Here is a 144,179-nt window from a genome sequence, read left to right as displayed (position 1 = left end):
AGCGTAGCATGGGTTGTTACAATAGGGCTTCCCCTCATGCTGTGAGGTGAAACACATTAGTCAGTACATTAACGGACTTGAATGGGCCATTATGCAAGACCTTCCTCAAGACATAACACTCTGACAGCCCAACCCCCTGAAGTGTTTATGCAAGGTAAAAGTATGCCAAAAGTTAACTGGACTCCATTAAGTCTGCCTGGAACATTAATCTGTCCCAGTAAGAGGTTGGCAGTACGTGTGCAATTCTGCTACTGACTTACCTCTGCATGTGAGCCAGCCGACAGCGTCTTGTTGCATTTCTCACACTTCAGACACGGTCTATGCCAGTCTTTGCCAAGTGATGACACTCTCTCCGCTGAAACATTAATGATAAACATAATTGATTCATAAAACCACATAAAAATAGGCCAACATGGATTGATTTCTGCAGAATTGCAGTGCACATTATTTACTAAATTTCCCAGCCCCTTATTGTTTATTTATTTAATTTTTATGCATTTTGTAGACGCTTTTAACCAAAGTGACTTAAATTGCATTTTGAGGTAGGCTATATTTTTTTATCAATTCCCAGGGAATTAAATATTTGGCTTTAAAGGTACTGAACCAACCCCTTCCCCCTCCAGTGATGCCAGTTCTTAGCCAAAATATGTAAATTGTTTAATAAATATTTAAAGGCATAGTTCACCCAAAAATGAAAACTCAATTTTCATTTACTCACACTTTTGTTGTTTAAAACCTAAATTGAACACAAACGATATTTTTAACAACGTCTCAGTGACTTTTTCTGACTTATAATGAGTGAAAGTCAATGTAGTTCAGTGCTGTTTTGGACCCAATTGACTTCCATTGAATAGACAAAAACAGTTCAAAGATCTTCTTCTATGTTCTGAAGAAGAAAGAAAGTCAGACAGGTTTGGAACAACATGAGGGTGAATGAAAAATGACTGAATAATTCTCTTTAAATAGAGGTTTTAAATTTTGGTTGGAATCGTTGGTGGGAATAGGATATTTATTTAACACAGTTTAATGTTTAAATCCATTTATCTGAAGTGCAAAGATTTCCTCTAAAAAGTCAATGCAGAATGTTTGTTTCCATCTGGGCCAGTTTATGACCTCATCGACAACTTGGAAGAATCTAAATGATCACTCATTAGCCGTAAAGTTGTTTTAACAAAAAGAGTCAGGGGAATACATAGTCAATCAGACATGGGAAAATGAGTTGATTTGGAGCCATTATGTAGTTCAATTAAAGTCATGATGAGCCTTTAATGTCAACAAAGCTCAATCTGAAGTCTCAAATCTGGCAGATTTTCTCTGCAGTCCAGCGCGCTACAAGTCTTGTCAGATTATTGTGTTCTCATGACGGCGAGAACATGGGTGGGTGTGGACGCTGTATGCAGGACACTCCCAGAGGAATTCTTTCCTCCCTTTCCCTTTAAAAGGTCCATAAAGAAGTCTTTATCTGCAGCCCTCAGCAGAAAGATTTCTCCAAACAACCCTCATGATGAACATCATAAAAGAAGTGGGAAGGGAAGACAAAGTCATGCATGCTCAGGCGTCTCCAGTTAGGGGAGGTGCTCGATCGTGTCTTTTTACGAGGGAGGTTTTGGGCAAGCATCTATATCTCATGGACGCCAAAGACTGTCAGAAAGCATGACCACTCTGAAATATGTCAGATTTATGGCTTCAAGAGAAGAGCTTTGTTTGAGCTTTTTGGCATGCAGAAACCAAAGGATGGACATAGAGCAGATTAACAGTTCCCATCTGTGACATACATGTGAAAAATGTGATGAGGTGATGGCAAAGACCCCAGACACCAAGTGATGCTTCATACTTTATGTAGTAGGCAGAGTGTTGAAGGATAACACATAACACTACATAATTCCCATTGTTATGGACTACCGTGAGCGGCTATAATTGCATATAGCAACAGCTGTAATAAGAGTCATACTCATCCCAGCTCAGCTAGTCAGTCACACTACGGTGGATGACACAGGAAAGTCTTTTGTTCAGTACTGGACTGTGAACTCATGATCCAGACATACTGGGAGAGAATCAATGGTCCATGTGAGAAAGAACATTTTTAAAGGACAAACAAGGCCGAAAGGAATTCACCAGGATGGGTTTGGGCCCTTGCAGTTCAGCCAAGAAATAGTTTGGTCATCTGAGCCACACCTAAGACAGTAATTACTTAACTTCCCTCAGTCAAATACACAGAGGACACACTAATCTCTCTCTCTCTCTCTCTGTTAATGCTCTTTATCAATGCAAAGTGTCCTAGACTGGGTGTAAAGTCTACAACACAGAGATTTGTAATCTGCAGCTGAATTACTGCCGTCTTTATTCTGCGTGTTTTTTTACATAACATATGAATGGAGAAACTGTTTCTCATGCAAAGAAGAAGGAATTGGGGGAAAAAAAACCTTAAATAACAGTAGTAATAATAATAAAAATAACAACTATCATTATTAATATGATTTAATTATTTATTTTAAATGCTTTATTCAATTACTTGCGGAGAATTTGTTTTATTTCTCATAATATACATTTCAGAGTAGCTAAAATGTGATTTTTTTCAATGTTAACATATTTCCACTCAGAATTTAAACTATCAAAACTTTGCTCTGTTTGTTTAAGCATCCCGACCAGCCAGACAAAGCAACAGTGACTCATACCAATTGTGTGATTTTGGGGCGGGGCTATCTGTTTGACTGACCAATAGGAGAAGTTTGAGGGGAGTGTTTGGGAAACCTGTTTAAAACTGTCATTATTATATTATTACAGATCTGTTTGATTTTGATAAAAAATAATAATGCCACACTTTACCTATAAACTTGCAAGTATTGTAATTAAAACAAATCTGTGAAAGCGAACCACAAAAATTAGACTGTCTGAATTGTCAGTGCCTTTGAGTTATGCCATACACAAATTGAAATTACACTTCAGAACACCCACTTTTTATTTGCAGTTTTGGAAAAGCTGGAAAATTATGTTATTTTGATTATCTAATCTCTATCTTATATCTTCACGGTGGATTTTCTCTTTTCATCTCTGAGAGGCTGCAGTTGTTAATGCTTCCATGCGAACATTAAACAAGTCAGAGTGAAGAAAGACCAGCACCAGCCACATGAGGCAGTTTGGTATGATGGAAAAGTTACAGGTTTAGAGAACACTAGGATGGATGATGGTGTGAGATGCGGTATGAGGGCTTTATCTTACTTCAGAGAAAATGTACATGTAAATTATATAAATAGGCCTACCAGATTAAACTTTTAATTAAATGCTGGCTTTGACATTTTTTTTTTAGAAAAAGATTTTGTGTTTCAAAGTGAATAAAAACATCGGTAACTACAGTGCTGGATGACGGAAACCTACCACAAACAGCCTGGCATGTTTATATTGGCTACAAATGTTCATTAAATAGCAAAGAAGAAAAAAGAAGTAGAATGGTCTGGACAAAACAGCCCAGACTTGCAGTATGAGAGAGTCTCGGTGAAAGTCTCAGCTTGGCATGCTCAGAAACTTTAAATATTCACAAATTAATTTTCATTTTCCATACATACATTTACCATATTATTTCCCTGTAATTCTTTGTTACAGATACATATCTGATTCAAATAATAGCCAAATAATAGCCTAAAGTTCTTTAAATCATTGTCTTGTTGCCTTCATAGTACAGAAGTTATTCAAATAGTTTGACTACAAAATGCAAAAAGGTTACTTTACAATGTAAAGCCGAATTTGACGTTGCCATTTGCATTGTTAGCCTCGGCTGTGCTGACCCCTCTCTGGTATTTATGTTATTATTATTTCTTTATTATAATAAATATAAATAATGTAAATGACACATTCAAAGTATGATATATTTTCTGTATTTCAAAACTAAATTAAGATTTAGTCTAACCACCCTACAACAACATACAGTAGCCTACAACCCAACACTGTGCAACTCTATATTAGGCTACATTTAAAATTGTTTATTCAAAGTTTTTTTCTATACTGTATTCTTCATAACGGTTTAATTGCTGCAAACATGTCTGCACAAGCTATTTTGTAAAGGCTGTTTTGCAAAAGTTTCAAGCAGGAAATAGTGTCCACATGCTTCAGTTGACATCTCTCTTCCTGATTAATCCCTCGTGCAGTTGCATTCAAACTAGTTTACACATTCATTTAAACATCGAAATATTTATAATAAATTATAGGCTACAACAACACAGTAGTGTACTTTGACCTTCTTTTCATCCTTTTCCTTGAAGTAAAAAAGTAGACTGTATGTAAATATGAATATTTCAGAGGAGTCTTACCGAAGTACACTTCTTTCTCGCACTTGGGGCATTTAGGCATGTTTGCGGTGATTTAGTTCCTCAGAGGAGAAAAGTCCAGCTTGAATAGAGTTGAGATGGAGTCCACCTGCACACTGCCACGCCTTTGGTGTGAGACTATCTACTCTGCAGCCTTATTTATAGTACTGTGGAAATAGTTTGCACACGGTCTCCGAGAGCGCGAGAGAGATAGAGAGCGGGAGCGCGCGTGTGTGCGTACATGAGAACGCGCCTTAATTCATCTAGATACTCTTCGTGGTTTTTACTCTGTTCATTCTGTAGGTTATTTATTTGGCTTTTGATTAACAACGGAGATTCATTGCGTGTGTGAATAACCTCAGGTTTCCGCTTTAAGCAGATGACTTCTGTGCTTGTTTGAAATGAAGATGGAAATGTGACTCACAGTGTAGAAATATGACCCTGTAGGTACAAACCTTCTTTCCATTCAGAACGATTCTTTTTCAGAGGAGACCATGCTGAACGACGCATTCATAATCAAACAGCCATGTAGAACGTTGGTGGCCACCTGAAGACTTCATAAAGTGCCAGGCATGCTGGTCATCACTGTTTTGTGTTTTTAAAATAGTTTGTTTTTACTCAGAATAGCCAGAGACAAAAGCACATTTACTAGTCTACTTTCTCATTCATTCACTATTATGAATCTGGCGCATTAGAACTGTATGTGTATGTCTTTGAGTAGCTATTTCATGGATGCCTATGTGTGTTAACGTTAAGTAACATCAGTATTTGATAGATCAAATATTTCCTCAGAGGATATAGGTGTGTCTCTGCCCAACCCCTCGATTGATAAAATGCACCATGGCAACTGCTCAACATGTTTTGCGAAATACATCATTGATGTACAAAATTGAGTGTCATTGATGTATCAATGACATTGATACATCATTTATGTATCAATGTCACTGATACATCAATGACACACACACACACACACACACACACACACACACACACACACACACACACACACACACACACACACACACACACACACACACAGAGAGAGAGAGAGAGAGAGAGAGAGAGAGAGAGAGAGAGAGAGAGATTGATGTCATTTTAACCAGATGAAATGACATGACACATTGTGAACTATTAATTTATACAAAAATCTTTTAAAATGAAATTTTTTACATGCAGTGCCTTTAATACACCTGTACTATGATCAACACCTTTCTGAATTAAAATCCACTTCTATATTTCCTCATAAAGTAAAAAATACCAGGGTGATATCCTGATTTAATAATGAACTGATAAATAAATATTTTATAGGTATTTTCAGGGGGAAAAACAGAAAAAAAAGGAAGCAGTTTTTTATATTAATAATATCTGAAAGAAATCTGTTTAGGTTGTGCAACCAACATGAAGAAAGCCATAAAACTGATATGATATCACACTCATGCTGTAATTTTGTGTCAAGGTCAATAAGCTTCTTAGAATATCAGAACATTATGGGGGTTTTTTTACAAAAAAAAAAAATCATTTTTTTACTTTTTATCTTTTCAAATATGTGTGCACTCACATTTTAAAAATCCCCAAACTTTAATTTAAACTTAATGTCGACATGAAACGAAAGTTGAGGTAGTCTTTTCATTCCTATTATGACGTATATCTAAGTGAAAATAATAAATAGTTTGTGCACGGATAAATCAGGTATAATAAGCACTGCAATATTTGATAAAAAAACAAACAAAAAAAAAACAACAAGAATTGTCTATTTTGCTTTCATGGTGACTTTAACATGAAAAACAAAGTGGTCACAGACTGTTGGACACCACTGTATGTTTGATGGAACTGGATAAATATTCTGAATGTTCTGATCCAATCTGACTTCTGACCTGTAATGCTGCCTGAATCATAATCATACACTGTTCGCTCGTCGGCCAGAGGAGGACTGGCCCCCGACTGAGCCTGGGTTTTCCCAAGGTTTTTTTCTCCATTCTGTCACCTGATGGAGTTTTGGTTCCTTGCCACTCTTGCCTTTGGCTTTTGGCTTGCTTAGTTGGGGACATTTAATATTCAACAATATTATTGATCTGCCTTACTTAAGGTGGACGATGACGCAATTTTCTTCTAGAAAAACTTTGTTGTATTATTTTCATGTTATCACTGTGAAGCTGCTTTGATACAATCTGTATGGTAAAAAGCTCTATATAGTTGACTTGTTTGTGCAGTGAATAGGAATATAAACTGAATATGTATGCTGAATATTAATGATTCTTGTGCCACAGTATGTGTATATAGCTGCAGCCCTCTCTCTGTCTCTTCTTTCCTGTGTTAGATTTATCTTGACAGCTCTACCCTCAGCTAATACATAAGCAAGCTCCCAACTATCATGCCACCCATGTTTACCCAGTCATGCCCGGCCGCTGTTTCGTCTCAGCAGGCTTCAACTGCCAGCAAACAACCCACCCGCCGTTTCATCTCTAAAGCAGGCCTGTGTAACTGCAGTCCTGTTCACTGGGCTTTCCCAGTGTTACACTGTGAGGTTCACCATCAAGGGTTTTCCACTGATCTTCATTTCCTCCCTCTGTTGACAGTAGATCCAGTAATCCATGCTGAGAGAGAGATTTTCCTGCCAGTCTCTTCCAGCTCTATATTATCATTGTCTGCTTACCATCACCAAAAGCGTTATCTGATCTGGACACCCTCATTGCTCGCTTCCCTCAACTGTTTATTTTTAAACGATGAATAAGGATTAAGCTTTAAAGTTTGTAGATTGAATCATTGTGGACTTGCCTTGTGATTTTACTTGACTGTCACATAAAAACAGAGACATGCGTTAGAACAGCGCTACTCGTGAAAAAAGATGACCGTTCACACCATAGACCTTATTCAGAGCAGCGCCATGACAGGTATGAAAGCAAGGTATGTTTTAAATGGCATTCGCTGTAAAAAGCTAAATAAATCTCCCTGATTACTTATAATTTTCCACCGCTCATGTGTCTGGAGTTTTTTGTCTACTGAAACTTCTTGGAAAGATATTTTTGAAATGTTTCGTCAGCAGAACAATCCAAAAACATTAAATAACAGTACAACCCACTGAAAAGATGTGTCTATGCCTCACTGCTTCACTTTCATTCCCGTTTAAAATCAAAGATGGTGCTGCTGTTAATAAGGTCTATAGCCTTTTAAAAAAAGATGGACAGTGTGTCTCCGCTTCCTTCCATTGTAATATCCAAAAATATCACAGTACGGTCTTGCCGATTACGTCATTCAGAGTCATTCCGAGTCTGCGCTCAATCGCAAGCACAGCTGTGAATCATGGCGTTACATCCCATTTTATAGCATCAATTAATTCAATAAACCAAACCTATTAGAAAAATTAACATATAGAATTATGATCTATACTGCAGCCAGCCACCAGGGGGGCGATCGAAATTCAAAGATCGAAGATCAAGTTGCGCGGCACACTTGGTTCACACCAAGAACGATAACTAAAGATAACTATAACGATAACTATGTTAGCATCCACACCAACGCACAATAATGTTCTGTTTATTCTAAGCGCGTGCTACAGTTACGTCATCTGCCACTTTAAATGCTTTCTCATGCTCATCATTTGATGATACTTTTGGAGCAGCATTGAGGAAAATATATACACTGTTAATTTCATTTTTGAAAGAAACAGGCCTGATGGAGTGAGTAAACATTATATATATATATATATATATATATATATATATATATATATATATAATATTATTATTCCCCTTCCCCCTCATCCTGCCAAATCTTAGGATCCACACTCCGGTCCAGTAGGTGGCGGTAAAGCACATATAAGCTGGTTTGCTGACCGCCAAAAAAATACCTAAGAAATCATTTTGAAAGTGATTCCAACTTTATCATTCATCTATGTCGTTATAGTTGTGGTGTGTAGACTGCTATTCTTTTAAAAAAAATTATCGTTATCATTATAGTATTGTACTTGAACAGGCCTTAACTCTGGAACTGGAAAAGCTACATTATATTGAAAAGTGCTGAGCTCCAGCCGCGCTACTGAAAATACAGTAAGTTAACAGAGTTGCTTATTCCAGCCAGTTACTCCGCAACACTGCATCGGTCAGTGGTCAAAACATTCATACGTCTCTGAGGGAGCACTATTGTAATCGGTCTGGCAGCCAACATTTGGCATTAGCAAACTGCCGTGGTTCACAGATCATTACTCTAAAATGCTTCTCTAATAAATAACTTGATTTCCTGGTGTTATTCTCTACAAAACGTCAACATATCATATTTTTGGCATAATCGCAGATCGTTTTGTAGCGTTGTGGGCTATTTGTGGGAGCCCAATGCCAGTTCGATAGATATGGGTGTATAAAAGTGAGAGAGAGAGGGAGTGCAGTGAAAACAAACACAGACGTCTGTGATTAGGCAATCAGGATCTGTGGAATAACAGTTTTCTGGACTGGACTCATCACTGCTGATGAACACAAAGGGAGGGCTGGGATTCAAGCAATGTGCTCTTTTTGTGAGCTGAGAGCAGACAAAATGTTATAGCTTGTCAATGAGTCAAGGATGAGGAGGACACACACACACACACACACACACACACACACACACACACACACAGACAGTCTACAGACCTTGAGGGCGATTCTTTTATTGCCCATTACTGTTGCATCACATGTACACACAGCAATGATGATGTCAATATGGGTGGGTGGAGATGTTGCCATAGTAACTCTGTTATGGGTGAGTTTGTACCCTTGATTGACAGCTGAAAGATTTTTATGTCTCTCTCAACACACGTGATGTTGAAAAAATAAAATCACGGACATGTTATTTAACCACTTCACATCAACAACGTCATCATTCTATTCATCTCAGGCTTACTGTACTAGCTACAACACCTTCTCATGTACGATAATTTCAACAGTTAACTGTCAATACAGTTAAAAATGTTTATCTTGGAAAAGTTTCAAGATGTTTCACACAGTCACAGGATTGTTTAACTCTTACTTGTCAACCCATGTTTAAGTAAAATGGCATATTTCTCTTTGTAATGTAACCTGTTTGTGTTTCAGCCCTAAAGTATGTGTTTATTTAATAAATAGCGGGAATAAAACATGATTAAATTAGAATAAAACAAATATTCAAAATATGCAGACATAATCGGTTCACTTGGGACTGGTTTAAATGTGATAATCTCAAACGATCATCTTTAAGCTTCAGTTTTGGTGTGGCACACTATGGAAAGAATACAACTATTTTCTCAAAAAGGAGTTGTTTCCTTAGCAACCGGCTGTTATTTGTCATAGTTTACTTCCTGTGCCATGGTAACAAGAAATAAAACAGGATATGATGAGCTTGCATGTGTTTTGAAGAATTTAACAGTGTTGCAACCCGTTGCACTGCATGGCAAGGCAATTGTATCATCCCATGTCTGTTTTTATTGCTAGACAAATATTTAAACATGTAATCAAGTTAGACAGCATAATGTATTTGATTAGCTTACTGACGTTTGTTAACTAAATGGCAAACATGTTGCATTAAATTTATGCTAGAACAGAAGAGAAAACTGACACCCTTAGAAGAAAAAAAAAGAGAGAAAGGAAAGAACTGTTTGTTTCCTTGCACTTCCTGTGTAATTATTGTGAAATTTGACTTATCACAGTCAGTGCATACTTTGTGCAGGAGTTTCACGTTTCCCCTTGTTTACTACCACTAAAACTTTATGGCACTGAGCTGTTCATGATTTGGCACCAGTTTGGCTTTAAACGCCCGTGTTTCATGCTGGGGTGTAATTGACATTTCTTTTCCAAGGTAACTGTTGCCTGAGCTGATGAGGATTTTTCCAGCATAATGGGCAAATGTTGAGAGAGCATGTCACATGAAGCTGAGAAGTGTGATATAATCACTGGCAGACAGACACCAGCTGGGCGAGAAGCGAGTCCCTGCTGGCCTTCAGCAAGCTTTAGTGCTCGACGCAATGCTTGGGTTAACGTAACTGGGTTTCCCTTATTAACGTGCAATGAATAGCCTATCTGATGCAATTTTTGCTGTCTCTGTGCTAACATTATTATAAATAATCAACAAAAAAAAATCTAATTTTTATTTTTAATTAAATGTTTTTGTCTTTCATCATGAGGATGTGGCCCCAGACAAATGTTTCAAGTAGTTTCCCCAAATTCTTTTGAAAATTATTCAACCAAAACAGGTGTTGTCTCAAGGACACCTGATGCAACTCAACAAGGGCTTCATTAGTTGCAGATTTCAACACATGAAATACCTGAACTGGCTAGCTAGGTTTGTTGAGTGTCATGTTTGACTGCATTTTAGAAAAATGGCTATAAGTCAAAAGAATGGTCTAAAAAGTTAAGAGAATATATCATCGCCCTTTACAAACAAGGAACAGGAAAAGATAGCGAAGTCACTAATGTTCCTAGAGACACCATTGGAAACATAGTTTGCAAGTTCAAAGTTAAAGGAACAGTGGTTGCACTACCTGGACGGGACAGAAAAAGGAAGCTGCTGCAAGCAGATTTCTGAGAAGGCAGGTTCAGAAAAAAACCCTTGAGTAACTGCGAAAGACCTGCAGCAAGGTGGCAACAGGCACTGAGGTTTCAGCTTTCACAGTAAGGCGCGTATACTAAACACATGCGAACAAGCACAAGAAAAGTCGGCTACAATTTGCTCAAAATCATATAAATAAGCCACAGACGTTTTTGGATTCTGTTCTGTGGAGCGATGAAAAAACTGGAACTTTTCGGCCCTATAGATCAGCGGCATGTCTGGAGGAAGAAGAATAAAGCATGTGCTGATACAAAAACTCTTCCTACAGTTAAGCATGGTGGTGCTCGGTGATGCTCTGGAGCTGCTTTGCATCCTCTGGCACTGGAAACCTGCATCGTGTGGAAGACAAGATGGATTCATTGAAGTATCAGGAAATTCTAGGAGAAAACATCATGTAAGGAAGCTGAAGCTTGGCCGTCATTGGACCTTCCAACAGGACAATGATCCCAAGCATACCTCAGATTCCACCAAGGTTTGGTTGCAGAAGAAGTCCTGGAAGATTCTACAGTGGTCATCACTGTCACCTGACTTGAACCCCTCAGAAAATCTCTGGAGGGATTTGAAGAAGGCGGTTGCAGCATGCAAACCCAAGAATAATACTGAACCGAAGCTGGTGTCTGGTTATACATCGTGTTTTTAACAGGTCATAACAGCAAAAGGGTGCTCTACTAAGTACTAAAGATTCTTGAAATGAAGGGGCTGAATAATTTTGAGACTGCAGAAGTCATTAAAAGTTATATTTTCAGTTGAATTTGGGGAAACCTCTTGAAACATTTGTTGTGTTGAGCTATTTCAATTACTTTTGTTTGATTTGTTCATTGAAAACAGCTGAAAGTGAAACTTTTATCCCATTACTTCTGTGATAATATGAATATTTTTAACACAGAAAGGATATTTGAATCACGATTGTGATTGCTTTCTTTTAACCATTAATCATGCAGCTCTAGTAGAAACATCAGCATTAATTTAACTATAAGCTTATAGTTTCATAATCTTTCATCACAATTAAACTGGAACTTTCAACCCTGTTACTGTGGACCCTGTAACCATCATATTTTCCATTCTAAGGTAATGTATAATTTAATGTCATAATGACATTATCATTCTTTTAAGAAGTGAACCTTTTAAAGTTAAACAAGTTACAATCTCCTATTGTTTCGATTTTCCCCAACGACAAAACGTCAACCCTGTTACTGTGATTTTGTATAAACAATTGATCATTTAAAAGTGTTTTTAAAGTCTAAAACAGAAGTGTACTTTATAATATTCCCCACTCAAAGTCACATTACAATTATTGAATGAGAACTTTTTAGAATGCTTTAAAAGTGCCTAGAAAGTGCTTTATAATTGCCTAAATAAATGATTTACGTTCTTTAAAATGTTATCTGTCAAGCACACCTGAGTACTAGACTCATTTTTAAATATTAACCACAATCTCAGTGAAGTGTGATATCTGAAGTCTGAATAAACTTGATAAAAAAAAATATATATATACATATATATATATATATATATATATTAACTATATATTGGCTATTGCACACAAGCAGAAAGCAGAAAATATCATCAGGCAAACCATCAGCTTCGTAAAGTGCCAAGTTTCCATGCAGTTTCTGTTTTCACTCACTTGATAGGTAGTCTAGCAATAGGTAAATCAAAAGTAATCTGACTGACTTTATTTTGGCTTTACTTTACATCAGAGAAAATTACTCTCATATGCAACAGTACAACCGGTTGAAAAGCCCTGTCTACCGAAAGAAAATGTTGAAGACAGAAATGTTACATTTTGCAGGATTTCAGAGGCAGATCAATAAGCCTCAAAGTGCATTTACTGCTGGATTACCGCCACAAGAGTACCACAATCATCCACTGTGACACCGCCTTACCCTTTCTTGGCCATATATAATACCATAAATCCATTGATACAAAATCAGACATAATATTTGGGCAGACCACATATCCACACGGTTTCAATTATGAGGCCACCAAGCCACAGATGGCATAGATCAGTAACACAAATGACCAGGAATACAAGTTTATTGGTGTCTTGGTAAAGCTTTGAACTTGGGGATTTTCTTCACCATGTTCTTGCAATAGATCTCCAAGGCTCCTACATTTCAGGCAGGCAGGCAGTTTCCATTTGTGTACTCTGGAGTCTTCATTAAATCAGTTTATCAGCACGGAAATGACTGTGGTTGCAATGGATAGAGTTTGGCGTGGGACACGCTGGTTATGTCATAATGGAGTAATAGGCTGAAGGAAAGCAGAACATACAGGAAAACGACTGTTCGGTAACCATGGTAACCTGCCACTGTTATACGGTATCAATTCCCTAATCCATAACGTTTAGGCATTTAACACCTACCTGTAAAATAAACCAGTGAATAATAGAGTGAGAAAACTGTCAGCGCACTGAAGAGAAAGACTTAAGGATAGTAAAACTTTTATTTTAAGCCAATACTCTGGCATGCCTCGGAATAAACTAGAATGAATGAAAGTGGTTTTATATGGAAACTGTGCAATTTAAGAATGGCAGACTGTAGGACAGCAGGAAAATGTCCTGTGGATCAGTATCCTGGAGAAGCGATCATGCTCTTCTACTGTATTTGGCACTGCTCCATCATTGTGCTGCAACCAAAGGGAAATGTTTAAGCCATTATGTTGGAGATGGGTTGATGTTTGTTCTTCTCCAAAAGCCTCTTTGTGTTAAAATCATTTCCAGCATAAAATGGAATGGTTTTTATTTGAAGGGTGTAGTGGAAAACTTTATGCTGATAAGGCTCTTAAAGATTTTGGCTAATGTATCACAGATCCTAATATTATAGTGGTTAAGTAATCATTAAATATTAGGCTGGGGATTCTGTGGTCCCATGTTTGTGAATACTGTTGTTGTTGTAAAACTGGCCCATTTAATATGGCATTACTGTGGAAACAGCTTGTAAATCCATGTCGTGAAATAAAGGACTCTAAGGGGAAAAGGAATGAGAAACACATTATATTTTGAACTCTAAATTACTAAAAATCTGTCTATTCTCTGTCATTATGCCTTATGGAATCCTGTGGAGGTCCTCTAAAGTGTCTCTGATTATTAAAACAAACCCATTTGTTTAACACTTAATTGTTCCTTGCTAATTGGGTCTGAAAATCCACGTTATACAACAGTCCTCGAGTTCTTCCTCGTTTAACTGTTTAAATCGCTCTGCTTATTGTCTGAGACCAGGACAGTTGCAGGTTCAGAGTAATGGGCATGCCAAAAGAGCTGTTGCGAAAGATAGGGGCGCGTCGAAAGGTACACAATGCTACAACAGAAATTAACCCCTAACCCTACCCCACACCCTAACAGGCAGCATTGGCGACCAATTGACCTTTCAGAACGTCCCCTACTTTTCAGCACGTCTATTACTTTAACCTGCAGATACCCACACTTGTGTTTGTGTGTTTCAGGCAGACTGCCTGTGCAGAAATAGTGTGCATTTTTTAGTGACATTGTTACATTGTTATGCCAGTAGGTGGAGACAAGTGACTGTTATGAACTGATTAAAAAACACAAGAGTCCATTCAGGAAAGATATGCGCTATTTATGAATGACCTATTGAATTATTCACTCAACCGACTCAAGAAAAGAAAAACAACTGCATCCAAAATCGCATACTTCCCTACTATAGGCTATAGTTAGCAAAAAACAGTATTTGACAAGTATATCAGAATTCACTGTACTCATAAAAGAGTAGGCAAAAAGTACCCGGATGACCTACTACTTCCAGCGAGATTCTGAAGTGTGCATACGATGGACACTTTACGATCCCATGAGGCCATGGGAGAGAATTTGTAAATGGCGGTGAAGCAAAGCAAATGACGCTGGTATGATAATGACAACATGGTGAATGTAGTACATCTGGATTACATCCATACTATATAGTACATATGTTTTTTGGCGGTGGCAAAGTAATTGTTCAAAACAACTATCTACTCAGTATGTGATTTCGGAGGCAGTCAGTGTCTTTATGAGTGAGTCATTGAATCATTTACACAACCGATTCGCCTAAATACAATGATTCACTCAGGAGAAACACCAGTACTCTGCGTTGCTCTGAGACATATTAGAGAAAGATTAATTCTGCTGTGGCTTTGTTTGAAACTATTATCACTGGAAAAGCAACTGTGTCTAAAATGTAAGTTACTAAATATTAAACTGATGCATAAAAGAAATTATCACACATTAGTAGTATACATCAAGATGTTAGGTCTGGCAACTCACCATAGACACGGCTCAATCCGAGGGGCGGGATAAACGGCTGTCTTTCAAATTCACTCTGCACGCAATAGGACAGCGCTTCAACCAACCAGAGCGTTTTCCCAACAGCGGAGCTAACGTTAGTTGATAGATTCAACTTTTGAATCTGTGAGGGAATCAGAACGGATGCAATTGCAAGTAAAAAGACGTTTATTAAAGGTCAGAAACGCACAAACACAGGTCGGGGAAAACACACTCAGATGACGATTGTGGCACAGGGACTTCGATGGCCTCCGGTGGTGGTGAAGTGAAGCGTGCTCAGGAAACCAGGAAACAGTGGAACATCCAGACGAGGTGACGAAACACAACGAATCCACACAACGAAATCCACAGCAGGGGAACAGAGAGCCACACGGGAACAGGACACGACACCGGGGAAACCACAACGATCTGACAACATGAGATGGGAATTACTGCACATATAAAGGGAACGGGGATTGATAACAGCTGGCAACACTAATCACTACAATGAGTAACCACGCCCACATACAAACACACACACACACACACACACACCAGAAATGAGACAGCCGATTCATGAACCGTGACAGAATCTGGCCGGCAAAACTACGAACACATCTTCCTTTTTTAAGAATGACTTAAGTGCCGTTCTTTGCTCTTTTCTCAAAGAAAAACTTAACTCCAAGTCCTCCAGAGTCGCGGCCAAAGCCGAATCGAAAGACTGTTCGCCACCAGCAGCCATTCTTTGTTTTCAAGTAGCAGGGAACCGTCGCAACTCTGTTGCCATTATGTTAAGCCCGCCCCGCCTACTCTATACACGATGTGATTGGCCTGACCCAATTTAGGTTTTTGCAGCTCGAAAGTCAATGGAGAGTTGCTAGACTACCCTGGCTGCAAAATACATTTAGGCTAACATATTAGCACACAACAGCAAAATTGTGAGAGCGATTTTGTTTAAATATTTTAATATTGTAAAAATGTCCAATCAAAACTACACAGGGCCTGACCTGAAAAAAAAAATACAATAAATTATTGATAATAGCTATTCTTCTTGACATTTAGCCTGTTACAAAATGTTTATTCAGTTGCACTTTTCACAGATAGATGTATTGCTTGTTGTTGTCTTTATTTGTCCCTGATTAATGCAGTGGCCAGTTTCAAGCTGTGAAATGAATGCACTATGATCACCTATACTTTCCAAAATTTTGTCATAAAATGGTTTGTGCATTTTTAATATCTTTGCAAATGTGATGGATCCCCTTTTTGAAAAAAGTGGACATTTTGAAAAACACTTTTACCACAGGGTGGTTTCGTTTCCACAACCAGCGTTTCTGACTCCTTGGACCGACTGAGCACTGATTGGGCACAGTTCTCTCTGTAACTTGAATTAAACTTGTGTGGTTTAATATGTTCCACAGGTTTGGGCCTCTTCTGATCTGGTTCTTTGTTGGCTGCCGTTTTAGTTGCTAATCAAGCGCTAATGACATGTTAGTGTACTAACAGATCAAGAGAGATTTTCTGAGGTCATTTTGAGGGCTCATTTGTCTTTTAAAATTAGAATCAATGTTAAACAGAGACCTCACTTTTCTTACTGGCCCCTAGTTAATATTAGCCTAATCTTTCTCCAGGAGGAAAAAAGAGGGAGGGTTTGTTTAACATGCCTGTTGCATCGAAGAAAAAGAAAAATAGAAGAAATATTCTGGAATGCTGGATGTCTGAGAACCTTCTGTCTCCATGGAAACCGTTGCTCAACACAAACAAATGCTGATTCGCTCTCCAGACGTGAAAAGAAAAGAAACGTTTTCCCAAAGGAAAGAGTTGGACCAAAGGGTTCCTCTGGTGGGTTTATGTGGGAACTCATTCAGACCACTGATGAATTCAGCCAAGTCAAAGAATAGCAGAGCAGCTGCTTTATCTATCGCAGGACTTTGGCCATATTTCAGTCTGTCCGTCAACCCTTTTTTAATAGCATTTATCAAAGTATACTGCTTCTACAAAACTGGACAGAGAAAAAACTAATAAAAGACTAATATTAGAGTCTCTTTGCCATTTTTGACCTATTATTGCAAGGCAAGGTTAGTTTAGGTTGTAAAAAAAAAAATACTTGTATTAATAATTCATGATATTTGATATTTTCAAAAATAAAATGTAACAAATTTTTAACAAATATTTTTAAAAATAATGGACACATTTAATCATATATGTAAGGAAAATGTCTTCATATTTTTATTAGAATTTCTTTTCAAAACCATATGAAACAAACATGAATACAAAGAGTACATTTCCAATAACTTTGATGGTGTTTTAAGCTGGATTTTTAAAAGATTTTAAATTTTTATTATGGGCAGTCTTATTTGTTATTGTGGGGGGCTGCAAAGGCATGTCTATAGAGTGCTGGGTTTTGATGGCATCCATGCACAACTCTATACTGTTTACTGTTGCTATTCAGCTGCTAAGGTTTTCAATTGAAGTCTATGGGACTGGTAAGCAATGTATAATGTTATATTAACTGGGTGTTGCCTCTTTGGCTGCTGTACAATTATTGGTTTTGGCCTTGAAGAAGAGTGCTTAGTTTGGCATAGATCATGTCTTCCCATGATTTTGAGGTAATTCAAAGAAGAAAAAAAAAGTCTTGCACGAAAAATGTGCATGAACTCCTGTTTGTCACTTTATTATATGTCTAAATCAGTGTATCAACCATTTTAGTTTGTAACTGAGGAACAGATGAGGAACATCAAAATAGAAGACTACAGGGATGGAAAAGAGTCTGGGTTGGATTAATGGTGGGAATGCAGCCCAGTTTAGATGCTGGGATGGGGAGGCAAGCACATAACAGGAAGTTTAGTGGCAAAAGAAAGGAAAGATTGAGGGAGACCTGAGGAAGGGCCAGAACTGTCACATAATCAGTTTAACAGCTTTTCCCCATTTCTTCAATGAAAGAAGGAAGTTTCGGTTTATGCTGGTTGTCTTCAACTGGATTGTTTTAATGTAGAATATAGCTGTCCGTCTTTGCAATGATTAGGTTGCCTCCATAGTCTTTGACTGTGTTTTCAACACAGATTTTTTTGATTGTCTTTAGCCTGTCCAACCTACTACAAGTTTTGCCGTCATGCAAATGCTGTCAGAAAGTTGTTGTTGTAGGCTTTGTTGAGTAAGTATGCTTCAATGGACCATGAAGGTCAGCCACTGTCAGCAACCTTGTGTACCTTAAATATGGTTTTGTGTTTCATAATGCAGGGCATATATTTGATTCTACACAGCACATTCAAGGTATGGTACGCTTTGATGTCCCCCCTGACTTGAAGTAACACATTTGACCCTTTCTTTTGCACCCTTATTTATTTTTAGTTTTTTGGAATATTGCAATATTTAATGTAAATAATTTTTCTGTGCACATTTATTTTTAAATTCACGTGCTCTCGTAATCTTTAATCAAAATAACTTCCCCTCCCTCTTCTCTTCTCTGGTGGGACAGCTTGTCACCACTCTTGCTTGCACAATCAAGTGCAAAAAAATTGTTCTTGTTCAAAATCCGTCTAACGCAGTTATACATCACAATAGGGAAGAAAATACATCACAACTTTCGTTTCATGCCAACTTTAATTTGCACCTTATTTGTGGAAAAATACCACTCAAAGCAAGACTCTGAAGTCTCACCATTGTAAATGTTTTCTTTTTTAATTATTATTTTTGTGTGTTCTCATGTTTCCATTTTTCCACTCAGTATCCACAGGGAATGTTTTTCCATTGTTGTTTTTTTTAAAGTCTGACTTCCTAAGTTTGACAATAGTCAAACAGTTCTAGCTTGAGAAATGAAAAGACAAAGAGATCAGCATATGGAGGAGATTTATGTTTGGCTTAACTGCACAGAACGGCTCAGCTTTACGGTCAGATCTCTAAGTGTGTTCATCTACAGTATGTGATTTGCCATCAAACAGATCCATTAGATCAGCGATTCTCCAACTGTACTTCAGGGAATAAATACTTGGAAATATCTGTCTTTTGCTTTGTTAAACCTGAAACAAAATAGTACTTTTAAAGATACAATATGTAAGATTTTTGCATTAAAATATCCAAAAACCACTAGAAAAATGTGTATATATTTTGTTGACTTGTGTACTTTTAAAAAAAATGTTGTTGTTGTTTTTTTGTTTTGTTTTTTTTACATTTTTACAATGTTTAAATCCAGAGAAATATGCAATTTTAACCAGTGAAACGACTCGTGTCTTTGTGTCGCCTGTCAATAGCATCACATCCCCCTACCCTCAGCTGTCAGTAGAAAATATGGGAACACAGTGCGCTTCCTGAAAAAATGCAGAAGTATCTAGTGGTGAAACTAACATAATGTGCCTTTAAATGATTAAAAGTAATAATTTTGATAATTGTATTGGGTAAGTTACATCTTCAACAGTGTAATTAGATTACTGTACTAATTACACTCTCTAAAAAGTATTAGATTACTTATTACATTAGAAATCCCATATCAACCTCGAGTTGAACAATACAAGGATAGATTAAACTGATCTTTTAATTCTTTCATATAAACAATATACAATTGAATATTCTTTTCTTAAACTGACCAAAGTGTGTAAAGGGAGGAGAAGGTTACATTAAAAACATAAATTATTATGTTAAATCCAATATAGAATTGGTTAACACTTTAGAATACTGTTCCGTCATTAATGAATAGCTACACAGAAACAAATGAGTAATTAACACTCTAATAACTACTAACTAACAATAAACTCTGAATATCAAATTAGTCAGTAATAGTGCTCAGTTGAATGTGGTAGTTCACTATTAGCTAATCAGTAACTATTATTTTTTTCATACTTCTAAAAAAAAAGAAAACTAAGAACTACTATATATAGGTTCATAATTAATATGAATAATGTATAATAATAATAATAATAATAATTCATTTTATTTATGGGCGCCTTTCAAGACACTCAAGGACACCTTACAAACAGTAAAATACATTAACAATGAATATAAACATGAACAAAAATTCTGTCAATCAGAATAAGCTATTCTAAAAAAAAATAGTTTTAAGACATGATTAAAAAATTGAAAGACTAGAACTATTTCGTATGTCTTGAGGTAAGGTATTCCAAAGACTCGAAGTGGCACAACTAAAAGCTCTACATCCCATGGTGGTCAGACGTACATACACACGTACAACAGAGTCGTAGTAGAAGAAGACCTAAGAGATCGAGTAGGTGAATACACATGAAGTAGGAAGGTGCTAGATTATGGAGAGCCTTACTAGTGAAAAGTAATATCTAACTGGAAGCCAATGGAGTTGCCTTAAAAGTGGAGTAATGTGCTCAATGAACAATATAATTCATTCTAAAGTGAAGGTCTAACCCACTAGTAAGGACTCAAGTATTACCAAATCCTTCAGAAGGAATTACTATTTGGATCAGCATTCTAAGCTTTTGAGGTTTTTGCATAGTAATGACTCAAGTGTTTCTACATCCTTTTAAAGGAACTACTAATTATTGGGATCAGTATTCTAAAGTGAAAAGCATGATGACTCCCTTGTAATGGCTGCAAGTCATTGTAAACTTTTGAGGTTTTTGTACTTTTTTTTGTAAGGTTTTGGATAGTAATTCCTTCTGATGGATTTGGTAAGACTTGAGTCATTACTAGTGAGTTACCATGATCTCACTTTAGAAATACATTATTTATATTCCTCTGGGATGTGTGAAAAAAGTAGTAGTTATTGATTTGCGAATAGTGAACTACCACATTCAACTGAGCACTATTACTTACTAATTCGTTAATCAGAGTTTCTAGTTAGTTAATAGAAGTAACTATGTTAATAGTGCGTTACTCAATTGTTCGTGTAGTTATTCATTAATGACGGAACAGTATTCTAAAGTGTTACATAGTCTATACAGTATTTAATGCAATTACATCAGAAGTAACTGTACATTACAGAAAAAGTTTTATTTTAAGGTGTCATTGTTACAGTGTAATTATATATTTAAGTACTGAGTAATATTAAGTAACTACATGTACTATAGGGTTATAGGATTAGAATTTGGTTGAGGGTAAGTTGCATGTAATTATGAATAACTTACTGTTATTTCTATGGTAAGTACATGTAACATGTAACAAGGACACTGTAAAATAAAGTATTACCCAGAAAAATTAAGAGTAATCCCTTACTTTTTCAAGGGAAAAGTAATTTAATTACAGTCATTAGATTACTTAGTAATTAATAACAAACAACACTGATTTTAAGGAAACAAAAAACAAGTCAACTGGTCATTATCGCAAAGTAGACCCTGACAGGATGATCAGGATCCTATGGAAGCTTGTTTCCGCCACAAAATAAAAAAAAATAAAAGATAATTGCGACTTTTTATCTCACAATTGCGAGTTTACATCTCGCAATTCTGACTTTATTTCTCAGAATTGCGAGATATAAAGTCAGAATTGCGTGTTTTAAAGTCGCAATTGCGTGTTATAAAGTCAGAATTCTGAGATATAAAGTCAGAATTGCGAGATATAAAGTCAGAATTGTGTTTGATTGAATTTGACAGAATTGATCAGAATTCTGACTTTTTTTCTCGCAATTGCGACTTTATATCACGCAATTCTGACTTTATATCTCAGAATTCTGACTTTATATCACGCAATTGGGAGATATAAAGTCAGAATTGCATGATATAAAGTCGCAATTGCGTGTTATAAAGTCAGAATTGTGAGATATAAACTATTCTGAGGTAAAAAAAAAAAAAAGTCCGTCTTTTTTTCCCCTTAGAATTGGACTTTATATCTCACAATTCTGAGAAAAGATGTCAGAATTGCGAGATATAAACTCGCAATTATGTGTTATAAAGTCAGAATTGCGTGATATAAAGTCAGAATTCTGAGATATAAAGTCAGAATTGCGTGATATAAAGTCGCAATTGCGAGAAAAAAAGTCAGAATTCTGACTTTATAAGACGCAATTGCGACTTTATATCTCGCAATTCTGACTTTATATCTCAGAATTCTGACTTTATATCACGCAATTCTGACTTTATTTCTCAGAATTCTGACTTTATTTCACGCAATTCTGACTTTATATCTCGCAATTCTGAGAAATAAAGTCAGAATTGCGAGATGTAAACTCGCAATTGTGAGATAAAAAGTCGCAATTATCTTTTATTTTTTTTATTTTGTGGCGGAAACAAGCTTCCATAGTATCCTGATGTGGCCCAAAGTGGTAATGTGGTAAAGAAAAAGTGGTTGTGCTCACACAGCCCTGAACAAACTCACAAACGTGCAAACCCTCTGGCCTTCAGTCCTTACTATGGCAGGGTGCCATCTTCTCAGATCTCTCTTTTATATTCGCCAGTTTGAATATCTGCCAGCCCACCTGTGCAGCTCAATCACAATTGTGGGACGATGACGGCGGAAACGTGAGATAGGGGTTCAGTGTTTAAGGTAATGCTGTCTGGGCTCTTAAGGTATCAGGGCTATTTGACTTGCATTCTGCTCTCTTTCATCATTGCTGACGTTATGAAAATCAGGGCTTTCAGTATTGTGTTTTTCCCTGCAGGCTGGAATGAGACGAATACAAAAAGAAGGGAATTTCCCATGATGCACCAAACATTCAAATCCCAGTAACACATGTGGCATCAAGGCTGCGCTTGCAGCTTAAGAAAAAAATTGGACTTGTAAACATGAAGTGTTTTCATGCCAGTGCGGATGCACATCTGTGTATCATTACGAGAGGAAAGAAAAGAAAACACACTGAGCAGTGAAAGAGACTTGGATAATATACAATAAAAGATTGTTTTAGACAGGTCAGTGCTGAAGGCTTTGCAGTGTGTGACAATGAAGTATAGAGAAATCACTGACATTGCATTGATTTTGCAGTCTATAGCCCTATTCGGAGGGGACTAGTTTCACAGGGGGTCGTTAGAGAAATTTCTGTTTCACAGACGTACTTTGAGATTTTAATCCTGTCCGAATCTGCCATGTCTGTCTTTTTCTCACACGACCTCTGTAAAAATTCCAGAGCAAATTACCTACTGTTTTTCGTCAAACTCGGCGGTCCTCAGAGAAATCTAATCCCGTCCGAATGCGAATGTCTGTGATTGCCGAAAATGTTTTTTTCCAAAACGCTTTTTCTTGTGTTTTTGGTCAACGTGAACTACCGTACAATCTCTCGCTATCGCGCCGGGTATTCAAGTTTCTGCTTTTTGCGCACCGATAATGGATGTAGACATGTAGATGTGTTCGGTAACGTTACACTGCGAATAAATAAAATCAACAAGAAGAGCCAAATCACGTAAACTGTTAAGACTGGCAACTGTAATATCAGTTTCAGGTAAGATTACTTTCATTTCTGCACTTAATTACAAATCATATTCTTAATATAAAATCATGATGATAAATGTATGTTTAGTTTTTTTATACTACAATTTTTATAAAATGTTTACAAGACACTAAATACGTTTGGACGGTTTACTTTATATTTCAAAGTACTTAATTTCAAAATACATTTGATCAAATTTCATACGCAATCCACGCATTCTGAACACGTGATCTTCTGCAATGCCCACATGTAAAACACAGACACTCCTACCTCGGTAATAAACACGGAGATGTTAGTCCCGTCCGAATCCGTACATGAAATCACAGACGTAGGTTGATAAGAATTGTAACTCAAACGTCGTTTGGAAAACTAGTCCCGTCCGAATAGGGCTAAAGTCGTTGAATGATTCGATTTGTTGAATTACAGTAGTTTATTCAGATGCAGAGAGTTTTTCTGTATGTCAAGTAAAGTGCTACTTCATAGGGAGCCGGCAAAGTTTTATTAAAAGCAGACATTGCATTCACCCTTGTCTTGACATTTAACAGTTTAATTATCTGGGATAAACACATGCAGTTAATGTGCAAATTCAACGGGAGCCAAACGATGACTTCATTCATTCAGGATAGACAACATCCATTTGGCCAAAATGCTGATAAGGCATAAAGGCCACAATTCATTTTGATTATTTTTTTGTGGCATAAAGTAAAAAATATTAGGTTGATACAACTGTCCTGATATAATGAAGAAAAAAGCCTAATTCAAAAGTTAAAATTCTTGAAAATGTGGTGCAACCAACAAAGTCATGTGGTGCAACCAACAAAGTCATTTGGTGCAACCAACATGCAAATTACGCATAAACAAAAACATAAAACAGGAAAATACACCTGCAGATCCTCATGACTGTGTCAAGGTCAATTCAAGTTGTAAATGTCATGTGGTGCAACCCTCCAAAAAACGTCAAGATATTTAGGAATTAATGGTATTTATAAAATCCAAAACTCTACATTGAGAAATGTATTTTTAAATGCACTCACATATACAGTAGTCAACATTTAAAGTGGATCAAAAAAGTTTGACAATTCGACAATTGTTTTAAAATAAAGTTAAAATCACACTACTCGCGGCTTCCATAGAGGCAAATACCTTTGCTTAAAGGTGCTCTAGTGATGTTGGGTGACGTCACTTCTTGTTGACGTATTGTAATGTCAAACAAAACGGAGGTTAGCTAGACCCTACCTCCTCCTCATCCGCGCACTAACCCCCCAACCCCCACCCCCAAATCCTTCTTGTCGGTTATTGGCTGGAACAGTTTTTTTTTTTTTCGTGGTGCGGGTTAGCCCAGTTTGTTTCTCTTGCTGTTTGTGGAGCCTGGGGTGTCTACAGTTTTTTTTACAGTGTGTTCAGGGGAAAGGCAGCTAGCAGATGGTGAGGAGATGGTTGCTGTATTTGACAAAAAATGTTTTGGCCTAAAAAACGTGTGACATCGCTTAGAGCACCTTTAACCTCAAAGCTCAGGATAGGTCTGGAAGATTTATACATTATTGCTATAAATAAATTACAATGTCTTTCTATGGAGACCGTAAATGAAACCTTCCAGAGCACTACAGAAAAACAGATCTTATCATTCTATTGAGTCTTTGACTTCACTAAATGCTTTTAGCAGGAATCTGTGAAATAATTCAATTCAATGGAGACGAACTCAGTCAACCCTGAGATGACGTAATAGGTACTTTTGATACTGATTTTGGTCCTAGATGTAATTTAGTGACCTATTCAAACTTCACATACCACAGTCCCTTTATTTTGGTGAAAACCATCTGGTGGATGAATCTATGGGCTTTTCACTGCATTGGAAAATCCTGTTTCACAAATTAGAGTAAGCAAACACTCATTCAGAGCATGATGAAAGATAATATTAAGAATAGGTGCAAAATTTTTCCACTTTTTTTGTGTGTGTTTCCACCAATTTCTGCCCAGTGCCGCCCATGGGTCTGGCCTTTATTGCTGGGCAATGTGCTGATGAACTAAGCCTGACAATAGCCAAACTGTTCCAAGTTGAGAAATGAAATGTGCAGCAGACATTAGCCATCTGGTGGATGAATTTGATACTTTCCCCCCACAAAACTAGAAGAGGAAATTAAAAACATTCTTAAGTGAAAATTAAGCAAATGTTTATTTAAAAGTACACTGTATTTTTAAGTACAATCAATTTGGATGTTTAAGTCATTTCAACTTAAATGACATTAAACTGACTTAAGAAAATGAGTTGAATCACTTATTTTGACGACTTGAAGCAATGTAAAAACATATGTTGTCATAACTTATTGGTCATAACATTTTTTACAGTTTAAGTAAATGAAAAGCCTTCATTTTGCACACAGAAATATGTACTACTGTACAGTTTTACCCCAAAGAAGTGAGTAGTCTTTCTTACAAATATGTTTAAATGATGCTCTATATTTAACCAGACTGTGTTGCCAATGTGGCTGTTTTTATTTATTTCCACTTCGCAGAGGCTGTTTTTTTAAAAAGTTTGTTTCCAGTCATGGAGTTGAGTGAGTTTAAAGCGTTTGGGAATGGACCGGAAGTGTATCCTGGTAACCAAATTGCTCCCTTGTGTAGGGCAGGAGCCACTGTCCAGTCAAGTTAAAGACAGAACTGCAGTATTAGGATCTTACCAAATTTGGAAGATGAAGAAAATGAATAGATATGCTCAAAACAGCATTACGTAATCTGTTGAAAGGCTACAGTTTGCACTGTAAGAAGGAAGTTTCAGCAGTTCAAAGGAATTTACTACAGTGTTTAGATTAGCACAGTGGTTGATAGACCTCAGCCTGGGGTGATTTTTAGCAGCTTTACCAGTTCTCAGGGTGTAGGCGGAAACTCCAATTTACTATATGCATTACAATGATATCAGGGTTAAAATCCACACACAACTGACTCTCAGACAAATACCATGTGTGTACAATTATTACTCTTCCTGTGGTTGTAAACAGTGGCCCCAAAAAAGTATCCGGACAATTATGCCACACTTCAAAAAATGTGAGTTTAATTGCATTAGATAACAACATTGGCGAACTGGCAGAATATCAAGTGGAATTTGCAAACAAATAACGTTAAACCTTCTCTCAGAACTAAATTCACTTTTCTGCGCCATTACTTTAAACCAAATGATCCTATTTTCAGTGGCTGTATTACCGTAAAGTTCACACATCAGGTGACTTTGAACATGATCCAATAACGTTTGAGAGAATTCCAGAACCACCATCGTTATTGTCTTTAATTCCTTTTTATCCGTGTTTGTTGCTGTCTGACATTTGAAAATATATATTTCAAATGTCTTTATAACAGATATGATAACACGCCTACAATATTTCAACTAGATGACAGCATTCAGTGACAGTGTTGATGGGTAAGTCATTGTTAGCTTTAAAATGGGACTGTTTATGGCATTGAATGACGAAGGTGCTGTGATCTGAAAACAAACACGCCACAGGCTCAGTGAGAACATTAAAGAGTGCGAGTTCGATAGTCACAGCTCTAAACATGTTGAATATGAATGAACAGTTATCACGGCATCATAAATCTTCTATTCTACAGCTTTGATTTGTTAGTAGAGGTTATCCACTCTTGTTTGCATTGGGATTGCTGTCATACTGTTTTTGTCACAGAAATTTTTATTTTATTTTTTGCACTAAATCTCACTAATTTTGAAACTCTTTTGGAAGCAGATTTTTTTAAATAAAAAATGAATGAAGCTCTATTCACAAAAGCTTTTTCAAAAAAGAAAAGAATAAAGTTTTCAAATATACCAGTCTCAAGCACCAATGCTCTACAGACTCACACAGTTCTACATTTTTCTTTGAAGCAAATGTATAAAACTATTAATAATAATAATCAATACACAGACAAAACTGAGCAGATCTAATTTGACTGAATATAACCTTAACTGGAGAATCTAAGATCACAAGAGTATTCCCAAAACCAACCCTTAATTGTAAAATGGAGGAAAACTAATTGTTACAAAAAGTATTTTAGGATCAAAGCACTATCAAAGTTCCATTATTAATGGAAAATTACCATGGCCGAGAGAGCTCAACACGCTGCAAATGAAGAAAACACATGCAAACAGAAAAAAACACCCACAAATTAAGAAAACATCTTCATCAGTTTCACAACTCTTGTTATAGCATGTCTCAATACAGCAGTCACATTCAGCTAGACTTAAATAAGAAATCCAAGACGAGGGAAAAGCACTTTGTAAACTTTATTATGGGATTAAACATACAGAAGCAGCAGGACTTGACTTGCAGGCTCTGCATAAGAAAGTTCTCAAAAGAAAATAGGCCTGATACAGCAAAAATCAAAATAACAATAACAGTCAAGAGTACAAATGTACATTCAATAAGAATGTAGTCGAACTTACTACAAACTAAAGGGAAACGTAATACTTCAGTTTCAACACTTTGAGAAACTGGGGTTCATCTAAATATTCAATCACAAACAATATAAAAGATTTATCTTTTCCTTAATCCATTTCCATGCGTTATGTAACAGTACTAGATTGGCATCAGAAATATTAGCTGCAGCTACTTGGTCACCAAGCATCAATCACATACACCAACTGTCCCTGTGGACTTCCACTAGCTACCCCATAAATCAGGGGTGTCCAGAGCTGCTCCTGCAGAATTTAGCTCCATCCTGTCCCAACACACCAGCCTAAAGTTTCTAGTAATCTGGAAGACCTTGATTAGCTGGTTCAGGTGTATTTAATTAGAGTTGAAGCTAAACTCTGCAGGACGGTGGTCCTCCGGGAGCAGGATCTGTCCTCCTCTTAAAAATAGGAGCTTGGCAATTTTACTTTACTGTCGTGTACATCCTGAAGAACTTCTCCTAAATTTTTTTTATCTCAGGAATGTTGCCATATGGCCAAAAAGTAAATCTGGGTTTGAGAATATTTTTTAGATTTATGATGATGTGCTCCTGAAAGCATCTGCACGAAACCTCTAAGGAGAGATTCAGCTCTCTGTCAGCAGGATTTTCAAACAGCACGGCTCCTCTGCATAAAACAAAGCTCCCCAAGTGAACTTCTGTTGTTTTATCTGCTACTAGAACACACACGTCCTACTGTACATGCAGTATTGTGAAAGTGGGGTCTTGGTTTTGTCCTTTGTAGGGGAGCTATATGCAACATTGTAATAACTACACAAACAAAGACTGTATATACAATTAAATAAATGATCTTTAAATTAATTTGTAGGACAAGTCAGAAACGATCATGTTGACCAGTGCGTGTATATCACGAAGCTCAAATTTTCCTCTTGTTGCGGACAGTTGGAATCGGGGTAGAGGACTATCAAGTGGACCAATAAGAAGAGCCCAAGGGACTGTCAGTGGTGCAGTTGGAGCTGAAGGCATGGTTGTAGCATGTGGCGTCACTTTTCTGCAGAAAGATCCATGATAAGGCAAAAAATGGGGCAATATGTGAAAGTGCGTGAGGTACTGGTAGTGGCTGTTGTTTTTAGTGTAGTTGGGCTTCCCAAAGATTGAAAATCAAGGCTGAGCCTCCGTGTTGGGCTCCTTGTCGTAAATGTAGCTGCCAACCCCACCAGTGTTTACACCTAGAAATCCAAAAGAGTCAATCAGCCTGGGTTAATAACCAATTTAACTCGGACATATACAGTCATCAAGTAATTAAGAAAGCAGAAGATCATAGATAAGGGAGATCAAGATAAAAAATTGCATGAAAAGTGCTTTATCTTTAATGCTAATAAAAAACTACACTATTTTGAAACCAGACTATTGTCAGAAAATTAAGCAATAGCGCCCCCTAGAGTTGAAAAGTCTCACGGTACCTTTTGGGCCGAAGAGGACAGCATAACACGGCTTATGGCAGTAGGGCTGACCATCGTGCTATAACACATAAAAACACATTTTAGGACAGATTAATGCATTCAGTTGATAATTGTATAGGTATCATCACTACCAACTGAATACACTAATTTTTTTCAATGCCTTTTCATTTATTAAGACCTGCATATCAGCTAAAAAATGTATTGTGTACATGCATGTACAGTATGTAAAACATTATTTCATTGGCTTCTATGGGGTCACAGGAAAGTTGATACAAAAGTAATATTCGTTTTACACAATGTAATTATCACACAAAGTCATATTGAGATTTCATTTTTATTACGACTAATTGTACACTTCCTCCCAAAGAACATTTTCATAAACAACAAAAACAAACAAACTGGGAATTGTAAATTAAGATTTTAATACTTGCTAATGGCCTTTATTTCCAGCAAACTGATTTATTACCTAATGACCCACAGATGCCCAGCGGTTTATTCAAGATTTATAATGTAAAATTGATTCTTGATTAACCTCTTTTACATGGACAGAATTAATAAAAGCAACATGGCATCCATCTATGCACTTCTACTATAAGCAACCTTTATTTTCCTCTCACCTCTGCGTGGCTGCCTGCTGCCAGGGTCTTTTTACATCTTTCACAACGCAGACACGGGCGATGCCAGTCCTTCCCCAGAGATGTCACCTTCTCAGCTGCCGTAAGTATGTAAAAGAACATGTTATTCTGCTAGCTCCATTACATTTCCTGTTAATCATTCCCTACGATTAAAATCCAAGACACAGTATGAAATGTTATTAGGACAGAGAGAAACATACCAAAATAGACCTTCTTGTTGCATCTGGGACAGAGGTTTGCTTCCCCGGAGAAGGTGGTGATGCTTCCAGCTGAAATGAGAGGTGCATTCACTCTATGATTCAAATAAACTGTAATTTGCCATACGTCATAATGCAAAACATTTAAAACACAATTGTTTGTAGCTAAAGGGAGATGAGTATAACCTCTATGTTGCTGCTTACACATTCAGTACAGATCAGAATAAGTCAGCTGATTTCTACTGTTTGTACCTTTAGATGGCAGTCTTGAAGATGCTGGGACCCATTTCTCCTGAGGTTTGGGTGCGGAGTCCACGGTGGATCCGGGTGGGGAATTGTTGGAGGGATTTTCATACACATATGATCCTGCACCTCCAATGTTCACACCTACATATTCATGAAAATATCCCACTATCATGCACCTTATTCACGTACTGTATAGTTAACAATGAACAATAGTATATAATCTAACATTAACCTACATTAATAACATTGATACTTATTGTAAAGTGTTGCCAGTGGAAGAAAAGAAGATTCCTAATGCCCAGCAGAGGGCACTCTTTATTTTCAGAATAACAATGTTTTATATGTAACCATTTATTAATTTTTTAGACTCTTTGCCATGGGCTATATGTACCAGAGAGCAAAAATCTAAGTCAAATCAATCATTTCACAACCTAATACACTGTATATAAATGGGCAGAGATCAGAACAGTTAGTTCCATGATAATAGACCTCATTCAGAGCAGCGCCATGACAGGTATGAAAGCGAGGCTGTGAGGGATAGCGCTGTAAAAAGCTGTAAAGCTCCTATAGATCACTTATAATTTTCCACAGCTCATGTTGTCTGGAGTTTCTGTTCCATTAAAGTTTCTTGGAAAGGTTTCATCAGCATAACAATTTAAAAACAGATGTATGTCTATCCCTCACAGCCTCGCTTTCATTCCTTTTAAAAATGGCAAAGATGAAAGAAGGTCTATGTTGATGTCACAGGACTTCGACTTGAAATGCTAATTGTGTTATCTCACCTTTTGGACCAAAGAGGGCAGCATAACATGGCTTGTGGCAGTATGGTTTCCCATCATGCTGTGAGGATGTGAAACAGAATAAAAACCAGTCAGTATATTATATTCCATTATAAGGAATTATATTCCATCAATCAAGACTCTACAATTGAACGAGTGCGTGTTTGCTGGCTTAAGTTTCCGATTTAACCCGCTGCTTGTACACTATCCTACAGTAAATGTCACAGACGGTGCTTATCTTGGTGTCCTCTCCCTGATAACACTCACAGCAGTTACTAGTCTATGTTGCTGTTCTATGTGTCTTTGCGTGCTTTGAGTGTGGCTCTGTGTGTGTATATGGAAGGTTGTGGACAGATCATTCTTCAGTGGTAGTTGCTCCCAGACCCCTTTGGTGAGGGCCATGGCGGGAAAGGGTTGCCATGGGAACCGTCAGACGGCAACTGTGTGACCGTTTCAGCTGCGCAGGTCAGGATAAAGGAACGGAAAGGGCAGAGAAGTGTGGCCATATGCCAGTACAGAAGTATGCAAGGGGGGGGGGAAAAAAGCGTAATGAGCCCCACATTCCAACAAAGACTGCAGACACCTTCCCGCCTCAATTCCCATGATGGAAAACTTGATGATGTTGTAACATATTAATACTTCTAAAAAAGGCAACAACAAAAAAAAGCTACACTGGCGTACTACAGAGGTGGTTCTGGTGTAGATCAATCGGGACCCTGAAGTAGTAGCCCAACCCGACGACTAGCAGGGAATTTTAGGACTTCACCAACACTCCTAAGTTTAGTCTCACAAGTGACTTAAGCATAAAGTCTGGTCAACTTTACAGCTTATTATAGCAAAGATCCTATTGGGGAATCTGAAATGTGTGCTCAAGGAAATATACTAGCTGTTTCTAAAAGATTAAATGCCATCAACTTCATAAACATCAAATCCAGTGACTAGTTCTTCTGTGAAACCGCTAACAATAGCACATCTTGACCATTTAGATTCCGGGCAGATTGAAAAAGAACCAAGTTTAGACCCTAAAGATGCTGTTACACTGACAGCGTTTTAAATCACTGGAGGTTATCAATTCTCTGAATTACTAGTTAGTTTGCCAACAGGCGTTCTAACTCTGACTGCAGTATCCAACGGTAGATCATGTGAGCTTCACTATCTGCACTCCCATTAGCAAATCACCACATGGGGTCACTCTGCATTGGCAAATGGTGGTCAACGGTCTCTAAAGTTATTATTGCTTCAGCTCACCCACTTTTACCGTTTACACCTGTTATTAAGATGTGTTTTGGTCGATGGGATCACAAGTGGATGACGCTAAATACAGGTGTAAACGGGGTCTAAAATGTTTTGAGCTTGTCCACTTTCGACCTTTTCCAAAAGTAGTCAAACGCATTTGTCCGGACTGCTTTTGTGGTGTAAACACTCAAGTGGGCGAATGTGTTCACAAAAGTACACTCTCCTCTACCGAACTAATGCGTAAATATTATGGGAAGCGTGCTAGCCAGACAGGATTTAAACTTTGTTGGCTGAAGACCTAAGTTTGGTTTGAAGACGAAAAACGTACCAATAACAATGTTCTCTCACCATCTCTGATTTCAAACATGCACTCAGAGTTCGGCGTGATCTTGCGGCTTTCAGAGCAGAAACTAAAGCTGCTGCTCTCCGTATATTTTTCCATCGTCTTGTGTTCATGTGTAAATTGCTTGAGCTTATTTTGTCCATTAGATTGATTGATCGATACATTTACCTGCTCATAGACTCTCCCCTTAAAGAAATCAAGACAGAAGTGGTTGAAAGTGGATAAAAGAGACGGGTGTAAACGGGAATGTGTCTGCCTCGTCTACTTGTGATCCGATCGACCAAAACGCATCTTAATTCCAGGTGTAAACAGGGCCTCTGATGCACACATCTTGACTCCTGTAAATTGCAAAATCAAGATCTTGCTGTTTTGAGAACATTTTTGTGTGAAATATGCATTAGACGGACAGTGAATAGTCTGTGGGTGTGATGTTTAAGTCAGATACAACACTTAGTCCACCAGCTCCCATTACAGTTCTCACTGGTCAACTCTCACCGGTCATATAGAGCAGCTCACCAGCCCACACTTTTCCCAGAACCAAGAATCACATCCACCCCTATTCCCATAAATCATCTCGCTTTACCCTGCTTAAATCCATTGAGGACACTAAGGGGTGATCATCTTAACTTCAGTCAATGGTCTTAAAGAGAAATGCACATGTGCTTTACCCGTCTTCACAAACCCATCTTCATTCCTGTGCCATGTAACAACCAACAGAAATCTCAACATGGCAACCTGACCTACATCCACATTTAGGCTGATGTGAGCTGTGAGGATGTTAATATGCTTACACAGAGATTACAGAGAGAATTCCTTCTATTTGTGACTCTTCCTGGAGTAAATGCAACACTTCTGTTTCCTACTCTCTACACTATCCTTGTGGAATACAGACTCAAGGCAACATGATGACGACAATTCCTCTGGCTCTAAAACATCACAGCCCTGTCCTTTGCCCTCTGCTGCCATTCCGATCTAGACACAGTCATCACAGTGTGATGTAACAGGATGCTGGAAGGTCGCGGAGAATTTAATTTGGCTCACAGTCATGCACACAGGAACACCCAGGACGTACAAAGCTGTCCAGCAAGTTTTCAACAAATCACTGAAAACGAGCACAATCACGAGACACGATTACAACAGCTTTTCAAAAGAAAAAAGAAGGGAAAATGCTTATTGTAGCATGGAATAGGCTTTGTGACGGTTTGGTTTGCCTTTGTATTTTCATGATTGTTTCATATTTACTACCTCTTAAAACGTTGTCTCGCTAGCACCTGACACACATAATGCCACGTGACAGGCATCAGTCCTGGTGCTGGACTCTTCAAATAGAGCACCGATCCTCTGATGGAAACGTGCAGTGCCATAAAGTCAATACTCAGCTGCTGGAGTTTGAGTTTCCCCAACTAGACTGCAGAGAGGTAGTGTGAGATCTAGTAGTGAGTCTTACCTCAGCATGGCCACCCGCTGTCAGGGTCTTACTGCAGCGCTCGCACTTCAGACAGAACTTGTGCCAGTCCTTCCCCAGTGACGACACCTTCTCAGCTGGGAGATGAAAAAGAGAGAACGATTGATTTTTACACTTTTTGATAAGAAAATGTGAGTTTGCACATGAAAAACCTGTCCAATACTAGGGTTGGTCAGTGGATGCCAAGTCAGTGTAATTATTAGAGAGTTACTAGGGTATTGAGGCATTGCTATGGGATTTTTCACCTCAGAATTTGAAGTTTAATTCATGTACATAACACTAATGGTTAAAACTTAGGGTTAGGCGCTTGTTCAAATCCCTAACTCTGAGTAGCAATAACAGTGATGCATGTCTTAGAATTTCAAATGAGACACATAATTTGGGTTGCACCACAGCAAAAATGGCTACCCACTGCTCTGGGTGTGTGTGTCCACAGTTTGCAGTGTGTGTGTGCATTAACTTGGATGGGTTAAATACAGGCAAATTCCATGCATGCCACTTTCACTTTTTTTATTATAAAAGACTATGGCTATATCTGAATGCATTCTTCCCTAATATATAGTAGATGAAATACTACTACTGGCGAGATTCTGAGGTGTGCATCCAATGGACATTTCACTATTCCAAGAGGCCACAGGAGAGGATTTGTGAATGGAAGTGAAGTGAGGCAACTCACAGGTAGGCCACAAGACAATGACACAACGAATATCCAGGTTACAGTCATTCTATATAGATCTCACTTTTTAAAATGGTTTTAAGTACTCATTTAAAATGTATCTACTCAGGGAGTATGCAACTTTGAAAGCAGTATATGCGTCATATTGTGAATTTGTGATTATATTATATATATGACCAGCAGCCATATCACCCTGTAGCCCAAGACTGGTTGCCCACTGAAGCTAAGCAGGGCTGAGCCTGGTCAGTACCTGGATGGGAGACCTCCTGGGAAAAAACAGGTTGCTGCTGGAAGAGGTGTTAGTGAGGCCAGCAGGGGGTGCTCACCCTGTGGTCTGTGTGGGTCCTAACGCCCCAGTATAGTGACGGGGACACTATACTGCCAAAAGAGCACCGTCCTTCGGATGAGACGTTAAACCGAGGTCCTGACTCTCTGTGGTCATTAAAAATCCCAGGATGTCCTTCGAAAAAGAGTAGGGGTGTAACCCCGGCATCCTGGCCAAATTTGCCCCTTGGCCTCTATCCATCATGGCCTCCTAATCATCCCCATATACTGATTGGCTTCATCACTGTCTCCTCTCCACCAGTAAGCTGGTGTGTGGTGGGCGTTCTGGCGCAATATGGCTGCCGTCGCATCATCCAGGTGGATGCTGCACATCGGTGGTGGTTGAGGAGATTCCCCCCTTCTATGTAAAGCGCTTTGAGGTCTCAGATAAAGCGCTATATAAATGTAACGAATTATTATTATTATATTGTGTTGCTGCTGATAGTGAACCTGCCCGGAACCACACCCTAGAATCTCTTATCATCTAAACAGTGTAGAAGGGTTTTGAAGCTAGTTTTATGCTGTAAGTTTCCCTTCCACTCAAATATTAATGCCTGCAGCTCCTGATTAGTTATGAATATGCCATGGAAAATTCCTGTCTGAGAATCCACAATCCTTAAAGTATGTACCAAAGTATGTTGTGCATTTCCTCAGAAGGTTAAAACAAAGAGCCTCTCCCTGTCGTGAAGGCAAAAGTGAGCGAGATTCTCCACACAAGATTATTAATGGTGGATTTTTATAGTTTTCAGAGCCAGGCTAGCTTTATATTTTGAGGATGTTTGCTGGTCTGTGCATTTTCATTTTGACAATCAATGTGAGATCATATTCCATAAAAACAATGAAAAGTACTGGCCTCATGATACGGGGTCCGGGTCACATTGTTTTATTTCTAAGCAGAAACGTGTTGACGTGTAACACAAGGAAATGCAGTGGCAGGGGGCTATTACAGCTGGACAGCTAAGTGACGACATTTAGTACAGAGACCCACTTCTCCATTTCCCCTCCTGTCCTGTTTCTTCAGGAGGGTCCCGGGAGACTTCCCCAGACCTAATATTACTCTTTCCATTTATATACCTCACTCTCAAGACAATGCATAACACTGGCCTGCTGGGACAACTCTCTCACTCTGGAGGAAACACCTTCGCTTATCAAAAAGGGGCACAATCGGCTGGAGAGAACAGTTCATTTCCTCCTGTTTTCCTCTCCTTCCTTGCTTTCCCGCCTGGAAAAGCATTGTTTTAGTTCAGTCTGTTCAACAGCCCTCTTAGTCCGTCTCTTGGGGGGGTCTAGGTCAATATAGCAGAGATCAGTTTCACCATCAGAGGAGGAGTTTATTTACAGCTAAAGTAAAGCAAAAACTCCTACTTCACTGAGATACCCAACTATATCCACATATAGAGGCAGAGGAACAATTTGAAATGTGTGGGCATGGATCTTTAAAAAGTGATAATCTCCAGGACATGTAGATGTTCGCTAACAGTACACTGCTGCAAAGGCATTTCAAACTTTTTACCCCTAGAGGCCCAGATATACTCACGGGCGAAGTTCATTCTTCGTTTTCTTTCTTTGTTTAGGGGTAAATCGAAGTTCAAAATACATGACCAGCGATATATTGTGATCGATCACCTCATGCCGCCCACACTGCTGAGAGCAACGTTAGATGAATATGTAGATATGTGCTGCATGCTTTCCTCTCGGTAACAAAATAAGCACAACAAAATTGAGAAAACAGCAAGCTTTTTTTACTAAAGCATTAGAAAAGCATCTGATCATTGCAATGTGGATATGTTTGCACGAGCTCTGCATTTCAGCACTCTAGTTAAGTCATGTCACGTTTATATATCTATAGCACTTTACAATATCTACAGCTTTACCGTATTAAACATTAATTTTTGTTTTTCGATTTTGTTCAAAATTATGTCACAGCAGTTCGTTCTTCGATTTCGATTGAAGGGCCTTAAGCGAAGAACTTAGGTGGGTATATCAATGCCTTTACTGGCCCAAGTCAAATTAGTCCACCCTCAAGTTCTGGTCTCTATAAATTGCAGGTGCCTGCTTGAGTCTGCCAGATTTTTTTACATTTTATTTTACGTCTGATAACATTATAAATTTGATTGCCTAGAAAAGTGGTAGCACAACTTTCCTTACCCGGACACATGATTTAAGGAATCATTGATGTCCTGTGCACATTGATATAGCTAACTAACAATGGTTTCATGCAGAAATATAAAGTCACAAAGTAAAGATCCGCACACCGGAGAGCTCCCATTCACAAAATGTATTAAAAGTGTGACGTTTCGGGCCTTTACGGCCCTTCCTTAGACTAACAGGAAATACAATATTTCCTGTTAGTCTGAGGAAGGGCCGTAAAGGCCCGAAATGTCACACTTTTAATAAATTTTGTGAATGGGAGCTCTCCGGTGTGCAGATCTTTACTTTGTGACTTTGCATTCTATATGAGATTCAGCACCCGTACCTGACTGGGATGTGCGTGATTATACTGCTCTTCATGCAGAAATATAACATTTAAATTGTTATGTACTATAAATGTAACCCTATAAATGAATTCTAAGCTCACATTGGAGAGACAGAGGCCCAGACAGTATAAATCACTGGTTTACAGCAGGAAGCTAATCCAACAGAAGTGTGATTTCAGAGGCAATGGCCCAACTAGATATAGCCTAAAGAGAGAAAACATCTCCACAGGGAAGAAGCCAAAGCCAGTGAGCACTATTCAATGATAAGTGTGTGTACGTGGTGGTTGACGAAGTGCAGATGAACAGAGCCGCCATTAAAAGGGCTTCTGTTGTTGTACAAGTGTGAGGTTGCTGGGAAGCCCGTTCAGTTATTGGTGTTGTTTGGCGTGGGCGGAGGGAATCGCTAATCGCTCATCAAGCAGAATACCCCTGGACGACCTCCAGTCACAGTCTAACACACATCCTTTTACTACGGCCAAAGGAAATCAGTGTCTTGGGTGGTATATTTACAAGCAGCTTTGTCCGCAGAAAAAAAATTGCAAGCTTGGTTTCTGCTTTCCAACAGAAACGGCTATAGTGATATCCTAACAGCACTGTCATCTTGTGCGTCCCTGAGGGGATCCATTCGCCCGGAGAGACAAGGGAGACCAGAGAGTGTTTCATTAGAGAGTCAGGTTACCTTGGATGCGAGGCTTAGATGCATGAGAGCCGTAATGGGCAGTTGTGTAAGATTATACGAGAGGCTGCAATACCTCCCAATGACCAGCTCTAATGAGACCAGCTCAGAGGTACAAGCAGAGGTTAAGAGTGCAATATGTACACCTGATTGCAGATAAGCAGCGTAGTGCTTTGTTTTGAATTGCAGAGGTAATCTCTTTAGTCCTGCCGGTACTGTCTGTAGAGGTAACATCTCCTGTCAGCCATGGGTTGTGTGTTTTCCCTCAGTTTGCTCCCACAATTAAATCAGATGAGAACACTTCTGACACCACGGATCGGGTCAAATGATCCGTGAGCAACACAGAGGTTCGTTTAATGTGTTCTGGCTGGGGCGCGAAGGGAGAGTAAACAAAACCCTCAGCGACTTCACACGAATGAGCTTGTGCCATCTCAGCAGGTTTGGATGTGGGCTAATGGAACTACACTACGCAGTCAGCAATCATTTCAGAAGCAAATCAGTCACAACACACAACTCTCTCTAACCAACGAGAGTCACATGAGATTTAATGAAGTCAACAATACAGAGCAAGATTTATGAACCTAATGTTGCATAAATAAGTTTCTCTGCAAACATGTCATGCCCAATATCCTGGGGTTGTTCCAGAATAGAAGAGGCTCTCAAAAAGTCCTACACTGCCAGAAAACTCAAGCCGTGAGAGGGATGCATCAACATCAGTCTCCATTTAATCACTCTTATTAAGTTTGTCTAGGCACAACATATGCCTCTATCACTAGAACATAGGGACACCGTTTTCGTAGTCATTAGCGTCTCTCTTTAGCCATCATGGCTTATAATTTTTTTAACTGATGTGATTGACCCTTCTCTCCACCTCCTTGCTAATTCAGACAAGCTTTACAGAACATCCCGTTTGTAAGAGAGCTGTAAGATGAACTGAAAAAATGCCACTTTTATCGTCTCCGGGAACCTTCTGTCTCTATTATAAGCTATAGCTACAATGTTTTAACATATTTTTGGATAATTTCCATAAAAACTATCCAAACGTTCAAACAATCCATAGACTTACATTTGAAAATAAAAGCTTTTCTTTGAAAATGAAGGACAACAAAGGTTGTTAAGGTAGAATTAGTCAATAAAACTTGGGCCTTTATTATTGATAAGGCAGTTGAAGCAGTGACAGGATGTAATAGGAGAGCAGAAGGGAACAGACCACATGCCAGGACTTGAACTCGGATGCCCAAACGCTATATGAGCGCTACCCACAAGGCTATGGCTTCAGTAAGTAGTTTTAAGGAGGGATTTAGTGAAGGGTCAGTTAGGTGGGTTTAAGCTATAATTCAGTACAAGTTTGTGGTCAAAAACAGAAAATGTATCCACCTGAGTGGGCATGGACATTTTTAACTTACATGGCTGCATGTTTTAGCCGCTATCAGTTATTTTAGCTGTACAAAAACAGTTTGTTATATTTCTTGATATTGAAAACTTGTCATATTATTTGAATTTATTATCGAAAATTAAAAATCACACTGATTTCTAGAGCTAATAGTTTACTCCAATTTGTTATTCTTTTAGATTAAAGATTATGAAGACAAACATTTTCTTTAGAATATTGTGCATCATATGCAAGGAGAGAATGATAAGGAAGGTCTGTTATATGCTGAGATGTAATCACAAATAAACAGCACTAGGCCTCAACAACATTTACACAGCTGAACACCCTACGGGCTCCGCAGCAGGAATGCACTCTAAAACCTACTCCATTATCCTCAGCAGACACTTTCTTTATGTTAAAAAGGATTTTTATAGAACTGAAAAAGCAAAACTATATCTAGAAAAAAAGAATATGAACATACAAGTCAATGGGTGGCACTGGCTTGACATTAATTGTACCTGGCTTGAAGAACCAGCCATGCAAGTCCCTAACCGATTAGGACTCAAACGATTGGCAAAATTACATGTGTTATATATCTTTCTCACTGTGGTCGTACACATGGAAATCAATTTGAAAGGCAAGGACAGATTTGCTTCCACTTCAGCAGCCAATAATGTGGACCCATCTGTTCAGAGAGAGAGCACTACAATGAACCCGTTCTCTCCCTGACTGTATCCTCTCCTACTGCAAAAGCAACATGATGCGCGCCATCTGGGTCCAACGTGGCGCTTTGCTTCGAGTCACTGATTACAGCCTGACCCGCTAGCCTTGCACCTGAGGGCCTGCAGGCCATACGCAAACCAAGATAAAACTGGGTCAAATCATGCTGTCAAATGTACACAAAATCATTACATGCACTTCCTGGCTCAATTAACCAGGGAGATGATTGCTGTGGTTAGTTCCCATGATCCTCAGCTTTTTCAGACTATAAATAGCATGTTCTGCGCTCAAAGCATGTTTTGTAGCTCTGTTAATGACCCTACTCTTCTATGGTGGCAAACAGTGCCTTTCTTTGAGACGCTGCCCGTAACCATCAACTCCTTAAATGGCAGTTCCTTCTCCAAACAAATCTCAATAGGCGTCTGATTGCGAGCTTGGTTTTCCAATTTACAGTGGCTTGTGAATTTCCTAACAGGAGTGCGGAAAGGCTGGGTGTGGTTTAGGCCCATGCTGTACAGATGTGGCTCTGCTGACGCAAGGCACGGCAAGATGTCGTCTCTTCAGTCTAGCGCAGTTTCCTCTTGATATAAATTAAGCAACCTCATGATTTTCAGTGTTCTGGCCTGAATGAGAGCTGCATGTACTGTATGCTCTGGGCTGCTACTGTGCTGCCCACGGCTGTCAGTACAAATCAATGCTGCCTCGTGGAGCTCGGCCTCACAGTTTCCCAATTATAGTCAATATAAAAACACTACCGATCCTGGATCAGTGATCCACACATTTCAATGGTTGTGTGGATATCATGAAACCTATTAACATAAACATGCCAGGATCAGGTTGTATTCCAAAATCAAAAGTAAGAAATTGTTGCTTAAACTAGTCCCCTTGTGGTGTAACTCAAGCTTTTAATTTTGCTTATATGTCTATGTGGTGTTTTTAATATGCTTTGAGACAAACCATGTGTAAATTCATAAGTCGACACCATTGCTGAGTATTTTCTCCTTAAATCTGCAGTGAACCAAAGACTGTCTCAAAAACGAGGTTTGGAATCGCTGACGTTTCTGACGTCACAAACTACCAAAATTACAAATTTAAACGTTTTTTCCTTGAAAACAATTTCTTCATGCCTTAAAATAGCTTGAATGTAACTACACCCTTGCCTCGTTTAGTAAATGCAGTTCAATGAATATGAAAAATAGCCCCGCCTCCACTCACTCACACCAGCTCAGAGATCCACTCGTTGACGATCACACTTTTACGTTATTTGTTACAGCAATTTGTTAATCAAAGATGAGTTTTAAGGGATAAAATTATTGACTACAAGGGGATCTTTTGTATTGTAATTTTTTCATGACAATTAAGCCCATTTCTCAGTTCAGTTCTCATTAATTCAACAGTATTCATTACCATAATATGAAAAATATGGATATAATACTTAAATATTTAAATTTAATTTACTATGGCTGCCTTTTCTGTGCTGACTTGTTGGCTAATTCATGCTGATTTAAATACTAAAAAAAACACTGTAAATACAGTAATTTAACTGTAATACTGTAATACAAATCTAAATCAGCATTGGAAAATAATAGGAAATGCTGAAAAAAAATATTTGGATGTCTTACTTTAATAGGAATTTGGGGGTAATGTTAATTGTCATAAAATAGAGCCCAGAAACTAAATCACAATATAAAAAAACAAAACAAAAACAATGGTCCTAAAATAAGCATAATTTTAATTATGCTACAAATTTTTTTTTTTTTTTTTTGTCTTTTGATTTAGGGGTGAAATCTGACCCAGACATTTATTTTTGTAAGATTCGCCCAGTTACAATTCAGATTTTTTTATTTCAATAAATTCTAATAATACATGCATGGGTTGATTTATGAACAATCTAGAGGGGAAAAATACAAGCAGCAGCATTCAATTTCCCTTGATGCGTCTCCAGGTAGAGCAAATTTATGGAGACAAATTATAGGCCTTCGGGTAGGTCGAATCAGAATAATGTGAGTTTAAAGACTAGTATAAACACAAGTATAATTACATGATGGCTTAGGTCTTTCTTCTTGCTAACCTTGCAACAAGAGCGAAAAAAACATCTTGCAACTATGGTCGAGGTTCATGCCTGCCAGGAATCCTGACAGACAAGGAGAATGGCCCCCAATTCTGACTCCCAAGATTACGCAATGCCCCTAAACAATAGGCAAAAAGTGGCATTATGTAACAGATTCTGCACATTTAAACAGCTTGTGTGGTAGCCACCTGGAAGACACAGGGTTTTATAATGGACACAGCCAGTAATAGTGGATGAGAGACGGTAAGAGTTGGGGACAGAGAAAGAAAAAAATAGATGAAAAGGAATAATGAGGGTTAAACAACTTTCCATTAAACCAACAGGAGGATAATGAGTTCTGTCTGTATCTAAACTAAAACCAAAGGATGACATGATGGAGATGCCCTCTCACATTTTGATGTGACTGGCATTTAAGAAAGAAAGCATTCTTAACTTCTATTCAAGAATGAGTGCAGGCTTTCAAAGGAGAAAGGGATGTTGCAGGAATTACCTACATAGCTGCACTTGTTTTTATAGGCATAATTGCTTCTAAAGGTGTGTTGTGTAATGTGTGTGTACAGATCTGGAAATTGATATAATGCAGATTCAAACAGACTTAAATTCAAATGTTCCACCTATTTTCATGGAAGCAAAGTATGAAAAATGGGAAAGCACTGATTCCATGCGTCACATTTGAATGCGAAAATCAAGAAAAAAGAAAACCCACAGCATCTGCTAACAGCTGTCCAATAAATGAATAAAAGGTTCAACTGAAAAGTTTCCGCTCAATACAGTGGCTTACCAATTAGGTTTGAAACAGGATATAGACAGGAAGGAATTTACAGGAACACATGCACTGACTCCCACAAACTCAATTTGGAAATACCATCTGGAGCAGCTGCGTTTGCGTTTGAATTTGGTAATACTGATCTTTTTTTGATCAAAATTATTTAATAATTATACTCACATTTATCATATAAACTATGATAAATAAATAAAACAATAGATTATTATTACATATTTTTATTTCATAAACTGTTTCCCGCTCGTTCCATGTCTAGACTGTGGATTTGGATGCAGCCTTCACCTTCACCCTCAAATATTCCACTCGGTGACATTTTCATATTCAGAGGAAAGGACTGACTCTGAGAACCAGAAGTGGAGAACCGCACCCTTGCTCTTCCACAGCTGTATGGAATGTGTCTTGGCTTCAACGTGAGTCTAATAAAAGCACAGTCACCCGCATCTCAAACAGCTCCCTCGTGACGTAAGCCGAGGTCTTGGGTGAAACCCTGCTTTGTCCTTTCTTCTGCACTATGGCATCATGAACCACTAGCACTGTGGCGTCAGCAACATGTGCAACACAGCTCTGGTTCCTCCCTTATGGTAAAACAAACATCTAAATGCAGCAAATATTGCATCAAACCCAGCCATAATGACTTAAGAACCTGTGTCTCAAAGGGTTCACCCAAAGATGAAAATTCTGCCATCATTTACTCGCCCTCGTGTCGTTCCAAACCCGTAAGACTTTCGTTCATCTTCAGAACACAGATGAAGATCTTCTTGATGAAATCTGAGAGCTTTCTGTCCCTCCATTGACAGCTACGCAACTACAACTTTGACTCTTCAATAAGTTCATAAAGAGATCGTAACTAATCCATATGAATCGAGCGGTTTAAGATTTAATTTAGGCTTTTATTCACATATAAACAGGGACCATAAACAGAAGCTCAACCGTACTTCCTTGACGGTCAAGGAAGTTTGTATGTGAATAAAAGCCTAAATTGAATCTGTTCATCATTTAAAATGATCATGTCTCTTCAGAAAATTTGGACTAAACCGCTCGATTCATATAGATTAGTTTTACGATCTCTTTATGAACTTTTTGAAGCATCAAAGTGGTAGTTGCGTAGCTGTCAATGGAGGGACAGAAAGCTCTCAGATTTCATCAAAAAAAAAATCTTCATTTGTGTTCAGAACATGAACGAAAGTCTTACGGGTTTGGAACGACATTTTTTGGGTGAACTAACCCTTTAAACAAAATAGTTAATTTTTGTATTTGACCTATGTCATGTTTATCATTCTGCATATTGCTGGGTCTAAGGTTGATGGGAGATGTCCAATGTGAAATCATGATTCTGAAGCTAAAACCAGCTTTTAACAAAAGAGATATCTCTGCCCACCCACTAAACACACAGCCATGGAAAGAGCTGCACATGCTTTTATATAACAGCACCTCGCTCGCTCACACCATCGATTCAAAACAACCCGACAGCTTTATTGGTCGTGTGTTATGGCTTTTCGGTTGACACACAGATTAATATAACATAAATAAGAGCTGAATAATCATCTCAGTTTCCAGCACACAGGCTCTGATGCACTGATGAATAACCTTATAAATATGAGAGCAGGGATGATAAGGTCAAGTGGGAGAGAGGCTATTCAACCGTTTAATGGATTGAGATGTATTGAGCAGACATCAATGCTGACTAGAAAATGGGTATAAATGAAGAGAAGAGGCAAGTCATTCACACATCTTTCAGCTCCCCAAACTTCCATACCAAGAGCCACATGCTGTATTATTAAAGAAAACATTTAAGTCTATGTACAGCAGCAACTTAAGCTTTCATTTTAGTGTTTATAAAAATAGCCCATCTGGCCAAGAGAGTGGAACAAAGTTTATGTCGAGAAAAAAGATGATTGTAACAACTGCAGACAGGACTTAGACACAACTATTTATTATTAGTGTTACAGAAGTGGGCAATAAATTGTATGAATATAAACTGGCTGCTATTGCACTCAGCAGTCTGACATTCAAAGTTTATTTTTACATATTTCATTTTACGTATGGTACTTTCCACAAATACAGTACAACAAAATAGGGCCAGAAAAGCTTAAAAATGACGGGTTCATTTCTCAACAAATGGTTCGGGTAAGGATGAGAATAGCCTTCAGAAAATGATGATCATCAACCACAAAAACTAATTTGAATATGCAACAGTGCATGTCTAAATACAGTTTAAATCCATGATTTGTGAGATTTTGCAGTTTTCTACATAAAATAAAACATTAAATAAATATAAAAATTAAATGTATAAAACTAATTCATTAATAAATATAATGTATAAATAAATATAAACATTTTAAATTCTTAAAAATATAAAACAACACATAAAATTTATATATAAAATAAAAACGATTTTCCCCCCTTACAATTTGTTAAATGATTGGACACATTTGATCAGTAAAATTAGTTAATTAAACAGTTTATTATAAATGACATGATTTGCCAAGTGTCAGTGGGGAGGATGCAGACATTTGATTTGTTTACAACTAGTTACTTTTCATACCAAGTTAATTTTGTGTGACACAATTATTAATAAAATAATGTTTAATTGTTTTCCTCACATCTTAAAAGCATAGAATTTGTCCCTGTAATGCTTTGCAAAAGTCATGGGAAACCAAAGTGTCCCGTATTCATGGAAGGTGCCGCATCTTAGGTTCAAGATTGTGTTAATTTTGGAGAGTTATGAAAGCGGGTAAGTAAGCCACTAGAAAGTAAAACTAGATTCCTAATTGCGAGTGATTTATGCGATCTAACACAAACCCTCAGCGATATAAATCGGTTTTATCAACACCTGTTTAAACAAATTATCGCTTTCCTTGAGTATAAGTTACAGCGTGGATGTCAGTCATTCATCATACCAAAACATAACGGTGAATGAGTTTTAAAAAGAGGTAGCCTACAGAATAAACCAGAAACGTAAACATAAACTCAAACTTACCAAAATATACAGTCTTTTCGCATTTAGGGCACTTTGAAGCCATGGTGAATTCAAACTGGATTCTCTCACAAGGTTTGTCTTGCACGCGCTGAATCCGACCAATGGCTGAGAGCTGGAGCGCATCTCTTATTATCCTACTGAAAGCACCGCGCTGTATTTGCATAGCCCCGCCCTCTCTTGCAGGTCTCCTTTCAGCGCTTCATTCTGACAGCTTTTCTCATTGGTCAGGAAACCTGTCAGTCACCATGTGGGCGGGGCCGTCTGGCTCAGCAGCGCTGCTGGCAGGGGCTTCAAGTCTGCTTACTTACCGCCACTGGCTCTTCCTTTTTACATCCTTCAACGGGAATGTGAAAGGCATCCAACAATAACTCCTTTCATTTCGCATGAATAGGGATTCTTCAGCACTTGCCAGACCGTTACTAGTGGAAATCAGTGGGAGAATGATATTGGCAGGTCCTAGTCGTGCTTACAACACTTCTCTTTTTGTTTGGGTTGAGGTCACTAAATGGCAGAATTACATTTTTGACTAGTTTACATCACTGTTCCACACACCCAAAAATGTGTGTCACCACGTCTTTTTTTAGACTCAGATCTTTGCCAGCTCTTACAGGCTTTTGCCTCAACCACGTGTCCACGTAATTTCTCCCTCGTACTGATCAGTCAGTCTCAGCACTGAGCAGAGCAACTGTGCACCTTTCCAGAATCCACACCCGTTCACAGTAACACACAACCGAGTCCTGTTGACTTCCATAAATCTCTAAATTGCTTAGTCTACTAGTCAAACAGACAGACCCCTGACTAGTACTGTTGTGAAAGTGCCTCTTGACATCTATCTGAATATTGACTCTCTCTCTCTCTCTGCCAACAGCTGATTCCAGGACAGGAATGTGAGTCTTGCAGAGTCAAGCGTATTCACGTTCATTTGTGTGTCAGTGTTACAGAGTCAGTAAGTTTGCTGTTTTAGCACATTTGCAAAGCTGCAATGCTGCACCTGCTGTGTTGACTAGGTGGGACAAAACCTTAATACTAGCTATAAAACAATGGTTTTAAATGACTGAAAAGTGGAAAATTACAACATTTACCACATTAAAATCAGTGAGATGAGACTGGGGCTAGTTGTCACATGGCCTTGGCTCGTTGAGTAGAGTCCAATTACACAAGTGTGCTTTGGGGCTTTCCAATGTTTAAATCAAATGGAATAAAATTATGATTTCTTTCTGGGAGAGACTTTTTTCAAAACCATTTAAAAAATCTTACCGACCCCAAACTTTTGCACATCATTTTTCAAATTCCTTTTACCTCAAGCCCATGTTATTCCTAAAGTGCTAAACAGATGCCCAATGCCCTCGGCCTCCATAAATACCCAGTCTTCCTTTCACACCAGTTTCCCATGGGGCAGATCTGGAGCCACATGTCGCCCCAAAGCACGTGTGTAACCCTCAGTGCATTCTCCACCCAAACAACCACACCACCCATCAAACACACCCAAACCCAGACCGACTCATCAAACACGTGCTATGTATGATTCATGTGGGAATATCTGCATTATTAAATGCTTTTTAAAATTGATCGCAAAAAAAATGTCAAGTCATAATCCAGGTGTGGTGAAGCATTTATGCACTTAATTAAGAGTATGTTTTTCGAAATAATAATTAACAAAAAGATTTATGAGTAAAATATGAATGCTGTTTCACAACCAGTCACCACTATGATGCTACGGTTGTTGACAGAGAATTCAAATTAAAATATATAAAAAAAAACATTGGATTGTTAATTGAAATATATCTCAAATAAAATAAATAGTGCTGTCAAATCAATTAATCATGATTAATTGCTTCTAACGGAAAAGTTTGTAAATATATAATATGTGTGTGTCTAGATAATATATGTGTGTTGGTCTATATATATATATACATACACACACACACACACAAACTTTTATGTTAGATGCGATTAGTCGATTTGACAGCACTAAAAATAAAATATAAATATTAGATAAAAAACATAAATTAAATGAAACATTTGAAATGTTTAAATTTAAAATTTAAAACTATAAAAACATTTTTTTAAATGCTAAAAATGGCTAAGCACATTGCAAAAGGTCAAAAAATGTACAAAAAAAAAAAATATATATAAAAAAGAGTATTCAAAATATTGTTATAATATATGGTTCTGAATGGCGTTAGGGTGTTGCTTTGCAGTTGTTAGGGTATTCTGGGTGGTTTCTTGGCTGTTTCAGGATGGTTACTTAAGTCGCAAGAGCCCACCAAGTCTCTATATATGATATGCTTTTTTTCAGCAGGGTATTTGGCTTTAGTACTAATTTGGTAATTCCATGGGATAAACCACACAAATAATACTAATAGAAGAATTATATTTCAAACAGCATAAATGAAATATATTCTGAGGGTAATTTCAAGAATTTAGTCACATAAGTGTGTCCAATCTGGTAGCTATATGCAAATATGAATGAGGATCTGGATGTACTGAAGCAGAACTTGTCTATTATTGTATTAAAGTGGCTCTGGATATTATTAACTGCAAGAGACTGAAGGAGAGAGTTTGATGTCAGACCTCTTAAAGTGCACCTGCAGTCAAAAATGTTATACCTTTAAACATCTTTGATAATCAAAATTACATATTTAAAAAAAAATTCCTGTGAAAATAATTTCGTTATGCCTTAAAATAGCTTGATGTAACTCTACACCCTTGCTTTATTTAGTATATGTGGAACCATGAATATGCAAATTAGCTCCGCCTCCACTCACTCAAGCTCAGAATACCTGATCCTCTTGATCAACTTTACTGTAGTAAATGCAACATAATGGCAAGTGAAAATATCGGTTTAATTCAGCCATATATGTTTGAACCAGAAACTGATTAAAAAGAGGAAGAGTGAATTATACAGGCTCGTATATACAAGTCGATGTATCAGAATGGTAATGCGTTTTAAGTATTGCGCTCTACAACGTTGGACACATAACACTAATTAATATGATTAGCCTTTGGCTTGACTATACGTTATAAAACAGCTAATAAGGTGTTGCTAATGTTACACAAACCATGTTTCCGTTCGCCATCTCTGCCTTCTAAAAATCAGCATCCTTAGAAACGCTTTGAACATCATAGAAGTCCCGTCCCGCACATTGACGGGATTGGTTACGTGTTTGTGGCAGTGGGAAACAGAGGCGGTTTCAAACCACATTTACTGTCTTTGGTGCGCTGCACTTTTAGGGAGAAAATACTCAGCAAAGGTGCTGACTGATGAATTTGCACGTGGTTCATCTTTATAGGCTATATTAAAAACACCACATATACATATAAACAACATTAAAAGCTTGATTTTCACCACAGGGGGTCTTTAAAGGGTTTCTACAGTTAAATGTCTGGGAAAACTGAACTCCTTGACCTAGCTATCATTCAAATGGCATATAGCTTCAAAAGTCCTTGTCACACTTCAAGCTTCAACTGAAATAGATGCTGAGGAATGTCAAAATCATCCCTTGGTATTTGACTTGACTTTCGGCCTGAGATAACAGTGCACTGACCTCATCCTATACTCTCCGCACACACACTTGTAGTGATGGGAAGATGCAGTTAGCGTTCTAGCGGCCCTCCACTGGGAGTTTCCTCCTCTCCAGTGTATCTTTGTTTTATCTAATCAGAGCTACTATATTTAGCTGGTTTGCTTACACATTGTTCATGTCTTTGTCAAATCATTGTTTGTCTAAGTTCAAGTGGGAAATTAATGCTTTCGGGTCACTTGATAACCACAAAAAGTCACAGCTAGAACATAATCACGTGAATTCAAAGATTTTGATGGTCAAACGTACTTTCTAGCACCTGACAGGAAAATGCAAGCCACAAATCTGTTGATTACATAATGAGGGAATTTTTTGAGGATGTTGAGGAGTTTTGTTTACAGTAGTTGATTTGTGTGTGTGTGGTGGATATTACTTGCCAAAGGCAGCTCTTCATTTGTTGTTTGTAATTCACCTGTTTGATTGTGATTCCTTTGTTCAATTGGTCTAGTAGTTAGCAGAACATCTTGTATAGTAAGCAGCACATTAGTGTACTGTGTGGCTATTTTTGCAGTTTTTGTTACACCATGTACTGTTTCTGTCAAGACCACTATAATCAAAGATGATTGACAATTAGCACACAGTTAAGATTGGCGGTATGGTTCTCTGGGCAAGATCCATGCAGTCTAGCATGGATAACAGCAGGGAGAGCAGCGATAACCCCCCTTAGGGTAAACAGAACCAACATAAATGTATTGCAGATATCATTAATGTCAATATTTTAATGTACAACATAATTAGAGAATTTAGTCAAAGGGGAATGCCAAATCCTGACAGACGAGGAGCTGGGGATGGAGGAGGGTAATTAGCTCCTGAGAAACGGGATAGCTGTTGATAATACTGAAGGAGCTTAAATGAATACAGTGATAGGCGTCGTATTCATAGGTAGACGTGGATCAGCTGATGTGAGCTTGACATATAACTTCCCTATTGAATGAAAAGGAACACCCAGTGAACAAAACAAATGAAATAGAAAAAAGTGTTTTAATTTCACTAAATATTTTATTATAAAAATAAATCAATAAACCAAAAATGATAAATGAAAATAAAATAAAACAATGTTCATCCTGCAAACCCTATAGGTCAAATAGGATAAAAATAAAAAAAATACAAAAAATAAAACAAAAATAAAATAAAATAAAAAGTAAAATAAGCTGGTTTGACTTGATAAACCACAGAGATGCATGGCACAGAAGGATGATAAACTCACATTTAATAACCACTAGGATCCATGCTGAGAAACACCAGTACAAAACATTAACAAAGAACAGAAGATAACTGAGGGTATAAATAAACTGGATGATGAGGAACAGGTGAGACACTAATCAATGAAACAATGAATAACTATGGCAACCAAGGAAACAGGAACTAAGCACACTGAACACAGGCAACACAAGACAAAAGAAGATCAAAATAAAAGTTAATTAACAAAGATGGGGGAATCGTGGAAAAATATTTTTCTTCACTTTCCTTTTTATTCACTTTCACTTTAACTAAATGTTAAACTTTGGAAACTGGATATCTGATGCATAACAAGCTTGTACATTTTCCCACTTTCTTTTCTTACTATGAATTCTGCTTAGTTTAAAGAGTAAAAAATGTCCAAGTACTTTTTGGACACAAATTGCATCTCTATGAAAACTGCATAGGCTTTTCCCACACGCTTTTCTTCAAAGTAAACTGCCTAAGATGACACAAGCTTGCATGTGAAGTATTGCATTTGTTCTAGCAACTAGTTCTGATTTAGCCCTTTTCCAAGTCAGACTTTGCCTAAAAGCTTCCTGCAGAGATAACAAAGAATAATATTGCTTTTTACAGTTGGCCTAACTTTTCTCTTTTTTTTCTCTTATGGGATATGAGCTCACTTCCACAATGTTTCAAACTGAACCTGTCCAGAGACGTCCTTTGTCAAAACAGCGTGTGAACACCCACACAAGAATCCCGAAACTAGACATATTCAAACCAAGCAGAGATATAACAGATCTATTCCTCAAACACACAGCCGCCAGAGTCACATTTGTCTCCCTGGCACAGGACAAACAGTTAGTGTACAGTTTTTGGGTTTGGGTTGTCGTAGATTTTTCCCTAAACCTAACTAAGTCCTATCTCATCTGACCTAAGTCTACCGGGGCCATCTCCAATCAACGCTTAATAAATACCTGGGCCGTCTCCAATCAACGCTTAATATATAGTCTACCTAACTAACTTGCTTTTCAACTAACTTCATTGTTAATCACAAGGTTCAAATTTAGTCATCTGTCTAGTTTCAATTCCCAAACTTGTAATTTATATACTCACACAACCAAAGTCAAAGGGGTATGGCAAAAACACAACATCCAAAAACACAGAACGTTTCAGTACATTGTGTTTCAAAGTGTCATCATGTTAGGCCTGAAAAGGAAGTAAGGTTAGATGTTAGAGACATGGTTAGTTTGATATACAGTTTACTATTTTATCTATTAAAAATCCACCACAGGGTCAATAAAGTATACATCACAGTTCACGTCTGTAATGTGCCTTTGAAGAAACATGAAATATACAGTATATGGAAATCAAAAATACCCTTGTATTAACAGACAGTACAGTAAAGGGAAAAAAGGTCCTTGTTTTAAAAGTGAACAATTTTACTTACAAAACAGCCTCACTCTCTAATGTATAGTTGTTTCATGAATCAAAAATACACAAAATCCAAAATAAATAAAATAAATTAAAAGTAAACTTTTTTTTTTTACATGTACTTATTTTACTTTTGTCATGGGCTTCATTGGGATGATTGGGATATATATATATATATAAAAAATCTTTTTTTCAAACTGTAAAAACTAAATAAAGCAAGTGATTTTCCCTACAATATAATTTGCGTTCTCAAAATGAAGGTTACGGCCTACATGCTTATAATTTAGCCTGGCGTAGAATGAAGGGTTTTGCAGTATTCAAGGAAAAAAAATGTAGTTTCAAGAAAGAAACTGTGATTGATTTAAAGGCTGTGTGAACAAGTAGACTCTCATTTACGTCATTATATAACGAACCGCAAACGCAATGATCGTAAATGACAATTTGTACATTCATACACAGGCATACATGTGAGTTCATGCATGTACCGTATCGTAACGATGCGTAAAACTGTCGAGTCCTGTTAAACTGACAGTCTCGCCTGGGGAAAAGCGTCACTTATAGCCCTTTACTGCCCTACTTTTATCCAGATATTGCAGTATATCATGCAGAGCAGGGAAGTGCACTCTCACACTCACAAATCTATTGATTTGCACTTTTTCATGCAATACATCCGTGCACGTGGAGCCAGTAACCCAGCCAGCCCTGCGGTCTCTGGGGTCAGCTGCTGCTTTTTTCTCAAGATTTTTGGCATACAGATGACTCCACTGTTCCCTTCCCAACTGTTCGTGGCCTGTAGAACAGATAAGCGCATTAAAACATGGACAGCTGGCTTCTTGTAGGCCTTGCACCCTTGATGCTTGGCGCTCTGTGGTTTTGGTGAAAAGAGGCTGGTGCCATTCTCCAGCAGGGCAGGGCAGATGGAGACAGAGTTCTTCCCAATCCACAGCAGCTGAGAGTTTGAAAATCCTGTTGCTTCTGGCCAAAGCAAGTGCAGTCTTTTATCCCGTCCCACTGCCTCTCTATCACCCAGTGCTTTCTTTTTTTGTGTCTCTGACCCCCTCTAAAGTTTCTCCTTAAAGGGTTAGTTCACCCAAAAATGAAAATTCTGTCAGTAATTACTCACCCTCATGTTGTTCCAACCCCATAAGACTTTCGTTCATCTTCGGAACACAAATTAAAATATTTTTGATGAAATCTGAGAGCTGGCTCACTCCTTCATAGGCTGCTAGGTAATTGATATCTGCCATCCCAGAAAAGTTAGTGAAGACATCGTGAAAATAGTCCAAATGACTACAGTGGCTCAACCAATACTTTTTGTGCGCAAAAACAAACAAAAATAACGACTTTATTCAACTATTAATTTTCTTCTGTGTGGGCCTCTGAGTGAGTTGACGTAGTGTGACAGCGCTCACTATTGGCTCATGCTGGTCATGTGTGTGATGCTGGCCAATAGTGAGCCTACGTTCTGGCGTACAACACAAAAGCGCTGCGCTGTTACACTGCATGAACTCACTCAGAGGCCCACACAGAAGAAAATGAATAGTTAAATAACGTCGTTTTTTTTGTTTTTGTTTTTTGGGCGCACAAAAAGTACTCTCGTCGCTTGATAAACTTAAGGTTGAGCCACTGTAGTCACTTGGACTATTTTAAACATTGTCTTTACTAACTTTCTGGGCCGGCAAGTTTCAATAAACATGGAAGCCTATGGAGGAGTGAGCCAGCTCTCAGATTTCATCAAATATATCTTAATCTGTGTTCCGAAGATGAACGAAAGTCTTAAGGGGTTGGAACAACATGAGGGTGAGTAATTACTGACAGAATTTTTGGGTGAACTAACCCTTTAAGGCAGAGTTCCTTAAACTTGGTCCTGGAGGGCCACTGTCCTGCAGAGTTAAGCTCCAACACTGATCAAACACACCTGAGCAAGCTAATCAATGTCTTCAGGATCACTAGAAACTCACAGCTAAGTGTGTTTGATCAGGGTTGGAGCTAAACGGTGCAGGACAGTGGCCCTCCAGGACCGAGTTTGAGGAACCCTGCTTTAAGGCCTGTGCCTTTTGTTGGTCTATCTTCATTCTGTGTTCCACTTAAAGTCAGAATGAAATGGTATTCGCATCCCGTTTTGCTTCCATGTGTCATCATAATGAACGAATGTATAAAAAACGTAGGCCTCTATAACACACAAACACACACATGCATGCCACAAACACACTTATCACATCTCCACCCCACAATTTTCTAATCTAATACACTAGAGAACAGGAAGAGGAAACCGATAGTTCTGGAAAGAGAAGCTTTGTGTCACACAATGCATGAGATGAGGTCAGCGTCGGGTTGGCTGTGACAAAATATCTGTCATCAGGCCCAAATCTAATCTCCTGATGTGTTGTGAAAAAGGCGAAATGAGCACATTAATTGAGTGTCATTTCCTCTGTCAGCAGTGTCAGTGCTGCTGTGTTCTGAGGCCTGGGATTGGACACTGTGTTCTGGAGCCAGCACGTGAGGACAAAGACATGTGATCAAAGATGGTTTACTAGCGCCTCCTGCTGATCAGCAGCAGAATGCGCATCTGAATGCAGCTGACTGTGTATATTTCATAATATTCTATTCTAGACCTATCTAGTTATTTTCAGTATGGTTTATTGTCTCTAAGTAACCTGTAGTCACTAAATATTCAATTTATTTTTTATTCATTAAAATGAAAAATGTTTTGATATTTTAAATGCACATATATGTAAATATAATTCCCCTGAAAATCAATTTAAAGGGGGCACATGTTGGAAATATTTTTGGCGCTGCCCTTTACAGTTACATAAGCTTTTAATTTATGCACCCTGTTTAATGCACCTATTTTACTATAACATTACTATTACTACAAGATACAATAGTTATGTAAAATTATTTTATATTGCTCAATAATCATTTGAAGACACAAATCATTAATCTGTCAGTGCACGTCATTCAATTATTGGGATTTAATTAAAAATATTACAAAATAGGAAAAAATTCACTACAGTCTAATTATATAATTTGCAGTAACAACACTAACATTTATGGAACAAAATATGCGGATTTAATGGTCAGCAACACGCACAGACTGTAGTGGAGAATGCTGCTTCTGCTTTGAGTGGCTTGCAGACAGTAGACAATAATGTGAGTGTCATTTCCCATGTAATTTCCTTTTTATGTGCTTTGTGACTTTTAAGTTGATCAGATGTCTTCTCATTTGATCTGCATAGAAGTGTTTTTCTGTTTTGATGTTCTGTACCAATACATCATGTTGTCCATTCTACAAGCACTTCTGTCTCTGGGTGAATTTTATCTGCATTTCTGATACACTGTAAAAAAAAAAAAAAAAAAAAAAAAAATTGTTGTTTCAACTTGTTCGTGCTGCCTTAAAATGTTACGTTTTGTCAACTTGAAATGTGAAGTTGTACTAAGTGACAACTTGGATATTTGAGTTGACACTTCAAATCTTGAAATGTGAAGTTGTACTAAGTGACAACTTGGATATTTGAGTTGACTCTTCAAATCTTTAGGCAGCACAAACACTTACTTGAAACAACATTTTTTTAACAGTATGTTTGTTTATATATGATATATCACATGAAACTGATCAGCATACACTGTAAAAAGTTTAACTATTATTTACTCAATTTTATTGGTGAAACATTTTTACACTCAAAAAAATTGAGTAAATTTTAAAGCTGTGAAATCAATGAAATATACTGTATGAATTGAGTAAATGCAAGTAAAAAAATTAAGTAAATCTGAGTAACTGCATCTGGTACATTAACAAATAAAATTGAGTAGAAATAATTTAACATTTAAACATTAAAAAAACAATATTTATGAGTAATATTAACTGTTTTTATTAATGAGTAATATTAACTTTTTTATTTTCTCTAAACCTTTGTAAAATAGTACTCCAGACAACCACCATTATACATTACATTGGCCTTTATTTTCAATGAGTACAGCAATACAGCACATTTTAGACTGTTTTTTCATGTATACAATATTGCCTGCATTTAAACTTATTTAACAAGTAAAAATGAAATATTTAAACATTCAGGTAGCCTAATTCAAGTGTAATCAACCACTCTGTTATCCAATATCCACCGAATCTGCGCTGGTCCTCGTGCCGGAGACAGACTCGCGCTCTGCGGGTGAACTTAGAACTTCATACCGCCGTCCTGCGTTTCACTCACAGTCACTGAGGCTGAGGCACAGCCGAAAGATACTGCGAGCGACTGACATAACCTGCCAATAAACAAAAAGTGATAGTTCTGAGGACATTTTATCATCCAAATGATAATAATTATATTCATTATCATTATGAAAGTCATGTGTTTATGCAAAGCGTTTCAATCACGCAAAAAGACAAACGCGGCTCTCGTCTCGTTTAGGTGTCGAATTACGCCTCTGTATGTTGTTTTGCATTAAATATGATTTAAAGCACAGTAATGATTTTATAGATAAAATAAAACATACACCAACCTGAATTTCACAGTGAAAATGCACCAAATCTGCGACGCTGAGAAGAGAGCTGTTGTTCTGGAGACTGGAGAGTTCAAACAGCCACGCTCACTCCAACCGTCGAGTTTTCGTCACGTCAGAGGGTGGGGGAGGGGGGGGGGCATTGTTTTAATTGAGTAAACTTACTCAATTTTAAGAGCGTGTTAAATATATTAATAATATTGATTTGAATTAAGTAATTTTTTTGTTTCTTGAAACAGATCAGTTTAATTAAACATTCTCAAATATTTTGATAGAAATTTCACATATATATTAAGTATATTATAAAGAAATAATTGGTTAGTCAAATACTTAATTATTTTATTGAAAAAAACTTAAATATATCTGTAAATTTGAGATAAAATTAACTGTTGGATTTTTACTCAATTATTTTGGTATGTTTAACTCAAACAATCAAGTAAACGATATACAGAGATTTTATTAAGTTAATAAAGTAAAAAATTTCTGTAATATTTACTAAGCCACAGAATTATTTTTTACAGTGTACTGGTGATCGATTAAAACAATTAACTAGATTAATCATATTTTTTCTGTGATTAATTGCGTGATTAATTTATATAAGTTTCATACATTTTAAATATATTTTATAATGTAATAATTTCACAGTTAATCTCTTAATTAATGTAGAAACAACATAAAGACAGTATCTTTTAAATACTTGCTTAATGGAATCTTTTTATGAATGAAGGCCAGTATCACTGATACTAATACAGCTACTAATGCCTCAATGAAAATGATTTTTTATTTTCATTTTTTTTATTTTAAACATTAATTATAGCCATTCAACATTACAGTATAATTAAAAAAACATTTAGTTCAAATATACTTTCAATAATTTCAATATACACTTTCAAATATATTTGAGTATAATTATTTTTAGGGAAATAATCAGAGATAAACAACTTCAATGCCTATTTTAATTTTTTACAGCTGCTATATTGTTTGGAAGTCAATTCCACTACACTAAACAATTATGCTTGAATATGAGACATGACATGACATGACAAAACAAAAAAAAAAATATAATATATATATATATACAGTAGGCTATATAAATATTATAGATGTCATTTTGTTTTTATTGTGTGTCATTAGCCTACTAATCAAGCTGTAGTTGTAGTAGTCAAGCTGTCAAATTATGCAGACAGTGTGAAAATATGATTCAATTGCTATCATATGATTCTAAGGACCGCAGTTCACAGTCACATCCATGGAAGGAAAACAACGGTTATACTATTTGTGGACCGTGTTTGGCTGTAATTAAGTCCGTAATAAAGAGAACACAACAAAGGACGGAGCTTGATCAGGCCACACGCCTTAATTGATTTCTTCTGTTTCTCTAGCAGTTGCCTGCTGCGCTAGAGCAAGAGCCCTGGGAGAAGGCCAGCTGGGGCTCTGCCGAGAGCGAGGAAGATCGAGAGACAGAGTTCAAGAATCCTGAAGCCTTCTACTGCATGTTAGAGGTGTTTAGTCCTTGGACAGACTGCAGAAAATGAACACTACAACTTCATAACACATCATTACATCATGATAACTGCTTCATGATCGCTTGGTGTAGTAAGATTAATTTAATTGCTTCAATTTGAAGTCAGGCCCTAAAAACACACATATCTACCAATAAATATGTAGGCACTCACACAAATCAGCAGCAGGGACTTGCTTTGTTGTGAGTCTCCACAGAGGGTAAGTTGAAACCTGCCATTGGCTGAGGCCGGTCATGTGATTGCAGATTACAGCTCCAGGCAGAGCTCAGTTTGTAAGGTTTTCATATGGTGTAAATCAGCTGCTCACCACAGCATTCCACTCTGCCTTCAGTAACAACAACCACCAAACATGAGGTGCCTTACCATTACGTGCCAAAACCAGCGCTCACGAAATCCCACTCAGCTCCCTTTGAATCTTCTCCACCAAATGACATCATTAACACGTTTATAGCCTCGTTTAAATAGTCAGGAGCGCTTATGATCACATATGTTTTGCTTATCAGTTTATGATCATCTTCATTTTTATTTGCTTATGTTCACGGGCACCCCCTCCTTTAGGGCCGAAGAGTGGGCGACGACGGCCCTGTTTACTCATGACCTATTTTTGTATGTTGCATCTGTGTACCAGTGCGAGTTCATATTCTTTGAACAGAGAATTGAACGAAGTAATCTGATTGGACTGTTGGTTGAATTTTGTTAGCGAAATGTATTTAATCTGATTATTTCGATTATTTAATGATCGGTTTCTGTGCCACCCACAACGCCTTTCTGAAAAGCAGCGTTCCGCTTTCCCTCAGACCAAACTTAGAAGAGGCTAAATCTTTGTAGTGGTGTGTGCTGGGAAAGTATAATTATAAACTGGCTTTTGAGACTTTGAGCTTATTCCAAGGCTAGTGAACAAATAAATAAAACAGGACCTCAGTTTATAAAATCTGGTTAAGTAACTGTCAACCAATGTTTAGACTACTAGCTCAGAACTTAAACAGACATAGAAACTACCACATTTCTTTATTATGTACCAGAAGGTGCTCCAGGCAGAAAGACAGCTTTTGGTAGTCATTAAAACCATCTCCCTTAGCTCCACAAGAAGACCATTAGGCTTTTCACACTTGACATATAACCCCAGAGCCATTTTAAGCCTGGGATAACGAAATCCTGGTTGTCTTGTTCCATGTGTCACACCGTACACCTTAAAGGGATAGTTCACCCAAAAATGAAAAAGTTGTTCCAAACCTGTATGAGTTTCTTTCTTCTGTTGAACACAAAATAAGGTATTTTGAAACATTTAGTAATCAAACAATAGGAAAAGATGGAAGTCAATGGGGTGAATATGATTTCTCTAAGTATAACATGTTCCTGGATCAACATCTTTGTTGACCTTGAAACAACATTCCAATCAACCAATCAGAATTGAAGGACAAGTTTACAGTCCATGTCAAATTTAGGCTTAAAATCAGGGTTAGGGGCTTCTAGTTATTCACCTATCATTTCCCCTCTGATTTTAGGGATAATTTGTGGGTACGTAGGGTTAGGTTTAGGAGTAGGGATAGGGTTAGGACTATGTATGCGGATGGTAATGTTCCAGGATCAACAAAATATGTTGATGTCTTACTTGGCAAAATCACTGGTTACGATCAAAGTCAATGGCTACCATCAACTGTCTGGTTACCAACATTTTTCTAAATATCTTTTTTTTGTGTTCAGCGGAAGAATGAAACGCACTCTGGTTTGGAACAACATGATGGTGAGTAAATAATCACAACATTTTAATTTTTGGGTGAACTATTCCTTTAAAAGCGGTTCAAATAAGTGCTAACCCCTAAAATTGCAAATGTAAAATGTTATCCAGGGTTAAAAGTGGCTTCAGCCCAGGTTTAATAAAATACATGAACCCACAGTTAAGCTTAATGTGAAAAGTATAGTTAATAATGTGATTTACTCAGGTTGAATTAGACTTAGACCTGCATGAATTTCCACGCCGTGCTGTTGACCAGCAAAACTTGGCTGGTGAAGAGGATTCACCAAGGAAGTCTTGAAAAGATTTTTAATGGCCTATGGGGAGACCAGCATCCAAAACACGACATATTTTAGCGAAATCCATCTCCATTGCCACAATCCCCAGCTGCATCCGAAATCACATACTGTCTGAGTAGCTACATCTGAATAAAAATGACTATGTTCTAACTTCTATGTAGTAGTAGCCTATGAATGTATTTAGTATGAATGAACATAGTCCGGACATAGTATATTCACCATGTCACCATTGTCATGTGACTTACGGCGTAAGTTTTGTTTCACTTCCATTTCCAGCTTCTCTCCTGTGGCCTCATGGGATAGTGTCCATCGGATGCGTCATCCGGGTACTTTTCTAATTGTGCTTTATGAACATATGAATTCGGACATACTCAGTAAAAATGATATGATCAATAAGTTATGACAACAACTTATGTTTTTACATTGCTTTAACTCATAAAATTCTAATTTTCAAACCTTTTTTATGTAATACAAGAATCAACAAATTTTTTAAGTCAGTTTAATGTAATTTAAGTTGAAATGACATCCAAATTGATTGTAGGCCTACTTAAAAATTTAAGGCAGACACTTTTTTTTTGTTTTACATTGTACTACTCTTTCACATACTATTTTTGACTACTTATAGGGAACTAGGCATATTCAGACTGTCTCTAACTATTGCTTAGCAGATAAAACTGATTTTCTTTTTCCAGACAAAACCTCTGCAATCTGAGGAAAGACAAGACAAACGAAGACAAGACAAGACAAAAAAAAGAAAAAAAGAAAAGAAATGCAACAACGCAAAAAAAGAAAAAGAAAAAGAAGAAGAGAAAAGTAAAGAAAAAAGTAGAAAAAGAATCATATCAGAGTCTTTGGGTGTCCTCTTTTGGCCATCAAGCAGCCGTTCGGCAACACTGTAGCAACTTCCTACTCACGCCCTATAGCCACACATAGCAAACCATATAGTGACCCATGACCCAGCCACATCTCAGCATCAGAATATTATATACCCTATAGAGACACTAGGATGCTATCTTTGGACTCATAGCAGCATAGAGGCAAATCCAACATTTTGAAGGCGCCACTCAGCTTTTCTTCAGAAAAGATCTTAGTTACTCACAAACATGATCCTCCACAGAGAGGGATTTCTTTCCTTGTTCTATTATAGTCAACTCGTTTAGATCTTTGTTTGAAACTTAGTCTGAGAGCAACAGTTGTTTATTTGTTTCATTTCGCCTCTAGCGGGTCCAAAGTAGTACAGCAGCAATGGTTTTGGTCATTTGAAGTAGGCGGGGAAACGCGAGTGATGCTGCCCGTGCAGACCCCCTTCCCCTCCCCTCTCGCGCTGCTCTCCAGTCCCGTGGCCCGAGTCTCTGCTCCTGCGTAAGGATCCCGCTTTGTTGAGAAGGTGTTTTTAAACACGCGGGTGATTCTGAACGAGATCCCTCACACCGCCCCGTGGAACGCGGCTTCGTAAAAATATGTGCACTGTCTCTTTAAGATCCCTTCACTAGTCCGCTTCGTATTGATCAATCCACCATTTTCCAGCGCACAGCACTCAGCGGCGGCGGCGGAGAGAGAAAGCCCTACCTGGAGACGCCAGGCAGGACCGGGGGCAGTCATGGCAGCCAACATGTACCGGGTCGGAGGTAAGAGATCATGCTGGGTAAAAAATGTCGTGCCCTTTTGTGTGTGTCGCTCTCGCTCATGCTTTTTCGCAACAGGGCTTAGCAGTTTTAGGTTTGTCCTTCCTCTTTTATTTTTTAAAGTACTGTAGGACTACAGTGAGAGGATGATGATGGTGATGGGGATTGCGAGCAGCGAGATGAAGAGGAACACTCTCGTTTCGGGACCCCGAGAATGTTTTTACTACTAACTGCCGCTACATTTATTGCCGTTAGCATGATGTAGCGCGTGCGGGTGTCATTGAGTGTTAGTAACAAGCGGGTAACTCTTAAATTTACACAAGAGAAGCGTTTTTTTTTTTTTAAAGTTAAAGTTTGAGCTGCACGCCCCACTTAAGACACTCTGACGAGTCAGAAACACTCTGTTTTAATGGGAGAGGATGGTACAGTGTCAAATCTTTGTCTTGTAATTTACTTTTTATAGACATTGAATGCCATGGATGAAGTGAGAAAGTTTTGGCACATAAACTTTAAGCCAGTAGATTGAGTCCAGTGACTTCAATGCTCGTGGAGAAACTGTGTAGATATAAAGTATAGAATAAGTAATGCTATGTGTCAAAGAATTAACTTTTTGGAGATGTATATTGGCATACCCAAATTGTCTGTTTCATAAAGAAAGAAGGTGCCAATAATGCACTGCTGCCTTTTAATATATTTAACACATTTAAAAGAGGTTCATAATGATCTCTAATTAACTCAATTATCTAATGTGGCTGAAGCTCAGATATCAATTTAAAGGAACAGTAAATAATTGAAAACTCTGCCATTTACTCACCTGCCTCATGATGTTTCAAATCTATATGACTTTGTTTCTTCCGCAGAACACAAAAGGAGATGTTAGGCAGAATGACAGCCTCAGTCACCATTCACTTTCATTTGTTTTTCCATACAATGAAAGTGAATGGTGACTGAGGCTGTCATTGAGCCTAACCTCTCCTTTTGTGTTCTGTGGAAGAAACAAAGTCATATAGATTTGAAACATCATGAGGGGGGAGTAAATGATGCCAGAAGTTTCATTTTTGATCATTTATCCCTTCCAGTGATTGCATTTGTCTCTGTAACAGATTTCCAGTTGGTATCAATTAACCATCCTGGTTAACCTATGCTGATTTAGGGAGAATGAATGTGTGCTTACAGTGTCCATAGTGTAATTATTGGTGTTATGAGAGTATTTGGCTTGGGAAGTTTACTGTTGAGGCAGGGGGAGTTGATGAACTTGGTCTAACCTGAAGAAAAGCTGATCTTTCATCAGGTGATGCGTTACAAGTGAATTTACATATTCTGATTTAACTTGCGAACATCCAATCGGGAGTCTTCTTCTTTTCTGTCTAGATGTTTCTAGTGTTTAAACATGCTTCTAATATATGAAGTATACAGTATTCAGATGTTGTGTGTTTTATAGAGTACCTGGATTATCTACTATATTTGTGAAAAGGAGCAGGATGCATGACTTGACTTTTCATTTGCAGTGACATTAATTAACTGTAGTAATATCTGCCACAGTTTTTACCAACTTTTAATGGGGTAGTTTACCCACAAATGAAAATCCTGTAATTATTTACTCACCCTACTGTTGTTCCAAACCCATTAGACTTTCATTCATCTGCTGAAGACAAAATGAAAATTTATTTAATATTCTCTCTTGTCCATTGAAAGTACACACAACCAAAAGTTTCACACTTACAATGTCTTTATGAACATTTTGAAAAGTAATTCATATGAATCAAGTGGTTTAATCTAAGTCTTCGGAAGAGACACGATCACTTTATAAGATGAAGACTTTTATTCAAATATAAATCAATGCACATGCATAGAGCACATCAAATCTGGTAAACACAAAAGCTCAACTGTACTCGCTTGAAGTACAAGAACAAAACTCGTTTTGAATGACACGAGGGTGAGTAAATGATGACAATTTTCATTTTTGACTGAACTATTATTTTAAGACGTTTTTATCTATCTCAAGTTTTAATTTTGACATAAATGTATTTATGTGACAAAGTAAGCCTACCACTTTTTGAAAGGGTCGAATAATGCATACGGTTTTCACATAGTATTTAGACCTGAAATTTAGATAGATCTGCAATAGATCCTATTGGATCTGCAATACTCAGTATACAGTTAGCAGATTCTGAACAGTCGCTGCTCTCACTGGATGTCCTGTACGGAGATGAATCACAGGTTTGTGAATGCGTTCGTTCAGCACTTTAAGATCATTGCAAAAATATCTGTTACTCTGTTACACGCTCCTCCCAGTGTTTGCAACATCTTTGGCTGCTGAGGCTGAAATTGGCCCCAGGCGCTTCATCCAGCAGAGAGTCTCCAAGGGCCTCCATACCGCTGGCTACTGCATCACCTGATACGACTGATCGACGACATCTGCACTCTCTCCATTTCTCTTTTTCTCTCATCCGTCTAGTGGACCAACCTCAGACTGGAATGAAGCCAGTTTTGCAAAATTTTACACCTCCATGTTCAGACCTCTGCTGTGCAGCCGTACTAAATGCTGAAATGTGCCATAACTGTCATTTGGATCTCATTAAAGCACCCCCAGATACTTCTTCTTCATGATTCTCCTGATAGCTCCAATACAATCATCGTTTTCCTTTGAGTGGATTTTGGGGTATTGAATTTGGAAGTGGAGCCATAATGGTTAAAACAATGCCCTGTGAGGGAGAAACAATGCCTCAGCGTTCTCTTCCTCCTTTGTCCTCCCTCAAACTTGATGGAGAAGGTAGTCGGCCTGAATTCTCTCTCATTGAGCTAACGGCTTTTCTCTGGCTCTCTTTTCTTCTCCCAGAAGGGAGGCTTCTCCTAGACTCCAGCGTAGAATAAATGTGCCAAGAAAATCAGAGGAAAAAAAAATTCAAAACAGACCACCATGAACAGCCAGAGAAATGATGGAAATTGAATGAATCACATTGCGATTGGTGGCGTTGAACTTGGCTATCTTCGGGATGGGTCAGGTTTGAGTTGGGAGCCATGAATGAGAAATGTAAACCAATGGATACAGTGAGCAGAGATACATGGTATTTGGGAAGCTTTACCAGGTGTCTGCTATCTCTAATATGTGTCCGGTCTGTGCGGGTGTTTGCCCTGCAGTTGGTCTTGGGAATAATTGATGTATGATACCACAAAGCAAGCAAATTTCATACTTTTCTGTCTGGTACAAATACAATAGCCGGATCCTATTACGTGGTACATTTTGAAAAAGCATTTTGTTCTCCATCCACCTTGGGGAAAATGCAGTTGCTTTAACATTTTGTTTGTGCTGAAGTGAGCCTAGTAGAGTCTTCTCTAAATCACTGGCCAGGAATCTGTGCCTGCAGAACTTTGCATAAGGGTCAATGACGTGACACTCCTTGTGATGGCATTTCTTGGTAATTTATAAAAAAAAAAATCCGAAAAATGCAATTAATTAATGCAATGACTTGAATACACAGTTTCTACGATGAGCATGTTCAATTTCTGAATTTAAAGTTATTGATAATTTTTGGAGATCAGAATGTCAGGGTGATACAGATGTTCTGATATTATAATGAGGATAAAAACCTCATTAAAAAAAATAAATTCTTGAAAAGAACTTAGTAGTTTGGCATAATCATTTATTACTATATTTATAATATTAAATTTGATTAAAGTGCCCCTATTATGCTTTTTCGAATATTACCTTTCATGCAGTGTGTAATATAGCTGCTTGTAAATGTAAAAGCTCTGCATAGTTTTAAAGTTTTCAGCAATTCCTGTCTATCTTCCTACGTACATACCTACATAATAATGTAACACATTTGCATAATGCCAGCCTATGGTCTTCATTGGCTGCCCTGAACAACGTCTACTTTGTATACTGTAATTGCAGCTGCGTTCTGGAAGAGTTTGGTTCCTGTTGTTGACATATTGAGAAAATGCTATTTTCAGCGCTTGGGAATTGATACAGAAAAACAGACAGCATCGTTTCTCTTCGAAACACTGATCAAGCGCTGAGGAAACCTCCGGAGCTGAAATTCAGATATGGTGATAGGCGTTTTTTTCTTCTTTCTTTCTTGGTAGATCGATCACAACTGACTGGGTCGTCTGACCAATCAGAGCAGAGTAGGCTCATGGAAAGGAGGGATTAGAGAGACTAAGGGCGTTTTTCCACTGGGTTCGTTTGCTGCGGTCCGAACCCGAGTGCGCTAGTTCCCGGCGCCCCCCGCAGCGTTGGTCTGGTTTCACACTCAATTAGTTGTATCGAACCCAGGTGCGTTTGCAGTGATCTTACGTCATCGCAAACGCACACGGAAAACGCATGGAGAATACAACTCGACTGAGCATAGCTGTAATTTGTCGTTTTTTTTTGGTGCTATTATGCACAACATAGTGAGAGACAACTACGTTTATGTGCATTACATGGTGTAATTCAGCACATATCCAGGGGACGCCGTGTTTCTGCTGTTCGTAGAAGATTTTTTTGAATGAGGAATGTTTTTTGAATGAGATTTGTATGAATTTGAATGAGGCACCTCACCTCTTCAGTGTCCCACAACGTTCCCCTGCCACTCATTTAAAAAATAAAAACATGACTGTGATAGCCTTTAAGATTGGTCTGATTTCTTCAAGCGTTCGCTATGTTTTTTTTTAATATGCGTATCTTCAAGCGTTTACTATGGTAACGGTTAGCGCGCATAGTCTTTTTCATCACAAACAGAAGGCATTCAAACATGAACGCGATTTAAATTATTTTATTTTGGTTGTCTTGTGTGAGGAAACAATGATATCGACAGTGATACGCATGCGCGGGATACTATACTTCCTGAACAAGCGCGCACCCGAGTCCGTGTTGCTGCACATTAACGCGAACCACACCACGGTTCGGGAGCAACCGAGCTCAGACCACCTCCTCCAGGTAGTCTCGGGTTCGGTACTCTAGTGCGCACCCGGGTCCGATGACAGCGTTCACATTAGCGTTTTATCATGCGAACCGTTCCCCGGTCCGCACTAAACTGCCAGTGTGAAAGCGCCCTAAATCTTCAATTGAACCAATTTCAGACTCTTTGAGAAATTAGGTGATATGTATATTATGAACCTTAGTTGGATGCATATTTACCTGTTGTAGGAGACTTCTAAAACAAAATTAGGAACCTTTAAAATAGCATAGGTGCGCTTTAATATTTAATAGTGATATCATAGGCTCTTAAAATATAAGGTAATATACAAAATCAGTCTTATGGGTGTTTGTGGAGTCTGGATTTCCTACAGGTTGTAAAATGTCATATGGTTTTGACTTCCCAAAAAATCTTATAGTGATGAATTATTAATCCATTTATTATTTATTTTGGTATGTTATTTATTATTCTTATGATGTGTAAATATTTACATTCATACATAAGCATGTTATTTTTTATGATTTGAATGAATTAAACCAACATTAATTCAAGGATTACTATTGTAAGAATATGGCACATTTTAAATTACTTTCCTTTTCTTTATAGTGGAGACCTATCAATAGAATTAGACATGCTCGTCATCCAAAAGGTTCTATTCCTAACTGATGCTAATTGCTATTTTGAATGTATATTGAATAGATAATCCATTCCACAGAATTCTTCTGATCTTGCCTTAGAATCACAGCAGAAGATGGAGAGAAAAAAAGTTCCCATATTTTTCCTGGGCCATTTGGTATATAGAGTATACAAAGCAAGACAACAGGGATTGTAGTTCTGTAATTTAAATACAGGTAATTACAGACACTGCAAGTTGTCTTTGCCGAGCAAAGCATCAGTCCAGGCTGCTCTGAGCGCTGCGGAGTCCTGAAGCACCTCCACAGGAGCAGTTATCTCTCTGGTACAGTTGTGTGATTGACAGTTAAAACAGCAACATTATCATTTATTCAATAGTTCCTCAGCTGGCAGAGATTCTTTAATGAGAGGAGTGGAATGGCGTTGTTTCTGAGAAGATGCTCAGAGGATTAGCTAACTAGTTTCTGCCATTACTTTTGCTGTAGCTTTATTTTATGATAAAGTGTTTAAATTGTATTGATTTTTAAAAATTGATTTGATCCTTGATCCATTTGCACTAAAAATGCCTGCAAGAAGAGGCTGTGTTCTTAGCGAACCTATTCTGCCGTTTTTTTATTCATTGCTCATTATGCTTATTTTGCCCTGACTGTTTGCACACGTCTTACTCCATGACCTTACCAAGCTCATATAGTTTTTTTTTTCCTAATGACTGTGATGACAAACAATACATTTTAGCTCTCTATTTTTGACTCATCGCACTGGGATGTTCAACCAACAGTGTGATATCTAATTGTTCCAAATTATGCCAGTCAAAATTGGTCCCATTTACTTTCTACTGCACATTCCTAAACTTATTGTGCATGTTATTCCTATTAAATAAAATGCTCCTGTGCTTTCCATTTTGGTAATTGTCAGAAAATTTTGGGGGATTTTTTGTTAACCAATTTCCAAATAGCTATTTAGGCTATTATTAGGAAATTCAAGCCTTGCTGTAGTTTAAAGGGGTGGTATAATGCCCCTTTTTACAATATGTAAAATAAAAACTAAACTTAAAAAAAACAAAACAAAAAAAAAACAAACTGAAGTTAGAAAAGTGAAATCATAATCAACCACCCCTTTAATCCCAGAGTTACACTTTATTTTAAGATGACGTAGTTACATTGTACTTACTCAAGTACTAAGTAATATTAATTAACTACATGTACTTACTATAGCGTTAAGGTTAGGGTTTGGTTTTGTTACTTGTAATTATGCATAATTCACTGTTATTACTAAAGTAAGTACATGTAGTAATGTTTAACTATGTCCCCTTAAAATAAAGTGTTACCAATCCCAGTAAAAGTAATAAAGGCTATATCAATATAGGTAAATAATGATAAATTTCAGATTCAATTTCAATTTATTAATAAGCCTTGAAACTCCACATTAAAACATTGGGATACTTGTAATGCCCTCCCTCTTACAGTTGAACTTGACCTTCCAACTTGATGTTCCAGTCAAAATCCTCCTCAAAAATTGATGCCGGCTGTGTTTCACGTCTGGCTTTATTGTGGAGTGGAAGACCAGTTTTTCAATCCAACAAATGACCTATGAATAAAATAAAGTATCAAAAGAATTTTATTTCTCTTTGAATATCCATATTCAGTAAAAGTGAATGGTAGAGAATGAATGCCATTTGATGTTGACTAAAAATAAAATATTAGACACTTCATGCTGCTTTTTTTGCTTTTAGTGTGGACAGAAAAATGTCTTGCTACTGAATGCTTGTCACATAGTGGACATTGTGTCAGGATCTTTGTGTAAATGAAGGTGGCACAATTACAGACCCTGCAATTTCACACACACCGCCTCGTTCTCTTTCATTTAGAATAGTCTCGTCTGAAAGACCAAAGAGACATAAACCGAAACATCACTACAGAAATATATAGCTAAACATATTTTTTTTTATCATTTATGAATGAAATAAAGAGTATGAATAAAAAGTAGAAAGTGTATAAATAAAGACTACAGTTCAAAAGTCTGGGTCAGTAAAATTCTTTTTGAAATAAGAAATACTTTTATTCTGCAAGAATGAATTAAATTAGTCAAAAGTGAAAGTAAATGCATTCATAATGTATTAAAATGATTTCTGAAGGATCATGTGACACTGAAGACTGGAAAAATTATGCAGAAAATTCAGGTTTGTCCTCACAGGAATAAATTACATTTTAAATCAAAAAAGTTATTTAAAATATTACTGTTTTTATTTGATCAAATACATGCAGCCTTGGTGAGCGTAAGAGACTACTTTCAAAAACATACAAAAACCCCTCCAAACATCAGCTTTAAAGGGATAGTTCACCCAAAAATGAAAATTCTGTCATCATTTACTCACCCTCATGTCGTTCCAAACCTGTAAGACTTTCGTTCATCATCATAACACAAATGAAGATCTTTTTGATGAAATCTGAGAGCTTCTCAGATTTATAGTTCCTGGTTTGAAACAAGCGGGTTTAACTTGAGTGTCTGGTGCGTTCCGGCCTACCACTGGTTTTTAGGTTGTAAGACACGCACTTGGTTCCGTGTTGTTGGAGAAGGTGTTGTATAACTCGAATCCCTGAGCCGGAGGCAGAGAGCAAGAATAACCTATTGCACTAATGCTCTGTGTATGTGTTTGGCGCATAAGCTTGAATTAACTGGCATTGCCATAGTAACGGATGTCTCGTGGGTCCGGGTCTGATTGTCCTAAGACAGGGATTGAATGGCCTCTGTACCCTCCGAGGACCTGTGCAGGCTGGGGTCTCCTGCAGCGGCTGGGTCACGGAGACCTCTTCCTCTGAGTTGAGCTCAGGGCAGCCTACACTTCCTGAAGTCCAGCCTGATTGCATGTGGGCCTGCCGATTTAATGAAGTCGAGAAGTTTATATATTTTACATTTTACAAAATATTCATCCCTAGTTTGTCCTTTAAACTTTTTTTGTATCTTTGAAGTATCTCTTTTTTTAAATGTTGGCTTGTTCGTTGTATCTCTCGCTCTTTGTCTGTCTCTCCTCACTCAACTTCACTCCCTGCACTTAACTCTCTCTCTCTCACTCTCTTTCTGTTTGTCTCTCCTTCACCCTCAGTCTCAGTAAGGCTCGGCAACATGCACGGATTGGATCACAGGAAATTTGACTGCACTGTGATGTCACAGGCTGTGTCGCTTGCTGATTGGTGGGGGGATGGGGGCACAGCATTCGCTGTGGGCACAGGCAGGCAGAGATGGCAGTGGGGTTGTCAGAAGCTGAGAGAGACAGCAGTGATGCATCCTGGTCTTCTCTATGCTCCTCTTCGTTCTCCGTGGCTCTGACTCCATGTTGTGTTTTGCTCTGGTCTCGGAGGCCTCTGGTAGAACTTGTACTCATTAAATAAGCAGCCAAGAGGTGCGGCCCAAGTCTTACACATACACACTGATAGATACGGTCAAACGCACATGACTGAATGAGTCTCAGATGGAGTGGAAGATTCATGACTGTGTATGTCAGGGATTCGCAACCTCTTTTGATCCACAATCAATGTTTTTAGGTTCCAAGGTTCTTGAGATCCCAAAACGTTACGCGCAAATCCCCCTGTAGTCAATAATTTTTTCCCTTAAAACTTAACTTTGATCACCAAAATTCCCAGTGAAAGAAAATTTTCTTGAATGTAACTCTATACCTTTGCTTCATTTAGTATATGCGGAACCATGAATATGCAAATGAGCCCCGCCTCCACTCACTCAAGCTCGTCTACAAGTCGATGTATCAGAATGGAAATGCGCTTTATGTATCGCTCTCTACAGTGTCGGACTCATAGTGGTAATTACTATGATTAGCCTTTGGCTTGACCACGTTAACAGCTAATAATGTGTTGCTAATGTTCCACGATCCGTGTTCCCGTTCACCATCTCAGAGTCAAGCAGGTACCTTCTAACAATCAGCATCCTTAGAAACGCTTTGAACAACTTAGATCGTCAGTGGAGAAAGGCATGCAGTTCATCATAACATCATAATATACATAATTCACCCACTAATTTGCTAAATGTACCCGATTTTTTTATATCAATAGAAAAATCTAGCGAGATAACCTGGCTTCTCTTGAGACTCCCCTGCTTCGCAGTTAATGATATGCTAAAGCCCTCCCGCACGTTGACGTGATTGGTTACAGGGTAGTTTGGGATGTAAGAAACACTGGCGATTTCAAACCACATTTTTTTCCCCACTGCAGTTTTAAGGAGAAAATACTCATCAATGGTGTTGACTTATGAATTTGCACATGGTTTGCTTAAAGCATCTTAAAAACACCACATAGACATTTAAACAACATTAAATAAACCACAAGGGGTCTTTAAGCTGTACACTTTAGGTAGCAAATGACATTCGTAAGATTAACTACTCATTTTACTATTCAGTCCGTTTTATTAAAAAAAAAATTGCTTGTTTTTTGCATCTTTAAAAAAAATAGAACTAGAAATAGAACTAGAAATAGAATTAGTTTTGCTGTACTACACCTTGCTGTTTTGAATGCAAGAATGCGTTCTTGTTGAAAGTGTGCATCTCATCTTAACTGTTGCCAAGGACCCCAAATATGATGACCCCTTTTTAATAGAGAAGTGCAAGAGCTGCAAATTTGATTGTGTGTATATATATATATATATATATATATATATATATATATATATATATATATATATATATATATATATATATATTGTGTTTCAATATGCTTTAAAAATCCTAAACAGTACATAGAAAATATCACATCTAAATCTCTGGTGTTCTGTGTTTGTGTCCGTTTATTTTCAGTTGTAGTAGACCACTGTGTATTCTGTAACATCTGTCTGAAAGTCTGAGTAAAGTGCTACAGACCAGCCAGCACACATTTCTTGGTGGAAGAAAAAACAACAAACAGGAGCATACAGGAACCTCCCAGTTTTTCCAAGACAACATATTAGGTCATCAAGAACCAAAGTCGCTTCCTGTCTCTTTATAGCCAATGTTGCCATAGACAGAAATTTTTCAACAGGACATATGAAGGGCCAGCACTAGGCCAGTTCTCTCCAGGCCTGACTGTATAAAGTGACAAGTGATAAAAGCTATCTATTACATTTAAATCTAAGTTTCATTCTAATCAGCTGTGACCACAACGAGTGGTTGCTTGGTGTCTTTTTCTTTGGCATTGAGCTGGGCAGCCCACCCACCTTAAAATGTCATTGGTTTAAAATCCTGCTCCACATAATACAACATTAGAGGTGCAGTAAGCGATTTTATCTTTTCATATAGAACATCTAAAATTTGTAAAAAACTTAAACTTGAAAGTTCTTTCTACACAGATGTATTTTAGTGTATTCTTTCAAGATCAAAGTTTGTAATTCTCAACCTTCAATCATGAAGTTTAGTTCCACTTGTTTTTTGTCATTTAAATTCTCAGCAAATTCATCCATTTTGATATACGATTAAACAGACTTCTCTATGAAACAGGAAGTGTAGTCTCACATGGCTGTGTTACCAAACACTGAGTTTGCAAACGTGTTTTTGCCAGACTTGGTGTTCTGGTCCCCCCACCCCCCGAAACCATGGGATTACTGTTGTAGCGTGCGTGTGTATTTATGCCGTCTGCCGTATGTGGGGTGTAATCTGCCAGAGGTCATGGCACACACAGGGTTAAGACCAGGCACCCCACCAAGCCTGAGGCCTGCGGGGGACGTCCCGCAGAGCCGTAAGCCTCCACAGAGCCCACACGCCCTGGAGCAAGGCCAACAGCACACGCACAGAACACAAACACATCCAGAAAGGAGGGTTGACACAAGAAAGACTGAGAGAATCAGTAGGAGGGTCAATGACATAAAAGTGAGGCTATGATAAAAGAATTTTTATCATGTGCTAAGTTCTTAGAAATTATGTTTTTATATAGCATTTCATCCAAAAATGCTGTACCATTTTTAAGAAAAGTTTTAATTTAATGCATTTAATTTTAATGACTCCTCGTGTTATTCAAGTAGAAAGTATGTCCCTTATGCCTTGAATATGTGAATGCGCAGTTTTTAAATATTTTAAATAAAAAATTTTAAAGGTAAATTATTTATTAATAAATATTGTTGTTGGTGTTATACTACTTGAACTAACCTTGCTTTGTATCAAAAGTTAAAAAATGTTGTGTTCTTGACCTTGACACTGTCATGAGTGTCCACTGGGGTTCTCTCTATGATATCATTTCCTGTTCTGTTTTCTGTCTTAAAGTGACCATTTTTCACCCAAAAAAGGAAAAAAATGTAATTATTTACTACAATAATGAAGTCTGAAATATTTCTGTTCCTCCACTGACCGTTGACAAATGTTTATATGTGAATAAAAGCCTAAATTAAATCTGTTCATCATATAAAGCGATCGTGTCTCTTCAGAAAATTTGGACTAAACCGCTCAATTCATATGGATTAGATTTATGATCACTTTATGAACTTTTTGAAGTGTAACAATGGTAGTTGAGTGGACTCAATAGAGGGACAGAAATCTCTTAGATTTCATTAAAAATATTTTCATTTGTGTTTTGAACGAAAGTCTTACAGGTTTGGAACGACATAACATAAGGGCAATTGATGACATAATTTTTCATTTTTTGCTGAACTAAGGTTTTCATTTCAAGAATGACATTTTTTTTAATGTTTTTTTTGTTTATGCTTTGGTGGACAAGTTTGATTATTAAACAATACAAACTACTTAAGGTTTTCTTGTCTTTTAATGATTTTTTTTCATTATAAAATCTGGGTGGTTGTATCTCTCTGAGTCCCTGACACTTGTGGTTTGATGAATTTAAGTTTGAATTTTTTATTTTTTTTAATTCACAAATCAAAAACATCCTGATTATAGAAGAGCTGTGTGTTTGAATTGCATTTTTGTAATGTAGGTTCGAATTAATTGATGTAGAGCATCAAAATGAGCGTCAACTTGTTTGTGTTTAATGGCCTGTTTTTCCCGTGACAGTCCTGATACTGGTATGTCGTTTGGTGCCAGTCAAAAGTGGGCACTGAAGGTTATATATGAGGTTGAGTTACAAACACCATGGCTTTTCACAGTGTCAACGCATTTGTTTTCAAGTGCCGTTGTTGGGGAACTGGCCAAACGCAGCAGCGCTCCTGTCATGTAGCCCGACGGAGAATGCTCTGTTTAGTCTCTGAAACAGTCCGGTAAGCCTCAGCAGGTGTGTGAGCGTGACAGGAGATGCTGCCTGTCGCTGAAAGACTGGAGGTGTGTTAACACTAACGCTTGTTTCTTTCTCTCCTCACAGATTATGTTTATTTTGAAAACTCCTCCAGTAACCCACTGCTGATCAGGCGAATAGAGGAACTCAACAAGGTGAGTGACAAACGAATGTGCGTGTTGCTAAAGCCAATCCAACACCATGAGACTGAAGCTTGTCACCCTTAAATGCTTTAAGTCTGCAACAAAAAGATTGTAGAATTGGAGCCAAGTTACAGCATTCTTCTAGTGAGTTGAAGTACTAAAATAACTAAAATGCACATAAAAAGTGAATATAAGCTAAATTGAAATGATGACAAAAGCACAATAAAATTGCTCAAATTAAAAGCTAATTCAAAATATGAAAAAAATACTATGATAGTAAAATAAGACTGGAAGACATATGATAGATTTATGTGAGAAGCATGACAAAATAATTCGCTTTCGCTGTTAGGTTTGTTGAGCAATTTCTGATTCAGGAAGACATCGTTCTTTTGAGTTGACTCTTTTTTAAGCTATCCAGTCCTTATAAATCTGAATCATAGGTTTAAGCCTAACCCTGAATGATTGATTCACCAATTAAACTGATTCAGTTCATTAATTTACCGCACTAACTAAATCAGTGTCAAAAATGTTGATCTCACAAACCTATTGTATGGTCTCGAAATACTCTGAAGAATATACTCCCGGTGGTTTTTGTCTTTTTTCAAAGCTTGACAGCCCCAGTACTCATTCACTTTCATCGCTTTTGTGTTCCAAAAGAAGGAATTCATACAGGTTTCTAACCGCATGATGAGTAAATGATGAAAGAATTAAAAATTTTGGATGAACAATTTCTTTAAATATATGCAGGTTGACAAGCTTCAGTTTTGCAGTGTGCGCATGGAAAAACCCACACCTGAATGACTGACAAATCTCAAAGCTACAGTTTTCTGACTTTTTTTTTTGTTCTCACCGTGCTCACACTTTTAAGCCTTCTCCTCTAACATCACACTGCTCCCCCTCCTCATCTTCTCTCAAATCACCCAGGAAGCGCAGAGGTGTTTAGGTCACGGTTATGATTTAGTCCTCAGTTTGCATATCGAGGCTTCCCCGGCAGCTGATTGGTCTAGAGGCTGTTGCTGTGACAACTCTGTTTCCGTTTGCAGACGGCGAATGGGAACGTGGAGGCCAAAGTGGTGTGTTTTTACCGACGCAGAGACATCTCCACAACGCTCATCACCCTCGCGGATAAGCATGCACGTGAGTAGCTGTGAGAGACTGCTTTACCCACAATGCTTTGAGCTGACCATTCATAAAAATAGATTTGACTTTGGAAAGCACTTAGTTAGGAGTAATTTGTACCTTGAGGTTTTATTGTTATTTGGAAAACAATTTACCCTTTGAACCTATTTCTCTAAACGGTGGATGGATGCTTTTGTCTTTTTTCTTTTGTTTTAAATTGACAGCAATTAGCATTTAACTTTTTAAAAGAATAATTTGCTCAGCTTTGGTTTGTGCCTTGCTGTCTACTACCTACATAGACAGCCACGTTTTAAGGATGCATCCTAACTGAAATGGAACCTTGTTACATCAAATGTGATTTTGGCTGAAATTAGGTATATTTTTAGCACCTTATTAGGGTAAATAATTCTGCTGCTTACTTTCTGGAGTATTTGAATTGGGAGTGCACCTAATGCTTCCTCGACAGCTGTCTTCCAGTTTGTTTGCAGTCCACAATGGCCACCCACAATCAGCTCACCAAACCTGAATTTCTTTTCGAAGACATCCACCTGGTGGCTGTTATCATACAGAGCTAAAATGAAAATGTCTGTTTATCCCACGTGATCGTTTCTACTATTTCAAAAAATTTGCTCTAGAAATGCGCCTGTTTAGTTTCAGACATCTCATATTGAACGATACGTTTACTTCTGTAAAACACGATTCGCCATTCACACTCATTTGAATTATGTTTAGTAAAACGGAATATTCATTGTGAAATAATTGAACTGGCGCTTACATTTTATCCATTTAGATTTGATTGGATCAGACATGTTAAGCTATGATATTACTGTTTAAATGGTGTCTCGTTATGTCAGTTTAAATAAGAATCTGAGACATAAGAACAGAAACTTTAGCAGAGACAATTTTGTCTTTTAATTTGAAGTTTAATTTTTTTTTATTCAAATCTGGTCAAATGAATTAACATAATTTAAATTCTCTGTTAATTACATATTATTTTCACAATGAGGTCTACTAGATGACAGCACAAGAAAGTTGACAAAGTCTTTATTGGCTAATTACCACACACAGATTGAAAAGCCTGTGTGTGTGTCATTGTGTGGTAAGTTATTTTGATAGCAGGCTGATTTTGATCACACACTCGAGTTTGTTTCTTCACATCTGCCCATTATCAGAAGACCACCAAAGTGCTTACTGTGCTGTGTGTACATTTCTTTGATTCAGTCTAGAGTCTCTATAATCTATATTAGGCTTTTGAACACATTTGTTGTCATTTCAGCATTCAGATTCATTGTGAAGAACAACTTTAATGCTTTAATTTTTGGATTAGTGTCTTTGGCTTAATTGAATCCTGTTTCAGTGCCTCACCTTCATTGTTTCAGGTTTGTATGTTATTTTTTTTGCGCTGTAAAAAATTATTTTCATGATGTATCACAACTTTTTTTCTTTTGTCAAATCAGCTTAGATAATTAATGTGGTTCAGATAACATAATATTTTGAGTTTCTGTTGATTAAACCAATCTCCTTCATTGTATTAAAGGGATAGTTCACCCAAAAATGTAAAATTTGTCATCACTTATTCACTTATACGTTGTTCCCAACCTGTTTCTTTTGTTTTAAAGAAGGGTGGTAATTAAACAGTTGACGGTAGCCATTGACGTCCATAGTAGGGAAAACATACTCAATGTCTACCGTCAACGGTTTGGTTACCAACATATCTTCTTTTGTGTTAAACACAAATAAGAAACTCATACAGGTTTGGAACAACATGAGGGTGAGTAAATGATGACAATTTTCAGTTTTGGGCTAACCATCCCTTAAACTAAATTTTAAGTTCAATAAACACACATTTTTAAGGCAACCAGGTTACTTACTTTTTTAAGTTAAACCAACAATAATTTTTTACAGTCTGCGTGGAACAGATAAGGAGGTATTTTGCCGAATGTCGTTGCTGCTCCATAGAATAATGGCATATAGTATTCCATAAAGCGAATGACCAGTGCTGTCAACTCCATGTGTGACAAAAGGCAGCATAAAATGTCATTCTTGCATCTCGTGATTATCATTAGCGTCAGACTTAGTGCATTACTTTTTTTTTGGAGCTCTACATCCCTGATTCCCATTCACTTACATTGTATGGAAAAGAGTATCCTAGACATTCTTCAAAAGATCTCCTTTTATGTTCCACGGAAGGAAGTTGTGGGTTTGGATAGACATGAGGGTGAGTAAATGATGAGAGAATTTTCATTACGGAGTAAACTAATCCTTTATATCTTGTTAGAGGTGCAGGCAAAAAGCTGCAAGATAATTGTCTTGTCCATTATGTAATGTTCAGATGATTGACAGCCCTTAAAACACCTTGAATGAACTGCCTTTTAAAAGAGAATCTGTTCCTGCTGTGAGCAGAACCTTCCTCCAAAATGGCTGCTGTAGAGATTCATCAGCAGAAGGGTATCTGAGGGGTTTGTAAGTACAGGGTTAGACAGTGCTTATGCGTATAAAAGAGATTTCATCTTTGGTCCGCAGCACACAAGTTTGATTCTGAGACCATGAAGCCTGTTTGTTCATATGGACCACACAGATGCAGTGAAGAGGAACTCTCTCTTTCTCTCTCTCTCTCTCTCTCTCTCTCTCTCTCTCTCTCTCTCTCTCTCTCTCTCTCTCTCTCTGTGTGTGTGTGCTTGTGTGTGTTGTGGACCTCTCCTCAATGCCAGCAGCCTCTCCGTGGACCTTCAGACATTTGCAATATGTGAAAAATGCATGGCAGGAATGGTCGTTCACCGCATGGGTGTGGGCTACATCCTGTCTCTGCCTTTGGAAAAGGGAAAGGGAGTTAAAGAATGAGTGGAAGAGCGTAAGGAAAAAGAATAGTCACCAAGTGGAGGGAGATTGAGGGAAAAGCCGCACCAATGAAAAGAGGAAGACACAAGTTCAGTGCCGGCTGGAGGAGGACTCATGCGCCTTCATGAAAGTTAAAGGCAGCGACTCGGTGCATTGTGCATTATTATTAGAGCTGCTTACGAGCATCACTCTTGCTGTTCCACATACTTGTGGTTACGGGTTTGTTCAAATAACTAACCATGTGCTTTAAATGATTGGTTGACCCAACTATTATCCTTCCTTCCTTCCTTCCTTCCTTCCTTCCTTCCTTCCTTCCTTCCCTCTTCTTTTTTCTTTCTTTCTTTCTTTCGTCATTCCTTCCTTCCGTCTCAACATCTGTTCTTTCTTTCTTACGTCATTCCTTCCTTCCGTCTCCACGTCCTTCCTTCCTTCCGTCTCTACATCCGTTCTTTCTTTCTTACGTCATTTTTTCCTTCCTTCCCCACATCCTTCCTTCCTTCCTTCCTTCCTTCCTTCCTTCCGTCTCTACGTCCGTTCTTTCTTTCTTACGTCATTCCTTCCTTCCATCCCCACATCCATCCTTCCTTCCGTCTCTACACCCGTTCTTTCTTTCTTACGTCATTCCTTCCTTCCATCCCCACTTCCTTCCTTCCTTCCTTCCTTCCTTCCTTCCTTCCTTCCTTCCTTCCTTCCTTCCTTCCTTCCTTCCTTCCTTCCTTCCTTCCGTCCGTCTCTACATCCGTTCTTTCTTTCTTACGTCATTCCTTCCTTCTTTCTTTTTTCTTTTTCTTCTTTCTTTTTTCTTTTTCTTCTTTCTTTTGTCTCTTTTTTCTTCCTTCCTTCCTTCCTTCCTTCCTTCCTTCCTTCCTTCCTTCCTTCCTTCCTTCCTTCCTTCCTTCCTTCCTTCCTTCCTTCCTTCCTTCCTTCCTTCCTTCCGTCTCTACATCCGTTCTTTCTTTCTTACGTCATTCCTTCCTTCAGTCCCCACATCCTTCCTTCCTTACGTCTCTACATCCGTCCTTCGTTCCTTCCTTCCTTTCTACATCCTTCTTTCCAGTTCTGCACAGGCGAGTATGGCTCTCATTTCCTCCAGAGATTGTAGAAATCTTGTAGAAAGTTTCTAGTGCTCTTTGACCCTTGATATAAATCAACAGAGGTTTTGGTGTGTAAACTTCAGTTCTGCAGCGTCGGAGGAGTCAGCAGCGTGCGGGTGTGTGACTCACAGATGAAATATTTTGCTCTCTGTGATGCAGGCTCCGCCTCGCTGGGCCCTGAGAGCATGAGGCAGCGAGGCGCCATGTGTGCCGAGAGAGAGAGAGAGAGACCTGACTCTGCTGTGAACTACTCACTGGAATCACCTCACTCGTTGGCCTCAGCCGCTCCACTTGTTTGTGCTTTCTGCTCGACCTCTTGGTACTGAGTGCAACAGCTTTGAGTCACAGCTGTCGGTGTGAGCTGTGTTTGTGTGTTTTACATTTCTTCCTGAACTGGAAGGGCAAAATAAACAAACAGCGGTTGGAAAAAGACACCGGAATTCATCTCCGTATCAGCTCATGTCCTTGTCAACAGAAAGGTTGTGCATGGTGGTTTATATGAACACGTAGGACATACAAAGCAAACGTCTATGTACTTGTGGCCACAAGTTTTTGTATGGAGGTTTTAGAGCGTAGTTATGGGGGCATTACCTATTGTATTTAGTGTGTGTGTGTGCACGTGAGAGGTCATTGAATGAAAATAGTCTTTGACCTCCAGATATGACTGTAAATAAAACTATTTAGAGATGTGAATAAGGTCTATATAAATATTTTTACCTGATCAGAACTGTAAAACCAGTAATACTGTGAAATTATTTCAAACTAAAATAACTGTTTTCTATTTCAGTATTTAGTCCTGTGATGGCAAAGCTGAATTCTCAGGAGCTATTACTACAGTCTTCAGTTGGTATGTTTATATGCAGTAATTTTCGTCAGTCAGAATGAATCCATTCCAATTTCAGATTTTGGACGTTCTGTTTATATGAACCCTTAACATATAACCGAATATGTGAATCGGATTGCAATGTGCATTACATGTATGTCAAACAAAACTTCAGAGCATGTGCAGTGCCCAGTCGTCGTTTTCAGAACCAGAGAAAGCCACTGCAATAATGTTATCGGAGCTACCATGAGTATAACTGTCGTTTTTGCCTTAATGGCATCAAAAAAACAAAAAAACAAACAAACTGACATTTATGTCCTGTTTTTGTTTTTTTGCAAAAATTTGTAAATATTCAGCCTCATCCACTGACCAGTTTGTAAGACATGAGACATAAATAATCATATGCATGTTTTTATGATGTAAAACGTATGTAAACATATGCATCATGGCACTGCACAAGGTATTTTTGAATCCAATTGAGAAAATAGTCGGATTCAAGCATTTACATACTTAATTTTTTTACTGTTGATCAAATTATTTCAGGTCTACACCACCCATTTAAATCCAATAAAATTTTAATTCGGATCAAGCTCAGTCGGATTGATTGAGGTCTTTTCAGTCTGTGTTAGTCTGATTACTAACAAGATTATTATTTGTCACATGATCCTTAAGAAATCTAATTAGTTGATTTGCTGCTCAAGAAACATTTCTCAACATTGTCAGTCAAAAACGGTTATGCCGGACGCTTAATATTTTCGCGGAAACCGTGATGCAATTTTTTTTTCAGGATTCTCTTCAGACTGCAAATTCACACCTCTTGTGAACTGTTAACTTTGTTCTTCCTGTGGTGGTAGATTCACTAGTTCTGCAGTGCCACCACTGAATTGGTGGTGCAGGAAACACTGTCAGAGTGTTTTAGTACAGAGTTCTGTCTTCATCAGTGCAAGGATCCAGACATTGAAGAACCATTAACAGAACCCAGTGTCCTAAATTCAGTATTTGTTTTAAATGAAGCACCCCTGAACAAGAACGATTTCTTGGTGGTTCCCAACTTCACCTCTCTTCATTCTAGCACTCTTTTACCCTTTGATTGGAACACAACCAAGCTTACCGTATGTAAACACAAATAACTCGCATGGAATGCTTCCGCACCAACAGATGAATGCAGACTTTCAAGAACCGCTAAACCAAATGCTTTAAATCATTCGAAAATTAAGCCCTTGTGGTTTTGATTCTCAACCCGACCTTCCTTCATTCCTCTCTTCTTCTCCTCCTCCCCCACCTGGTAAGGAGATTCATTCATCAATAATTGATAATTGGTGAAGACAGGTGAAATGGAGAGGTAATTTGTTGAGTATAGGCAGGGTGCAGGGCCAGATGATTGGGTTCTTTCTCTCTCTTTTTTCTTTCTTTCTCAGAACTATGGAGTTTACTGAGTTCAGCTCCTCTTCTCGCCGGCTCTCAAGGGCGCAGCAGGCTGGTCTTAGCCAGAGGGCTGTTCCTCTCTCTCTCTCTCTTTTTTGCTCACTCTTTTTCTCTTCATCTTTTCCCATTTACTCTCTTTGTTTCAGGCTCCATCTCGATCCCTTGCTCCGCGTCCACCTCAGCAGGGGTTGTCGATACTCCACGCGCAGCTGTAATAGAATGGTTACTGATGTGCAGTGCTGTAAAGTGACCGCTCACTCGTGTTCGATGTAGTTTCAGATTTCTTAATGGCAAAATAAAACCGGATAGCATGTGACAGGTAGAGAGCAGTGGTATACGTGTGCTGGAGAGGGTGAGGAAGGGGAGGGAATACTTATTGATTTTAGACAAACATCTTTTTTTTTTTTTTTTTGAAAATCCCTTGATTTCTTTTTGTTCTTCTGCCTTTTCCTCCATCTCCATGTTTCTCCATCTGTCTCTCTCTCTTTCGCTAATGAAACTCCAAATGAATTGGAGCACGCTCACTGGTTTCTCTCCCTCCCATCCGACTCTCTCCCACTTATCATTCTCCGCCGCACTCTGCCTCCAGACAGCACATATATGTGTGGTTTGTCAAGAGAGATGTCTCCTTTCTCTGTACCTACCTAGTAATCTTTTTAAGAGAAGGGTGATGATGTGTTTGCATAAACTGAATTAAGAGAAGGCGTCTGCTTCGTCTCGCTCTCTTTTGGTCGTTCGCTGTCATTTTCACATTTGCAGGCATTGCATTTGATCAGTCTGTGTTTAAGAGATGTAGTTTTAGGTTGGATGAATGGCTATCACAAACTCAACCACACTTCAATTTGAACTTTTCAGTCGAATTGTGAAGACGGACTGATTCCCTGATTAGGGTCTTTGTAGTGCTTGTAGGTGTTGTAGGTTTAACCCTGCAATGCCTGGGATGTGAAATAATAGTCAGAAAATTATTCTACATTTTTTTTGGAGCAGTTTATTGTGATTTTAGACAAAATACATGAAATATGGTAATACAATGTGTTTTAAGTATCATATTTGATACATCAGGCTTTTGTGGCTCAGAGAATATGGAGCTTATGCTCAATGAGGAAAAAAAACCTCAATTTTATTAAGAGGCCCAAACTGAGCAAATATATGCAATTTGGTGCAGTTGCTGATTTTTATATGGCCAAAAAGTAAGCTGAAATTCTGATTAGTTTGTAATGTAAATCAATGAAATATTTATTACAGTATGGCTGACTAGTTGAATCAAATGCATATAAATATCAGTTGTCATTGTCTCCCAATGTAGTTTTAACTGTGGAGGGCAAAACATAATAACATATAAAACGTTCCTCAAAAGCCTGATGTATCATATTTGATACTCTCATTTTAACATGGTTTTTGTGCATAAAGTAAACCTACGCTTTTTGTCCAGTAAGTGTTCATTTTGAAATATTACTATCAATATAAATGTTATTTTTAAGTTTACTATAAAAATCAGTAAAGATTTCACCCCCCCCCAAAAAAAAACCATAGAATGATTGGTGGACACTGGTTTTTCAATTGCTCGTATTTGGAAAGCAGGATTACTGATGCTTTATATATCATATTGCTTTACATTATAACATGTATCATAACAAATTGTACAAAACTGCTTAAATTGGATGAAGAGGAAATTATTTGGTCACACTTTACATTAGGCGTTTTTAACTACCATATACTTATGAAAAAATTATTAATAATGTACAATGTACTTTGTTCATGTATTGCAAAACACTTTTGCTTCTTCTGAGGTGGGATACGGCTAAGGTAAGGGACAGGTTTAGGTTTAAGGATGAGTTAATGTGTAAGAGAAGGGTCAATAGTGTAATTATAGATGTTATTACAGAAATACATGTAAAAACAAATGTACGCAATAAGTGCATTGTACTAAAACGATCAATTTAAATGTAAGTACATAGTAGTTAAAGACTCAATATAAAGTGGGATCATTGGTTTTGAGTAAATATTGTGTAAGTTCATTCAAGAATATCTGAAAATCAATAATGTTCCAGTAGGTGGAACTGACACAAGGGAGAAGAAGCGTTGCTTCAAAGCCATTTATTGTTTTCATGTTATGGTTAATATTAAAATCACATGCTGCTTTTATACTGAAAACTGTTATGGTGCCTATATATTATACCTACTTTGATTGTAATTTTTTCAGTATGTTTAAATCTGCCGATTAGTATCAGCATACAGAATCATATTTGTAATATTGATTAAGGTTGAACAAGTGAAGGTGATTGACATGTTTATCTTTTTTTTTCACTTTCAGGAGAAATGGAGGAGGAGATGGAGAACCCCGAAATGGTGGATCTCCCAGAGATACAGAAGCATCAGTTGAGACACAGAGAGCTCTTCCTCTCTAGACAGCTGGAGTCTCTGCCTGCGACACACATCAGGTAACCTACAGAAAGCTTTGTCGATATACGTGTTCTCACTTGCAGCCAACTAGACACGCTCTCATTAGCGTCAGCGCTCATCCCGGCTTCTTTCAGTCTTTCATGTTCTGGCCTGATGGAATCCCCAGCACAGAACAGTGATAGCCTCTCGTTCATTCACGCTGCTCTTTCATTGGTACGAATCCAGCAGAGAGCAGGTGAAGATTGAGTCAATCTCGTTTTTGGTTCAAGGGCTTGTATATTTCATCAAGTCATCTATACATGTGAATAGAACCATTTCATGAGAATCATGACTCCCACTTTTATTTTGGAAGTTGCTGGGTAATCAATGTTCTCAGGAAAGCAGCCAGTCAGCAGAAGGCTGCGCTTTCAACCACCATATCTCACTGGCCAGGTCACGTCTGTCTCAGATCGACTTGGATCTCACGAACATGTAAATCTTCTTTCGAGTTTGTGGAGAAAGTCAGACTCAAGGGTGGAGCGAGCTTGACCTTAATCCTTTCTGGATGAACGGGTTCCTCACTGTTGTTTGGTGATGGGAGGTGGATGGCCAGCATCAAGCCTCTCAGGGGTTGGAACGATTAATCGAGTGACTCAATTTTAAAATAACGTTGATTAGCATTTTCCTCCTCCCTTACTGTACCGTTTGCAGTGACCCAAAAAACATGGACAAGGATACTGGCAGTGAATACCAAAAGAGGATTATGCTTGGAAACCTTTTCATTTAAAAATAGAGATAATTAACTTTAAAAGTTATTAAAATGTGACTGGAATTAACCACAACAATAGCTAATGAATGTTAAGTGCAGGATTTACTCAAATCTGAGGGCTTTGGCCACACTGCCAAGAAACCTTTCTTATTCAGTATTTTGTTTTCCAGGACAATAAACATCTAAGTATTCCTGAAGCAAGATAGATTTATTTGGGGAAAATAACAGGTGAAATAGTCTTCATAGGGGAAACAAGTTTATAAAATAAACGTCACTACGTTTTCTCAGATTTGTCTGACAACAACTGTCATTTTACTGATGAATTATTTGATATCGGAATGGACATTAAGATATTTTTACTGGAAAACGAGACAAATTTGAAATTTTTTGCAGTGTAGCATTGATTTTTTTGCTATAATTCTTATTGATGCGATGCTGGAAAGAGGCCAAGATGTGCCATTTTTCATATTTACTTGCGTATGTTACTGCTCCAGTTTTAACTTTTGCATTTAACTTTGATGTTTTCTTGGTCTGTTGGGTTCTGTCAGGAGTGCTAATTCATGCAAACTTAATAAAAAAAAAAGTACAAATAAATTTTTTAATGATTGACTTGAGCATCTTTTCTTGTATCTTAATATCTTGGGGACCAGTTTTGTTTTTTTATTTATAAGTTTTCAAACTTTATGCATATTAAAACCTCTTAGAAGTGTACTTTTACAGAAAGAAAATAACATTGTTTGATATTTCACTTTTTTTTTTTTTTTTTACTTCCTAAATTTTATTTTTTAACCCCAAGCTCAGTCGGTGAGATTTAGATATTGTGAATGAATACACCTGTCTTACTAAAACCAGGCAACAGTCACAGACACTGTGTGATTGTAACGTTTATTGTTACGATTGTTATGATTACTGTTACAACAATTTCACTATAGCACGAATCTCTGTCCAGCAGCACTGTTAATGAACTGCGCAAAATAATTGAGATCAGTTTAACGACATATGGGACTGTGAGATTCAGTCCAGCCAGCGTTAAAACTATTATGTGTTGCGTTTTCAGGGGGAAATGCTGTGTTACGCTTCTGAATGAGACGGAAGCCCTCAAGTCCTATTTAGACAGAGAGGTGAGTGTCACAGCACTATGCCATGGTGTTTGTACGCATGTGCAAAATCTTTAGTTTGCATGTATTTGCTTTTCACTTTAGTATCTCCGTTCACTGTATGTCTTCAAGAGGGAAATGTTTATCTGACGTGTGTGTGTGTGTATGGGAGCTAGTTTTGAGTCCCGATCCAAATGAATAATTCAGTGTGTTGACCCAGTATGTTCCTCCTCATATTTAGTAATGAGGAGACTGGAGACTCTACAGAGTAAAGCCAGTCCTCTAATATATCAAACACTGGCCTTCACTGGTTCATTTGTCTTTTTTTGTTTATATTAAAGGGGTGGTTGATTGCTATTTCACTTTTTTCATTTTAAATACTGTGTAATGTTGCTGTTGGTGCATGAACAGTATCTGCAAAGTTGCTGCGCTGAAAGTTCAACGTAAGCAGAGATATTGTCTTTTAAAAATCAGGAAGTTTAATGCCTACAAAAACGACTCGAATGGGACTACAACGAGATACTTCCCGGGTTTTATACGTAACTAACCCATACATTTACATCAACCCTCCCTCCGGAACATGTTCTGCTGTCGAAGAGGAGGAGTTATAGTGGAGAGCTGTAGCTGTCAGGTCTTCTGTGTTCAGGCTTCCTACAGACGCTGTAGTTCGTCAACAATGGTTAAAATTTAAGTTTGATTATGTTCCTGACAATTACAATCGTAGTTTAGCTCTCTGTGCTGCGCATTTTACGGAAGACAGCTTCCAGAATCTACACGAGTTCAATGCCGGATTCAACAAGAAACTATTACTCCAACATGAAGCAGTTACAGCTTTAAAACCAGAGGCCACAACCTGCAAGTAAGATTTAATCATTTTAAATGTATTTGCCTGTATAATTTAAGACGTACGTTTTAGTTTTATCAAGGATGTAAAAAAATGCCAGCGCTGGCTTTAGTATATGACAAACGCGTACAAACATTTTGGACCCGAATTTGTATATGTACAAATTTTGTAAACGTATTTTCCATGTATACTTTATGACGTAATTTTTTGATTTGATCAAGAACGCAAACCAATGCCAAAGCTGTTTGGTTATAGTAGCTAGTTAGTTCGATGTTATTTTGTGTGTATAAGAAACGTGTACAAACTTCAAAAAATTATCGCAACAGCGAACTTCAGCTGCTGTTATCACATGTACACCTAAAGAAAACGACAAACTGAGTAAACTACCGGTAAGTTTTGTGAATAGTTAAACGGTTGTTCATTCTATCAATAAAACAATATCTTTAAAAAACGGTATTACTCAGTCATGTAACGTATTCAGTTATATTAAATGTTTAATCAGGGGGAAAGCGTATCTCAAAAGCTAACAAACAGCAGTAGCATTTTCAAGTAACAGCGTATGGGAATTCTTTGAGAAAATAATAATAATTAAAAAAAATTACCATTCAGAAACGTTTAGTAAGAGCCGTGTTTGCGGAGGTTCTGCTTGACTCTCTTCATCACCGCTCTCTGGGTCTGATTCTGGCTCAAACTGATGAGGCAATATTGACACCATTACATTTGACCGGGTCCGGAGCACATGCAACTGTCGCCCGTAAAGGTAATGGGCGTGAAGATTCCGGACGCAGTTTAGCCAATTACAACACACCGGCCGAACTAACCAATCTGAGCTCATTGCCTCTTTCTGAGGGAGTGGTTTCATAGACTCAGGAAGTCAACCGGTCGTTCAAGTGACAGAGGAGGAAGCGGCTTACAATAAAGGTGAAATTTATGAAAAATAAGGCGTTTTTTAACAAACGAAACACGAAGACATGTTATATTGCAGCCCATAAACATAATCAAGCTAAGAAAAAAGGCAGTAAACCACCCCTTTAAAAGAGAAAAAAATGCTTTAAATGAGTATGCATGCACATTAGTTTTGTGCGCTGCACTTAATTCCCTTATATATTCACGGTGAAGTCCCTTTTCAAAAGAAGTTCGAAATACCTTATACTTCTGTAAGCGGTGTTTGGTTACACTTTATTTTAAGGTGCCATTGTTACAGCTAAGTACTGAGTTATATTAAGTAACAACATGTACTTACTATAGGGTTAGGATTTGATTTTTTTGGTTACACTTTATTTTAAGGTGTCTGTGTTACAGGGTAATTATACATTTAAGTACTGAGTAATATTAATGAACTACATATACTTACTATAGGATTAGGGTTTGGTTAAGGTTAGTTGCATGTAATTATGCATAATTTATAGTAATTTCTATAGTAATTACATGTAACATGTGTAACAATAAGTACATGTAACATTTGTAACAAGGACACTGTAAAATAAAGTGTTACAGAATATATAAATATGTGCTGCGCGCTTTCCTCTCAATAACTACACAAACACACAATAAAAGTGACAGCGGTGAGAAAACGGCATTTAAGAAAGCTTCTGATCATAGCGATGTTTGCACATGCTCTCCAATTCAGCTCTCCAGTAAAGTCACATTACGTTTATTTATATAGCGCTTTATACAATATATTAAGCAAGCAGCTTTTTTTTTTCAAACTTGAAAACGCAGTGTCCGTGACAGTTTCAGTTAGAATTTCAAGTTCAATTTCTACTCCTGTGTTTGTTCTTTCTTGCATCTGACCTCGACTGACTGAACAGAAGAAATGAGCCAGAGAAGATTTCCACCCTAAAGGCCTGCAAATAACGTAATTGCAATGGTAGTTCAAAGGTGTTTACCAGCCTGAGTGAACTCTTCCGGATAGTTTAAGCTGTTCCGATCTTACGAAATTAATTCCAAACGAATTTCGCTTTAGCCTGATTTTGTTTGAAATTCGAATTCGCTTGAAGTATATCAGCTTCTTTAGTGTGCGTTGTTGTCTTGGGCTCTGTCCCAGATGGCACACTTCATGTGCACTCTCAGTCTTGTGGACAATGGCCACCGCATGCACGTGTCCGTTAAGTCCACAAGTCCCTAGGGTGTTCCATTTGTCATTTTAGGTTTTAGAAGGGTTGCTCGCAAGCGGCCGATTTAAGCGCCCTCGATGCACACTTGAAGCGAGCTCTGCAGCAGACATCTACCCGACAGTCAAAGTGGCACTACGACTACGTCACGAAAGTGTGAACTCGGAAGAAGACCGCGAGTGTTTAGGGTTCCATTTGGGACACAGTGAAGCGCAAATCCAAGCTTTACGTTTGTGTACTTTAGTGCAGTAAGTTTTGAGCCTAGACTTTATTAGGGTGTCTCTTGGTTTTGCAGGATGCCTTTTTCTACTCGCTGGTGTACGATCCTCAGCAGAAGACTCTGCTGGCTGATAAGGGAGAGATCAGAGTGGGCAATAAGTACCAGGCGGACATCACTGACCTCCTCAAAGAGGGTAAGATGTCTCTTCACCATATTGAGTTAGACAGCCAGAGCTCTGAGCTCTTCAGATGAGACCACTAACATATTCAACACTATCTCAGCTTGTATTTATCTCTCTTCATATTAATATTCCACGCAAATATGAAGCAGCTCAACTGTTTTCAACATTGTTAATTATAAGAAATTTGAGAAGCAAGTCGGAATATTAGAATGATTTCTGAAGGGTCATGTGACACTGAAGACTGGAGTAATGATGCTGAAAATTCAGCTATGCCGTCACAGGAATAAATTACATTTTAAAATATATTTAAGAGTTATATTTCACAACAGTACTTTTTTTATCAAATATATGCAGCCTTGTAAACAAACAAACAAAAAAAACTGCATTATTAATCTACCAAACTTTTGACTGGTAGTGTATATTTAATAATATATTTTTGGGGGGATACAGAGTAGTGTAGTGGTGTTAAGTGTGTTGGTTTGATAGATAAAATGCTTTGTTTTATGGTACACAAACTGTGGAAAATAAAATTGTAAGAACTAAATTAAGTTGACATTAGATGAATGTTGGCTTCAGGAAGAAGATGAAGCAAAAGTCTCTTTTCAAAGCAGTATGCGTTCTGTAGTGAATGTGATCTGTGGCTGTTGGTTTGCCAGGAGAGAATGATGGTCGAGAGCTTGAGAAACTGGAGGAGAAGGTGTGGGATCCCAGCAGCCCCCTCATCGAGAAACAGATCGACCAGTTCCTCGTCGTGGCTCGGTAAGATTCTGCAGCGTGAACGGTTTTGCTCTATTTTTCATGCGCCAATCTGTTGTGAACAGAACACTGAGTTTAAAAGACCATAAACAACAAAACCTCAACTATGAAATTCTGAAGATGCCTCCAAAATAATGTTTCATTTTGTTATTTCAAACTGCATGTTTTGCTCAGTTCACTCCCTCATTCTCTTTCACATTTTTTTCCCTCTTTTTCTCAAACTTCCCCAACCCCCCCTCCCCTGCAGGTCTGTGGGTACGTTTGCGCGGGCTCTAGACTGCAGCAGTTCAGTTCGGCAGCCCAGTCTTCACATGAGCGCTGCGGCAGCCTCCAGAGACATCACACTGGTACGGCACATCTCATGTTCTCACTCTCGCACACTCCACACACTGCCGGAACACTTTACACTTTAGTTAAGCTCAGCAGGTTCTACCTACTAATTAATGGCAGACATTTCCAAAAAAACAAAAAAAAAAAAAACCTTTTTGAGTCACTTGTCCAATTTTGAAACTGGTTGTAAATGCTAATGGAATATTTTATTTCTTGTATTTATAGTCAATTAATCATCTTATAGTGTGTTATGGCCAGATAATAGTAGTTATAATGTTATTCCTACTGTTATTATTATTAAAATGACTCCTGTCATGGTTGAGTAGAGGTATAATAAATGACTCATTCAAAAATACATAATCCTGAAAGCCTCAATGATGCTTTTTCATCAGTTTTTTTTTTTAGTATGCTCCTCTTTCCAAATCTCATCTCGTTATTTAGCTTTGTCTGGTAAGCTGTAGGGATACACTACGATTTCAGCCACAAAAACTTTCAGCTATAAATGCCATAAAATATCATGTTTGTTTTTTGTCTGAAAGAGAAGATAGCCTGCAAATTTGAACTGAAACGGTTAACATCTGATTACAGAAGCAATGAAGTGAAGCACTGTGCACACTGAAAAGATCCAGGTTTAGTTCGATTTAATGTGACTGCTAAAGGATGATATATTGATGGAAAAGAGATTGCGTTTACAGAATATATTGTTTTTTGAGACACACAGACCTCTCTGTATATGCTGTGAGAGTTTAATGGATAAATCCAGTAAGATATGTGCAACTGCCCAACAATCTCAGTCTATGGAAGCAAATTGCAGTCAAGATTCAAATGCAATTCACAGTTCAGTTTGTATTCACTTTTGATTTTATTTGCACATTAATAATGCTTTTCTCATGCTTGCATAGGTAGCCTTACTTGTTTGCCCATGCATTAGTGAGTGAAAGGCCATTTAAACCAAAATCTTGTGTGATACATAAAAACATAGAAATGGAAAAAAAGCCTTTTATCCCTTTTAATAAGAAAGGAACATAAGAGCCAGTTCTTCTTTTAAGGACGGTTGTTTATATCAGCCAAAAGTTCATTTAAGCTTGAGAGATTGTTAGTATTCTGTTCTGCACATCATAATGGTCAACAAAAGCATCTACTCAGTTTGTAGTAGTTTGTTTATAGTCAAAATTGCATTAAACAACAGAATAACTGAATAACTGTAACTTTTTAGGTTTATTCAATATTTTTCAAAGTTGTTTACATTGACATTTTATTCCATTGACACCAATTCATATATTATATTATATTATATTATATTATATTATATTATATTATATTATATTATATTATATTATTAATTTAATGTATACTTATTCAAAACAAAGGCTACTTTAAAATGATCATTTTTGGTTTCACCTTCTGTCTCAGTGTCTATAATTTTCAGTTTCAATTTTGCTTAAATGTAAAGTGTGTCAAAGTGCGCCAAACATAATTGAAAAAATAAGGACTATTACAAACTGGTTTCGCAATCACTTTGCCATTGGTCAGTCGAACAGATAGCCCTACCCCAAACTCACTCAGACTCCTGTCAGGATGCTCAAATAAACTCCATAATTTGGGTGGCAAAATGTGATTAGAATTTAAAGTGCACAGTGATAATCACGATTAGATCAAATAATCTCCACCAGGCGATTATGTAATAATTGCGACAGGCCTGTTGCCAGCTCTGTTCAGTCTCTGCCTATAGGCTGTGCGAGAAGAGCAGCAGAACAGGGTATTCGCTCTCCTGCTGCCCAAATTGTGCCCGTTGTGTACAAAACATGAAGGAAAGGCGCCAGAGGGCAACATCCCCATGCATAAACACACACTCTTGTGCAGCCCACACAATTCCTCTTCGTCTAGTATCAGTGTTGTGTTCCCAGGGTTAAGCAATTCAGATTTTAGAGTCGCTTGACAACACACTGCTAAAACAATGGCGTGTTTGGTGACGTATATTGGATTTGAGCCAACAATTATCGTGTTTTCTTATCTCAAATGCTTTATCTTCAGTTTCACGCCATGGACACGTTGCATAAGAACGGCTACGACATGACACGGGCCATCGCGGCGCTGGTACCCCAGGGTGGGCCGGTGCTCTGCAGGGATGAAATGGAGGAATGGAGCGCATCTGAAGCCAACTTGTTCGAGGAAGCGCTCGAGAAATACGGCAAAGACTTCACTGACATCCAGCAAGACTTTGTAAGTTCCTCCCAAGCAGTATTTACACAAACAGAAGAGTGATCAAATTGAATTCCTATATTTTGTGCTACAGAATAGTGTGGCTTTAGAAAGATCTGAGCAGCATATGCTAAGATAATTGTGGCAGTAATGACTGATAAACTGCCTTTGTTCAGGGGACACTAAGTGTGCCAAGTGTATGTTTAACTCTGCCACCTGGTGGTTGATGGTTGTATGTGCAGTGCTGAATGTTTTAGCGCTGGGCTTCCATCAGAAATGTCTACTTAGAGAAACAGGGAGGAGCCTGTCATGGAAAATGGGCACACCCTAAAGAAGTGAACCAGCTTATTCAGGGACACAAAGGATGGGAAATGGAGCTGGATTTCTGTTTGCCATAATGACCAGATTTGCTCTAATAAGAGCAAGAAAGATTCCTTAAAGGGATATTCACCCTAAAATGAAAACTCAGTCATAATTTACTCGCATGTTTGGTGTTTTTTTTTTCTTTTTTCTGTTTGATATTTTAAATTAATTTCCTGCAACAACATTTTCAAAGTGGCAAAAACACCCCAACAAGTTTATATGACTCATTTTTCAAATCTTCTAAAGCCATAAGAAAACTTTGTATATGAAACAGCATAATCTAAACCTGCGTTGAGCTGCACCTCAAGAGCCGCTGCAACTGGATTAGTCTGTGATTTGGACTAATCCAATTAGTGAACTTGACTCGGTGATCTAGTCATGGTGTTTTCCAGTCGTTCGTTCATACTTTTTTCCCTAAGAGCACACAAACTCCTACATTTAAATATTTAGAAGCACTTTTGGGGTGCAATGCAAATTTATCAAATTGTCTCTGCCCAAACAGAAGCAACAAGAGATTACGTTGAATTCAAAGCCAGATACTGTTCATCATGTAATACCTGATAATAACCAACATAATACCAATAATAACATGTGTGTGTGTATATATATATATATATATATATATATATATATATATATATATATATATATATATGTATATGTATATATGTGTATATGTGTATATATATATGTATGTATATGTATGTATATATATATATATATATATATATATATATATATATATATATATATATATATATATATATATATATATATATATATAATATGTATGTATATGTATGTATATGTGAGACTTAATTATAAAGGCTGAAATTCACTGGGACTCTTATTTTGAAATGCGTTTTTTTTTTTTCTCGCTCTTTTAAAAAGATAAGGGAAAGGGAGATAAAATGTGCTCTCCTACAACCATCTCCAACATATTACAATATAAACACCATAAAGTCAACATTGTCATAATTCCTCAACAGTAGATCATAAGCAGTCTATTGGCAATGTAAACAGCTCTAAAACCTGTTGAGTGCACAACAGGGCCTCGTTTTTACTTTGAAACCTCCAGATTGAAGACCTCTTAAAATGATAATTAACACGTTTGTTATATCATTTAGGATATTCAAGACATTTTATTCGCACTTGTGCTCCTAAATACATTTAACAGTTCGCACATATCTATTTTTAATAGCAAATGTGAATGAAACACTTGCACTGTTGATCAATGTTTAAATGTGAATAAAAGGCTAAATTAAATTTGTTCATTATATAAATTGATTTGAGTCTCTTCAGAAGACTTTTGATTAAATCATTTGATTCATATGGATAACTTACAATGTCTTTAAGTGCATTTTGAAGCATCAAAGTTTAGATTTGCATGGAGGGACAAAAAACTCTCAGATTTTATTAAAAATATATGTTTTTGTTTCGAAGATGAACAAATGTCTTAGGAGTTTGGAAAGACATGAGGGTAAATAATGACTATTTCATTTTTTTGATTGAACAAATATGGGGTTAAATGTAATAAACAGCCATTTTGTTTTTGATATTAGTGAATTATACATTCTAAATGACCTTTTTATGTATTATTACAGCTTCCTTGGAAGTCTCTAACCAGCATCATAGAGTATTACTACATGTGGAAGACCACAGACAGATACGTCCAGCAGGTAATACAACACGGCTGTCTCAGGTCTCTGTGTGCAGGTAGACAACCTAGATAGTTTTCACACTGAGACTAACTGGTTCTTGTTTCATGCAGAAACGATTAAAAGCAGCTGAAGCTGAGAGCAAGTTAAAGCAGGTTTACATCCCAAACTAGTGAGTGCTTCAACAAGTCAAAGTTCAACCCTGGATTTCATTTCACCATAAGCTTTGAGTGCTTGCACTTTGACCAGATGAAATCCAGTAACCCTTGTTTGCTTTTTTCCTACAGTAACAAGCCCAACCCTAACCAATTAAACATGAACAGTGTGAAACCAGGGCTGGTGAATGGAGCAGGGGCTCTTCCAGGAGCACCAGGCCAGCCCGTCGGATTGGGTCGCGCGTGCGAGAGCTGCTACAGTGAGTATTTGACCTGCTGTCAAGTACTTGAAATGTTAAAGGTGACATTAAACTGGAATATGAAAATGCATTTGTACGTCCAAAAAAATGGTGCACTTCCCCTTTGAAGAGCACATTCTACAGTTTTGCTACGTTTCATTCCCCCCCAGTAATGTTAGTAAAAGGGATAGATCAACCAAAAATGAAAATCCAAACCTGTAAGACTTTCGTTCATCCTCGGAACACAAATGAAGATATTTTTGATGAAATCTGAGAGCTTTCTGTCCCTCCATTGACATTTACGCAATTCCATATGAATTGAGTGGTTTAGTCCAAATTTTCTGAAGAGACTCGATTGTTTTTATATGATGAACAGATTTCATTTAGGCTTTTATTCATCATATAACGCAATCGTGTCGCTTCTGAAAGTTTGGATTAAACCGCTCAATTCATATGGATTCGTTTTACAATCTCTTTATCGTTTTATCTGACCCTTTATCGGTAGCGTCAAAGTGGTAGATGCATAGTTGTCAGTGGAGGGACAGAATGCTCTCAGATTTCATCAAAAAGATCTTCATTTGTGTTCGGAAGAAGAACGAAAGTCTTACAGGTTTGGAAAATATTTAATTTATGGGTGATCTATCCCTTTAAGGTTACTCGCATCAAAAACTACAGTCGTAGTTTTCCCTGACGTAGAATTAAGCATGCATTTCCACTTCAGTTTTATTGTTGCTAATTATTAAAATATGAAATATGAAGATCCAAGTTAAAAAGAGAAACACGTTTTTCTGCCAATAAATGGGACTGTATTTTGTTAAAAGCTGAAATCAATAAATAATAATCTAGCATGGGTCTTTGGCTTTTCTGGATGTCTGAACAATCATTTTAAGAGTAAGGTTAGCATCCTCGACACCCCTGCCCTCTCTAAATGCAAACTGCAGGGATCAGAACTATCTTTGACCTGCTGTAGAATTTCTCCCTTAAGTGCTTTCTCAAAACACTTCAGAACTATTGAAGTAAGAGCTACCGACCCAAAAACATTAAGTTCCTTTGGAGCCCTAGTCTTAGCTACAGGAACTATAATTGATTTTTTATTTTATTTTTATTTCAGGGGACTCTTTGCAATTTAAGGGACTGAGAAAAGATATAATCAATATCAATGTTGCAATATTGGGAGAACATTAATGTGTTCATGCATCATGACAAAAGTTTAAGCCTTGCCAATTTATGTATTTAAGTGCAAGAACACGCGAAAGCTTTCTGTGCACAAACATCTGAAGCACGCGCCCAGAAATCCGCATCTCAGACAGCACGAATACTAAATTGAGCTCTCTTTCACTTCTTCTTGCACTTGAACAGGCATTTTCGAACAAAATCATTTCATTCCCATCTTGGCAAGTATCCGCATAAACATAGTCAATCATGTCTTAAAGGGGGGGTGAAATGCTCATTTTCACTCAATCTCCTGTTAATCTTGAGTACTTATAGAGTAGTATTGCATCCTTCATATCTCCAAAAAGTCTTTAGTTTTATTATATTTATAAAAGAAAGATAGTCTGTACCGAGTCTTTCCGGAAAAAAACGAGCGGCTGGAGGTGTGCCGTGTGGGCGAAGCTAAAGCTGTGCTAACGCGCCGAGCTAACAACACACAGAGACATTTGAAGCAGTTTTACTCACCGCCTGGTTCCAACGCACGACCGCGAACCTTTATCATTGTGACTGCTCGATCCTTAAGCATTAGACGATCTGCAAATCCGTCGATCTGGGCTTTGTTTATAAAACAATCATCGTCGAAATGCAGGGAACAAACAGTCTTGCACAACCTCCGTTGATGCTCAGAAAAAACAAATTCCATCCACTGGTCCCTTAACGCTGGAATCTGTGCAGGGTTGTCTTGCCCTGGCAACCAAAAACCCACTTCTTTGGTGACATTGACTTCCCAAAAGCCGAGCAGAGCGCTTTGATGGGCGTACTGCTTTCGCTCTCTTCTCTCTCTGGTCTACGAGTGCGGGTGCGCCCGCGACCCTCCGTGAGAAGTGCCCTTAGGACCCATATAAGGAAATTCCGCCACATCTGACGTCACACATGCCCATACTCGAAAAAAACTTTCCGAAACTTGTGACAAACCGGAAGGAGTATTTTTGGAACAAAAATACTCCTTCAAACATACAACTTAATTTTTGAAACTTTGTCCATGTTTAGCATGGGAATCCAACTCTTTAACAATGTAAAAAACTCAGTATGCATGAAATAGCATTTCACCCCCCCTTTAAGTGAATGTAAACAGTTGAGAAAGAGTGTACTGAATCTGTGCATTAGCTCTTAAAGTGACAGCGGTCTAATATTCCTGCTGCTGGCTTTTGTTGTTTTGATTAACATTTAGACTGTATTACTTTTGTAACTTTAATAAAGAAATAATGTTTTAAAGGGATATTCCACCGTTTTTTCATATTAAACTATGTTATTCCCTTAACTAAGACGAGTTGATACATACCTCTCTCATCTCAGTGCGTGCACTTAATCGCTCTAGCGCGCGGTGACACTTTGAAAGCACTTAGCTTACCCCAGTATATTCAATGGTATCTAACAGCAATGAATTTAGAAGTGACCAAACACATCTGACAGAAGTGACAGAAGTGAGAGGAAGAGGATCAGGCGTGACTTTTTACTGCGCTGAGTCGAAGTACTTTCAAAAGTGCTATTCCGCCATACATTATAGTTATCCTTTTTAACCCGCTTAGAAAAGCGCCACGTTTTATTTTGTGTCACCATACTTGGTGATATAACTTCTCGTGTAACTTTTTAAATAGGGAAAACGTTGATGTGTTTGGTCACTTCTAAATTCATTGCTGTTAGATACCATTGAATATACTGGGGTAAGCTAAGTGCTTTCAAAGTGTCACCGCGCGCTAGAGCGATTGAGTGCACGCACTGAGATGAGAGAGGTATGTATCAACTCGTCTTAGTTAAGGGAATAACATAGTTTAATATGAAAAAACGGTGGAGTATCCCTTTAATGTTTAATGATTAATGTTAATGTTTCATGGCTGGTAAAAAATATTTATGGCCAGTAAATTTTCTTAAGTCATTAAGAAAAATCTTTAACTGTTTTGTTCTGAATAATGAAATCTGTACAGAAGGACACATAATCACACACCACTTGTTCATTCATATTTTCTGAAATATTTTCTGTAATGGGCAACCTAGCATTTTGTGACATCCTGTTTTTGGTCTTTGATTGCGTTCATATTGCAGTCAAACCGCGCCAGAGTTCGTTTGGAAGCGGACCGAACCCCCCTGAAAAGGCGGGTCGTCTCAGTCAGCCTGAACACTATGGAAGCATATGGGTAGCAAATTTCAATTTGAAATGTAATATGCAAAATGACAATGCAATATGTAAAATGGCAATGCATTTCTGTATTTAAATTTAAATTTTCCAATACATTTGTGCAACGTTTGGTGCAAAATGAAAATGAAAATTCAATTATATAATTTACATTTGCCATTCCATACACTAGTTTTAATATGCAAATTGAATACTTATTTTACCGCTTTATAAGTTGCAAAATTAAAATTAAGATGTATTACATAAATGATTAGATAAGTTTAAAATGTTCAAGCAAAAACTGTAGCAAAATTGTAATTTAAGTGTTATTTTTTCTTAATTGCATTTACACTCACAGTTAAGACACTTGCGATTGCATTTCCATTAAGTGTCACGCAATGAATGTAGCAAAATTCAATGTGCAACTTGAAAATGCATTCTGAGCCGATCACGTGTACGCCCCGCCCTGTCAATCAACTGCGTTGCTCGGCAACAGGTAAACACACGCTATGGTGCGTATTTTGAGGTGTTGGAAGGAAACACGGCGGCGGCAGATCAGATACGAGTGTAACATTCACTGGCAGATGAAGTGGAGCGTGAACAGAGAAATTGTAGTGTTTCCGACGATTATTACGCGTCTGCAGGTGATAGAACCAGTACGATGTTGGACCGTCTGGGTCTGGGAGAATGTTCTGCCTTATCAGGCGTCAACATTATGCTGAGCTGCATGTTGTCTGATGCTGGACTGTGTTGATGGTTTCATTTTGTATAAAATATTATCATTGTCTGATACATGCTTATCTTTATTCTTATTACTATTAATTTTAATACCCAATAATGAGATCCTATAGTTTTTCCTTACAAATGCATAGGCCTATTACTCTGTGATCACATAATATGACAAAGCTCCATTGGTATTCGTTATGCTAGATACCGAAAAACGTGACCGCTTTATAATAACTGACTGTAATGTTCAATAAAGTGACGAATTTTATGTGTGTGACCATCTCTGTTTGCATCTGTATAATCATAAAATATGAGGCAGACATGCGAATCCCCTTTCTATTTTATAAAGCATATTGAAGGTATTAATACACAGGGTCACGGAATCTGACGGGTCAAATTCATCGACCTAGCCTTTTTTGGGTGAATGTGGAGCAGGTCGAGGGCTGGTGACGTCGTCGTCTATAATTCAGTGTCTAACAACGAAGCAGCACAAACAAAACTTTAACTGGCACAAACGATCGCACAAACAAACGAGACTATTTTGGGTGAATGTGGAGCAGGTCGTGGAGCTGAGTGACCTCAGAATGACCAATAAATATTATTTTAATATTTAAGAAACCGAAGCAGCACAAAATAAACGTTAATCGGCGAAAATTAGCACAAACATATGAGAATTTTGGGTGAACGTTGAGCAGGTGACATCATCGTCTATAATTCGGTCTAATATTTCAAAAACTGAAGCAGCACAAACAAAACCGGCACAAACCGAACAAGATCTATTTTATTTGGAGCATGTGGCGGCCTGGGTGACTGAATTACCTATAAATATTATTTTACTATCTAAAAAACCGAAGCAGCACAAACAAACAAAAATTACAGCACAAACGAAGTAAAAACGATTGAGCCTATTTTGTGTTGGGGGCGGGGCCAACTTCACGCAGGACGGGCACGTGATCGGCTCAGAATGCATTTTCAAGTTGCACATTGAATTTTGCTACATTCATTGCGTGACACTTAATGGAAATGCAATCGCAAGTGTCTTAACTGTGAGTGTAAATGCAATTAAGAAAAAATAACATTTAAATTACAATTTTGCTACAGTTTTTGCTTGAACATGTTAAACATATATAATCATTTCTGTAATACATTTTAATTTTAATTTTGCAACTTATAAAGCGTTAAAATATGTATTCAATTTACATATTAAAACTAGTGTATGAAATGGCAAATGTAAATTTTATAATTTAATTTTCATTTTCATTTTGCACCAAACGTTGCACAAATGATGGGAAAATTTAAATTTAATTACAGAAATGCATTGCTATTTTACATATTGCATTGTCATTTTGCATATTACATTTCAAATTGAATATTGCTACCCATATGCTTCCATAGAACACACCCTAACACTTAAAAACTCAAACTAAAATGAGAAATGTTGCTTTGGCAACTAACTGAAACTACTAAAATAAATAAAAATAAATTATAGCTAAGTCGAAAGATTAAAATAATAATAATAATGACAAAAAGCACATAAAAATGCTAAAATTTAAATGGAAACTATAATAGTACATATAAATAATACAAAAATTCTACATGTAAATGAAATCTGTTATGATTGGTTAATATGAAATAAGCAAGTCATAAGTAATGATGCCCCTGCCTGTGCAGACTGAATACAATAAAGAGGATCTTTTTTAAATTAATAAGTAAAAAAGCTAGTTTTCCATTATGTGTTGGCTTTAATATGAGTTCAGGTCAAAGGTTAAACTACAGTGAGTAGAGCAGAGTCGTGTTGGATGGAGCTTTATGTGTTTTGTTTTTGTGTGCAGCCACTAGCTCGTATCAGTGGTACTCATGGGGGCCGCCCAACATGCAGTGCCGACTGTGTGCCTCCTGCTGGACTTACTGGAAAAAATACGGAGGGCTGAAGATGCCAACCAGACTGGATGGAGAGAGGCCCGGACCCAACCGCAGCAACATGGTGGGTGTGAAGTGGATTCTCTCCAAACATGCTCCACAGGGCTCAGAGTCAATTCTTCACATGAAATTCTCTTTCTCTCCCCATGAGTCGGTTTTATTTAGTCTGTTTCTTCTTTTACTGTGCAATTCTGTTTTATTATGCCTCTTTGTGACTGTTAAATGAACGCCCTCCCTGAAGGAGTGAATAAGCAAAACTTTGTCTCTCATTTATGTTTAAAAGTGGAATTTGTTCACTTCAACAGATTTAAAATGCAATATTTAGATTTAACTGACAACCAGGACTTGACTTTCATCTCGCTGTCTGTGTTCAGAGTCCTCACGGTCTGCCTGTGAGACACAGCGGAAGCCCAAAGTTTGCCGTTAAGACCAGACAGGCTTTCTTCCTGCACACGTCTCAGGTGACGAAAGCGGCTCGACGCGTCTGCCAGGACTTGTTGAGATCCAGATACTTGGCTAGACACCCGTACATACCTGTCAACACTGCCGCTATCAAAGCCGAGTGTGAGTATTTGCTGTCATACATGACTGTGCTACTTCAAGTTTGAATTGCTCTGATGATATTTATTATTATGGAATTCATCTATGAATTGTGGAGTGATTTAATGTGTTTTTTTATATAATAAATTGTGGGTTACTGACAAATAAGATTTGTCAGGGAAAGAATGGGATTTTTTTTCAAAATCTAGCTTAAAACACATGCGCCAAGTTCTTAGAGAAATATACTTTTTGTATTTTTGTGTTGGTTTCTTTTTATTTTCAAGAAAAGTTTACATTTAATGGCCATCAAGTAAAAAGTAATAGCTTAAAAATAAGGGTAACACTTTACAATAAGGTTTCATTAGTTAACATTACTTAAAGGGATAGTTCACTTTGAAATTAAATTTTGGTATGTTTTAGCTTACCTCAAGGGCATCCAAGATGTAGGTGTCTTTTTTTCCGCAGTAGTTTCAATTTTGATATTTTTAGGTCAAACCGTTCTTGTCTGACAGTCATATCATGCAGGTCTATGGTCACTGTCTCAAAGAGCATGCACAGAGTCCAAATTAAAACAATTCCCCATCGTCCAAATTAAACAATTCCCCATCGTAAGTACACATTGATGGCCTAAGACACGAAACGAGCGGTTTGTGTGAGAAAACGAACAGTATTTATATCGTTTTAACACAGCCACCACGTCCAAGTGATCTGAGGGTGCGCGCGCTTCCTGCTGTGTGACGTGTGCGCAGACTGGTGCATAGATATATACACTAGATGTCGATTAGATTAGATAGACACTAGATGTCGCATTAAAGACATTCGTTCCAATGAACTGCCGTAGCCAAGGCGACATCTAGTGTATATATATCTATGCACCAGTCTGCGCACACGTCACACAGCAGGAAGCGCGCGCGCCCTCAGATCACTTGGACGTGGTGGCTGTGTTACAAGAGGTAAAAACGATATAAATACTGTTCGTTTTCTCACACAAACCGCTCGTTTCGTGTCTTAGGCCATCAATGTGTACTTACGATGGAGAATTGTTTAATTTGGACGATGGGGAATTGTTTTAATTTGGACTCTGTGCATGCTCTTTGAGACAGTGACCATAGACCTGCATTATACGACTGACAGACAAGAACGGTTTGACCTAAAAATATCAAAATTGAAACTACTGCGGAAAAAAAGACACCTACATCTTGGATGCCCTTGAGGTAAGCTAAAACATACCAAAATTTAATTTCAAAGTGAACTATCCCTTTAACTACTTTAGTTAACATGAACTAAGAATTAACAATACTTCTACAGCATTTATTAATCTTAATGCTAATTTTAATATTTACTAATACATTATTAAAATCAACAAAAGTTGTATTTGTTAACATTAGCACTGTGAACTAACATGAACTAACGATGAATGACTGTACTTGAATTAATATCAACAAAAATTAATACATATTGTAACAAATGTATTGCTCATTGTTAGATCATGCTAGTTAATGCATTAACTAATGTAAACATTTACGATTAATCTTAATCATTAATTTCCAAAACATTTTAATTATTTTTTTTCAAGGTAAAAAGTACTTTTTACAAATGTTTAATTAATAATACATTTGATCAAGTTGATTTGGAAGGTTATACAATGGCATCTTACAGCCTGAACTTTGTCATGAAAAGATAAAATTATGTGATATAATAAGTGACATTAACACAGTCCTTAGGGTTCGCAGTGTTTCTTCTTTTTTTTTTCTGCGTGTTTCTGCATGTTGGCTGCACCATGTGACTGATTTGGTGGACTAATGTTTGTCAAATATTCATTTTCCAATATTAATACATTTTTACAACTTTGAACAAAGAAATTCTTATAAAATAAAATGTATATGCAAAAAAAAAAAAAAAAGATACTAAGCTACTTCTACTAAATTCTTTTAAAGTGGCTTTTATTTTTTTCATTATTAAGTACTATTCTGATATTGTTTTGCCTTTATACCCCCCCAAAAAACATCAAAAGATGATGAAAAGCATGTTAGTTGTTTGAGGTGTTTTCAAGTCTTGCTGAATAAACAAAAATGATCTTTGCATCATTGACACTGGCCTGTACTGTGTTACCATGTACGTTTTAACCTAATTAGAACATATCATTTTAATGCTGTTTCTTCATTTTTAAAATATATTTTTTATACATATTTCAGGTGCTGTGCGGTTGCCAGATTTGTCCATAAAGCCTGCACCTCTAAAGCAAACAGTAAGGAAGCCTTTGGAGTCAGTGGTTAGATATCTGGGTGAGTGAAGCTGTCTTGTCTTCAAAAACTTTTACATTTGTTTTTATAAAGCAAACCCATTTTAATCATGTTTTATCCACACATGTTCCAGAGGCCCACCCTTGCCCACCCAAACCAGATCCTCCACGAGGACCCACCATTTCCATGGGTAGCCTGACGCCCATCAAATCCACGCCCATCCTCAACAACGGCTCCCCAACCATCCTGGGCAAACGATCTTACGAGCAGCACAACGGCTTGGACGGTAAGCTCGGGTTGTGTGCGCAAGACGCTCTTTCTGTGCTGCCCACACAACACACTCTCCTCCTACTCTTCTTGCCATGCCTCATTCACTTGTCTTAAACTCTCCCACTCTTTTCTCCACCAACCCCCATACAGGAAAATACACACACACGCGCTACTTTAATCTCTGAATGGCTTTCAGGGTTGTCATGGTAACGGATCAGCCGTGACTCACATGGATCATTAGTCCTGCGGGAGATCAGACCCCAAAAACACGGAGTAAAGGCACTGTAAATGTCGATTCAAAAGGAGGGCTTCCCGAATACGTGGCACGGATTTTAGGAACACTTATGTATGCTCCCCTGTCACATTGTGCTTCATTACCCTCTTGTCTCTATGAAGGGTTTGGAGAGAAACCAATGTTCAGCGGTTATATAAATTCCTGATGAGCTTGGCACCATTCTGTCCGAAGCAGCGAATGCGTTTTCCTTCACCCCATACTGATTTTTCAGATAGCTTTTACATTTGGGGTCTTTATGCACGTATTGTTACAGTTGGTGTTATGTGATTTGTGATAAATGGCTCGTTTTCATGTCGCCGTCCTCAACCCTGGTCCTTTGTCATGTGAGCCGCATGTATTATGTAAAGGATGGGGTTAGCAGAAGAGTGCCTGTAGTACCTCTTAGAACCAATAGGGTGACATGACCCTTCATGAAACTAGAATGTAGCAGTGAGTGACTGGAGTCTCAAAGACAGTAGCTTTTTCATTTCTTTTTTCTCTTTTTTTTCCAAAACGTAGTAAGCTGCCTTGATACTCTTCAAAAGTAACATCCTAACTGAAGTGACTGATTTGTAGTGCTGATCATAAGCAGCAGCTCCATGCGCCACATAAAAAGCTTTCATGTGAAGCACACTCAACTCAACCAATTTATATTACATTACATTCATTTTGAAATTAGATGCAAATACTTTTTACCAACATGTATAGAGGTTTTTTTTAGCGCCTCTTATCACAATTAATATTTACAAATGCACACAATATGTAATATATAATACAAATAGATGTACATATTATAGATTATATTTGTGTGTAAATAAACATTTTTATGTAAATATTTCTTTTGACCATTATTTGCAGATACTTTTTACCAACAAGTATAGAGGGATTTATGACCTCTTATCACAATTAATATTTACAAATGCACACATTTAATATTCAGAACACAATACAAACATGTACAGTATATATTTAATTTCTATGTAAATACATTTTATATTTATGTATTTATTTTTGACAATTATTTGCAGATACTATTTATTAATACTATTTAAGGTGTATAGAGGGATTTATCTCCTCATATTATATTATATTATATTATATTATATTATATTATATTATATTATATTATATTATATTATATTATATTATATTATATTATATTATATTATATTATATTATATTATATTATATTATATTTGGACTATTAGCTGCAAATACTGCTTACCAGTATGTATAGAGGGATTTTTTGCTTCTCTTATCACAGTTAATATTTACAAATGTACACAATAATTAATATACAGTACACAATACAAATATATGTACACATATACAGTTTTATACTCATTTTATTTTTATTTATTTAATTTATGTATTCATTTATTTATTTTGACATTTAGCTGCAAATACTTCTTTACCAACATATATAGATGGATTGATCTCTCTTTCTCTCTTTATGTGTGTCAGGGCCCAAACCCAAAGTTCTGGCTCCACAATGGGAAATAATGGCCAAGAGGGTGTCTGAACAAAGCCGTACTCCCTCTGGCCTGCAGGATGAGGTTCACGAACTGGACTGACCTCTACTTTGACGACTGTCTGCTATTGTTGACCAGATGAGCAGGTACGGGTCTCCTGACTAGGACTGTAACTAATTATTATTTTGGTAATTGAGTAATTGGTCGATTATTTCAACGATTAATCGAGTAATCGGATACATTTTATGTGGTAATAAAAATAGACCTAAGCGAACCTTTAGTGAACCTAAACTTTAAACAAGGGTTTAAACTTTTATTTTGAAAACACGTATTTAGAAACATATTGATGTATTCTCCTGTGTTGGCATAGTGATTTACTTTTATAAGTGACTTACAAATCTGGTGAAATGGTGCACGTTGCGATCCCAGATGAACATTATGAGCAACCCAAACTCACAGCATATGCAGAGATGGAGTTTGTTAATTGGGCTGCTGAGATGCGCTCCATGCATGTAAATGATAACAGTGCTACGCTTCGCTATGAATCAAAAAGCGGGTCAGACTTTATACGCGTTCCCAAACGCACTTTATTGGAAACCCAAACTCACAGCATATGCAGAGACTGAGTTCATGTAGAGCAGAATTTACTGTGAACGGAGCTGCTTTGAGAAACACAACCTGCACGCATTTAAATAAAGCATCACAATTCACTCTGAAACCTGCAGCGCATATACTTTGTGATTTCATATTGTGCAGCCTTATAAAACGATCTAATAATAAAGTTCATGGATTCTCGTACTTGAAATGCGCCACTTCAGTTGCGACACAGTTAAAGTGCTAGTTCACCCAAAAATGAAAATTCTGTCAGTAATTACTCACCCTCATGTTGTTCCAACCCCGTAAGACTTTCGTTCATCTTCGGAACACAGATTAAGATATTTTTGATGAAATCTGAGAGCTGGCTCACTCCTCCACAGGCTTATGGACACCTTAACTTGCTGGCCCAGAAAATGTATTAAAGACATTGTTAATATAGTCCAAGTGACTCCAGTGGCTCAATCTTAAGTTTATAAAGCGACGAGAATACTTTTTGTGCGCAAAAACAAACAAAAATAACGACTTTATTCCACTTTTCATTTCCTTCTCTCTGGGCCTCGAGTCTTTTCACGTAGTGTAATAGCGTAGCGCGTCTGTGTTTCACGTCACCACTTATCACACATGACCAGAGTCGCCCAATAGTGAGCCTACATGGTGACGTGCAACACAGACGCGCTACGCTATTACACTACGTAAAAAGACTCGAGGCCCAGAGAGAAGGAAATGAAAAGTGGAATAAAGTCGTTATTTTTGTTTGTTTTTGCGCACAAAAAGTATTCTCGTCGCTTTATAAACTTAAGATTGAGCCACTGGAGTCACTTGGACTATATTAACAATGTCTTTAATACATTTTCTGGGCCAGCAAGTTAACGTGTCCATAAGCCTGCAGGAGGAGTGATCCAGCTCTCAGATTTCATCAAAAATATCTTAATTTGTGTTCCGAAGATGAACGAAAGTCTTACGGGGTTGGAACAACATGAGGGTGAGTAATTACTGACAGAATTTTCATTTTTGGGTGAATTTATATGCATATTTTTTCCCACAGGTAAATTTGCAGGTCATTGCAATAATTAATAAAAGCCCTTCCATCACATTTACAAATATAAAATATGGTTATACACTACCTTTCAAAAGTTTGAGGTCAGTATGATTTTTAAAATAAATAAATTAATACTTTCTATTCTGCAAGGAAGTATTAAATCGATTAAAAGTGACAGTAAAAACATTTATAATGCTACAAAAGATTTATATTTCAAATAAATGCTGTCCTTTTGAACTCTTTATTTATTAAAGAATCCTGATTTTTTTTTTTTATCATGGTTTCCACAAACATAAACCTCACAACTGTTTTTAACATTGATGATAAAAAGAAATGCTTCTTCAGCAGCAAATAAGCTAATCCGAATGACTTTTGAAGGATCATGTGAAACTGAAGACTGGAGTAATGATGCTGAAAATTCAGCTTTGCCATCATGGGAATAAATTTCATTTTAGAAAAATGTATAGAAAAGTTATTTTAAATTACAATGATATTTTGCAGTATTGCCAGTTTTCTGCGTATTTTATCAAATAAATGCAGCCTTGGTGAGCATGAGACATCTTTCAAAAATCTTACCAACTTCAAATTTCTGAATGGTAGTGTTTATATTTTAAAATCCTCAAGAATATTAGTCTTACTGACCCATACTTAGTTTTTTTTTAATCATGTATCCCTTTCAACTAGGGCTATTTAGTGTGTAATTTTAGTGTGCAATTTATTTGTTTAAGATACTGAATATTGAGAATACAGCAAATGTTTTTTTTATATATATTTATTTTTTTATTCTCAATAGGTGTCTTGCGTTGTAATACAGACTCTGACAGCATCTCTATAACACTCGATTTCCAGGTGACTCGAGAGATTTTTTTTCAACTCTCAGTGACGGGCGGACCTAAGAAAGGATCTGCGGTCAGAATGTCCTGTCCAAGCGACCCATTTTTACAGCTGAAGCCATTGAAAAGACTGCAAGGCCCTGACGTCTCCATGGGTCCTCAAACAGCCTGTGGCCAATCACAGGACTGACCTGATTGTACAGGACTGACTATTATTATTATTATTATTATTATTTACCATCAGCTGTTACTTCTGTCATTGTAATTATTATTATAATTATTACAATTATTATTAATGTTCTTTTTTATGAAGTATAACCATTTTCTTTTTAATGATCTGAGAAAATGTAAGAATCTTGAACGTTTCTTGCAACGGCTTGCTCCCAATCCATAATGTAAAGGTGGGACGAACTGTCATTTTTGTCTCTTGCGTTGTTTTGTAACATGTCAGCTCCGCGTTGACGTGAAGGACTATATGACTTCTGTTTCTCTTCGTTTGGATGCTTGTATTCTCTGGTTCTGTTAGCCCGTCCTGCCACAGCAGTTTAAATTATTCAGAAGGACAACGAAACGTTCTTTTTCTACCTTTTTCACGAGTATTGCAACTGCTTCTATATGTAATTTCTCTTTTGTGAATATGTAAATGAAAACAGGTGGAAGGCATTATTGTACAGTTGTGCATTTTGGGCCTTTGGCGGTTATCAAAGCTTGTTGTAATGGATTTGCCATGCACAGCGTATTCTCTGAATTGTCATTTTGTAAGGAAACCTTCCTAGGCCTCTCCTGCATATACGGAGAGGTGATGGGAAATCTGAAAAGGTACTTCCCCATTAATACAATCATGCACCTTCTTAAGAATGAGCCTGAATGAGAGTGTGGTGTTCAAGTTTTTCCCTCGCATTTGCACACAGCATTCAAAAACTAGACCAGGGACATGTGATACAACCCAGTTTACTCTGCAGTTGGCTTATCAAATATTGATATCTTTAGGCCAACGCAGAGCATCTCAAACTCAACACACATTTGTCTTTTTTAAAGGAGTGCTAAAATGACAAGGCTTTATACACATACAACCGACTGAACTTGTAAACACTGTCAACTTGGAAAATCTGAAAAAAAAAAAAAAAAGATGTATAACTGCAACCAAAGACAGTGAGTTAACTGGTATCTAAAGGTTATTGATAGGATGTAACTGGGGAGTGATATGTTTTTATAGACATGTTTTCATGAGCTTCCATCGTATCTAAAGCAGAACAGGTTGTAGAATATCACTGAATTCCTTCCAAAACGGATGTTAAATAAGTCACATTGGGTGAAAAAAAAGAGACACTAGTTGTTATACAACAGATATCAGGCGAACAATATTTTTATTTAGTTATTAAAGGGATATTTTACCCCAAAATAAAAATGCTGTCATTTGGGGCGTGAGGGGTCAACCTGTCACTCACAGAAGATCGCAGCAATAGCAGGAACACTCCAAATAATCCTTGGACAAAATCAAGCCCAGTCCTACTTTTTCACTTGGACATATGTCACAATAAGGAAGAAAAGACTTCAGTTTCATGCTGACTTTAAAGTGAAGTTATTTTTTTCTATAAGGGATAGAAAACAGGGTTTTATGTTTATAGCAGTAAAATCCAACTAAATCCAGGATTTGAATATTGGATACCTTGTAATTAATGTTTTAATTAAACCTAATTGTGATATTGCCTTGCATTTTTAATTTTAAGTGATTTGTGTTTTTTAATATTACTGGCACATACTCAAGCACTGCCAAAATGGTGCTAAATGGACTCCTCCGTTTGAAGCCCCTGGGCACTGGCCCTATTGGCCTTAATCTATTCTTATACTCCAGGGTCCAGTTGCATAAACATAACTGCTAAGTTAAGACTGTGGCTGCAGCCGAAAACTTAAACCGTTGCCTTCGGAGGACCCATTCCAAGGTAGGAAGCCATCAAGGCACGTTCGTATACAATCACTTCCAGTCTCCTGAGATACCTTCACCTGATCGACTTATGAAGGCAGCATAGATGTATCCTTTGCTGCCTTTGATATCCCACAACAATCCTATGCGTTCCATTCGGTGACAGTTGCGCTAGAAAAAGAAAGATGGTGTCTGAAAGTTGCGGTTGGCGGTCAGTTTGTGTGTAAATGTTTGTTTCTGACCAACTTTTTCCACTTCTGATGGAAATTTCTATTATAGTAATTAAATATGTTTAGTTCTCACCAAAGCTTTTTTCTTTATGCTGTAGCTGATTAAGCTTACGCTGTCTCAAGTCTGTCCGAAATCAGTTTCGTGAGGTGCCTTTGTGCGAAAAAATAAGAATGTAGGCTACTTATTTTGAGTAATTACTTCACGACTGCTAAAAAGTATGTTCTATATGCGTGAATGTAATCCACACTACATTTGCCATGTTGACGTTATTATGTGACCTACCAGCGTCAGTTGTCACTTCACTGCCAAATCCTGTCCCGTGGCCTCATGGGATAGTAAAGTATCCATCGTTTGTACACTAAAGAATCTTGCCAAAAGAAGTCATCTGGTACTTTTTGCCTACTCTTTTTATGAGTACTGTGAATTCGGACATACTTTTGTCACATGCTGTTTTTTGCTTACTATATAGTAGAGAAGTATGCGATTTCGGATGTAGCCTGTGTCTTAAGAACCATGACCAACTAGCGATTAGATGGGGCTAATCAGTGTTTTGGGATTTAAATTAGACGAATCTATATAAATTGGGCTGTCTTGAAAAAACAAACAAAAAAATGATTAACTTTAAGACTAGTCTAAGCAGTTTATGCAACCGGTCCTCAATATTTTAACTATATCTGTGGATCATTTTACCATATAAACATCATCAAAATGACATTGGGATGAAATTTATTACAACACAAGAATGATGCTGTTAAAAACAGCAGTGAAAATGTTAATAGTGCCTAGTCGACACTTCTCAAAATCTAGCTGCATGCCTAGACAGCAGTTTTGGGCTTCAAAAGCACGTTCCATTGGTGCATCTGAGTGTGAGCTCAGCTTTTTTGAAACAAACTGGTTGGTAAAATCATACTAGCATACTACTACTATAAAGATATAGCAGAAATAGTAAGTGTAAACAGGTTTTGTGCCTGTTTTCGACTCCCTGCCAAATTATTACCCCCTTGTTGAAGCCGCTACCTGATTGGCTAATCCTAACGCCAGCACCTAATCGTAAATCTACACTGGGGATTAAGGGGGTGAAATAATCTGGCGTGGGTCAGAATTCAGCACAGCACCTGCTGTAGAGATAGAACATTTGTGTTTTTCCATATCTCACATATTGTGAATTGGTTCTTTTCAAAGACACATAATTTCATAATGTGTCTCAGTTCAGTTCATTATTCAATTTATAACAATAGTAAATGACAAACTAAATACAATTTACATTTTACAATGGAAATTATGTTTCTATATATGCTACAATTTACAACAGGGCTATACAAAAATAAATGTATATAACTTGCTTACGTTTTTGCGCGTTTTAAACGCTATTAAAACCATGCCAGTTTCATACAGTAGCCTATCTTCAGATAAAATTGCCAAGTCTCTTTCCGCTATTGGCAATTTATCTGTCAAATCCTCGGTTCACTCTATTCTCGGCTCATTACGAATCTCGATGGTTCTTGACTCAATTGAATCAATGAATGAGAGCCGATTAAATCCCATTCATGAACGAAGTCCAGTATTGTGAACCGATTCAACTAATTCATCACAAAGATCCGACTCAAAAGAACGATTCAATCCGTCGCTACTAGGTAGGCACTAGGCAGCTCACAGTGTTTTGAAACACAGCCGGTGTCTGAGCATGTGCTGTTACTGCTGCAGTGGAGTAAAATATGTCAGTTATCACCGGACAGGAGCGAGAGGAGAGAGAGAGGCGGGTACAAATGCACTCTGAGAGGCAACCGGTGCAACGCTTTTCTGTAAAATTCTATTGTTTTACACCAAAATGAGGCCCGGCTCCTCTAGATCTACAGCGGCGGAAGAATAATACGGTAAGTCTCGCCGGCTTTTTGGTGTTTCAGTAAACCAGTTCGGGTTTCCTGCATGGGTTATCCCACAATGTACTCGAGACAGAGTCAAAGTAAACCGGTAACGTTACCATTCAGTGCACCTTTCTGAATCTGAATGTTTTCTCGGGCATCAGCTCGCTGTTTATACGGACTTTTATCATCATCATCATCTAAATAGGCGAACGAGGAAGTATGCTGCCATGTCCATCGCTCATTTCATCCTGAACGCACTCATTTGGGCTCAAATCTTTAATTACGAATGCACTTGCTAAAGTTTGACCATTTGCGATGCTGATTCTGCCTATATCGTTTCTTAGTGGTCAGATACGGTATCGATTGGGAACTTTATTTAACGTCATTTTTTAAAACTAGGATAACTAGGAAGTGCAATGCTCCAGATTCATACTGTGATAAATCGTATAGTTATGTTGTTTCATATAGTGTGATAGTACAGTTGTGTCTGCGCAGCGCTGCAGTGGTCGGTTGTCATGGAGGCCTGCGTTGCGCATCCGAACGGCGCCAGCTGTCACGACTGCGGTATATTCCGTCTCTTAAGATAAACCCTCAAATGCTCACATCCCAAACAATTCTTATTAACATATCAGATGCTAAATAAAGCTGCATCATATTTGATGACACTTCAGAAATAGACAGTATTTGTGACTAAACACACCAAAGAGTTCAAGTTCTTCACACATATTGGGTCTCTGTCTATAAACAGACCTTTGGCACTGGCACCTCACTTCTCCCCTCCTAGTCAACTACTATACAGTAGGGTAAAGCGTATATAAATATGATACTTGCCCTTTAAGAGGTCGTTCCGGGATAGTTTGGATGGGTCAATATTTACTACGCTGACTCTGTCCTCATATTTCATAGCAGCGCTAAGCTGAAGCCTCACTTACATCAGCAGCGCGGGATCAAAGACATTCAAAGCTGACTTGATTAAAACTGGGGATTTAGTGTTTAGTGTGGCAGATCAGTTCCACTGCACTACATGCAGTTTAACTTGTCCACATCTCAATCTTTCTTCTCGAAATAGCGTTTAAGATGTGTAATTACGGTTGTCATTATTTTATTCTTCGTGGTGAAATCAAAGTCTTGCCTTGTCAGTCTGTTTTAACATCACGGTGGCTTGGTGCAGTCATGTGACTAACCCTCTCTTATTAAGGCTCAGAAGTTGTTAATCTCTTGGCACTGGCCCATGTCTGGGACATACTTGTGGTCCTTTCGGGGTAAGAATTTTGAGCTCTTGGGCTCTTCAAAAAGTATATAACAGGCCCGTCTACAGAGCGGGTTTGGGTGGTCCTGATTCAACATGAGCTTGGCTAGTGACTCTATCCGTGTCAAATTAACCAAATTTCAGAAACTTCCCTGGCTCAAATTTTTTATTTTTGTCAATACTTTTTTTTATGAAGAAAGACAAACATAAATAATGTTGAAAGCCAAAATATTAAATGTCATGGTCATTGATGTGTATACATACTGAATAATCCACTATTTTGTGGAGGGTGGTCAAAATGACAATTTTCACCTGAGATTTTGAAGCCAAATTACAGGGGGGTATAAATTACTTCCATTTGTAGGTCCATTTAGGTCCATTAGTAAAATCTGTTGACTTTACATTATATGTGCATTATATGCCAACGGTGACGGTTCAGAAATGGGAAAAAGCACTTGTGTTTTTTGCCCAAAGTTTGCATGCCTGTAACTCAAGAAGTATTAAAGATCTCTTCATATCCTTTTGGATTCTGGTTCTTAACTTTTCTTTTGTTATCCATATTTGTAAGGCCCAATATGGTTCAATTTCAAAGATATTGGAATCTCAGTGTGGCTCTAAGAGCAAATTGTTTAATTGTACACATTTTCAGTGCTTAAAAACCAAACGTGGGTCACTTTTCTTACAGGTGATACTTTTTTTCTTTCAAAGAGGAACAGCTGAAGAACAGATGTTGAAACTATTTCTGTCAAACATTCCTGGGTGCCATAATATTGTTTTTTCAGACATTTGCATACCTGTAAAGTTAAAAGTATTAAATATATCTCAATATGATTTTAGGTTCTGGATATTAACAAACTAGTCTTTTGAAATCTTAATTTTCAAGGCCCTATGTGGTTCAATCCCATAGATATGGGGATCTTAATGTGGCTCCATTTGTTGAATTTTTACCCATTTTCAATGGTCGAAAACCAAATGTGAGTCATTTTGCATATAGCTGATATTTAGGCCTATTGTATTTAAAGGGAAATGTCTGAAGAATAAATAATGTTGAAACTAGAAATGGATCTTGTTTCCCTCTATTTGCATAGAACACCCGTCTGAGTGCAAAAAATCTACTGAAATGGTCGAGGCACATTAACTTGCTCTCAAAAGTGTATTTATAAGAATCTATATTTGAATCAGTTTCAAGGATTTTTGGAAGAAGGGATTTTGTTCATTTTAACAGCTTCTGAAGCTCCCAAGAGTTTAAATATGCAGTATTGTAACTACATGTTAACTCATATAGGTCATATAGATTCTAAAAGAAAAGTTTCATTGGAACATGAATCTAAAATTATATTATAACTAAGATATCTTTAATAGTTCATGAGTTACAGACATGCAAACTTCAGAAAAATACTTTTTTGGCACTCAGAGAGGTAGAGGGAAACGATAAATTTCTAGTTTCAGTATTATTTATTCTTCAGACATTCTTCTTTAAACACAATAAGAATCAGCTATTTGAAAAGTTACCCACATTTGGTTTTCGACCATTGAAAATGGGTAAAATTCAACAATTTGGACATGAAGTTGCCTGGGATCCCCATATATGGGATATAACTATATTGACCACGTTTACAAAAGAAAATTTTATTAAGAAAGAGAATCTAGACGGATATTGAGATATCTTTAATACTTTTTGAGTTACAGGTGCACAAACTTTGGAAAAACAATATTTATGGCACTCAGACAGGAACGTTCTATATGCAATTGTGTTGATTGAAAAAAAAAAAAAAACAAGATACATTTCTAGTTTCAACATTATTTGTTCTTCATATATACCTCTTTAAAAGAAAAAAGTATTTGGTTTTTGACCACTGAAAATGTGTACAATTTACCAATTTACTTGTGGAGCCACATTGAAATCCCCATATCTCTGGAAATTAACCATATTGGGCCTTAAAAATTAGATACAAAAAAAAAATGTTTAAAAACCACAATTTAAAAAAGGATATTAAGAGATCTTTAATACTTCTTGAGTTACAGGCATGTAAACTTTGGGCAAAAACAAAAACAAGAAAGGCTTTCCCCCATTTTTTTTTTTACTGTCACCATTGGCATAAAGATTGTCTCAAGATTTTACTAATAGACCTACCAATCACTGTAAAAAATAAAATAATGATGCTGCCATCTTTTTAAAGTAATTTTTATCCCCCTGTAATCTGGCTCCGAATCTCAGGTGAAAATTATCATTTTGACCCCCCTCCAATAATAGTGGATTTCTCAAAAATGATCAAAATCTATATTTTTAGCCGGGACCTCTGGTTGAGTCGACACGGAAAGACCTACATGACTAGGCTATATATATTGGAATCTGAAAATCACAAATCATAATTATTTAGCCACTCCCAATAGCTGAAATAGCTTTCAGCTATTATTTTTATCCATTAGGTTTTGTTTGTGCCTGATTAGGCGCATTAAACACGCTTATGAGTGAAACACAGGTTGAATTGTCCGCCTCATGCTGAAGAATTTAATGAAACTGGTTCTGCCTCCCTCTGAAACATGATCATCACTTAACAGATCTTAGGAGGCTTATCAGCAGCACTGCTCATACCTGATGAGAAGAATGAAGGCTGTGTGTGGCCGGGAGCCAAGGTGCTATCTAGAGTAACTGAGCTGTGTGCGCTATTGATCCATTGCCATTTATATTTGTGCAGAGTGTAGTGAACTCGTGGCAGGAGACCAGAGCTCTCATCAGTCACCTCTAGAAATTGCGGCAGTAAGAATGCATCAGAGCCGGTCATTCCAGTGCGGCAAAGGAGCAAGTTATTGTATATTGTCCCTGTCATTGATGTGTCATTGTTCTGTGGAGGTGTGTGGTTGAAATTGACAAGGAAGGACAGAGTAAAAACAAACTGGGATAGTGTAGCCTTTATTATGTCTGAAATTTTCATAGTACTCAAATAGGCACTTAAAGGGACAGTTCACCAAAAAAAATATATTTAGTAAAATGTTCAAGCTGCTCATCTATGTGGTGGAAGCAACAACCAGGGGCTGTCACCATAAAAGTAGTCCATATATCCATCCGTGTGTGCTGTAAGTCTTATTAAGTGAATAAGTTATTAAAGTTAGTATTATTTATACACTTATAACATTTATTAACATTTATTTTATTTCAGTTACTTGCCTAAGCAACATTTCTAAGTACACAGCCGTCCACGTGATGTAAAAGAAAACGGGACTCTTCGGACCAGGCGACCTTCTTTCACTGCTCCAAGGTCCACTTCCGACGCACGCGTGCCTATTGTAGGGGCGTCCGACCGGTGGACAGGGGTCATCATAGGCACTCTGCGGCTACACAGCCCCATACGCAGCAGAGTGCGATGCACTGTGTGTTGTGACACATTCCTCCCATAACCATCATTAAAATTTTGTGTGACTTGTGCCACAGTAGATCGACCTTCTGTTGGCTCAGACCGGACGGGATAGCCTTCATTGCTCTTGTGCATCGATGAGCCTTGGGCACGATGAACATCGATGAACACCCTGTCGCCGGTTTGTGGTTTGTCCCTGCTGACCGGGCGCAACCCACAAGCCTTGCCGTTTCAGAGGTACTTTGACCCAGTCGCCTTGCCATAACAATTTGGCGCTTGTCAAAGTCCCTGGCTTCAGATCTTTATTCCTGTCCATTTCTCCTTCATCCAACATGTTGATTTCGAGAACCGATTGTTTGCTTACTATCTAATCTACCTAGACTTTAAAATGTGGCCTTGTTAGTAGATGATCAATGATATTCGCTTCACCTGTGACTTGTCATATTGTTTTGGCTCATCAGTGTATATTTTAGCTTTATTTAAATTACCGAAAATGGTAATCGCTGTTTTGGGTTCAGTACAAGTTAAGCTTAATCCACAGCACTTGATAACGTTGATTACCACAAAAAGTCATTTCCACTTCATTTTCTTAAAAAAAAAAAAAGCAAAAATCTGGGTTACAGTGCTGAGGCACTTACAATGGAAGTGAATGGGGTCAATCTGTAAACTTTGCATGAGTTCACACTTACATATAATTGAATAGACTAAAGAGTATGCATAGCATGCGCGTGTACGCGTACTGTCCGGAGAAGGGCTCTGAGCTCGGAATGTGTCCCGAACCCAGAGTACTTCCCTTCCCCTCCCCATCCATGACTGGGAGAGGAACAGTTGAGAGTGAGGAGGGATGCTGGGTCGTGGGACAGAGGTGAGTTGGCTATTTATAAATGGGCCTCCTCGCTCTGATTGTGTAGATTATCTGAACGTTCTCCTCTCGAACTTTGTTAATAAGACATAATTAAAATACTCACAATTTCAATTGTGTTACAAGATGTAAACAATACGAGTGTAAAGATGATTTTAGTGAAAAAAAATCACTAACCTTCTCTTTGTAGTTATATTAAATTTTCAAACTAAACTTCACAACAAAATTGTAAAAAATTATTTGAAGCGCTTTGCAGCTGAAACAACAGAAAAAACAATATAAGTGCTTTACGTAAAAGTGACACGACGTGAAGGGCAAGTATGGTAACCCATACTAGGAATTTGTCCTCTGCATTTAACCCGTTCAAGTTAGTGCACACACATTACGAGCAGTGTGTAGTGAACACACACACACCCAGAGCAGTGGGCAGCCATTCTTGCTGCAGCGCCTGGGGAGCGATTGGGTGTTAAGTGCTTTCCTCAAGGGCACTTCAGTCTTTTTCTGCCGGTATTGAGAATCGAACCTGCAACCTTCAGGTTACCAGACTGACTAACCATAAGGCCACTACTGCCCCCTGCCTTTTACAACATAAGCGTTACATTTCTGCTTTCAAATCCTCAGAATATCTTCCCCATTCACTTCCATTGTAAGTGCCTCACCGTAACCTTTATTTCAGCTTTTTTATTAAAGAAAATAAGGGATAAATAATTGTTTGTGGTAATCAACCTAATGCTGAAACTCTTGTCTATTTATTCAAATTTGGTGCACATTCTTACTGCACATTACATGAACCTTCACTAAAAGACAATTTCTTCAACCAGTTCCTCTTTTTATTGGTTGCACATTATACAATGATTCCCTGTCGGCTTGACAGAACCAATTCTCATCATCCAGCGTCACATAAACCAGCACTTTCAGAAGTGGTTCTGCTTTGATGCTGATCTGTGCAGATGAGCTTGCGTGTCTGTTTAGTATAGTGAAGGCCATGCTGACATCACTGACTGGTCTGTTCAGGTTGCCTAGAAGGTCAATAGAGGTTTGACAGGAGGCGATCAATAGCAATGCTGATTGCAAGGCCAGTAAATGAGGGGGATGGGATACAAACACAACATGTAAACACCATAGCATGCACTGGGCTCTGTATCAGACCCTTTTAAATGCCTTTAGGTTGTCCGGATGACTGAGCACTTCTATTGTGGCACAAGAGCTGAGTCTTATCTCAATGCATAGATTAATATTTAATAATGGCCTTTCCATTAGAGTGTATCACCCTTTTAGCAGTGTGCACTGCACTCTCATGGAGTTACGCTGATAAAAACCTTTGGAGTGTTCAAGCATGAAATGCAGTTTTTATCAAGCGTTATTTATAACACCTACAATCTCTCACTTTCTTTTTTGGTTTTAAAAAACACTGGGCAAAACAATGTCTATCAAAACAGTATTGTTTAAATGACACAAACAAAAATAGTACAATAAGGATTTCTCAAAACAATAATGTAATCATAAAAATATATATATATATAAGAAATATTAAGCAGTACAACTGTTTTCAACATTGATATTAATAAGAAATGTTTCTTTGGTAAAAATTTTGGATCATGTGACAGTAAAGACTGGAGTAATGATGCTGTAAATTCAGCGTTGCCATCACAGGAATAAATTACATTTTGAAATGTATTCAAATAAAAGAAAAAAATATATATTTTTTTTATTGTAATAATATTTCACAATGTTATTGTTTTTATCATATTTATGAAGAAAGAGCGTAAGACTTATTTAAGAAAACATAAAAAAATCGTACCAACCCCAATTTTTTTGAATGGTACTGTATGTATACTTATTATAATGTATAATAATTAATTATATAAATATACTTAGACTACAATCAGGTTCCCTCAAGAATTTCACAAAGGGAAATTTATTCAAATAAAGTTTTATCTCAACAACATGTATTTTCCCTCTACAATGTATGTGAGCCATATTAATAGCCAATTAATAAGACACCTACTGTATCCATTACTTAATCCTATAGGGCTGTATATTTATCAGTTGTGTATTTTGCCACTGTTGAGGAACTAAGAGCTTTGCTTATAGTAAACTGAAGATTATCTGTCTGGAACAGTTCCACTAAAGGGATAATTTAGATGACTTTACAGCTCAAAATAGTACATTTGTATGGAAGAATATACAGCATGTCACAGAAGTTTACCTTAACTTGTTTTGCACTTGTAAGATAGTACTTCACTCAATTAAACAGGATGTTAATGTTGATGACTTGTTTTTGTTTGTTTTTAATTTCAGTTCATGAGTACCTCGTCAGCATCGGCAGCAGAACTCAGTACCGCTCCTCTTGGACTCTGACAGACGGCGTTGAGTGTGGACATTGAGACTGCCAGACAGCAGGTTGGGTAAAATCTGCAAAAATGACTTGTTTCCCTACATAACCTCTCCATCAAATAAATCCTCAGTCTAGTTTAGTCACAGTACAGCTTATATTAGTTTTTGTTCTTCAAATTGGCTTAGCAGATATATTTTTAGATGCGATGCTACACTTATGGTTAAAGTTTGTGTTCGTCCCTGGAGGTCTTAAAACTTAAAGACTTAAAGAGTCACTTGAGTTCCCATGATGCCCTTGGAGCAAGACACTTAACCTTCATATGCTCCCAGGCAGCTGACTGTCCCTCAATTGGCCTTCTGTTAAGCAGCTTTGGCTGAGAAAAATATCTGCTAAATGGCAAGTAACTAAAATGTAATTGATAGCTCCAAATGAGATCACACTCACCTCTAATTCAGTTTTACACACATCTCCAGCAGTTGAATATCAGAAGAGTCATAATTGCCTTAGAATTGACCAGTCATTTAATCTCTACAGTTTCACTCTGATATTATTTGTACACAGATGAGCTGACACATGATACTGTATTTTAAGCTGTTTATAGTGTGTGTGCTTAGCGTGCATGTATTTGCATACTAAGATCAGTCATTATTTTCTATTATGTCTTCAAGTGACCCATGTTCATTTAACTTACATGCGTAAGTTTATATATTATCATCATTAGTATATACTACTACTGAGTTGTCATGCAACATTTGTATTTCCTTGGCTATGTTCGGAATTGTATACTAGCAGTGCACACTACTCTTCTGATTTCTGCAGTATACACTACCGTTCAAAGGTTTGGGGTTAGTAAGATGTTTTTGAAAGATGTCTTTAATCACCAAGGCTGCGTTTATTTGATCAAAATACAGTAATATTGGGAAGAAATATTATTACAATTTATAGTAAGTTTTTTTTATTTTAAAATGTAATTTATTCCTATAAGGGCAACGTTGAATTTTTTAGCAGCCATTACTCCAGTCTTCTGTGTCACATGATCCCTTAGAAATCATTCTAATATGCTGATTTTATGAAAAAAAATGTTGATTTATAAATGTTTAGTGATCAATGTTGAAAACAGTTGCGTTGCTTAATATTTTTGTAGAAACCGTGATACTTTTTTGAGGAATCTTTGATAAATAGAAAGTTCAAAAAAGCATTTATTTGTAATATAAACCTTTTGTAACATTACAAATGTGTCTACAGTATCTTCTGAACAGTTTAATGCTTTCTTGCAGAATAGAAAAGAAAAGAAAAAAGAAATGAAATCTTACTGTCCCCAAACTTTTGAACAGTAGTGTAAATTGGCCACCACATGCAGATATTATTGCAGATTCTATTGGCAGAGAATACCCGACTATTTGGTCCAGATTTGCCAACAAAGCACTCTGCGTTAAATACTGTATCCCACTATGTAATGCACTCAGATTGACCTTCCATTTCCATGTGAAAATAAACTGGAAGTAATTTCAGTAAAAAAAATCTGGATGTCACTCACTAAATTCCAGAGGTCAAGTTTGGCTTGTTATCATGACCCAACTTTCAGCAGCCAAAAGTTGTCTTTCTCTTTTGATGGCCATTCAAAACTAGCCATGTGTTTTTACAAAATAAAATGTTTTGCTAGCAATATATAAATTGGCTATGTTTTGTTTTGTTATAACAGATATTTTATCAGTGGCCATTTTCAGACGGTCCTTTAAAACCTTTAAATATTTGCTTAAAATAATTTAATTTTGCATTATTGTGGTGTCACAAACCAGTCAGTATATTATTTAAAACTATAAATTCAACATATAAATAATAATAATAAATACAAAATGCAGTATACTAGTATTTCATTTCGAATATGTGACCCTGGAACACAAAACCAGTCACATGGGTACATTTTTTTAAATTGAGATTCTGAATTATGAATAAATACGCTTTCCATTGATGTATGGTTTGTTAGGATAGGACAATATTTGGCCGAGATACAACTATTTGAAAATCTGGAATCTGAGGGTGCAAAAAAATGGAAACATTGAGAAAATCGCCTTTAAAGGGATACTCCACTTTTTTTGGAAATAGGCTCATTTTACAACTCCCCCAGAGTTAAACAGTTGAGTTTTACCGTTTTCAAATCCATTCAGCCGATCTCCGGGTCTGGCGGTACCACTTTTAGCATAGCTTAGCATAGATCATTGAATCGGACAGGACCATTAGCGTCTCTCTCTCAAAAAAATGACCAAAGTGTTTCGATATTTTTCCTATTTAAAACTTGACTCTTCTGTAGTTACATCGTGTACTAAGACCGACGGAAAATGAAATGTTGTGATTTTCTAGGCTGATATGGCTAGGAACTATACTCTCATTCCTGCGTAATAATCAAGAAACTTTGCTGCCGTACCATGAGTCCAGCAGGCGTAATGACGCAGCGCCTGAAAATAGGTCTAATAGGTTAGACAAACTTAGTCCCGGTCACGTTGGAAGTTACCGAGCTGGGGACTATTTTCAGGCGCTGCGTCATTACGCCTGCTGGACTCATGGTACGGCAGCAAAGTTTCTTGATTATTACGCAGGAATGAGAGTATAGTTCCTAGCCATATCAGCCTAGAAAATCGCAACATTTCATTTTCCGTCGGTCTTAGTACACGATGTAACTACAGAAGAGTCAAGTTTTAAATAGCTTGAAAAAAATATCGAAACTCTTTGTTCATTTTTTTGAGAGAGAGACGCTAATGGTCCTGTCCGATTCAATGATCTATGCTTAGCTATGCTAAAAGTGGTACCGCCAGACCCGGAGATCGGCTGAATGGATTCGAAAACGGTAAAACTCAACTGTTTAACTCTGGGGGAGTTGTAAAATGAGCCTATTTCCGAAAAAAGTGGAGTATCCCTTTAAAGTTCTACATTTATGTTCGTGATTGCTGCACTCACTCAGAAAAATAAATGTTTTATATATTTACGGTAGGAAATTTACAAAACATCTTCATGGAACATGATCTTTACTTAATATCCTAATGATTTTTGGCATAAAAGAAAAATCGATAATTTTGACCCAAACAATGTATTGTTGGCTATTGCCACAAATATACCCGTGCGACTTGTGACTGGTTTTGTGATCCAGGGTCACATATAGCCTTTGTTGCAGCGTATGCAGTTTGTAACGCACTCTTTTTTAACTTCCTGAACCCTACTAACTCCACACATCAAAATAAAAGGAAGATGGCAACCACAGCGACCCCTGAGCCCCTTACTGCCCTCTCTCGGTGGTACCTGTATGCCATCCACGGTTACTTCTGTGAAGTCATGTTCACGGCTGCCTGGGAGTTTGTGGTGAACTGCAACTGGAAGTTTCCCGGCGTGACGAGTGTGTGGGCGCTCTTCATCTACGGAACCTGCATCCTGATCGTAGAGCGCATGTATCTTTGTCTGCGGGACCGCTGCAATGTGCTTCTCCGCTGCATCATTTATACATTGTGGACATATCTGTGGGAGTTTGGCACGGGTTTGCTGCTTCGGCAGTTTAACGCTTGTCCGTGGGACTACTCTGAGTTTAAATATAACTTCATGGGCCTGATCACGGCAGAGTACGCCGTGCCTTGGTTCTGCGCCTCCTTTATCGTTGAGCGCCTAGTGATACGCAACACGCTCCGGTTGTGCTTCGACGAGGCTGTCGGGCCCGGCCAGGCTGAAGAACTGTCGGACAGAGGCGGTGAAGGAAGAGCAAGCAGTGGGAGAAGAGGAAGAGGGGCCAGAGCTGGGGCAACCAGCACAAACGGCTACGTGAAGGGGGATTGAGGAGGTTTCCAACACTTCTTCCCCATCTCAAACCTCCCGTCACCCATGACTCTATCCGCACATATCTTAGTCTCTCTCCCACCTGCTTCCAGGGAGAGAGTCGCTCGGACACAGTTGGTGCAGCTCCAAGACAGTTGCACAACTGTAAGGAACTTTCTGATTTAATATAGATCGTCCAGCTGGCGTTCTTCGTTCACGTGGAGGGATGTTCATTTGCCACCTTAGTGCTCAAAATGTATTGTCCTCACTTCGGGCGAGTAGCTGTTAATTCAAGGTTTGTCAGTAGGAGTGGTGCCCGGTGGCAAAATGAGAATGAACACTCCACCTCTTCCACTATTCTTCCCAAACCAGTCCATCCACTCCAGACACTCTGGGAGGGGACAAACAAATTGACTTGTGTTTCCTCGTCCAAAAAAACAAAACGCAGACACATAAGTTGAAAAGATTTGAAAAGAGATTTATCAATGCTTTTAACAAAGCGAGTCCTTTTAGATTATAAACACTGTCCATGATGTATATGTAGTTGGAAATGCAAAAATAACTGTTAGGATAAAAGCTTACCCTTTGAATGTTAGTTTGTGCTATTTATTAATATCTAAAATGTAGTTAAGAAATGATAATATATTAAAAATGTATTGTGTATATATACTGTATAACCTAAAGCAATGCCTTGTACTTGAATTTGGTGTTTTTTTATATTCATCAAAATATTCAGTGCTCGAACGTGCATGAAAGTTGTCTTCCAGGAGATTCGTTTCATTCTGAGACTTATCTTCGATGTTGTGTACAGTTTATTTCCTCCATTTTTTATTATTATTTTCTCATGGAGATGAACACACAAAGGAGTACTGTATTGTTACATATATAGAGTCCGGGTGCTCAGCACTGAAACCATAAAAACATCACAGTATCCTGTTTTTTTCACTGTGGAGAATGGTATTGCGTGTTTATGAACTGGTGCTAGATCCTCATTGAGTCGTGTTGAGGGATCTGACAATGGTCACAATAAAGGCATTAATATGTAGGTTCATTGACCTCAGGTATGTCAATTTTAATTGTCTCTCATATGCCATTGAATAATGGATGAAAATTGAGAAAAATTGTGGCAATTTTTTTTAAATGCCAACATCACCTTGGTATTACCCGCATGGTTACAGTTACAGGTTGTGGATTTGCCAGAAAGTTTTGCTTAACTGTATTGGTTATGTTGTTATTGACCAAACTAAAAATGTATTAAAACCACCTATTTCTGAATGCAAGTCCTGTCAGATTTCCCTTCAATATTATTGGTTATAAAACATTTCTAAAGTGAAAAAGTCTTAGTATTTATTAGAGATGCACCGATTACAATTTTCTGGGCCGATTCCGATTTCCGATTTTTCATTAGGTTTGACCTGCCGATACCGATTTTAGCCGATTCCGATTTCATTTTTTCTAACCACTTTACAGCACACACAAATATTTATTTTATATAATTTCTGTAATAAAACATTTTACAATTTGCATAGTTCACACACATCTAAAGTGCAGTGTTGTGGAAGATATATATATATGTATGTATTTAGCAAACGAAACGTCTGTATGAAAACAGGGAATGGCAATAAAATAATATATAAATAATAAATAAAATAAATATAGCCTTGCAGTATTAAGATATTTCTCAAAGCACACACACACACACACACACACACACACAGGCCTATTGCAATCATTTGTACAAACTGAATAATAAAACAAGTTTAAATGGGTACATTTTCTATAAATATTAGTCTTTGTTTTCTTTTCTGACATAGCCTACTCCAGTTCTTGTTAAAACACGCAAATTCTATACATTTTGGGCACTTTTTTTGTGAAACCCTATTTAGGCTATTTTCCATCAAAAGTGTGCTTTCCCTTTAATTGAGCGTGAGCAGTGCAGCAAATAGACTCGGCGCCGAAACACGCGCTTCACTGCTCGCGACGCTCCTGCTTGACGCTCGCGCTGCTCCTGCTTCCGTTGTGAATGCACTCAATGATTAACATGCACGCCGAAAAAAATACGCGCTTGCAGTCTGAACGGACGTAATTCACGAGGTTTTCTACATGTGCTCCATGTGCACGTGTGATGCTGATGTTGCGCGATGTTAATCATGCGGCGCCCGAGTGCATTTGCCCGGCATAAAATCGGCATTTGTCAGACTGACCGGCCGGTCGCCGGTTACGGCCGATCACGTGAAAATCGGCCAATTCCGGTCACCAGCCGATCAATCGGTGCATCTCTAGTATTTATTTTAACCTTCACAAAATGTGCAATATAAATATTACATGTTATTTTCATAGCTTTAGTTGTGCATCTATTGTTTTGAAGTTTATTGTAATGTCACAGCGCTTTGCATGTCTGTCTCTTTGTTGTGCTATATGATTGTCAAATGTATAAATTTTAAATGATTATCAAGTAGTGATGAATAGCACTATTCTGCCCCCTTGAAACTTCACGTTCCTATTTGTAAGCGGTGTGCAGCTTTTGTGTTTCTGCTTTGTTATCACCCTCTATAGCCTACTATAATGTCATTATACAGATCAGTCCCTCATACAAGGACCATTTCAACAGAGGTACAGCAGAAATGGAGACATTCCTAAATGCCATGTCTATGTCTGTTCACCTCGGTCATGCATTCAGGCAATGACAATTTGATGTTCGGAAACAATGCAATAAGTGCTGTTATTTGAATTTCAATTGAATTTGTGATTTCAAGCTAATAAGAACCTGCAACTCAGACTTTCATACATTTGACAGTTTTCTTTTCTTTTTTTCAGTCAATTACAAAAATAGTGATGGTTTTACATATAGATTGTCAATGTTGAAAGGCTGTGACAGTGATCCTTCTCATGCAAGTAGAAACACAACAACTAAAGAGACTGACTGAAGATGGCCTGGAAGATGACCAGTGTGTGGCAGTGTTCTACCCTTGTTGCTGTCCTGAAAAGTGAACTAGTATTAGTTTGTTGGATAGGTGAGTAGTACCAAATGTATGGCAGACCTGACACTAAAGCCAATAAGCATTTGTTACAGCAGGGGTTTTCAATCTTTTCGATTCCACGGACCATCATCATCATCATGTGAGGGACCCCCATCTAAAGATAAAAAAGGCACTTACATATTTTCAAGTATAAAGAATGCACCAAGAGTATTTTAGGCCAAGCAACAAGTGTACAATCAATGTAGGGTGCTTCTCAATCGAAAGGCTGCGTCCTAGTAAGGCTGCATGCCTCGGCTGCTGTATCATCAAGCTCCATCAAAGGACTTCTCAATTTAATGGATTCTTTGAAGGCAGCCTTTGTTTCGCAATTAGCATCCTTCATTCAGCCTGTTTTGAAGGATGCATCAAGTGTATCCTTTGAGTCCTCCAATCACCCACAATCCTTTGCACACATTCCAATTTTTAAAAAAAGAATTAGCAAAAAATGAATTGCATTGAGCTTTTACACACACACACACACACACACACACACACACACACACACACACACACACACACACACACACACACACACACACACACACACAAAAAGATAGTAGATTTTGTTGTAAATTAATCACATAATGCTTAACTGTGCATAATGTAAAGATTGTTGTCATTCCCTATACGGCATTAATAGTAAGGCAGTTATCATAAAGGTTTTTAATACAAAGTTTTTTTCAGATTATGATTTTACTAGTATTTTGGCGTTGTGACCGTGGGGGCACTTACTAAACATTAAGCCTCCAAATGACTGGATGGACACACCCTCACTTGATTGGTCCGGCCTTTCTTTTTGAGACGCACCAGAACACTCAATCATAGACATGATAAATAAGTATGTATTATGTCTATGCACTCAAGGGCCATTCTACAGAATTGGTGCGAAGTCAGAGTTGGAAACATCTTGAATTTTTTTTTTTTTTTTTTTTCACAAATTTTGCATGTATGCAAATTGTATAATATCCAAGGTATGCTTTTCTAGTAATTGTGCAGTTAATTCTCATATTGTATTTTCAGAAAATGCTGGAATATTTTCCTTCTCCCCAAATTTGTCACTACCAAAACACAGTAGTAATTATTTGCATAACTGTACTAAAATGTAGCTTATTCCTCCAAATAAAGGATTATGTGTTCCCTTTTGTCACTACCAAAACAATAATGTCACAACCGAAACTTCAAGACATGTTTCGGTTGTGACTGTTTTGGTAGTGACAGTTTTAGATACTTTTGAGCCTAGCTTGAAGATGCTAATCAGCACATGGTTAGCAATCATTGGTCAGAACAGTTGAACACATATAACAACTACATTTTATGGAATAACATCCAAAAAAAGTTTTCTCAATAGCAGAAAAAATTAGTTTGGTAGTAAGGAATTAAAGTTACACACAGATTTTTAGACTTTAGAACACATTTACCTCAAAATGATGGGATCAATCTACTCACCATATAGCATATGAGAGAGAGGGACACAGGAATATTTCCTGATCAAAAATGTAGGGGTGTGGTCAAAATCAGTCTCAGCCAATGGAGTACAACATTCACTGTTTTGGTAGTGACATGAAAATGCAGGACACGTTTTTTTTTTATTAAAAGTTTCATGATTTAAAAATAAAATATAAAATAAATATTTTTTTAACTTCATTTAATATATATATATATATATTTTTTTTTTAAACAAGAATGGAACAATTTGCAAAAAAAATTTCAATATCATTTTCACAAGTTGAAATTTAGGGGTTAGGGTTTGGGACAGCCACCTCCTAATTGAAAGTAGCCCATAAATGATGATTATATATATATATATATATATATATATATATATATATATATATATATATATATATATATATATATATATATATATATAAAGCTTACTGATATCTTAAATATTATTGTGGGTTTCAATTAGGGTGACCAGACGTCCCGAAAAATTCGGGACAGTCCCGAAATCTAAGCTGTTGTCCCGAATCCCGAATCCGGCCCAAATTGTCCCGAAAATTATACTAAAGCAAATTCTTATATTGTCTGATAAAACATTAAAAACTGTCCGTGGAGGTTGAGTCGTCCTGCAGCCAGCCCCCGCCGGCTGCTTATTGGCTGCAGCATCTTTTTCTTTTTCTTTTTTTGAAGTTCAACAAAGATACCCTAGGCGCGAATTAAAATGCATTGATAAGCGAGCGCGAGTTGCCGCAGCCGCGAGGACAGTGAATGTGCAGCAGGCAGCCAGTAAAGGAGTGATTGATTGGTCGCGGCACTGTTTGCAAAAAAAAAACTTCGGCCTAATGTCTGATGTTGGGTTACACAAAGCAAATGATCTACACAATTATTTAGTTTTCTTATTTAATGACCGACAATTTCGTCATAATAATCATTTTGGCATAAGGCTTACTAGCGTTAGACTTATAGCCAGGGCCGGATCTAGACATTTGGAGGCCCTAGGCAAAATTCATGTTGGAGGCCCCCCCACCCCCAATAAAACACACTTGAAACAAATATGATTCCTAACCTTTTTATTTATACAACATTTAACTTTAAATTTAGTATATTTTTACTTACACAGTACATAAGTTTGGACAAATTACTATTTGTAATGTTTTTGAAAGAAGTCTATAAATCCTCATCAAGCCTGGATTTATTTGATCAAAAATACAGAAAAATAATATAGTGAAATATTATTACAATTTAAAATAATGGTTTTCTATTTTACTAGGCTATACTTTAAAATATATTTCTGTGATGCAAAGCTGAATTTAGTGTCACGTGATCCTTCAGAAAACTGATTTATTATCAAATGTTAGAAATGGTGCTTAATATTTATTTTATAACATGTGATACTTTTTTTCATGATTCTTTGATTATTAAAAAGTTCTTTTAAAAAAGTCTTCAATATCACTTTTATAAATTTAACACATCCTTGCTGAATATTCCTGTTTTTTTTCTGTATTTTTGATCAAATAAATGCAGGCTTGTAGCATAATAATAAACTTCTTTCAAAAACATTAAAAATAGTAATGGGTCCAGACTTGTTACTGGTAGCCTATCAAACTTTATCTAAGCTAATCTCTTTTTTGTTTAATGAAGATGTTATTGTTCTTGTTGTTATTTTGCTGTTTTATTCAGTTTATTCACAGTTCCAGAATACAACTTCAGTAGATGAACATGAACGTGCTTTTATAATTTGTCTGCGTTATGGGCAGGATTTTTCCCTCCCATTTAATCAATAATGACTGCAGATATTGTCATATTATTAATATCAGTAATATGTTATTATGTATTGCATTGCTACCTTAAATATGCTATACACAAATCAAGTGGAAGAGAAAGACACGATCGCTACTGAGCAGGAAAAAAAATCTAAACTAATATTCGTATAGGCTATGATGTCAGGGTATTATCTAATCATCAGCATCAGAATATAGAAGATAGACCCATATGAGATCCTTTATTTGAAACATTTAAAAATGTTGCAGTGTGTTGGTTTTTTAACTTTGAATACAAACGTCTTGTCTTTTACTTTTGTAGCTTTTTTACTAGTCAGCTCTGGACGCGATGTTATTCACTGATTCTACGCGCAAATTCAAAGCGTCGCGTCTGGGCACGTTAATGACGCTCGCGCTCTTTTAAACTCACAAAGCGGTGAATGATTTTTCCAGAAATGACGCTGATCTACAGTAGCCCACAAGTTTATATTTAAAATACATTGCAATCACACCAAAATCGATGACCTGCATTACGAGCTGTGCTTCTTTGCGTGCCTATTTCTGCTTTTGCTTCGCACTCGCAGCACCTGATGGATGCGTTCGTTGACCGCCTCTGATCGCCTCTGACGTCCCCTCGGACTAAACTGGCTGGCGCCTCTATACAGTCATGGGCTGGCGTTAATGTGACGTAATGTAACAGTCTATGGTTAAGATAAACATCGTTACTATTTTTAGTTGATTAATAGGCTACATTTTGAAATAAATTGTAGATAGGACATTTAGGCTAAATTTTCTTTTTTTTTTGTCCCTCTGTCTGGGCCCCATCCCGCCAATCGGGCCCTAGGCACGTGCCTAGTTTGCCTTTGCGTTAATCCGGCTCTGCTTATAGCCTGAAATGTCTGATTTACGCACTGTTACAACAGTCTTTTTTTTTTGGTCACAATGACATTTGAGTTCATGATTTTAATATTGTTTTTTTGTGGAAGACTAAATATTAATGACAGACTGTTGATCTTTGAATAAAAATATGTTTGGTTCAGGTTTGAAAATTCATTTTATTATAGGCTATGTAGTGTAATATCATAGGACTACCCCAAAACCTCCCCAAACAACACTCCCCCCCCACCCCTCCCCCCCGTCCCGAATTTCAGCCAATCTCATCTGGTCACCCTAGTTTCAATAGATAATTGAAGGATCTTAGTAAACATCTAAGATTTTAATGATTAAATGCTTTTCAAATGTATTTTTTGGATGAGGGACAGCAGTTTGCACCAATTCTAGCCTCTAATATCCATGCTCTGTGAGCGTCTCACCAGAAGATGGCGTCCGAGTTCACACACTCGTTTTCATTCCCTCATTCAGTGGACTATATGCAGTAATGTATGGAATAGTGAATGTGTATAGGGGGCAATTTTGGGTACAACAAGAGAAGTGCTGTCTCTGACTCCATTTTGCTGGTGTGAATCCTTCAACTGAGTCGTTCACGATTCACGACAAAACAAGTAAGTATTAGAAGTTACATGTGACTCGTAAAAGTGCCGCACGAGTCAGGCTGACAAAAAGCGACTCGTTCAGTGAATGGTGCGTATCCCAATAAACATATTCAACCACTGAAATGCTCCTTCACATCCCCTTCTATGCTTTATAAATGAAATTGGCTAGTGGTCGTCTTCTGAGGGCAGGTAATCAAACGCCTCAGATGGAGGCCTTCGGACCCTTAATGTGGACGGGAGGGGAACGCCTGCTCTGTTATTCACCGAAGATAATTATTGTCTAACTCTAACTGATACTTGAAAGATGTTTACCTGAAAATGTCCCATATTCGTAGTAGCCTACCACAAAATCTTGCAAATTATACTATTGTGACAAGGTCTCAGATTTTAGCTTTTGTTGGGCTGCACTGAGATGTTAAATGAACATGCTGACGCTTCTCGAATCTGTTAAAACTCCAGCGGCGAAGGACTTAAAAAAAAAAAAAAAAATTATCAGCGGTTATCTAATCTGTGCACTGAAATTGTTGCCTATAAATGTGATGCTGTCACTTGATCGCTAGATGGCGTCGCACCACCACAATGGATTTTGGAGGCTTTACCAACAACTTGAGGGTAATTATTGCTTCTGCTAACCTACCTCAGTTTCTACAGCTGTTGTTACAAGTATAAAAATCATTATAAAATAATCTCATAAGAACCTTTTTGTCTTTTTCTTTTGTTCTTTCAGGTTTATTTTGATGACAGGTATGATACCAAGTTATTATTGTTGTATAGTAGCCACCATAAATGTAGTATAGGATACCATAATCATACTTTTGCAGTTTCATTAAGGATTTCTTTTTTTTTTTTTTAGGGTATGTGGTATGTTTTGTTATCTTTCAGAGAATATGATATCGTTAGGCTGTGTGAGCTGTGTGTATAGTTCTGTGTTAGACTGGTCACACCTCAAATCCATGTCAGCTTGTATAACCTACAATGGTTTGAATCTGCAGTTTATTATATGAACATGAAATCTTAGTCCATTTAGCCGGTTTTGCTTTCTATCAAAATACTAGAGACTTTAGGCCAGATTATACAACTTATGATTGTTTTTTCTTCTTCTTTCAATATTCATTTCAGAACTTCGTAAAATTTACCAGCTCATTTAGCTTAAGACATTTACATTTGATTGCATGCTGTCACTTAATCCTCACAATTTATTTTAATCCAAGTGTCACCATATATCATTGAAGCTTTTCAACCTATGCACTCTCTTTCTTTTCTCTAGTTTCCTGCCCTTTTTGTAGACTGTCAAAAATCCCTGGCCTTGCGGCTATCTAAGGCGATTATGTGTCACCACAAATCCTTCATTTGCGATTTGGTAACTCTTCTCTCATCTCCTTTGATTGCAGTGACAGTTCGCCTATGAGCTCACCTGACTGCGGTGGGTGTGGTCTGCTTAAAAAAAACACACCCAGGCTCCACCTCCAGCAGCGACGCAGCCAATCATATGTCAACACTCCAAATATGGACAGGTCCTAACCCTTTAAGGGGCAGGTGAAACATAAATAGCCTTTATTTCCTCCCAACGTGTGTGTAGAGTCTCTCTGTCTGATTTCTGTGCTCTTTTTTCTTAATCCATTCCAGCTTAATGAAGCAGCAAAGCGGCCCACAATCGGAGACTCCAGCTCAAACAGCTCCAGGAGGTTGGGTTGGGAAGGGGGGATGTTAAATGAAGTGTGGTGCATGGGAACCGAGTGTGTGGGGTGGGCTATCACTACAGTATTCTTTAAACATGTCAGTCATCAAAGCTGTTGGAGAGCGGTGGAGCAGATGATGGCTTCATGCTGCATTTGAGGGGTGTGTGTCTAGAGCAGCCCATGTTGAATAGATCTGAGTGTCAAGGCTCGGATGATCGGATCCATTAATAAAGCAGGTTTAAAATGGAGAAAGACCATATAAAACATTCAATGGGAGGAAACCTGCTTTACAACTGGGCTCGTGTTATGTGAGTTATTAGAGATGCAGAGTGGTAGTGACCGTAGAAAAACTGGCTTGGTTTGAGACACTTCTCGCCTGTTTTTAAGTCATTTTAAAGGTATAGTTCGCCCAAAAAGAAAATTCTGTCATTAGCTCATCCTCAAGTTGTTCCAAACCTCTATGAATTTCTTTCTTCTGCAGACCACAACAGAAGATATTTTGAAGAATGTCGGCAATTAAACAGTTGATGGGCCCCGTTGACTTCCATAGTATTTTTTTAGTAAGTCAATGGCTACTTTCAACTGTTTGATTACTGACATTCTTCTGTGTTCTGCAGAAGAAAGAAATTTATACAGGTTTGGAACAACTTGAGGGTGAGTAAATGACAGAATTAAAATTTTTGGGTGAACTATCGCTTTAACAAAAGACTAGTAGAGCAACTACATGTAGGCCTACTTATTTTCGCCTTACATAATGGAACTGCTTTGTAAACCAGTTTTTTACCCTGACATGTGGTACACAGTGATGGTAATGACAGTTTATAAACTGGCCAATCAGATTATTATACACTTAGAGATAGAAAAGTTATTTAGAATATTACAACACATCATAAATCATGTTAATTTGTCATCGCTTTAAACTGTATATTAGTTAATATTTGGTAGTTAAAATGATAGTTTACACCAAAATAACCACCATCATGTCATTTCAAACCTGTATGACTTACTGTCTTCTCTGAAACACAACAGAAGATATAGTGTTATATGTTTGTTTGACCTTACAATGTTGTTTGAACACCATTGACTTATAACACCACTGACTAAAAAATATATCAGAATTTTAATTTTTGTGTATGTATCCTCTCTACACGACAGTGAAAAAATAGTGATGTTATGGTTTGTACATTGGATGTACATTGTGAAAAACTGTTCGTGCCAACTAAATCTCATGAAATAACGTTTTTACGTTGTTTAACATTTTAGTGAATCCATGACAAATTCATACATGACGATTTATATGAAATATGATCCATACAAAAAAAAAATTAAGCATAAAGGTCCACCCATAAAACTAACCAGTGGGGCGCAAGCAGATTGTATGAAACATATAAATTAGATTAATAAAAACCAACACCAAATGTAAAATTACAAATTGCCATGAGATTGTGTTTGTTACTGCGTATGAAATTCACATTGTAGACGCTATAGAGTTCTCTGGAGCCAGGCTTCATAACCCAGGGTTAAATGCTGCTTAACCCAGAGTGTAAATGTGGCCTTAACATGGGATTTAAAAAGATTGTATCTAAGGGTTGAGTGTATTGTGAGCTATATGTGGGTGATTATTTTAATATTCTACTGCAAACCTTATTTTCCTCCTTGGCTCCTTCAGTTTTTTCCCCACATGAAGCCCAAATCGTTCGCCAATAATGTCATTTTCAAAAGCCAAAACAAACAGCCACCTGTAGGAGTGCTTATGACAGTTTTTTAAACGGTGGACAGCTGTACCTCTCACTCTGGCTTGTCGCTGTTATGTAAACGGCCATCGCTTATCTCCCACTCAGCTTTGCATAACGTTACACAGAGGTTTCCCACACTGCTTTGCATTTTTACCAGGGTATTTGAGCAGCAGGCTATTTGAGCAGCAGTTTTCTTTCTCTTTTTTGAGATAAGAGCAATAACTTTCCCATCATTTTTCTTTCTGGTTTATGTATCTTCTGTTAAATTTAGTGCTTTGCTGCTTGAGGGTAAGGCTTCTGTGTAAACAGTTAGGCAGATGCCAAGTGGTTGTCAACCGCTGTCACATCTCAGTTCTCAGAATGACTGTTATAGGTTCCATAGCTCCTGTACAATGTGTGTGACAGAGTAGATGAGGATGGGGAAGAGGAATTTGCACAAGCATGGATGGAAACCTTGCTTTATCTCTGCACGGTGTGATTTAAAGGAGGCGGTCTCTCCATTCGCTATCTTGCAGATATCGTCAAAGCCTTGTAAAAACAATCCTCAGTGTTGATGGCAAATTTAAATGAATGGTTCCTAAGAATGAAAATCCATTTTCATGACATTTTAAACTTATACTTTCATCTGTGGAACACAGAAAGAGATATTTTGAATGTGCTGGTCACTCTTTTCCATGCAATTACAATAAATGTGATAGATGTACAATAGATGTGAGCTTTCAACCTTCAAAAAGGCATACAAAAATTATCTAAATCAGGGGTGTCCAATTCTGCTCATGGAAGGCCACTGTCCTGCAAAGTTTAGCTCCAACCCCAATTAAACACACCTGAACCAGCTAATCAAGACCTTTCTAGGCATACTACAAACTTCCAGGCATGCATGTTGAGGCAAGCTGGAGCTAAACTCTACAGGACAGTGGCCCTCCAAGAGTTTGGACACCCCTGGTCTACATGATTCGTGCAGAGGTCATACCACAGTTTTTTTTTAAATGTCATGGCGTTGAATTAAGAATTTGTTCTCACATTTAAGTCAAAATTTAGTCATGGTTCAAATAAATTAAAACTAGGGAACAAATTAGTACAACGTGGCCTCAAGTTAACTAAAACTCTGGTATGTATTAATTAAACAAGGCCACTAATGAATAAATCATGGAAATTAATTCTTAATTCGTTGCTACAATATATATATATTTTTCTTTTACATGTAATGTGTGGGAAACAGATCAACATTTTAGTCAATATTCACTGAATACTCTTGAACTCCATTGAGCTGTTAACTATTGCAGCCACTTCAAGTCAATGAGTTTAACTTGAAAACCGAACCGGTCTGATTTGCGGGGAAATCCAGTTTTGTCAGAAATCAGAGTCAAAACAATGATTTATTTACTAATTTGACAGCTCTAATCATGAACTCACTTGAATGTGCCAATTAGATCTAGGAGAAATTTCAAGATTTTCAGGAAATAATGATTTAATCTTTGGCCCAAAGCTATTATATAGCTTTAGAAGACTTGAAATAAGCACAAGAGTTGTGTGTTTACTACAATGAAAGTATCACATCCTTTTTGCAGCTTGAAAGTGCATGTTCATTGTAATCGATTGGAAGAGTGTCAGGTACACTTTTTCTAAATCCATCTTTTGCGTTCCAAGAAAGAAGGAAAATCTGAAAATCATACGGATTTGGAACGACCTTTTCATTTTTGGGCGAACTAAAACCTGACTCGCTCTTTCTGCGCTAAACATCTGTAGCACTGTTGGTTCGTTTCTCTCTGCCTTGCTCCGTTTCAGAATTCAAAGACTTATCCAGACTTTTTTAAATCCAAAACTTGTAAACCACACTAAAGCTCTCCAGGTACTGTGCAGAAAGTGTGAATTATGGTAATGGCTCCTGGCAGGGGAGAAAATAAGTGCAGTTATTAAAATGAATAGCTGCCGCTCATCCTGCGGTCCAGACCCCAGGCAGGGGTGGAGAGCCAGGCCTCTCAACTTTCTTCCGTCTCGTACCTACACTTCCATCAATGTTGTATGTGTCTTCTCATTACATGTCAAAGCCCCCTCTCTCCGGACTTTTCCGAAGTTGGTTTGGCTCGGCACAATGGCATGGTTAGGCCATTTGCCAGGTACTTGACGGTCCTTGGCCCCATTCTGCCTAATGTCCTTAACAAGCTCCATAAGACTGCCGACGGACCCAGTTTGTTCCCGAAGTACAAATCCACCCCCATCTTTGGCCTTTGAAGTGGGAATACAAGCATTTGGTACAACCTGACGTCATAAAACCCAAAAGTCAATCTTGGCTCAATAGGCTTAATCTTTGTTTTTTGTCTCCATTTTCCGAAACATTTCTCCAAGTCTCTCAAAGTTCCCGTCACACACCATTTTTTTTGTCCTAATGACAGATTCAAGCCGTAAGACATTAATCCCAACCCTTTAAGTTGAGCAACCGTGCATGTGAGAGCAGGTAACAGATTTGCTTGTTCCGCTCTAGGCTATCCAAACGGTTGGTACCAAACAGCTGTACCGGTATGTTTTCTTTGATAGTCAAAAGGTCATATAGAAAAGATCAGTTTACTTACTTACTTTTCCCATATCCACAGATCATTTATCGAATGAACTGCAGGAAGTCGTCAGTTTTCGTTCGGTTCAGTGGAACTAGATTAGTCTAAATATATTATTACTATAATAAAGATAAAGGTATCGGTTATGTTTTTAATGAACTACGGATGGGCGTCTCCTTCAAAGCAGCTGCTAGCTGTACAAACTTTATGATTAGTATCCAAGTTTTAAAGTGTAATGGGTGTGTATGGTTTTAATAAGGTATTAAGGCGAACAGCTGGCAGTTGTGAGATCTATGCATTTGTTTCCACAAAGAGCATCCAAACCAGCCCTTGACGGGAAATGAAATTCAAGGACTTTAGAGCATTAACTGTAGCATTAGATGTATTGACTATTTACTGAAATGTGTGACTGTGTATCAACCATGCTCTTACTTTATTGTATTATTTCAGTGTGGTCTGATCCTGATTTAATCCAGATTTTAGCTGCGTACAGGGATGCAGAGTGAGGTGCGAGCGACGATGAGGCCCGAGGACAGATTTATGGTATAGTGGTCTTGGTTTGGGTGTTTGGTGTAAGAGCACACCGCTGGGGTGTACGATACAGTGTGAACCGTGTTATTGCAGGTGTGTGCGCATATTACATCTGATTATGAAATATGTGAGACGTTTCACTACCTCTGTTTTTTCAACAGCTCGGTCGGTGTTAAAGTGGCCATTTGAGGCTTTAAAAAAAGCAGTGAAATTTCCGCTCCTCGCATGAGAGCCGCAGAGAGAGAGAGAGAAAATGTGTGAGAGTATGTCTAGCTGAGAAAAAGATGAGGTTTATTTTAAGAAATGTTCTCTGCATGACGACTGACTGACTGAGAGGTGCATTATGGACTCTAAAGGTGGGGTAATCTATGATCTAATCTCCAAGTCATGTGTGTTTGTGTATAAACACTGTCTTTGTCCTTAATGGGTGTTAATAAAAGTTCTTATTCCGTTTGAACCAAACAGGCACAATATAGGCCACTAGGGATGGGTCAACAGTGGTTGACTAATTGTTCAGCTACTTGTAGACTCTTTTCTTTTTTATAGAAATACCTCTTTTAAAGATAGATGTCGTTATGAGAGTTTTGTCCCACGTGCTTATGGTGTGTTCATGTCACATCGGAATGCAATTGAGATTTCTTGAAGATCATTATTTTGGCATTAAGCGTTGTCAAAGAACAATGTTTGAGGTTGTGTTGTCGACTACAGCACAATAACTTTAATTCACATTTGTATGCTGTTACAAAATACAGATATACATTTTACTGCGCAAAGTTCAGCCATATTGGTTGTTTAAACACAACATCACAGCGGTCAGGTGCTAGAAGTCAGAGCTCTTTGAAAATTCCATTTCCAACCTATAATTATGAGGTTGACGCAGGCACAAATGGATTTTTACAAGTCAGAAAATTTTAATTACAGTAATTCCGACATGATGCGAACGCATCATTACTACTGATTATTCAACTAGTCATTCAGGCAACCCACCAACTAGTTGATTAAAAAAAAATCTCATCCTCAAAAATCCCTACAATATAACATAACATGACGCTATTATTTACAAATCCTCTGCACTCATAGAGAGGGGTTGGTCTTCATACACTGCTGAACTACTTGCTGAATGTCTTGCGGTCTAGGTGCTTTTCCTCTCTGAACATAGTAGTCCCAATGCGCTCATTGACTCCGTGGACCTGTAAAACGCACTAGAGCCACAGGAGCTCAAGCGAGAGGCTCATTTGGGTTTCTATAAAAAGTTTCAGATTGTAAAAAGTGTGATTTAGTTTGGTTTAAAAAAAGACCATGCTTACATTTGGAATGTTGTTCTTGGATCAGAAGCAAGTTTGAGTTTGGTTCAGTGTTGGCTCTTTTCCCTCAGGACAGGGTTTTGCTGTCACTATGTTCCCCTGAGCAACTTGTTGGAAATCATCGCTCACCTTTGTTACATTTTAATTATCGACTACAGTTTTTCCACAAGCTTTTTAGGTGTGTTCGACTTGAAGCGGCTCCAAGGTTTAGGTCAGGTCAAAGCCATAGATAGGCCTTTTACCTTTTTTTGTGTGCATGCGACTGATGAGGTTGAGTGATATCTTACATGTGAATAAATCACAGCTGTCAATAGGATCAGTTTTATTACAATTTTACTAACCCAAGTACTATCACCTCATCTGTTTATTGTTAAAGATTAATTGATGTTGCATAAGATATATGCATAAGCCAACTGATCTTCTTATCGCAGATCACTATATGAGTATAACAGAAATCATGTTTTGTTTCTGTAACTAGGGCTATGAAACAGGCCTTTACATTTGATTGCCAATAGTTGTGAGGCTTACCAGTCAATGAGGTGCTTCCCAGTAGGATTTGATTGTCACCAGACAGAGGGAGCAAAGCCCAAATATATTGTTATGTAACAGTGGGAAAACTCTTTTAAGATGGCTCTGTGTTTTGGGGCTTTTATTTTGTCACTGATAAACTGATTTCACAAACACACACACACACACACACACACACACACACACACCTACTGACATTTAGCCTATCTTATTAATAAGCTTGCTACGCCTCCTCATTCATGTTTGTTCTTGCTTTTCTAAGATGTCAATCATCTTTTTCACCCCAATGACAATGAAAGGAAACTAGGTTGAGTTAACAGGCAGAGCAAAAAGCTGTACATATTTTTTCCTAATCAGAGTTCGGTCATGTTTTTTCAAAACAAATTCATATCAGTTGATAACAATATCAGTTAATTTTATTTCTTCATCATTATTTTCTTGTTTTTAGCATAAATCTAAGTTTATGTTCAAAACAAAAAAATATATATGGGTGTATAATTTATCAAATAATTTAATATATATTCAATTAAAACGTTTCCAGAAATATTTACCGCCGGTTTCACCGACAAGGCTTAAGTCAAATTAAAATGCATGTTTTAACTGAAAGCAACTTGCACTGATATATCTTAAAATATGTCAGTACCATTGTTTTGTCTCAAGATGCACACCAGTGATGTTTTTTTCCTACTGCATGTTTATGAAAAAGCTACTTAAATGTCCTAATTAAACTAAGGCATAATCCTGGCTTTATCTAAGCCATGTCTGTGAAACCAGGCCATTATCTTACACATTAAATTAATCTTGATTTAACCCTTAGATATTTTACTCAAAACAAGACAAAATACTGATAAGGGAAAAATATTTTTACTGGGCCTAATCCTGCCTGACCTTGTTCTTGGTTTTATCATTGAAGATGGGGAAAAGATTACATCTGAAAAGATGAGCCATTGTCAAAACAAAACAATGGGCGCTTAACTAAAAACAGTTGTATGACAGGAGTATTTAAAGAAAGAAATGTCCTGGACAAAAGTAGCCTCATGCTAAAGCAGCTAGCTCCAGAAATTAGGCCTGACTACATGCTAGTATGTGAACAGGAACGCTTATAGCTGCTTAAGTTCAATTTCACATGTAGTTGTCTCACAAAATGTGTCAGAACAACACATGCTGGGGTCTCCATGTAAACACAAGGGGCGCTATAGTTTACATTAGCATATATTGTCTACTTCTATGGTAAATTTTCTCTTTTAATGTCAACTGTCATGACAGAGCAACATTTAAAAGAGTTAGTTATTGTATACCAACCTAATGGCACAAACATTTGAAAAAACAAAACAAAAAAACGTATATTTGTATTTTTTCTGTAGGAAAGTTTTTCAGCACTCTTATGAGATCAATGAACTGTATAATGTGGGTCATATTAGGGTCAGATATCAGGGGTCATATGTTTGTACTTAAGGTTCAGAGATAGCGCGCTGATGCTCTTGACAGTGGCACTGTGGGTGGGTGGCTCTTTCTTCCCGTGGGACCCTGTAACAGATCTGAGAATGGTTGCTGTGATCCAACGAACAGCAGCTTGAGCAGCGTGCGACCGACATATTGTCGGTGATACACAGACGCACACACGCTGTATCGGGTCACCTCTACATTCGCCCGCCTGGTCATCACGTTTGATGTGGGCTCCTCAGCTTTCCTGAGCGTCTGCTTTTCCTGCGATCCTCACATTCCTCAGCCACATAACAGACCACCCGGTTTTTAGATCGTCCAGGTTTACGTATCTCTACCGTGCCTTTCCCTCGACCCCTCGCCCCCAACCCTCAGGCCCATCTGGATCCATCTTAACCTGCCTGCTCGCACAGCCTGCGTCGTGTTCAAAGCATACGTGACCGGTCTAACACTAGACATTGAATCTGTCCTATCTAGTATCTCCAGTCTGGACAATGAGGGTCTGTCGCCTCCATTAAAAGGGATCAAGACCTTTTCAGTCCTGTTTGGGGTTTTTAAGGTCGGATTTGAGCTGTTTGTGTCTGTGGTCAGTGTAGCAAAAGTTGCTGCGATGATGAGTCATGATTTCTTGATACTGGTGGAAGGGGGTGTTACTGGAAAACATCAATTCATGACACGCAAATCCAAACAATGTCTTGAGACAAAACTTTGCGATAACATCTCACTAACAGCATATCCGCAATTATGGTCCTTGAGATGTTTTCGTAGACTCACCTTTGACTTAAGCTAGAGTCTATTTCCTCATATTATGGACAGACGATCTCTGTTTACATCCAGTAACATCAAGTACACTCTCAAAAAGTTACACGCACACACACTGTGACTTCTAAACACTCATTTGTTTTGTATTTGGGTCAATAGTGTCCAGGTGAATCTATGTAGGCCTGTGTTTTGTTAAGTTAGTGTTTATAAGGACGCTGTTTCCTTTTACATGAAGCTGAATTGCTGAGCTGTATATGGGAGAATTTATGGATGTCTGAAGCAGGTGTGAGATCAGAGGAGATGTAATGAGGGTGGTATAACCATTCCCGTGTTTGTTCAGATAAGACTGTGGCCATTATCTCATCCCTTTCAACATGACCGACGCGTTTCCCGCTTGTGCGTAGGTCTTGTCATTGCATAGTATAGTAAAATGTGATGTTAGATCTACTTCAGTGGTTAAGTAGGATTTGTGGTAAGTGACTCGAAAGTTTCAGACCGTACGTCAGCCCAGTGCATACGATGGATCACTTGTTTGAAGATGCACAGTGTTTGTCCCTGTCGCTTTCTTTCGCCTGCCCTGTGTGTTTTGTTGTGGCTGTTTGTCTGAGACAAACTTTGTCACAGTTCTGAGCACTTGATGAGTCACCATACCTGAATGGGACGCTCTCTGAGCATGCTGGGAAAAACAAATCACAGCAGTGCCTCTCACTTCCTTATCAGGTAGTGTTCTCTTCTACCTATTGTTCTCTTGGAAATCAGACCATCAAACCAGTAAGCACACGCCTTCTTAAAACCACTGGGGAATCTCCAGTCAATTCATTACGGCTCATCCATTATTTCGTCTTGAACAACTCGCTGATTGACAAGTGAACAAGCCAGAATGTTTGCTTGTAACAAAGGCTTGTAATACTCTTTTTCCACCACACTTGCCAGTGATAATGTTTCTTTATAAAAGTAAGAAAAATATTTGGAAAAGACTGAGCATCTTTATATGTTCCAAGGTCTTTACTCAACAGTTTCATGCTGAAGTTGATGTAAAACTTGGTGTGAGATCTGCATTTAACTGGACGTAATTTGGGACTTTAAAATATTTTACAATAAGATTACCTTCAGCGGCTGCACAGAACTGGCTGTAGAGCTCACAGTGAGATTTACGAGCTGAAATGAGAGCCAGGGCCTGGATTCAATCCATACTGCCTACCATACTGCATACAATTCATAAAAACAGCATTCGATACTGAACGCAGTATGCAAGAACAAAACATTTTTGTTCTGAAAGAGAGAAAGGAAATTGCTGGACACAAACAAAATGATTTTCAACAAGTTTATTAAAATTGGAATGCACTGGAAAGCAGCTTCCACCGCCATTATCATCTCATGACAATACAGTGCTGGGGAATCCCCGCCATCAGGCAACTCGTGAAGTCAATGAAATAAG

At 37.7% G+C, this 144,179-nt stretch overlaps 4 protein-coding genes across 7 annotated transcripts in view; 2 read left to right on the top strand and 2 right to left on the bottom strand.

The window, feature by feature from the left end:
- Positions 1-5,067, bottom strand: part of crip1 (cysteine-rich protein 1) — a 5,781-nt gene extending 714 nt beyond the window's left edge. The window contains exons 1-3 of the mRNA XM_081347768.1: positions 4,305-5,067; positions 261-355; positions 1-39 (exon numbers count right to left, since the gene is read on the bottom strand). The exon at positions 1-39 is cut by the window's left edge and continues 19 nt beyond it. Of these exons, the coding sequence (XP_081203894.1) occupies positions 1-39; positions 261-355; positions 4,305-4,344 (174 nt within the window). The 5' untranslated portion in view covers positions 4,345-5,067. The remainder of the gene's footprint in view (positions 40-260; positions 356-4,304) is intronic.
- A 22,614-nt stretch (positions 5,068-27,681) lies between these two features.
- crip2 (cysteine-rich protein 2) lies at positions 27,682-46,361 on the bottom strand. The gene is made up of 8 exons (XM_081347767.1): positions 46,265-46,361; positions 34,167-34,261; positions 31,144-31,201; positions 30,368-30,502; positions 30,119-30,187; positions 29,901-29,995; positions 29,284-29,341; positions 27,682-29,049 (listed from the first exon to the last, which is right to left on the bottom strand). The coding sequence occupies exons 1-8, from the start codon at positions 46,305-46,307 to the stop codon at positions 28,982-28,984; spliced, it is 621 nt and encodes a 206-aa protein (XP_081203893.1). The 5' UTR covers positions 46,308-46,361; the 3' UTR covers positions 27,682-28,981.
- A 15,441-nt stretch (positions 46,362-61,802) lies between these two features.
- Positions 61,803-117,642, top strand: mta1 (metastasis associated 1). Of its 3 annotated transcripts, none has more exons than XM_081347769.1 (18): positions 61,803-62,146; positions 74,961-75,028; positions 76,060-76,153; positions 84,630-84,756; positions 86,524-86,587; positions 89,817-89,934; positions 90,579-90,681; positions 90,926-91,025; positions 93,043-93,231; positions 95,178-95,252; positions 95,345-95,403; positions 95,519-95,646; positions 101,509-101,660; positions 101,971-102,160; positions 104,332-104,421; positions 104,513-104,665; positions 106,388-106,541; positions 108,881-109,730. In XM_081347769.1, exons 1-17 carry the CDS (start codon positions 62,119-62,121, stop codon positions 106,495-106,497), a joined length of 1,848 nt encoding a protein of 615 aa, XP_081203895.1. In that variant the 5' UTR covers positions 61,803-62,118; the 3' UTR covers positions 106,498-106,541; positions 108,881-109,730. The 3 variants fall into 3 exon arrangements, with proteins under 3 accessions (XP_081203895.1, XP_081203897.1, XP_081203896.1); XM_081347771.1 differs by lacking the exon at positions 108,881-109,730 and adding an exon at positions 117,567-117,642 and having other exon boundaries at positions 61,986-62,146; XM_081347770.1 differs by having other exon boundaries at positions 61,986-62,146; positions 108,825-109,730.
- tmem229b (transmembrane protein 229B) lies at positions 112,672-125,765 on the top strand. Of its 2 annotated transcripts, XM_081347773.1 has the most exons (4): positions 112,687-112,893; positions 117,570-117,726; positions 120,653-120,754; positions 123,929-125,765. In XM_081347773.1, exon 4 carries the CDS (start codon positions 123,933-123,935, stop codon positions 124,506-124,508), a length of 576 nt encoding a protein of 191 aa, XP_081203899.1. In that variant the 5' UTR covers positions 112,687-112,893; positions 117,570-117,726; positions 120,653-120,754; positions 123,929-123,932; the 3' UTR covers positions 124,509-125,765. The 2 variants fall into 2 exon arrangements, with proteins under 2 accessions (XP_081203898.1, XP_081203899.1); XM_081347772.1 differs by lacking the exon at positions 117,570-117,726 and having other exon boundaries at positions 112,672-112,893.
- Positions 125,766-144,179: the final 18,414 nt, after the last annotated feature.

Source organism: Scardinius erythrophthalmus (assembly GCF_964197995.2).
Source record: "Scardinius erythrophthalmus genome assembly, chromosome: 19".
NCBI classification, from domain to species: domain Eukaryota; kingdom Metazoa; phylum Chordata; class Actinopteri; order Cypriniformes; family Leuciscidae; genus Scardinius; species Scardinius erythrophthalmus.
Note: the sequence above shows the minus strand (reverse complement) of the source record. Positions and strands in the feature narration are given on the sequence as shown.

Coding starts and splice junctions, on each gene's coding strand:
- mta1 (XM_081347771.1), top strand. CDS start 62,119: ATGGCAGCCAACATGTACCGGGTCGGAG. Junction 90,682..90,925: donor CAGTTCCTCGTCGTGGCTCG/GTAAGATTCTGC, acceptor CCTCCCCTGCAG/GTCTGTGGGTACGTTTGCGC. Junction 95,253..95,344: donor CAGACAGATACGTCCAGCAG/GTAATACAACAC, acceptor TGTTTCATGCAG/AAACGATTAAAAGCAGCTGA.
- crip2 (XM_081347767.1), bottom strand. CDS start 46,307: ATGGCTTCAAAGTGCCCTAAATGCGAAAAGACTGTATATTTTG. Junction 31,202..34,166: donor CAGCGGGTGGCCATGCTGAG/GTAAGACTCACT, acceptor ACATCCTCACAG/CATGATGGGAAACCATACTG. Junction 29,050..29,283: donor TGTCCTCTTCGGCCCAAAAG/GTACCGTGAGAC, acceptor TTGGATTTCTAG/GTGTAAACACTGGTGGGGTT.
- tmem229b (XM_081347772.1), top strand. CDS start 123,933: ATGGCAACCACAGCGACCCCTGAGCCCCTTACTGCCCTCTCTCGGTGG.